The sequence below is a fragment of the Lytechinus pictus genome, chromosome 11 (genome assembly GCF_037042905.1).
Source record: "Lytechinus pictus isolate F3 Inbred chromosome 11, Lp3.0, whole genome shotgun sequence".
NCBI classification, from domain to species: domain Eukaryota; kingdom Metazoa; phylum Echinodermata; class Echinoidea; order Temnopleuroida; family Toxopneustidae; genus Lytechinus; species Lytechinus pictus.
This window is the reverse complement of record NC_087255.1, coordinates 10,067,389-10,207,199: the sequence shown is the minus strand read 5'-3', so window position 1 is coordinate 10,207,199 and position 139,811 is coordinate 10,067,389. Positions and strand designations below refer to the sequence as shown.

Below are 139,811 nucleotides of genomic sequence, written 5' to 3'. Positions count from 1 at the left end.
CGAAAACATCGATATGCTTCATGACAGTATTAGTGTCTTAATTTGCTTAGAAAGAGGGCAAATATGTCAAAATGTATGACGTGATATTGCGCTAAAACGAGACCAAAACAACCTCTATGTCACAGTCACACTCACGAATCGGACAATTAAGCGATCAATGGTATGTCATTCGAGATAACACAATCTCAACACAATAGCTTCCATTGGCTTCTCGTATCGCTTTTGTTGGTGTGTCTGCCACACCGTAATCTATGGTATATACGGGCAAAATGCATTTCGGTATCGGTAAAACACTATTAATTTTGTTTTATTTGTTTCTAATTTGTTTCTCTTGGAAAATTTACAGGAGACATTGCTTTGCAGGTTACTGCTTTAATGAAGCTCTGGCACATGAATCATGACAAATGTACCCCACCTCAATCCATATTTTAACTTTGTTGAAATATATATCTTTTGGAGACCCCGAAGTGGCAAAACTGCATTCCCCGCGGCATTTCCGCTACTTTACAAAACCAGTTTGACTTGTATTATCGACTTGGAAAAGACAGATGTATGAGACATCAGTTAACATGTTTCCAGAAGATAGTTTTTTTTTATTTAAGCCTACGTCCATGGGAGCCCTCCGAATTTACCCCATCCCCTCTCTGTATTTCGACACTAAATAAAAAAAAAACATCGTGTTTTAAAGCCACCAGCAATGCAAATTGCGTTTTTGGTATAATAAAGCAACTTTTATATCTATATTTCATATTTATCTATATTAATATTATTATTATCATTAATATTATTATTATTATTATTATTATTGTTATTATTATTATTATTGTTGTTGTTTTGCAGTTTGTAATAATGCTCTAGCACAGTAAAGGCTATAACCCAACAGGAGCATGCCTAGGATACCCTTTCCCCTTTTGGTTTTATGTATTCAAAAATAGTTTATTGTCTTTAGAACTCATATCTTGGAATAGATTGAGGGGAAAATACTCTACAATTGACAAGTAAAAGAGCTGTGGTACATTGAAGAAAAGCCACACGTAAGCTCTAAAATACCCCTTTATTGATTCCACTCTATATTAAATTTATATATTTTTAGAGTCCATTCGGAAGAAAGATACATTTCTACTACACACAGTAAAGCCTCTTTACTTTCTCCTCTTGAAAAAAAAACATAGAAGGCATTGTTTTATATCGCATAAAATAAGTTCGTGTACATGACGGTGGCCTGTCGAAGTTGCCCAACCCTTTATTTTGTTTTGACAATATATATTTAGAATATCGTCAAAATGAAGCCCTCATCTGGAAAAGGGCACTTATTAAAGGCAGCATCTACATTATATAGAGGAGGCCCTAGTACTTGGAAGCGGAGGCTGAAGCACCCACACGATTTTTCTAAAGGGGGGGGGGGGGGGATGTGCTGCGTGTGTTATTCTCCATAGACAGCACCCCCTGGAATTCCGGCAGATGTGACAAAACGAAAAAAAAAAACGTTACAAAAAAAAACCCCTTCATTTTGTAGTGCAATCAATTTTGTTTATTTGCTTGTTAAATTTCTTGATGTAAATTTGAAAAGCAAAAAAGTTTCAATGTAAAATCTTGGTCCGAAGAAATTTAACAAGCTTTAGCCCCCTCTTCCCAGTGCCAGGGCCTCCTCTATATAATCTAGATGCTGCCTTTAATAAGTGCCCTTTTCCAGATGAGGGTTTCATTTAGACGATATTCTAAATATATATTGTCGAAACAAAATAAACGGTTGGGCAACTTCGACTGGCCACCGTCACGTACACGAACTTATTTTATGAGATATAAAACAATGCCTTCTATGTTTTTTTTGTTTTTTTTTCAAGAGGAGAATGCAATGAGGCTTTACTTTGTGTAGTAGAAATGCATCTTTCTTCCGATTGGGCTCTAAAAATATTTAAATTTAACATAGAGTGGAATCAATAAAGGGCTGTGTGGCTGTTCTTCAATGTACCACAGCTCCTCTACATGTCAATTGTAGAGTATTTTTTCCTCAATTTATTCCAAGATATCAATACAAACAAAAGTAATATTTTAAGAGTTCTAAAGACAATAAACTATTTTTGAATACATAAAACCAAAAAGGGAGAGGGTATCCTAGGCATGCTCCTGTTGGGTTATAGCCTTTACTGTGCAAGAGCACTATTACAAATGGCAGAACAATAATAATAATAATAATAATAATAACAGTAATAATAATAATAATAATACTAATAATATTAATAATAATTATAATAATATCAATAATGATGAATGTAAATATAAAAATATAGATATAAAAGTTGCTTTATTATACAAAAAAACGCAATTTGCCTTGCCGATGTTTTTTTTATTTAAAGTCGAAATACGGAGAGGGGATGGGGTAAATTCGGAGGGCTCCCGTGGGCGTAGGCTTAAATAAAAAAAAAAAAAACTTTCTTCAGGAAACATGTTGACTGATGTTTCATACATCTGTCGTTCCAAGTCGATTATACAAGTCAAACTGGTTTTGTAAAGTGGCGGGAATGCAGGGGGATGCAGTTTTGCCACCTCGGGGTCTCCAAAAAGATATATATTTTAATAAAGGTAAAATATGGATTGAGGTAGGATACATTCGTCATGATTCATGTGCCAGAGTTTCATTAAAGCAGTAACCTGCAAAGCAATGTCTCCTGTAAATCTTCCAAGAGAAACAAATTAGAAACAAATAAAACAAAATTAATAGTGTTTTACCGATACCGAAATGCATTTTGTCCGTACGTATCATAGATTATGGTGTGGCAGACACACCAACAAAAGCGATACGAGAAGCCGATGGAAGCTATTGTGTTGAGATTGTGTTATCTCGAATGACATACCATTGATCGCTTTATTGTCCGATTCGTGAGTGTGACTGTGACATAGAGATTGTTTTGGTCTCGTTTTAGCGCAATATCACGTCATACATTTTGACATATTTGCCCTCTTTCTAAGCAAATTAAGACACTAATACTGTCATGAAGCATATCGATGTTTTCGCTAATATATTCTCTTTCATGTAGAATGTTGACATTGTGTATTAGTTGCTGTTTTTTTATAAAACAGTTCAGGATTCATGAAAAAATACTCTGTTTGAAATTATAATTTGCATAATTTATGTAAATTAGGTAATAATAAACAAGGATATCCCAATTATTTTATGACAATTTTCTTCCCTTTCTTACCCTAAGTCTTTATGTCAAATTTTAGGGCAGTTCTGGTTAAATATATATTCTGAAATACTTGTTTTTACTATATCGACATAATATGCAAATTTATGCAAATTACTTGCTTATTTGCATAGATACAGCGTGTCTCTTTGGATGAAAATTTTTCTTTTGACTCAAGGAACATTTGTGCCCAGTGGGACATTTGTACTAAAAAATGCAGCGTTCAACCTCTTAACAAGTCTACTATTACAAAGAGTTTCGATTGATCCGATCAATCGCGACTATGGAAAGCCAGCAAAGTCAACATACAAAATGTATGTTTGTTCAAAAGATTTTCTAGATATGAATGTATATCCATGAATTCATTGATTTCTTGACAATTTGGTGTGTTCTCTTTTTTTTACAAAGGACATTTTGCAATTAGGATAAATTATGGCACTGATGGATTTCGATAGAGTTACGATTTATTGGATCAATCGCAACTCTTTATAAGACGTGCCCCTGGTATACAATCATCCATTGAAAAATCGGATTCCTGTTTTTTTTAAAGTTATTTTTGTTTTTTTGGGCATGAAAACCAATCATCATATTTATCAAGAATCAGGTATGGGTAGAAACGTCAGTATACAATCTTCGCAAATCGGTACTTTCGTGATATATACTTACAACCATCACCCTGACTGAATAATGCTTCAGTTACATGTTTTTAATGAAAACAAATCATCATAATTATCAAGAGTCAACAAGATCAAATATGGGTTGAAATTTCAGTATACAATCTTCCCATATTAGAGTTGTACTGATATCATGTATAATTATGTAGGCCTACAATAACTGAACAAAGTGTTTGACATGGCTTTAATCGAGAGAGGTTGCTTATCATTTATAATGGTAAAAAAGGATCACTACATTTTAATCAGATTTGAAAATTCGAATTATATAGGTCAATGTTATAATTCCCCCTTCCGCGGTGTTCATCATATTGAATTTCATGTCAACATAATGCATTCATCAAAACAAACAATGGAATCATGACCTTCCTTACTAATAAAAGCTTTTGATGACAATCATTCAAAATGACTATTATTAAAAAAAAGACAGGCTTTAATAATTCATTAGCGGATATAGTACCCAATTTAAGGTCAAGTAGAGGAAGGAAAAGAAGGTTCAATGCTTTAGTAGCCCCTGGATATGACGTCATTGAACATTTGGGGAATTTTGCTACCGAAACCCCGTTTTGTCATCATTCCAGATCAAAGCTTTAGAACTCATTCATGTAGACCTTATTTCCGGAATGGAAATATAATGTGTAGACCTGACTAAATGTTGAAGCCAGCTGAAACAATATTGATATGATGCTGACTAGGCCCGTATTCTGACCTCAAGTTTAATATAAATTCGGGGGGGGGGGGGGGAGCGTTTCATCAACATTTACGTCTGAAAAGTTGTCGGATCTGACAACTTCCCTTGATTTTGATTGGCTGAGAAGCAGTGTTTCTATGGTAACTGTCGGATAAATCGTCCGACAAGTCCATTCATGAAACGCTCCCCTGGGACCGATCTTACAAAGAGTTGCAATTGATCCGATCAATCGCAACTATGGATGGCCAGCAACATCAACATCTATTCTCCATGCTTTTTCAAAATAATTTTCAACTATGATGTATATTCATGCATTTATTGTTTTCTTGAAAATTCACTATGGTTCTCTTTGTTTACAAAGGGCATTGTGCAAAATTCCTGTAGAAAAAAATTATGACACTGATGGATTTCCATATAGTTACGATTGAGTGGATCAATCGTAACTCTTTGTAAGACGGGGCCCAGGGCCCTATCTTACAAAGAGTTACGATTCAACCTCAAGTATATGGAAATCCATCAATGTCATAATTTTTTCTCTAGGAAATTTGCTCATTCTCCTTTAAAATCAAAGAGTAGCATACTGAATTGTCAAGAAAACAGTGAATATATGAATTAACCTCATTTCTGCAAAATATTTTGAACATATAATTTTAGATGTTGACGTTGCTGGCTTTCCATAGTTGCGATTGATCGGATCAATCGAAACTCTTTGTAAGACGGGCCCCAGGTCTCAATTTGTAGTAAGTCATGGTTCAATTATGGATAGCCAATGTGACAGGTATCTCCTACAGTGCAAGGTCAATTGTCAGCTCATTTGATACTAAAATTATAACTGACTGGAAATAATGACAAATACGTAGTTCTATACCTATCATTAAACCGTGAGGAAAGAGCTAAAGTGACGATAGGAAACATAAAAATGTAAATGCAATTTTGAAATATTTGGCTTCCCATAACTTTAACAAAGAGTTAGACCAGGGGGCCGTTTCATAAAGCTGTTCGTAGGTTAAGAGTGACTTTAAGAAAGACCGGTGATCCTTTCTTGTGGTAAATGGTATTCACCATTGGTGATTATTTTAAGGCATAAGAAAGGTTCACCAGTCGTTCTTAATGTCGCACCTGGGCCTAGTAAAGTTAAAACTGACTTCATCATGTACGGTCCATAAAACTTACACATTATGTGAAAATACATGAGCGAGATGATGAATATTTAGTACTTTCACTCACAATAATATCCGATTTATTTCACACTGCCAAAACATATCCCCTGCGGTGTAGCTCCTGATCTCCTTTTCATAAAGACTTACTATTACGACAAATGCACAATTTCTATAACAAATTGACATATCAGCCAATCAAATTAAACGATTTCAGTAGCTTTTGAACATCATTGATAATTTCTTAATAAAACAAGTTTTATGAAGCAGACCCCACTGCCCATAGACAAGCCCTTTACGCAGGTATATAGCTGCGCATGGGGCAACCAAGGTGGTTTTTATCATTATGACATTCACTGTATATGAAGCATTTGTGATATGATAATTACCCATGGATTCCTTTGAAACATACTTTTCATCACAGCTACGGTAAAGAAGAAAGAAGTGCTGAAAGTCATTGGTATTTGACAATAGTCACCAAATTGCTAATGCATGCCAATTAAACGTACAATACAAAAACGTTTTCCAAACTTGATCACCGATCACATCTATTTTATTATGCCATGAAATTCTTCTCGTTCTATCTTAGCCTATGAAAATGACGAAAGCTTACGCAAAATCTTAATCATGAAAATATAAGTGCTGATCCCCATGAACAAAGGTCATTGAAGAAAACTTAATCTTGAGCTTTAAGTGCGAATCAGTTTATTCGCGCATATCTATTTGGCAGGAAATTATAGAAGCGGGATTCTGATTGGTTAGAAGTTCTCAGTTTGCGATTCTGATTGAATGAAAGTTTTAAGCGCCCGATGATTGCGTTGTGGTTTGGCGACGAGTTCGTGGTCATGTTCTGGGGCCCGTAACACAAAACTTAGCAATGATCGTAGAACATTTTTCTACGATTGATTCCATTGACTACAATGTACAATCGATCGTGAAAATCAAGCTTCCGATCAATCGTTAACCTTTGTGTTACGGGCCCCTGGTTTGATTTGGCATATGTTGCATTTTAAAAGTCTTTTGAGAGTGGTTGGAGTGAAGCATCAATGGTAGAAATATGTCGACCCTTTTCACTTATATTATACAAAAACACCCAAATCTGGTGGGTGTTTCATAAAGCTGTTCGTAAAGTTACTCACAACTTTACGAACGACTGGAACATGTTCTTATGTCCTAAATGAATGACAAAGGGATGTATCATCTAGCACAAGAAAGGGTCACCAGTCGTGCGTAAAGTCATTCGTATCTTACGAACAGCTTTATGAAACACCCACCTGTTAAGTGTTACGAGGACATGCGATATTGTAAATACGAGTTGAGAGGAGACTAACGTAGGGAGCCGAGGCTTGAGCATCTCACCGAACTTTTCGTTTGCGAAATGTCTTTAGTCTGTGTTTGATGTTGTGTTTGCAAGGAATGCAATGTTATACGAGTAACCATGGAAGTGTGCTGGATGCTGCATGCTTGTGACATAAGTTTTTGTTATAAACACATTAGATTTCGAGCAACTATTACCCTTTTTGACACGCATAAAGGTACTCCAGCAATTATTCGGTACGCTGCCCTCTATAGTTCATCATTATGTAGATTTTACTTTTTTTAGAATATTTTTTATAGCCAATGATTTTTATTTTCTCTCAAGATGCAGCGGCATTTGGAGCTGGAAATCCGTGACATGGTCCAGTTCAATTTCGGGGGAAGGAGTTGCTATAGAGAGAGGGGGCAGGGTTTGCCAAGTGATTTACAGCTATTAAAAAGAGGAACAAATAAAGAAATGAGTATAGAGGAATTAAGAGTATGGAAAAGATAAAGGCTTAATTTAGTTTTTGTGTGTGTCAAGTCAATGAGCTTAATACCCCATTTCGTTTCTGAAAAAAATGAAGAATAAATTAGGCCCCGGGGTATAAAACGCAATCATTCATAAAACAAAGTGCGTTCTAAAAGTCTAGATCAAGAGAGGATCCCGCAGTGAGTCTTATTTTAAGGTCAAAATCCCGCCGGGATTACCCGAGGAGAGGACAAACCAGAAAGTGAAATCAGTAGATACATTCAACTCCTTAAAAAGATAGTAAAACATTTCGAAAAAAAAACAACAAAAACAATAAGGGGGTTAAAGTTGAACTCGTGCTGGAGATAGATGAGTATAAGTGGTATCTTGGAACAAAATTGAAGGAGGAGGATGAGGGGGGGGGGTGTCTTGTGATCCCACTTTCAAGAAATATTTTTCGCCGATGACGTAGTTAGTTTGGTTGAACAGGTGATAAAGTGTAAAACCTCACATTGGCCGATGGGAAATAGTACCTTAACTAGGGGGGGGGGGGGGTGGCACTTGCACACTGGTTATGAACCCGTGTCGCTTGAGACCAAGGGCCTGCTTCATAAGTTTACAATATCAGTTCAAAGCGGAAATCATTTTAATATGATTGGTAAACTTGTTATAGAAAAATTATGAATTTGTTGTTACAACAAGGCTTGTTTTCACTGAGATAGCTATATATCAACCACTGAAATAACTATACTTTTGAAATAATGTGGAATATCCTAAGAAATGTGAAATAATCTACGACATGTGGAATAGGAATAACAAATTCTAGAAATAAATAAAGATAATATTGAACTGGGAATTAACATCACTCATCTTTAGCAGATTGCATGATGTCGTAGTACTTTTAAAATAATTACCATTTAGGGGAACGAAAGTACAAACTCGATACTCATAAGATATGGCAATGCTAAATACTTTATTATAAAGTAGAAATAAGAGGAACTGTTTCCCATTTCCCCATCAAATCCGGGGGAGAGATACGTTCCCCCGACCCCACAGATCATATTACATTAAATAAAGATTGATATTATATATTCATGCTCAAAATGAGGAACAAAACTAACATTTTCTTAAAAAACATCACGATGTTATTTTGTTCCGGTGCGAAGGAGGAAGTACTTTTTATCTCAATTCATCCTTGGCTAATCAGAGATATCCCTATTATAAGTGGAAGACATATCAAATTTACGGATATTAATTTTTGGACTATGGTATCTCTTTTCTCTCCGAGCCAAAAATACATACTTCGGGGTTATTTTATAATATTGCATTTTTTTGCGTCACTCGTGGTCAGACAGATAGTCAAGTGTTCATAATTTCCTTATAGTTTCCTTACAGTAGAGGAATGAAGATTTTTTTTAAGTAGGTTCAAAACAGGTGCTACAGGACTGAGAGGGGGGGGGGGGTCGACCGCGCATTATAATTACTGCAAGTAGTAACAAAGGGAAATTAAAAGAAGATAAACGAGAAGAGGAGGAGGAAGAAAAAGGAAGAAATAAGGAAAAAAAGACTATAAAAAGAGATATACTGGTCATGTTTCTCTATATTACTAATGTAATTCAAGTGAAAAAAGTATCACAGCTTTAGGGAGTCTTACCCCCCCACAAAAAAAATCATAATTAGATAGCGCCGCCCCTTGTCTGCAAATAAAATGTAAGCCTCTATGTCTTATAGATTAATCAAATCATTACATACAGCTGTCAAGGCTAATTTTAGGTCATTACCCACACTCTATAAAAAAAGAAATGTTAACTGAACATTTGAAAGGTTGGAGGAGCGACAACATTTTCTAAATGTTGCATTTACCACTTTAAATGGTTCTACCCAACACTTAAAATGTTGGATTCAGCTTTAAACAAGGTTGGATGTAACATTTGGAAAAGGTTGTCACTCCTCCAACCTTTCGAATGTTGATTTAACATTCGATTTTTTAGAGTGCATGCAGGGGGCGCAAGTTGATCCCGGGTATGTCCACCGCAACCTTTTATTTTATAATAAAAAGTAGTAGAATTTGGTGCTAATATTGAGACATGGAATATCTTACTGTGTCATGTTTCAAATTTCCGTACGAATACATATTATGTTCGAATCTCTGACTATGTTATCATCCGTATCAGAATAAAAGCGAATTTAATATCTAATCGTAATGACATCATAGCAATCATAAGATTGGCAACGATTTGAAACTAAATTTGGCCTTTACTCCAAAATAAAGGCTTGCAATCATGTGATATTAGTATTATTTCAGTTAATTTGTACCTCAAATATAAAGAAACTTTTAATTTACATTTTTAGAAAATGAGACTAAATGCGATTTGTTCCAAAATCGGATCGTGTACCAGTTCCAGGGCACTTTCAGCTTAATAGGGGCGGTCGTAAAAACCTAAATAATACATTTTTTTTCAAGTTGTGAAATAATCTAGAAAAATAATGGAAGAAAGGGAAGAAAGAAGGAAGAAGAATGTAAAAGAAAGGTGTGGGTCATGTAACTGTATATTACCCCGATATTTTGACGTTACGTTGAGGGCGCTGTACTATAAATGACCCGAAGAGTCGAAAATATCACTTTTCATATTCAGTCCAACTTGGTGGAAGAAAGACGATTATCATGCACTATACAATTTATGTAGACAGAGAAAACATTAAATAAAAGACGTAGGTGTGTGATGATACAATTTATATTTATTTCATGCATATTTGTCCAGAGTGCCTTAATTTATAAAAAAAAAAAACATAACCAACAGTATTCTCCCTGCAGTTATTGCGATCGATATAGTCATACACATGCCTCAGTTAAATCAAATGGTAAATAATCAATTAAAACGAGGAAATTGCTAATATGTCCTCGTTATTTTGTATTTTGTATTTTTGATGTTGTTTGTTGTTGTTGTTGACATTGAGACATTGAAATTTGTGAGATATTTCCTATTTTTGAGCAAGCGCCATGAGCGCCCAGCTGAGGCGGATACCGGCGCTATACAAGAACCCATCATCATCATCATCATCATCATTGTTGTTGTTGTTCATAGTTATCTTGACATGTATTTTAAACTGCAGGGCGCCTTTGTAAAGCAGTTTTAAGAACTGAACAGGCCTACCCTGCAGTATAAAATAAATAAAACAAAATAAATAAATATAATAAATATTAAATGCAATAATTACAATCGAATAATGCACATTCGGTAAACTGCCGATTCGTATATTGCCATTTACTCATATAAAAAGGACAAATAATGAATGGCTATTGGATCAACTGGCTATTAGACGAAATGGTGAGTGGACGAATTGGCATTTAGACCATGTGGATAGTGGACGAACTGATGGTAGACCGAATGATAGTTGACGAGTTGGCAATTGGACGAATTGGAATTAGCCAAATTGAAACTAAACCTTTCATTATTTGTCCTTTTTATATTTCTAATTGGACTAAGTGTTAATTGTGCAAAATGAATGAAAATGAAATGGATATTAGACCAACTGGTTATGAGACGAAATGGTCATAGACGAAACGGTGATTAGACGAAGTGATGATTGGACCAAATGGTTGTTAGACGAAATTTTGATGGACGGAATGGCATTAGACTAAATGAAAGAATCCATGTGGTAAGTGAACACGTTGGCAGCAGATGTATTGGCAATTTACCCATAAAAATGGTGAAATATGATATTGCATTCTGAATATTATGTTTATCTGGAGTATCACACACTTAGGCTATCATGGTTATTGCATTAAAGATGTAATTTTTTATCGCTCTTTTTGCTCGTTCGCAGTTTTGAAAATATAAATTTGCCCCATACGAAGGGCCCAATGTTTAGCCGCCTCAAAACAGTTCGGTATTGCGCGAATCGATAACAGCTGGAAAGACAGGTGAAAGAGGTTATATCAGGGGCGGATCCAGGATTTTTCGAAAGGGGGGGGGGCACATTTTTCCTAGGAAAAAATTGATAAGCAAAAAAAAAAAGGGTTTCAACCATAAATTAAGGGAATTTCGTCCACAAGAAAAAAATTGACAAAAAAAAAAGATCTTCACTTACGAAAGGGGGGGGGGGCACACTTGTGTTTTAACGGCATTTTTACTTTGCAAAATTTTATTGTGCCTCTCAAAGGGGGGGGGGGGCACGGGCCGACTGTGCCCCCCCCCCTGGATCCGCCAGTGTGTACATGAAACACAAGTTTTGAGTCTTTGTAATAAGAGGTCACGTGTCGGGTAGGCCTATGTTTTTATATACAATAAAATATAGCCTTTAGAGAATTAGTAACGAAATATTGGTAAATGGTGACCCCCTTGGTTCAAGTTCAGTTTTTGAAATATTGCGATCCTCTAGTGCAATGGCATAATATTTCATCAAAATTTATTGCCTAGATCGAAACATCACTCGGACACACAAATGCATTCCATTTTTTTCTCTCGACTTATTCGAATAGAAAAGCGTGTACTTATTTTCTTGTTTCTCTATTGATCTAACACTAAACGATGTATCAGTATTTGAATTTTCATTTGTCTCATTTCATATTTGCAAAAGGTACAGTATATTGGCGTTATATGGGATATTAGGATATTATATTTCGCGAATAAGTTTTGTTTAATTATGTCTACTTCCAATGTATAATAATATATTGTTTGTCATATGAGCATACGTTTCGGTGAATATGTGTGCGGTTGGGGGATGGGGGTATATAATGAGGATGCAGATGGTATTTTTATGTTTATATAGTTGTGCATATTGTGGTATTTTTTTACCAGCAGGAAGCACAAGAACTTTTCTCTTCAATTCTACCCCCTTGGTACCCTGTGCATCTTGGGTCATTTAACGAAGGAGGGGTGGAGCGGGGATGGGGGGGGGGGGGGGGGGGGAGGGTGTCCTGTCCTCGCCTGTATGTGTTCACAAAATTCTTAATTCGCCCTTCTTCTAACATTCTTGTACCATTGACCCCCTATCCACTACGTTGTTCGAAAAAAATGTGCAAAATGTTGCAACGCAATCATCAGTGGGTGTCACACCACATCAGACTTCCATCAATTAAACACAGGCAGACGGGCTCTTCCAAACGAATTATCTTCGGATGGGGAGATATCCTTGCCCGAAATGATGAAAGTACATAGGATATTATTCATGCTTGCAAAGCATTGCCTACTAAACCGCCAGATTTTGAAATTTCCTGTACAATAAAAAGTTAAAGAGCCCGATTGCAAAAAGGGGTTATATCCAATATCTCTTTTACAAAATGTGGACAACAGTTTGCGATTTTCTTCGTCTGTGTTACATAATTTTGATCTCATCGCACATGGTCTAACCATTTACAATCAACATGCCGGTTTATTTCCAATTCGTCTAATGCCAATTCGTCCACTTGACAACATCATTTGGTCTACCATCAGTTCGTCCACTCACCACATTGTCTAATAATAATAATATAGGGTATTTATATTGCGCACATATCCACCTTGTTAGGTGCTCAAGGCGCTCCTATATTACCCGGCTAAGCTAGGCGTTCATAGCGCACACAGCTTTTTAAGGAATTACTTCCTACCGGTACCCATTTACCTCACCTGGGTTGAGTGCAGCACATTGTGGATCAGTTTCTTGCAGAAGGAAATTACGCCATGGCTGGGATTCGAACCCACGACCCTCTGTTTCAAAGTCCGAAGACTAATCCACTGGGCCACAACGCTCCACATCTACTGTCATTTAGTCTAATGCCAATCTGTCTAATAACTAGTTCGTCCAATAGCCATTTAGTCCATATTCCATTTGGTCTAATTGGACTAAGTAATTGGACTAATGGTGCAAAATGAATGAAAATGAAATGGATATTATAGACCAACTGGTTATGGGACGAAATGGTGATTAGACGAAGTGATGATTGGACCAAATGATTAATGGACCAAATGGTTGTTAGACGAAATGTTGAAGATAGAATGGCATTAGACTAAATAAAAGTAGACCATATGGTGAGTGGGCGAATTTGGCAGTAGACGAATTTGCAATGTACTAATATGCCTACTTATCACTGTTTTAGTGTAATTGCCATGAAGCTCATTTACAATTTCGTCTAAATAAGTAAATATCACTTGGTCTAGCAGCACTTCGTCTATTTGGTCGGATCAACTCTATTGAGAAGCATTCGACAAAAAAAATAATCCAAATGGAAATCAGAACAACTGGGCATGCTGGGCATTACAGGCTAAATAAGAATCAGACTATTAATAACAATTAGTTATAGACCGAATTTCTTGTAGACCAAATGGGTCTAGCCCATGTGTATTAGACTATCTGAGAAGCTTGTCGACTGCCGGTAGACCATGTGAGTATATACAAATTAATCATATTTGATGATTGCACATAATTAATATAATTACTAATGCAAATTTTATTTAAAAAAAAACAACGTATATGAACATTATCTAAATGCTCGAGGTCGATCATTTAAGCGGCACGTTATTATAAATATCACACGGATTATAAAAAAGCTTCCAATTTTTTTTTTACAGGATTAGCGGCACAGGAGGGGGAGACCACCCGGTATAATTTTCAAATAGTGGGGAAAAAGAGGATAAAAACAGTAACGAAAAGAAAAGGGTAAAACATAAAAAGAGCATAAAAAGTTAGTTTCGTTCGTCCTATCTACTGTACATCACCCCTCTCATGTCTATTTTTTAATTGATACAAAACTGCCATCACTTATAGGCAGTCTTACCCCCACCCTCTTCAACATATTTTGGGGGCCGTCCCTGCCACATGCGACAAATCTACAAACACCATTTGATAGTATAACAACTGAATAATAAAGACAAAAAGAGGAGTACATTATAAAGAGAGACTATATTCGAAAATCTATTCGAAGTAGTGAAAGTGGAGTTAACTCCTTCTGGACGGTTAGTGATCAGTTGCCCGGAACCAATCACTGACCGGCTGAGGAAATGAAGTTTAAGTAAGGTCTTTAGACACCGTACATCATATAACAAATGTCTCGACTTAACCGAGACTGGAGGACACCGAAGGGAAGGGTGTAGATCATCCCCCAGGAGAGTCAAGGATAATTATAATAATGTATTGCACAATCTCAGTCAGGTGAATCAAGGTGGTGTAGGTCATAGACCAGCACGAGCGTACCCCAGGGGGTAAGGGGAGGGGGGGGGGCGCAGAGTGCCCCTGGCACAATTTTGATGACCCTTCTTTTATTGTCAGAAACTTTTAACGGGGAAGTCTTCTGTAAATGTCGTTGAACATGGACCTATTTTTTTCTTTTAATTTTAGTTGTCACAATTTTTTCCTTTTAGCTGGAAAAGGTTTCTGTAAATGGCGGTGACCGTTGACCTGTTTTTTTTCTTAATTTTTAGAAAATATTTGCCCCTCCTGACGAGGTTTTCCAGATACGCCACTGCGGGCCAGTCACTTCTCGCCAAGAGGCTCATGTGTAAAATGCGAATTAAATTACAAAAAAGTCATTAGAAAATAATATATTTCATGCATTTATACCATTCATGTACTGAAGAGATGAAAAAAGGGGGAGGGGGGGGGGGGGGTTCTGCTTCGATTTACCACATGTACACAGACAAAACTAACCACAGGCCAACCAAATCTACTTCCTTATTACTAATGACACACCGTCGGTCGGTTTGGGGTCGGTTTTGCGAGTGTGACTTTGCAAACTTCTCGAGTCGCTGAGCAAGTCGTCACAAACGAGGGCCAACTTGTTTCTAGAGTTGGTTTACTTTTTAATGTACACATAAACAATTAATTTAGCCTCCTTCATTTATTTCATAGTATTTTATTTCTTGACATGGTTTCGTCACCTTACCGGTCGAGGGGAATTCCCGAGAATGACCGGACATAATTACCGGTCTGAGTCCGGCAAGTACCACGTGGTCTTATTCGACTTTTTATAATATCCTTTTGATGTGTGAATTATAATTTTTTAAGGTTTTATTTCATTGTAAGATAAAACAAAAGAGTGAACCATTGCCGTTAAAATACATGATACGGAAGATGCGATAATCGTCGGAATTCGAAATTACTAAAGCCCATTAGCAAAAAATATAATAAAATGTCTTAAATAATTTTTTTTCTGTCGCAAACAAAATTAAAATCGATTGTTGTGAACAAAAATATGAAAAAACAAAACAACAACCCCCTTTCTCGTTATACATGAAACCCCAGGAGTCACCAGGGTGTATTGCCTGGAATGAGAAGGGACATTAATAGAGTAGCAAGGGTAAAAGTGATCGAGTTATACTCCCTAGATTTACAATATACTCTGCTGATGCAAATCAAGCCCTTTTCTTTTTCAGGACTCCCGGTTTGCTTCTACTGGGACCGCGGACAGATTTTTTTGAAATGACGGGGGGGGGGGGGGGAGGGGTATAGCTGACCACGCAAAAAACAACAACAAGAAGGTATTTTCACTTCTTTTACATATTAACCGATGATTGGGGGGGGGGGGGATGTGAATTTGCTTCATCGGCTGCTGGTTTAAACTTTCAGATTGTATGCCCGAATTATGAATTCCTTCGTTCACCCTGATCATCAATGCAAAGAGTTCACCTGACTGATGAAATATGTAGTTATGATAGTAGCAAGAGGAACATATCTTGTCACAGATATGTCCTTTCGATTTCATTGAATTTTCAAGGTTTGGAAAATGAATGGCTTTTTATGAGTTGAAATGCTGATGTCATCAATCAATATCACTGTTAGACATTTTATCGAGGAAACCCGGTTCGGAAATTAAACATCAGACCACATACTTTATCTAATTGCACGCAGCTAAACTGTGCATTCATGATCGAAATTTGTTAACATTGCAAAGGTTTTGACGAAGAAAAAACAATTATGAACTTTAAACACTGTAAAAAAATATTGGGTAAAATTTTAATCAGCACGAGGGTAATTATGTGTCCAACCAATTTGGGCAGTATTTTACCCAATGCGGGAAGCATATTGTCCAGTTAGGTTAAAAAAATAAGCAGCAATTTCTTTAGAATGGGCAAAATTTTCATCACACTGGATAAATGAAAATACCCAAAAGAAATGTTGGTTGGACACAAAATTACCCTCATGGAGCATTTTTACCCAACATTTTTTTTTAGAGTGTATGGATTTAATATACGCCGGTAGGAAAGCAAAAAATGAATTAAGTTCGAGTAGAAACTTTCAGGATAAATGTGACTGAAAAGTCAACATTTAATTTCTCTGCTGGGTACTCTAATATTGTATAAAACTTGTAGGATATGGAATAAAATTCAGATGTATTTCCGGTCACTTTATATTTATCCCTCAAAGTTTTAAAGCTCTACATAACGATTCTAGGTGCTTTTTCCCCTAGGGATTTATTTGTAAAACAAAAACACAGTTAACATATGGGATCATATAGCTCACTTGAATACATTTTATCTTAATCATAAACAAGTTTATTTCGAAATTCCCTGTATGAATCATACTCGACTTTTGAAACTACATGTACGTGGTTATTGTTTTTAAACGGATTAATAAAATATTTCTATTAACTCAGTGAAATATCTTTCTGAAAAAGCTTCAACATTTAATGCGATTGTGTAACTGAAGAGTTTATTATTTTCAGATTTGATTTCATGTCAAACGCGTAAAGTGATCACGTTTTAGATCAGAGACGTAATAAGCCAATTAGATATGACTTACGGGGAAAAAAATCTGGAAAGGTGCTACAAGTAAAATATTTGATTATTTTGATGCAAAAGTCGTAATCTATGATAGATTTTGACGTAATATTTAGAAAAGAATATAATAGTTCACACCTTTCCCTTTCCTTCTCTGTTTCTTCGTTCCTTTTTATTCTTGATTTGTTATCTTTTTCATCATTTATTTGTTTATTTATTTATTTATTCATATATTTATTTATTTATTCATTCATTCACTTTTTTATTTACTTACTTATTTATTTATTCATTCATTCAGTTATTTATTTTATTTATTTATTACTATTATTATTATTATTATTATTTTTTTTTTTTTTGGGGGGGGGTTACCAAGGCCCCAAGCCCCACATCTGTACACCAGTGCGCCCCCGGGCGCTAATGGCCAGCAATCTAGCCCCAGGTAGATGTACAATTTCTTTACCTCAATCACCGTTACTATAATTTACAGTGAAAATCCGCGGCAAAATTTATTTAATTATCTCAGTAAAATACTCTCAATACTGTTTGCATTCGCATCATCCTTGCCAACAGAGCCAACGCATTACCCCATTCATTTTTTACTCAGAGACCGTGTATCAAGGCAAATATCATTCTTGCTTCGGTTCGGACAAAGGGTCGAACGTACTAGAGGCACACAATTCAATAAATTTCTGTTTTGGCGACTCCTTAATGAATACATATACGAGCCGTCTGCGCCGGTGACTCATTTAAGGGGCTTTTTGCAAATTAATGTGCTCGTCCTGAAAGCGATTTCATATTCCATCTATAATGTTCCTAAGTGGCCGCGGAACAGTCGTATGCCTTCATTTCGGCTGCCATAAATAACGTGGGATTTCGAAACGTGGAGAACTCTGGTTGCCGATATCAATAAGATCGGATTCGAAGACATTCCGAGTGACCTTTCACAGTAAGGTCCTGGTCACACCGGCAGGACACACTCCATCTCGACCAAATGTGTTATATTATTTCCAATCGGATTCCGTTGGTAGGTTTGGATGGATTCCGTTTGTGTGACTGTATAATTACCATGTGCAGTAATATGAACTGTCTGCATATTCCATACCTGACTGCATGAATGTAGTTGCTTGCAGATTTCGTATCAGTCCCATTTTAATAAGTTATATCATCCCTATTATCATTATCATTATCATTATCATCATCATCATCATCATCATCATCATCATTATCACCATCACCATCATTATCATCATCACCATCACCATCATCATCATCATCACCATCATCATCATCATTATCACCATCACCATCATTATCATCATCACCACCACCACCATCATCATCATTACCACCACCACCACCACTACCACCACCACCACCATCATCATCATCATCATCATCATCATCATCATCATCATCATCCTCCTTATCACCACCACCATCATCATCATCATCATCATCATCATCATCATCATCATCATTATCACCATCACCATCATTATCATCATCACCATCACCATCATCATCATCATCATCATCATCATCATCATCATCACCATCATCATCATCATCACCATCATCACCACCACCACCACCATCATCATCATCATCATCATCATTACCACCACCACCACCACCACTACCACCACTACCACCATCACCATCATCATCATCATCATCATTATCATTATCACCATCACCATCATTATCATCATCACCACCACCACCATCATCATCATCATCATCATCATCCTCCTCCTCCTCCTTATCATCATCACCACCACCACCACCATCATCATCATCATCATCATTACCACCACCACCACCATCATCATCATCATCATCATCATCGTCCTCATCTTCAAAGGGCTCTGCAGCCTATCTCGAAGATGAATACATTGTGTGTGGGCATGCCAAGTTCCGATCAATAGTGTAATAATAATTACAATGTAAATCATTTTCATCATAATCATAATCACCATCCCCATCATCATCATTGCTATTGATTATCTTTTTCCTTATATATTTATATTGATTATATTTTTATTTGATTGTAATGTTATTGGAATGGGTCCCGGGTCAGAAAAAAAATAATAACTCGGATTAAACATGTTAATATGTTTAGCATATTGCAAGGTTTTATCCGCTATCATGAAAGTATGGTTATAATAAATCAATTTATAAATTGAATAATTCAAATTACTTTTAAATATAGGCCTGTACCTTATAATTTATTGTAATATACTGTAAGTTACTGATGGCATTAATAAAATCATTGACGTTAATGAAACACTAAGTCTTGTTACGACAGCAATACTTCCAACATATCCGAACAAGTTTATTCATTTTATAGGATAATTTCAATCAAAATAATTAATTAACGCAACAAACTAATAATGTCAAATGTGAAATTTGATAGATATTTTGAATGTTGTATAATCTCCCAATATAATCTCAAATATCATTCAAAAAATATCCTTCCTGCAATATTTTCCCTTTTCATTTGCATTATTGTGCCATTTTCGCTCTTTGAAAATTTATACTATGGGTTGTGATGGCCTGAAAATAATTCATAAGGCACAGTTATTCCCGATAATCATGATCCGATTTTTTTGTTGTATTCTCGACTCACCCCTATATAACAAGTGAGAAAATAAGTTTTCATTGAAAAAATCTCAAATATTCAATCCTTATTTTTGATTTGACAACTTTATAATTCCTTTTCCATTTCCTATAAAGGTTTTCGTTATTGATAAGTTAGCCTTACTATTCTCTATTATGCACATTGTTTTAAATGACTGAAGCAACATTTTCAAGGCTCTCTCACGTTTGCTCGCCGCACTTCTACGCGTATTGCACATCCCTTGAAAGACGTTTTTGGACATCATTCTGTCTTCCAACTACTAAAAATGTGCTCGCTCGCTTCGCTCACTCGTATTATATTAACTGTATAAACAACACCGCTACAATAGCCATCGGAAAACAATTGAAATAGGCCTGTAACTGTCATCACCAAAAGAGATAGATGGTAGTACCACGTACAAGGTTACACACCCCAGGATACATAGCCGGGGATGTGATAAGTGGAGGAGCCGTGGTGTAATGGTTCTGACTCTCGCCTTGTAAACAGAGGGTCGTGTGTTCAAATCCCACGGCGGTCTGGCGTCCTTTGGCAAGGCCTTAATCCACACTTTGCCACTCTCGACCCAGGTGCTAAATGGGTACCCGTTATGATGTGGAAGTCATCAGGTCATTGTAGCTTGTCCAGTACTGTGTGCGCCTCACTGGCGACTGACTGGAATACTCCCCAGGGAGTGGAGGATGTGCACACATTGTGTGCGGGAATGACTGGTTGAATGCGATGCCCGGGATGATAATATACTGTATCTGTAAAGCGCTTAGACACGTTGTTCCGACGTATTAAGCGCTATATAAAAGCGAATTATTATTATTACATTATTTTAATTGCATACTTGAAATACGTTTTTCGACACCAAACTGTCTTCCAAGTTCCAACTACTGAAAATTTGCAAAATGCTCGCCCGCTTCGCTCGCTCGCATATTAATAAAGACTGCATTTAGTTTATATCACAACAAAATCATTACAATTTAGCTACCAAAAACAACAATTGTAGGCCTTTAACTGAAATATGGTAATATTATTTACACGGTTATATCCCCACGCGATTTGGGTGTCCCCAATTTTTTTTGTAATTTCAGATCAATGAATTAACTGATCGGACCGGATTTACGCCAGTGGATGTGGCACAGAAATTACAAGATCTAACGACCAAAAATGATCGCATCGGACTTTATTTTTATTTCATTTTTTTACCTGGAGTGTAGACCCTCATGGACTTATTTCAGGTTTAAATCTGAGTCCACGCTCAAACTCGCCCCACGAAGTGATATCAGTAGGCACTACAGTGATGGAAGATAAACATTTTTTAAATAATAATAATCGTGTCAATTGTCAATATATTTTCGCAAACATTTCCTATAAATCAGCATTGTTTTGAAGGGGAATACCCACCGAAAATGGGGAATTCAAGAACCATTGCCAGGCTTACGTATTCCTATAGTCTAGTTTGAGACTCGTGTGATTATATTTTATCCATACCTATCATCCATGCATTTGAAAGAAATTAAATTGAATGAAAAGAGACAAATAAAACATGCATTGCACTGGCAATTTCATTACCATAATAAAGTGATAACATTTTAAGATTTTGCTTATATTCCTGAAAAAGTGCTCACAAAGTGTGGTATGCAAAATGAAAGAGTCTATGATGTCACTATCTTCCAGGAGGAAAAGATGGAGAGGAGAGTAAGAGGGGAGGAGGAGGAAGAGGAGGAGGAGGAAGAGGAGGAGGGGGGAGTAAGAGGGAGGAGGAGGAAGTAAAAGGGGATGATGATGATGAGGAGGAGGAGGAGAGGAGGAGGGGAGGAGGAAGAGGGGGAGGAATAGGAGGAGGAAGTAAGAGTGAGGAGGAGAGGAGGAGGGGAGAGTAAGAGGGGGGAGGGGAGGAGGAAGAGAAAGGAGAGGGAGGAAAGGTGAGGAAGAGGTCGAGGAGGAGAGGAGGGGGGGGGGGAGGAGGATGTGGTGGTGGTGAATGAGGAGCAGGGGGAGGATGGGGTAGTAAGTTTCGAAATATTGCGAATATAGGTTAAGCTATCGTTAGAGATGAGGAAAATGGATGAATCATGGAGGAGGTGAAGGAGGAAGATATCAGAAAGAGAAAGAGAAAAAGAGAGGAAAGGAAGAGAGGTTGGCCATCCCCCCAATTTGGGGGCTCATTCCCCACTTACTGAAATCCAATACCTCGTGCAACGATTAGCGGTGTGACCCATCACCTCTCATTTGGAGGAGGATTACAGTGCTAAAGTCTACCCCAACAAAACGTTGTTTTTAAATAAAAAGAGAACAATCCAACAAGCATAATAATGGCATTTTCATCCAAATCGGATGTAAAATAAGAGAGTTATGACTAAAAGTTTCGCTCAATTTCACAAAACAGTTATATGCACATCCTTGTCGGTATGCAAATGAGGAGACTGATGATGTCATCCACTCACTTTTTCTTTTGTATTTTATTATATTCAAATTTTCTCCTCTAGTCAAGTGAAATGATGATTAATTCCTCCCTGAACATGAGGAATTGGCATTGTTTAATATTATATGGTTCAGCCAAGTTGGTCCTTATTGTGAAATGTATTAAAAAAATGAAATATTGCATAATTCAAACAATAAAAAACAAAAGAAATAGTGAGTGAGGGACATCATCGACTATCTCATTTGCATGTCACTGAGTTGTGCTTATCACTGATTTGTGAAAAGTAAGCGAAACTTTAAAACGTCATAACTTTTTTATTTTACATGCGATTTTGATGAAATTTTCAGCGTTATGCTAGTTTGATTTTTCTCTATTTATTTAAACCAATATTTCTATGGGGTGGACTTGACCTTTAAGATTAAAGTGAAATGATTGTGGGGAAAACCCACAATAAGCCTGACGAAACGGAAGAGTAATCCACTTCTTGTCAGAGGAAGATGGTGAAATCATCACTCATTATCCAGATGGCGTTGGCACTCCAGTTGTGGCGGATCTCTGAACGACCTTGTAAGGGCTTGTAAGAGGGAACCTGATTAGACTTTGGAAGAAGAGGGTTATCAGGATGGGGAAATAACTTAATATTCACTTGGTCTACAGATATAATGGATTAAAGGTCAAGTCCACCCCAGAAAAATTTTGATTTGAATAAATATAGAAAAATCTAACAAGCATAACGCTGAAAACTTCATCAAAATCGGATGTAAAATAAGAAAGTTATTTTTTTTTTGTAATTCATGTTTTATTGATCCTTTTCATCAAAATATACATAACAAAACATACATGATATAATGGATCACATATAAAAGTTCAGATGACGTTGGCATATAAAATAACATGTCTAACATACAGAATAGTATATAATAAAAAAAAACATATGTTTGTATACAACAACACAAAAAAAATCAGGCACTTGGCCTATATAAAAAAATAAATAAACATAACAAAAACAGCCTTCTGCTTTATCGCCTCTTTAAAGTATTCAGAATGATAGCCCACTTGCCATCATGTTTTTCTAATTTGCATTTCCTTTGTGCTATGGTATGTTCAACAGTTTCAAATGATAAAAGAAAGTTACAAAAATGGGGGAGAGTAGGTTTTGTTTCGTCACATCGACATCTAAAAATATATTGTTTACCTGACAGGAGCAGAAAGTTCAATATAAATATATATCTGGGAATTTGGGGCTTACAGATACCAAAAAGAACATATCTTTCTGAGAGGAAATCAGGAAGATCTAGTGAAGCAAAAAGTGTACCAACATTATTCCAAAATTGGTTAACAACATGGCAAGAATAAAAAAGATGCACTAGAGTTTCTGGTGATACTTTACAAAATGTACAAAGTGTATCAGTTACCTTGTTAATACGGAATAACCAAACCTTAGTATAAGAAAGTTATGGCATTTTAAAGTATAAGAAAGTTATGGCATTTTAAAGTTTCGCATATTTTTCTCAAAACATTATATGCACAATTCAGTGACATGTAAATGCGAAAGTCTATGATTTCTATCACTCACTATTTCTTTTGTTTTTTATTGTTTGAATTATACAATATTTCAATTTATACAGAATTGACAATAATGTAAAACTTGACTGAACTACATAATGTTAAACAATGTTAATTCCACAAGTTCAAGGAGGAATAAAGTTCGATTTCAAAGAAAATTAGAATATTTCATATTTCATGTAATAGAATACAAAAGAAATTGTGAGTGGATGACGTCATCAGTCTCCTCATTTGCATACCAGCCAGGATGTGCATATAACTGTTGTGTGAAATTAAGCGAAACTTTTAGTCATAACTTTTTTATTTTACAGCCGATTTTGATGAAATTTTTGGTGTTATAATTATTGGATTTTTCTATTTTTATTCAAATCAACTTTTTGTCGGGGTGGACTTGTCCTTTAAACCCATTTGGCCTGATTATCGTTTGGTCTAGCTACACTCTACACTCATAATCCCTTTGCTTTAATTCATTTAGTAATTTACTTTAATTCATAATCCTTAAATTTTAATTTTTTACGTTTTATGTACATTTCATTTTTTCTTTTCATTTCATTTATTTCATTTTCAACAAAATATAAATCAAATAAATACAATCATAACAAGTCGACATCATAAAAAATATACCAAGGTCATAAAATCAACTTGAAAAAGACATGTACATGTATATTTCATATCTTAATTCATGTTCTAACTCTATATGCTGTTATGTTGTGAAATATAAGTTTCAATGTTTGTATTTTTATGCACGGACCTATCGAAAAAACAGCTTTTGCTGAATAGGTCTTGTTATGTTGAAAAAAAAATGCACTTGGTCTGATATCCACTTAGTCCAATTCCCATTTAATCTAACACCTAGTTGGTATTTTTTCACTTCGTTTTCTCGTCGTGTTTAATTTGTCAAATGAAAAATTGGTTTCTAAACACTTCATCTAACCAGATAGACGAAGTGATGTTAGACCGAGTGGATATTAGACGAAATTGGTATAACCTAACCAGGTCTGAGTACCGCTCTCCAGTAGTTGCACAAATTAGCAGTAGGCTTATGATCCGTGCTTCCAAACTACGGAAGAGTCCTTGTCTATCAAATTATTAAAAACAATAACAGATAACAATGCTTCATACTCCATCAATATCATAAACAGACATAATTTGTATTTTTTTTATTATTTTATAAAATAACAAAAGGCCGACATGGTTATTATAACGCTTTGGAACTTTCAAGTTAAACTGTTTCAGTGGCATCTCTATTTTCTATTCGCTTACAATTCAAGAATAATAAGTGGAACGCTACTAGTGATGAGAAAAATGTAAAAAGTTCCAATTTTTTTTCAGAAAATTGTAAAATATTTGACCTATGCATTAATCTACCACTATAGACACACCTTTTCACACCCTAGGCTATCCTAAGAGAAACAGATTTTCAGTCGTCATGGAATTCGTGAAAATTGGGCAGCTGCTATAACATGTAGCGTCAAATAATAAAACTTTTAAAATTATTGTTTTTTATTAATAGTCGTCAAACCTTCAACATATATATTTCATTAAAAGATATCAAAACTAATGTGTTGGCAGAATTATGTTAGAATGCGAGGGTTGGGTAGATTTTGACTTCAACGACTTCTCTTCAGGTCTGTGGTAATATTCATTACATTTAAATTCATTAGTTTATTTCATTTCTTTATCAATTTTTAACATCAATATCAGAAAGGAAATATCTTCTTGATTGAAGAAATCGTATATATTAAAAATTAGTTCATATGATACCGGGAGACCTGTCACTTATAAAATCATGTCATTATAAAGATCATTACACAATTCTTATCAAGTATTATAAGAAACTATTAAAATCACTGAGAAAAGGGAAGAAAAACATTAAAAGTGACAAAATTTGGGATATTTACCTAAGCTTGATTAATTACTCATATCATCACGGGAACCAACATTCATGATGATAAAATACCGGGATCGATCACTTATGAAATCGTAATTTTCTCAAAATATCATTATGAAATTATGAGTGCCTCCGTTTAGAAAAAAGTGGAAAGTCTCTGATAAGAGCGAAAAAGAAGACCTCAATATGAGAAATATGAATCCACTTCATTCCAGGGTACTTGAAATTCCACTTTCCCTCATGTGCGATGACTCTGAGGGGATTCCCCGCTATAAATACCTTACACCATAACAAATTCTACCATGTGCTCTTGCCTGAAGTGCCGAAAAGTTTGCAATCGGGTTGCGAAATCCGCTCGGGCCAGAGGGTATAAAGCAGGATGAAATGGTCACCATAGCCACATAGAGATTTTGGAAAGCACCACATCCATAACTAATTCTTTGGAACTGAAACAGTTGAGCCAGTACAACCGAGGAACAAAACTGAGACAGCCCTATCGAACAGAAAGGCCTATATTGTTCTACAATTTTCCGACTATAGCCACCAAGAGTTTGGTATCCTCCTGTCCGATACAAAATTTACCAAGACCTGTAGCTGGAGATCTCCCACCTGCCTTAAAGGTAATTCAAACAAATTTATTAATCTGGAGTAAAGGTATACATGGTTCAATATGCCCCTTTTATAAAAAGTTGTTTCTCTCGTTTTATTATCGTATCTGCTTTAAGGAGTGAAGGCCATGGCCAGTTAAAATATGACCACGGTCTAACTCTGTGCTAAAAATTATTGGAAGCAAAATAATCCGAAATGTTGTGTAATATTTATTATGTTTACTATTTTTTTTCCCATGATAAAAAAAAAAAAAAAAAAAAAACTAAATGAGTTAACATTCCCAGACAGTTGTGAATGATTTGAGAGTCAAATAAGCTGATAGTTTGAACAGTACTTAATAAATAGTTGTGTCACAATTAGCCAACCATAGTTATACTATAACTTTACACCAGAAATTAATTTAAATCCAAGTTTCAAATACGGGCCTATGACGTTATAAGACATTACACAAGTGTTGTATATATGGTGTAAGTTCAATACCCAGTGGTGCTGTTATAACACCCTTGGCTGTTATTTTAACGATTTTGTTACGTTCAAAGTCAATATTGCAATACTGGGTTAACACCTAAGGATGTTTCCCTCTTATATTTTTCCTATATAGTTTTACTACTGTGCACCTTTCAATTGTCGTACTTAAAGTTGTCACAACGGTTTATTGTGAACTACTACTTTTCAAAGATTACCATGAGTGATTTTTGTCAACTAAATTTTAAATATTTTAAGAGGCTCGCGTAAAAATTGTAATGCCACCCCTTTAACGCCCCCAGTGCCCCTACAACTACGCCATTACTCAGACTTCGCTGTCTCACTTTTCATACTAAATGGCCAGACATTTTTTATTCCTTCCTTAACTTTAGACATGTCAGAAGGAAAACAGGATTGAAGGGAAACCAGAGGGTTGTCATAACGTCCAAACGTTCAAACATATGTATTGAGGGGACAGTCACACTCAAATGATTTAGCCAGCATTACCATGATTACTGACGTATACTTCTGGCAAGCCATTTTATCATGTAATCTCATTTCTTGATGTTAACAATTCATTTTTTTCATATAGAATTACCATTCCAACAACACAAATGATTTCTTGATATAAATAATTCGATTTCTTGATATAAAAAATCAATTTCTTGATACTAAGAATTTGATATATCGATATCAATAAATATAACCAGATAAAATAAGACGGCTTGCCAAAATGAGCGCCGGCGTACTCTGCTTAATCTGTTAAGGTGTGACAGCAGTCTTTCCATCATTGCATGTTAAGTAAAAAAAACAGCTTGTGGAGTTGATATAAAAGGTATGTAAAGAAGAATACAGAAAAAAGTTGAGACAAGAGACATATCGATTAGGCTAAATCATGTCCATGATCCCTAACCTTTCGATCGATATTTTGCGAAAGGTGTTTTTGTTTTGTTTATTTATTGCCAATGATATAACGGTAGACTGGTGTTGGTATGGGGAGGGGGGGGGGTGGGTACTGGGATCCCAAAACATCATAAATTTTATCTCCCATTCATATCTTGCTGATTGTACCACAAATATGTAAGAAAAGATAAATACTTAATATTTTGGGGCTTTCATTCTTGCTCGCTCGCTAATGATCTGAAATTTCGTTCTTTCTATCTATCTATCTATCGATCTATTTTTCTTTCTTTCTTTCTTTCTTTCTTTCCTTCTTTCCTTCCTTTCTTTCTTTCTTTTTTTCTTTCTTTCTTTCTTTCTTTCTTTCTTTCTTTCTTTCTTTCTTTCTTTCTTTCTTTCTTTCTTTCTTTCTTTCTTTCTTTCTTTCTTTCTTTCTTTCTTTCTTTCTTTCTTTCTTTCTTTCTTTCTTTCTTTCCTTCCTTCGTTCCTTCGTTCCTTCCTTCCTTCCTTCGTCCCTTCCTTCCTTCTTTCTTTCTGACGCGTGACGTCATTTATTCAGAGGAACGGGTAGACAGAGGAGGAGGGGTGAGTGCGAAAGTTAACACTCGTTCATGACTCATGCTTTTTCTTAACTTTATTTCATAAAGTATATTTTTCCTGATATTTCTAGGAAAGTGTAGCAAAACTTGATTTACCTAATGATGTCTATCGATTTAATACATAACTTATCTGAAAAGGTGATTCAAATCATTCTTCACGCAACAGCGCTTGGGACTAGCGGACAGATGCTGGATATCATATTTCGCATATGGAAATATGGAAAATAAATCCGCTATTCTCGCTCTTATCCCCTAAGCCAAATGCACATGTACGTTTCGAAACTTTCTCTACTTTTAAAGAAAACCGCAAATCATTAACTGGGCCTATTTTTGTTGACTTCTTTTCTATGAATTGTAAACGAGGAAAGGGTCGAAATATTATTACTTTGTAGGGGGCGTAACCTTGGAACAGAATAGAAAACAAGAAGTCGTTTTATTTAAAAAAAACCCCACTTAATTCATCTTAAAAAGGAATTCGGAATCTGATCTCGAACTATACCCAACTTAAAACGTTATTTTGTTCGTTTGCTCGAAAAGCACGAAATAACAGACCCTGAAAGTTGATGTTTGGGAAAACATTGATCCCTTGTCTGGCATAGTTGCCACAATAATCGGTTGGACATCAGTTTTGTCAGGCTTTCCTTTTGTTGTCTTTGTTTTTAAGAAGGAAGGGCACTCAAACTGGCAAGAGTTTTATCATGAGCTCCTCACCTCTCGCATATCTGGGAATAACGAATGATGGCATTAGAACATAATTATATAAAAAAAAAAACGATTACCATATGTACATCATAATGATTCATCTATAGTAATAGGATGGTGTTATAGGTTAATGATATTTTGAAGGACATAAAAACGATTGAGAAAAAAAACGAAATTTCAGAATTGATTAAAAGGAAATTGAAGAGGATATTATTTTCCGAGGCCGGTGTTTTCAACTTTTTAACAAAGTGTTTTTGCGGTTTAATTTCCAACTTTTTTAAATCCAACATTTCGTTTTTCTTTCTTTTACTTGGGTGGGTGGGAGAGGGTTAAATTTCGAGAAAAAAAAAAGGATTTTCCTCTCACGCGTCAATGGTCAGGAGTTTTATAGTTTTATAATTTCCAGACAGTATTAAACATTATTGAGGGACGAAAATTGACAATACATCGAAAAACTGTTGTTAAATAAATTTACGTCACATGCTTGACATGTGGCTATCCATATAGTCAAACGAATGGACTTTAAATCCTCTATTTCAGGTCCTGGTAGCCCCATGTGCGACGAAAATCTTCAACATATCGGTCTTTGAAATTCGATACACATCCAAATTTATGTGCGTGGAAAATAAGAACCAAGGGGCGGATCCAGGATTTTCCAAGGGGGGGGGGGGGCACATTTTTCCGAGGAATAAAATGATAAGCATAAACAAAAGAAAAAGTTTTTAACCCCCAAAATTAAGGTTATTTCGTCCACGAAAATATTTGACAAGCAAAATTAACTTTCAAAGGGGGGGGGGGGCACACTTCTGTTTTAAAGGCATTTTTACATTACAAATTTTACTTGTGCCTCTCTCAGGGGGGGGGGGGGACACGGGCCAGTTTGGCCCCTCCCCTGGATACGCCAGTGTAAGAACCATAATGGAATATAAATCAAGAGATATTTGACATGTAAGACGTCATAAAATCGCTGTAAGTGGCATCAATAAGAGGCGAGTGCTATTCGAAAATAATATATTTTATTTACTTTTTATGATAATGCACAATACTAACAGTACTATGTATAGCTGGGAAGCATTAGCATGTCGTGGTAAATGCATTCATAAATAATCCTGACCCCTCTCTCCCATAGAGTTGCTTCGACCCAATTTCGGAGAAGAGTGCGTTACAATTACTCTACCCCCCTTAATGTATCGTTTCCTTAGAAGTTCATTGAATATGACCTAAGCAGAAATGGGAGTTCATGGTCATAACCATAACTCGGGTTCCTCGCGGTTGAACATCCCGCATCCGAGGTTACAAACCTTCACCAGGGAGTCCAACATCCCCACTCCGGGAGATGATAAAAGGGAATGTAGCTTCGGTGTGTTATCCATCCACGGAGTCAGACACCAACCCGCCGCATCTTTTCTTTGCCATCAGGCCGCGGCGGAGGACTGGAAGATTGATATATCATTCGCCACGTGAAAGGATACCGAAGGATTACGGCCCCTGGATAATAAGGCAGGCTTGTGCAAGGGATAAATCAATTTACATGTGCGTGGCATACGCGCTGGCAGGGCTGATGTTGAACTTGTCTCCGCTGTATGGAATATGGCTTGATGCCGACCGCATTGCTTTACCGCTAGAAAAACTCAATTTTACCCGACAAAGCTAATGTCGTATTTCGTTCAATATCTTCTCTTCTTATGTTCAGATATCCCGGACTAGTTTGTGAGTAAGAATAAGGAAACATGTACCATCAGACGATTACGAACGCCTTTGCCTCTCTGATTTTGGCGGCAACACTTCTTTCCACGATGTTATCTTCTCTGACCGAGGCATGTGGTTCGAAAGGAAGCTCGGATGTTACAACACCCAAGCCTCAAAGAGGTGGTAGACCTGGCGTACAAAGGTAAGATAACACTCCTTGAGTCACTGGTGTACATATAGGGGGCTTGGGGGCCATGGTCACCCTACAAATTTTAATGACCAAGAAAAAAAAGGGGGAAAAGAGAAAAAAAAGTAAAATATTTCATTATTTCTTTATATTATATCAAAATCTGTCACAATATATATATATATATATATATATATTTAAGATATGAATCATGTTCCATACGCCATGATTGGGCCCCTCAAAATTGTTGACTCAATAAGCCCACTGCCTTGAGGTTTTTATTTTCACGTTACAGAATGATTGGGGAGGGATCGAGGGGACAGAGACAAACAGCCAAATCAATCAAAATGAACATAGATGCCCTTTTTCCCTTTCAATGGGTCTTCTCGAGAGGGGGGGGGGTGCATATTTATCGGTGGCGGATCCAGGCGGGGGCACATCCGGCCCGTGCCCCCCCCTTTGAGAATCATAAGAAATATTTGTTAGTGGAAACTGTCGTACATACACAAAGGAAGACCCTATGTTTTGCTTGTGTAAACAGATTCTGAAAAAGACCCCCCATTGAAATTCTTTACCTTTATTATAACTACTTTTTCGTCAGAAATATTGTTAAATCTCAATCGACCATGAGTCTATCTATTTTTGTTTTGCTTGATTTCATTGTGCCCTGAACACTTTGCATGGTGGATTTGGCGCATCTGTAGAAATCATATTATCGTTATCATTGTTGTTAACATGGTTAATGTAAGAAATCGAAATAGATATGAAAAGTTTATCTTTCCGGAATAAGTATCATAATGAGATGATTGCATTCTGTAACGGATGACCTTCTTCACCAGGTTACTTCTATAGCAGAGAAAAATAAATAAAAATGCACGCGAACAATCCGTATGCATGCTGGATACTCTCTGAAAAATTAAAGTGGCAAATTCAACACTTTGTGAATTGCCTTTGGGTGCTGCCTTTGGGTGCTGAACTTTACAACTTGGGGTGCTAAGAACACCTACGGTGTTAAATCTACCGCGTCGTATGCTGTTTTAATAATAATAGCTGGATTTAGAAAGGTTTTAACACCTTATCGCTGAAAATCAGCACCCGAAGGAGCCCGAAGGACAGTCATTATAGAGCTCATAAAGTGCCGAATTTACCTTTTTATTTTTTTAGAGTGATTAAAACACTTAATACTTCACGGTTTTTAATGACATTATATAGACAAAATTGCGTTCGTTCAGGGAACAAAACAAATGGTACTGTTGTTTACGTGGGGGTGTCGTGGTCTAGTGGTTAAGACTCTCGTCTGTCAATCCGAGGGACGTGGGTTCGAGTCCCAGCCGTGGCGTGTTTTCCTTAATCAGCTAGAAATTTACCCACATTTACCCATGTGAAGTGAATGGGTACCGGCAGGAAGTAATTCCTCAAAAAAGCTGAGAGCACCAGAATCGGTAGACTAGCTTAGCCGGGGTAATATCGGAGCGCCTTGAGCACCTATAACAAGGTGGATACGTGTGCTATATTGAAAAACCACAGCAATGCAATGTATGTCCATAGGTAGGTTTGTATAGTTGGCTGATGCAGTGACATTCAAGCATGCATGCTTGCATTGATGTCGTCTCCCTAATTATACATGTACAGTCTCATCAACGAAACCGACTACAGACCGATCAAAGCTATATCACGTTAATTCGAATGGCATATCATCGGTCGGTTTGGAATCGGTTTCGTTGGTGTGACAGAACATTATGTTGCAATCATACCGATTAAACCGACTCCAGGCCGATCATGCCGATCAAAACTAGTACGTTAATTTTCAATGTCATTACCATCGGTCGGTTAGGAGTCGGTTTCGTTGGTGTGACAGTATGATATGTTGCAGTCAAACCGATGAAACCTGATCCAACCGATCAAAACTAGTACGTTAATTTTCAATGTCATTTCCATCGGTCGGTTCGGAGTCGGTTTCGTTGGTGTGACAGAACATTATGTTGCAGTCAAACCGATTAAACCGACTCCAGACCGATCAAAACTAGTACATTAATTTTCAATGTCATTAATATCGGTCGGTTAGGAGTCGGTTTCGTTGGTGTGACAGAACATTATGTTGCAGTCAAACCGATTAAACCGACTCCATACCGATCAACACTAGTACGTCAATTTTCAATGTCATTACAATAGGTCGGTTATGAGTCGGTTTCGTTGGTGTGACAGTATTTATGTTGCAGTCAAACCGATGAAACCGGATCCAACCGATCAAAACTAGTACGTTAATTTTCAATGTCATTACCATCGGTCGGTTAGGAGTCGGTTTCGTTGGTGTGACAGACATAACGATGCAGTCAAACCGATGAAACCGACTCCAACCGATCAAAACTAGTACGTTAATTTTCAATGTCATTACCATCGGTCGGTTAGGAGTCGGTTTCGTTGGTGCGACTGCGGTATGACCGTCTCCCGAAACGTGAGTTCCCTACACAGACGTTTGATCACGTCTTCCTCAATTTTCGTTTCAGACTTCGGCGCGAGTTGGGCATGGACTGGAATGTCGAAACCATAGCCACGTCGAACCCGGAGTCGATTTTGACAGACGAGCTCGTTCACCTGCTTGAACAGGACATTGACGACGAGGAGGTCACCGTCATTGACTGGATCAGCGAGGGACATTCAGTTCGTGATTTTTTGAAGCTTTTAAACATCTTCGACAAGGATGGTGAGTGGTAGTAACGTTGGACCCGTTTAAATGAGTTGCAATCAAACGCAACTGTAAAAAAAATCGAACATAATATTATTATTATTATTACATTTATTATTATTATTATTATATCATGATTGTATTATTATGTTATCATGTTATTATTATTGTTACTATCCTCCTCCTCTTCATCATCATTGATCCTCATCACCGTCATCATCATCGTCTTCATCATCATCATCATCATAATTAATACCAATGTCAATGTTATCGTTATTATGCATATCATTTTAGTATCATTCGTATAAACCACATGAAAATCACCATCCCCGTCGCTATAGTATATGTTTTAAAGATATCCCCACCCGTTGTGGCCCGAATAAATTGTTTCTAAACCAGCTCAGTGCGTGCATGCATTTCGCTTTTTATTAGATTTATCCAATAAGTACCACCCACGCGCTATATGTCAAGTTTCCTTTATTACGACATCTCTGTTTTTTATGAAGATGGAAATCTAAGGTTTTTCTTTTTCAAACACTCTCTGGATAACGTTGTACGTGTTGCATACATGCAGTTAAAAATGTTCACATTCAATTGTTCTAAAAGTTGAAAAGGCCATTGTTAATTTTGGTGTTAGTTTTGTTCTTTTCGTTCTCCCGACTCTTCTATTCCCCGTTCCCCCTTTTCTCTTCATCCCATTCTTCTTATTCTTCTCCCCCTCCCAGTTTCATGTTTCCCTCCCCCTCTCTCCCCATCAATTATACTCTCTAACCCCATATCTCTCTTTCTCTCTCACCATTCAGGCGATGATCGGATATCAATATCTGAGATTGTCAACGTGATCAAAGAACAAAGTAAACCGATTACGCTTGTCTGAAACGACGAAACCGGAACTACTGTCCCGATATATCGTCTGCTTCTCCCGGGATCTCAGACGGTCACACCAACGAAACCGACTTCAGACCGATCAAAGATATTACATCATTTCAAATAGAATAATATCGATCGATTTATACAGTTTCGTTGGTGTGTCTGTAAGATACAGCAGGCCTACCTGTTAAATGAAATACCACGCAAACACGAAGTATTTTGAAAGAATGGATCCCAAAGATTCTTGCACAACTCGTCGAAAAACCACGGAGTTTTGATACATCCATGGGAGCACCTTGCACAATCGTTAAACTATAGATATTAATATTTATCCAATATTTGATGTAGAAGGATATTTGTTGGGTAGAATAAAACCAAATGCTCTGGAAACCTTTAGTAATGATATATGTGTATGAAAGTTGACATGAAATTTACCCAACTAATACATGTTCCCATTTGACACAATAACGAGTAAAATTTTACAATTTGCTTTACTTTTATAGTGGATCATTGATTTTTGTCACCAGAACTACTAAAAAATTAATGAATATTTGATATTTTCTATGTAATATTTTCTCACTCATCGCTGAAAGAATTGTAGTTAAATTCGAAAAAAAAGATCTTCAAATCGCCGACTTAAGTATAATCATTTCCGTTATTGCAAGAATTAATTTTCACCCAAGTTTATTTTCATTTCATCCGCTGTAGACATTGCCTAGTGAATAGAGACAGTCCAATCCGAGTCGCTTTATTGTCAATTTGGTAAAATACTAATATGGTTAGGCCTATTTGTTTATTCTTAAAAAATATTTTATTTTTAAAGGAAAAAATATCCGGCCATTTAAATGTCTTTTAAAAATAAAATAACACCTTCGTATTTTTTCTTAAAATTCCCTTCTCTAATACGGAGTAGACAATCCTTTCTAATTTGCTGCTTTTGATTTAGCCCTACTTCAATTAAATCATTTTCTTCATATGCAATTACAAATTTGAATATTTATGCATAACCCCGCCCCCATCATGTCACCATGCAACTGCATATTATTTATAATTCTTTGCAAGAATGTATATCCGTTTGCTATGTGACCTATCTTTTTGACCTTTATAATCTAGATTATACATAAAATAAAAATAATCAAATATATTTTCAAAAATATTTAAGTATCATTATGCATCCACTCACCGGAATCCTTTAAACAATTATGTGACAACAAAATAATTTATTTGCATACCATACACGTATTAGGCCCCAGAGAAAAATAAAATCCTTATCACTTGCTTAAAAAAACTTCCTCATTTGTATCAAAGTATTCCTATTCATTCCATGAGGACTTGCCACTCTTAGTCCTTTGAGAAGTAAAATTAATATTTGGGATAAAATGTATATACTAATTCACACGTTTGATATGATTTTGTGATCGTATTGGTTCTCAACATTTGCATGCATGCTATATTTTTGTCAATTTCAAATCCAATCTCGATGAAATTCGTACTGTTCTACTTGTTTGATATTGCTTGAAACCGGTTCATGTTTTTTAATTGACTTGATCTTTAAGAAGCCTAAAATACTGAAATAAAGACCCATGCTAATGGAGGAAAAGAACACAAATATATAAATATGAAGGTGATATAAGCCTATAAGCAATGATCAATGATACATATAACAGTCCTATTATTTTTTGTTTGTTGTAAATGGTACTACGGAAATGATGTTTCTTGATATTTATGTATATATATTTATTGTATTCAATGTAAGCAACCTTAATTGAAATATGAAAATGCACGTTAAGTACAAATTGGAATAATTAGAATGATGATGATTTTTTTAATAAAATTCTTCGATAAATCAATTTTCGTTTCCCCCATTCTTATTGCTTCCGAACATTACAACGGAGTCAGAGGGAAAGATGTGCATAGTTATTATAACTGCCATACACATATAGAAAATCAGGATTATTAACACACATACATGTACACCCTCACACACACGGGGGGAGGCAAAAAGGGGGAGGAGCTTGAGGGGGGAGTGATGGAGGGAGAGTGTGTGAGAGAGGATGGAGAAAGAGAGGGGAGAAAGAGAAAGGAAGAGAAGGGGGGGGGGTAGAGGTGGACAGAGAGGGAGATAGAGAGAGAGAGAGAGAGAGAGGGGGAAAGGTAGTGACCCGAAGAGGGGGGGGGGGGTGTAGATACCCTTTAAAGCAATAAGACGTCTTTGCCCCATGCGACTTCCTTGTTTTTCTTTTCATCGTGTATGTACACATAACGATTTACGTCATGAACGTTTTTAATAAAAACAACGTAAGATAAATAATTGTAAGAGTTAAGTCTATTTATATTTTCTAAACATAATGGCAAAATGTCAAGTTTTTGTGTTTCTTCTCTTCTTAATATGGAAACACTTCGAAATCATATACTGTAGCTGTTCCGATTATCTTTATGAAATATCCGGAATTGATAACTTTGAGGAACTTGCATTTGGTCAAAATATGAATTGATATACGAAAAAGCAAAAATACCGTTTAGATGATTGAGATTAATAATGCTGAAGGGGAAAAGTGGCCATAAATTCCAGATTTGGTTTTGGGAGAAACAGAAAATCGGAGTATCAGAATTAGCAGTAATGAACTTTTCACTATAGAGATCAATCCGCAAATCGGCAACTTGGGGAGAGTCAAGTCTGTGCCCCGTCCACGCATCTTGGCCTGTCCAATTTGACAATCAATGTTAAAGTGCCTAATTTTTTTTTTCTCTCAAGGCACTTTTGAACAGTTACACATTTTATCACACATTTCAAACACTTAAAGATTAAAATTTGAGTATTACCAAAATCCGCTGAATTATTATTATTACTACAGAGGAACTGTAACGCATAATATACTCTTCATGATTTTCAATTTGAACATGAAAAAAAAAAGAGACCGAAAACAAAGCAAAACAAAACCCCCCAAAATACAAAAAAGGCGGGAAATGCTGCCTAAGATTAAGAAGGTATTATGGATTAGACTAATAAGGGTAATTTTCCCATGAAATAAATATTTTCATGGAATATCATGACAATATTCATTGAAGCTGCTCCCCGTCAGTGAAATTAAATATATATCCCTTTAAAGGACAAGTCCACCCCAACATAACTTTGATTTGAATAAAATGAGAAAAAAAAATCAAACGAGCATAACACTGAAAATTTCATCACAATTGGTCTTGGATGCAAATTAGGAAAGTTATGACATTAAAGTTTGACTTAATTTCACAAAACAGTTATATGCACATCCTGGTTGGTATGTACATGTAAGTGAAGAGAGTAATGACGTCATCCACTCACTATTTCGTTTGTATTTTATTGTATGAAATATTCTTATTTTTTTTCTTATTTTATTATACAGTACAGTGCTGATGTAAATTTGAAAAGCAAAAAAAAAAGGAAAAAAAAGAATGAAAGTCAAATTAGTCCCGAGATATTTGAAAAGAAACAAAGGGGGGGAGGGGTTTCACGTTCCACTGCAAAATAATGGTAATTTTGGGTTTTTTTCTATTTCTACACATCTTCTAGAATACATGGGGTTCTGCCTATGGAGAATGATACACGCAGCACCCCCAATTAACTTTTTTTTGGGTGCTTCAGCATCCCCAGCACCCCCGCTTCCCAGGGCCATGTTGAAAATTTGGTATTACCATTGTTTTAACATTTTATAATATAGTTGGTCCTTAATGTCAAATCTGTAAAAATTGAAACATTTATTTATTTCAAAAAGCAAGAAAAAAAAAACGAATCAAATATTGTATAATTCAAAAAATAAAAAACAAAAGAAATAGTGATTGGTAGACATCATTAACTCTCTCATTTGCATGTCACTGAGTTGTGCATATAACTGTTGTGTGAAAAATAAGCTAAACTTTAAAATATCATAACTTTCCTATTTTAAGTCCGATTTTGATGAAGTTTTTTTGCGTTATGCTTGTGTGATTTTTCTCTATTTATTCAAATAAACATTTTCTGGGGTGGACGTGACCTTTAAGAAATTTAAAATATCCCCCCTGAGTGGGTGAAAATATCGTACAAGAAGTTTTATGAAAATCTCTACTGATTTGTTTTATCTGTACCTTTGCATGTATCTATATCAAAATTACTTTGTTCCATTTGTGTCCAAAATCTTTTGTCCCATTTCATTCGTCTTCTTAAAATTGACAACTTCCGGAGGAAATTTTTTTCGAGATAAGATTTAATTTCAACAGTTCTATTTCCGTCCAATATATGAATTACATTCTAAAAATAGGTCCCATATGACACCAAGGTCAGAGAGAACGTGAACTCGGAGAAGGGCGATGTGGACGAGCAGAGTGAGAAGGGGGAGGGGTGTAAATAAAAAGGCAACTGGTTTAGGAGAGGATAGAGAGAGAGAGAGAGATAGATAGAGAGAGAGAGAGATAGAGAAAGAGGAAGAAAGAGACAGACAGATAAACATCGGGGGGGGGGGGGGACAGACAGACAGACAGACACACACACACACACACATATTAAGTGGGAGAGAGACGGGCCGGGGGGGGGGGGTCAAAAGTTAAAGGGGTACTGGATGAAGAATAAGGAGGGGGGGGGTGAGGAGCAGGAAACTAGTAGAGTGGGATGGGAAAGAAGATATTGTGGCAGTGGATCGAGAGTGACAGTCATGGGCCACGGGAGGGACGCGTGCGACCGTTAAAAAATAATAACGATAAATAACGTCTCATCTGTATAATGCTTTGCACTTTTGTTACCTCCAGCCAAAATCGGTGTACTGACTGATTTATCATGTAGGATGATTATATTAAACGGGATCTCCATCCACGCTTGAGAAAAGAAACTATCGCGGAGAAATTCGAGATGGCATATATATATATATATATATATATTTTTTTTTTTTTACCGTGAAACGAATAGCACACTGACTTACGGCTTTAAGACATGACCGAATTGTGTTCACATAATGAAAATAAAGGAATGAGACAAAATCACTGGAATTTGACAAAAATCCACCCAAAGAGATCGCCAATCATGTCGCGTAGACTCTAAACGCCATTTATCAGAAATTATAAATCATTTTACAGATTTACATGCCAAGAGCACCACCTAAATGTTAATATGAACAAATTGAGAAAAATAAAAATGATATCATGAAAGTCGGAAGCAAAAGAAGAATATTATGCCATTGCAATTTCATTCGCAATAATTGTGCAATCGAGGGAACTAATGACATACCTTTCTACTTTACCATTTACATGTAATATGGCATTTATCGAATTGTAAAGCTTTCATGCACACTCTTAAAGAGAAATTCCAGTAGTTGCAGTAAACACTGATTTCATGAGAAAGTCTGTAAAACCAGGCTTAATTGTCAGTATATCATCGATGATCTAGATCTGGTACAGTTACATAAACTGAACTTTGTGAAATCTTGAAATCTACGCTGAAAAAATGTTCAGACTGAACTTCCCCAACACAGATAAGCGCACGTGGGACAGTGTATAATTATTGCTTTGAGCGTCGGGCCCGACGCTCTACCCGAATCATTTTGATATCGTTACCAAAACTAGCATTTACCTTTAAAATAGTTGGGCAAAAATGCCCAACTTTAAACCAGTCCCGGGCAACATACTGTCCACACTACTATTGGTTAAAATCTGCCCATATTGGGGAACAAAAACTGATAATCGGGTAATACATTTGCTCAATTGGATAATGATTGCCCAGGATACCCAACACATTGGACAGTATGTTGCCCAACATTTTTGTGTGCCATGAGAAGTGCGACCGGGGCCATGCACGTCTTAAGCCCGGTGTATACACACAGTGCGATTCGTTGCGATAGGAATTTCAAAGAAATTGCAAAAAAAAATTGATATGAACAATCCAACCAATAAAATCTGAGAAATCAGAATTCAGAATCGGGATAGGACTACTCAAATCGAATTCAGTCAAGTCCGAGCTTCCCTAGAGGAATAAAAGCAAAATCAGTTTCAAATCGTAATGACGTCTCATATCTCCTGCGACTTGGAGCCGATTTGGAATTTATCCCGAACACAGGGCTCGCCGATAAACCAAATTATGATTTTGTTATTCCTAACATTATGCCTAACATAAAAAAAAAACAATGTTGCTTCTTGGGAATGTCACATAAATGCAAAATGCGATTCGTTAAAAAATCGCGTGGCATTGCGCTTTACGAAGAGTAATTGATCCGATCCATCTAAACTATGAAAATCAATGTAAAACAAAAATTAATTTTTGGAAATGTAAACTGGTTTGTAAAGAAAACAATGCATGTAAAGAGAAACACTTCGAGCACACAATGATTCTAGATGCTGCCGTTGCTGGCTTTTTAAAATTTGCATCTTATTTCGTTATCTTTTCAGGTTTCAGAGCCATACGTCTTCGAATTTTCTCTTTTTAGTCAACTATTTGCTTGGTGGATTTGACTTGAGGTACAAAGATTCATTTAAACATTCAATGAGAACACATTTAAAAACCGTCATAAACCATAAAAAATGACTTTTTTATTTCAAAATAAATTGTAGAGGAATTAATTGGATCGTACTATAACCGTATAGTTAGAGCTTATTGCCAAATCGAGGCCGTCGATGAAGAAGATTATGAGGAGTTTAAGGGGTCTGTACGTGGGGTCATCTATGCCCAATGTAATTTCAGCATCAAATTTGGTAAATGTAGGACATATGTGACCCGAATGCCAATCGATGTGAATGATACATGTTTCCGGCCATGTACCACATCACTCTTCCGACTGAAAGTTCATAAATGCTATAAAAAGGAAGAAAAGAACAACAAGATATAATTTCAACCAATCAAAAACTGCCATGTTCTAATATAAGGTCAGTTCAGGTTGAAGTTATAGGATGCTTTGATGCTTTACAAGATAAATCTGTTAAAATAATCTAAGATGTAGAAAAACGATATCCACCTCCGCGAAGCACTTGTGATTTTCGAAAAAAAAAAAATTGTTACCATTATTCATCCTCCCACTCTCTTTCTTTGGTCAATCATCTTCAACGGGCCTAAAAGCAACAGAACGCTTCCTCCCTTGAGAGTTTTGACGTCACGATGCTGATTTAAAACTTCCACTATTTTATTAACCGGATTAATGACACACACACGAGTGTGTCAGACTTCACTTCGCGGGAAAGCCCCATACACTAAACCCTTGTCGGCGAACCAGTCATCGGTTCCAGGCCCGCTGCCAATTTCCGAGCCAAGGATGCCGGGCCGGGGGTATATATTGGATCGGATCCCTGGCTGAAATCATTCAAAGGCTTTCAGAGACTCTCAGTGACAGTGTTCTTCATCTCGAGACACATTGTATGACTCAGCTTCCAGCCACGTGGATCCAGGATTGATACTGACCAGACAATATCGGGTGAATCCAGAGAGTCACAATTTTGCAGATATTTTACAAGCACCGGCCGGCCAATCATCCATTACCCGGAGCGCCATCGAAGTTTAAACACCGACTTCTTTCGGAGCGAATCTACCAACTTGATTCCGGTGGACTGAAGAACAGTTGCTATTTGCCTCACCGTCGACTAGTCCAGATATAGACACTCTCTTTCTAGCAAGGTAACTACTCTTTTTTAATCAAATCTCAATTTTTCATGTTTGCGGAATATAAGCCGTCGGGCTCATATGGTGCCAATCCAGTTTTTTAAAAGCCCAACACCCCGCCCTTTACCCGATGTGTAGTGCTACCGGTACACCAACGAAACCGACTCCAAACGACCGACGATTATGAAGTTGGAATAACGCGTGATAGAGCTTTTGTCAAGTCGTGGTGTTTGAATCCCAGCCATGGTGTCTTTTCATTTAAATCTCAGTCGCATTTCCCCTAAGGGGCCGTACAGCGAGTCGAAAACAGCCGTTTTAACATTTTTTATACCATGCAGCTACATATAGGTGGTTTCTATAAAAAAGAACAAAACGGCTGTTTTTGACTCGCTGTACGGCCGCCGTAGGGGAAATGTGATTGCAGCATTAGCAAGAAATTTATCAACACCGTGCTTCACTCGACCCAGGAGAGGTGAATGGGTACCTGAGCAATTGCTCGAATGCACTGAGCTCCGGTGAAAAAAAAACCCTGGTGAAGTTGGGATAATAATGGCAGCACTTTGTATATCCTCAGGCAAAAAGCTCTGTATAATTCCAGCTTTTAAAATTATTATTACTTTTTTGGTCAGGAGTCGATGTCGCCTGTGTGACCGTGGCATAACAGATAAAGCCTCGTTGACACTAACAGTTACAGGCATTCTCTGTGTTCGATGAGCTCTGTTCTAGTATCAAACACAATTTATTCATCTTCGCATCAAGACGTCTATAGGCACTAAAACGACAAAGATGGCTGCTACTGTACGTAACACGGTCATTATTATTAACTATCTTGGGTTAGACGTACTTTAATTCCACGACATTCAATAATGAAAACATTATACCTGCACTTAGCAAAATGGATGAACTTTTAAAACAATATGCCTAGGCACTTTATTTATTGTTAGGGGCACTGTCTATTGTCAGGCACTTGAAACCAACACTTGCAAAAAGGAAGCTCAACCTGGTTTTAATTCAAATCGAAAGATGAAAATTTATGTTGCGTGCTCCAATCAGAATCATATCTTCGACACTGTTAAAAACTCCGGTGTTAAAATACCACCAGTCGGTGTTCTAGAGAACCACGCCTTCAGGTGTCAACCATATACACCTGGTATTTGAGCTCAACACCGAATATTGTTAAAATGATAAACATAACGTGTTATGATGACACCTATGATTGTTGAACCCTGGAATGAAAGTCCCGAGAAGTTCTCTAGCTGGCATTGTCGGGACTTTCTTTTTTTTTTTTAACCGAAGTATATCCCGGGGGAATTCTATATCTACCCGTAATAGTTGTTGATATCACTTCCAATAAACCTCTGATCTCTTCATTACTCCAAACTCGAGTCAGAAAATAAAGTTAAAGTATCACGTTGTGCATGGATCAGCATGGTGTCTACTGAAACAAAAGTTAGACGGAGAGGGTAATGGGGCTACAACGAGGTCACCATATACTCTAGCGATAAAATGGGTCAATAAACCTCCCACTAGTGTTCAACTGTCTCCACTCTTGAAATTAAGAGTTGATAAAAAGCTTTCTCATATGATGCGTAACTACAGGTGTTAGGCTTCCGTGTATTCACCGCAGGTGTGACATAAAAGTGGCATTATTGGCCCATTTTCTTAAAACTGTTTTTCACGATTCTGTATAATGCTAAATTCAACAAGAATATGTGATTGGAACATTGTATAGTGTAGTAGTATAGTATAGTTTATTCAAACCAAATTAATCAAACGATGAAAACTTCAATGCGTTACGAATACCCCAAATCGATGATGGTTGTGCACTGGATTAAGGACCAACAGGGCGTGTAAATGATTTTCGAGCCGGGTTTTCGAGAACAATACTGTGAGCTAGGGAGCGAAGCAACCGAACTTTGTCTATGCATGGGGTGTACACATCTTCTTTGGAATTGAACGATTTCATGCGTAATTTCGTTGGATTTTTGCTAAAATTGTCAAGAAAACAGTTTTTTTTTCTTTTTTGTAAGAAAATGGGGAAGGGGAGCAAATGCCCCCGCTGCATTATACGGCCATGGAATTGAATGGTAATACCATAGAGCTATTACTCTATGGTAATACCAAGGAGATATCCCTTAATTACTTAGGGTGCAATGATCTGAACCGTTATTCGCACTCTCATAGCTGGGAAGTCCCTGCTCATACCAGCCCCTTTTTGTATCGAGTCAGATGTGTTATCACAAGCAGGCAAGATTCAATACTAGATCGAAAGAACAGAACGCAAGATACAAAGCAGCTTTTCCGAAGTTATATTGAAATTACACGTGTAAATGCAATCGTAATATCATTACGGGAAGGTGGGGGGGGGGGCAATGACTCCTTGTTGGTTAATTTATTTGACCTCGACGTCCCGAGTGTGTACTGGTCATTAGTAACAAGCTCAGAGAATACGTGTGGCAGATCATGAATCTATACCAAGTGACTCTTTGGAGGAGCTCTAGGATGAAGGGAGCACATGTCCCAATCTCTAATCTAAAAAAAATAATAATACAAATAAAAATTTGAAATGCGACGAAGTATAAAATGAAAACAACAGTATGACCCCTCCCCTCCCTAATTGTGATGAGGAGGTGAAGTGACTTATACCCTTTTGAATTTGAACGTCATCAATGGGCAGGCACACACCAGCCCCCTAATTCATCAATATCTGAGTGTCCCCACCGCCCCTGCTCCAAAAACGGACAGAGCAGCATTCTTCCCTAATTGGCAAGCGGTTCATCTATCTTTTAACACGAATACAAGCCAAACTGCACCAAAGACAAGAGCGGCTGTTCGCGAGTTTGCAATCCGATTTGCGGCGCTGTGGCCTTTCGCAAATAATTATATCTGCGGAATTATTTATCCATAACCACCAGTCTATACTTCATACAACCCTTTACCGTTTTCATATTTTATGTCTTCAGGTCATACCAGTCATTTTCTTAACTGACCAACATCTCGGAGCAACATGTATCACAAAGCCGTCAACGTTCTCGTCAACACGCTTCTTGCGGCCACGTTGTTGTCGTTCAGCTCCTCATCATTGACGCGGGCTTGCGGATCGAAAACGAAGGTGGTCGATCAGGCCGAACCTACCTACGATGTGCAGATTGATGTGGTGAGGGTACGGCACCAGAGCAGACACACCGGTGTACGGTGAGAACATTCTTTCATTTTCCTCGTTTGATTTGGCAATTTTATGGTAGTCAATTTTGGGTGCAACTTTGCACCCTTGGTGTAAAGTTTTACCTTTGAGGAAAAGTGTAAAATACGACAATTAGCAGCGTCTAAAATGCATACATGCACTTCATTTCAAATATTGAGAGAATGAATACGAATTACGGACAAAATTCTGCATATTATAAAATAATGGAAGCTTGAAATTGGTACAAAAGAATCTGGTTTCTTTTAAAGCGTGAAGTTATAAGGGTCTGAAAAGCATTCAAACTTTGAACGCGATTATCTCGAAATCATGTTTTGGAGACCAGAAGAAATCACTGACGACGAATGCGTCTTTTTAACGCAGTAATATTATTTATGCACCCTAAAACGTGCAAAGGTTAACACTTTGGGTATGAAGCCTACTTGAAAAATAAGAACAAAAGGTGCAAGATTGCAACTCAAAAGATTGCACCCCAAAAGATGTAGCCAGTGTTGACTTTGACATGTTTATGATGCCCGGTTATGATGCCTTCAAACTTGAGGGGAAATTACAAGAATAAAACTTCACATCCAGTTGATGTATACAAGTTCGTTTCTCGAACTTCGAAATACTTTCTTCCCTTCCCCCTTTTCACCTCCTTTATTTATTCCGACTTAAAAATGTGCTATGTCGTCATGATAGTCAATTTCCGCCCTTTTTTGTCCAAGAATGGTAATTGTATTGTTTGGGTGAACAACTCCGAGAGAACTTTTCACATTTTGAGACTCATTTTCCGGTAGATGACAGTCCCTAGATTTTACGACTCCCGTTCAAAGTTAAACCATGAAAAAGGTGAACTTCAAGGTTTCAAAAAGTGATCTTGAACTATAAAATATAGGGAACTAAGGGAAGTATAATATTGACTTGGCTTTAAAAGACAATCATGAGCTGTAAAGTCATTATTGTCATGAGGCAGGGGGTAATACCACCTCTTTGTTTGTACTTCTTCCAATTCTTTCTCTCCTTGATAGTCTGTGCTTATCATGTAACTTCTTTCTCATTTCGAATTGGGTCGGGGGAAGTACGCTGCAAAAACTCCGGTGTTGATTTAACACCAGCCCGGAATCTATATATGTTCACACCAGAGAAGTATTGAAACAACACCAGTTTGGAATAAAACCGATGCTGTTTTAATACTAATTGGTGTTGTATAACCACCTATCTGGTGTTAGACCAAAACGAAACTGGTGTTTAACACTTCTCTGGTGTGGACGTATATAGATTCCGGGCTGGTGTTAAATCAATTCCGGGCTGGTGTTTTTGGAGTGTCGGAGATACAAGGAGCATAATTATTACAGTGTATCAGGCTTATCCCGACACAAGCCCTTGCTTTCTGCTTCCGTACACATAACTTAAATACTGCTGTATTGATTGATAGTCAATATGTTATGTACTGTAATATTGATTTGCATATTTTATATGAAAAAAATGTCAATTAAGAAGAAAGAAATATTTTCTTGAATTTAATTGAGTATTTTTGAAGGCGTTGAAAATTCAATTTAGCCATTCAATTCCCCCCACCAATTTAGATTCCGTCGAGGTGTAGAAGTGGATCAGGAGAGCGGAGAGGAACTCGGGCTCACGACACCGTTATCGATCTCGAACGCACAAGTCTTCGATGTCCTTGATCTAGATGTCGACGATGAGGTATCTGTTATTGAATGGTCGATAGAGGGCGGTTCAGTCAGGGATTTCTGGGCGCTGTTGAGCAAACACGACAATAACGGTGAGTGTGATTTCAATTTTGACACTCTAAAAATATTGAGTTAAGACTTACCCAATATTGTGTAAAAAGTGAACATGCATGTTTGTTGGGTGATAATTTCTCACATATTGCGGCAAAATGCATGTTTTATGGGTAAATTTCAACAAAACATTGGGCAAATTTTACACAATACTAGGTTTCATTTTGCCTAGCAAACATTCATGTTCCTTATTTACCCAATATTGGGTAAACTTTTAGAGTGGACTAAAACAATCATTATGCACTTAATTCAGCACCATGATGTAGATGTAGAATCCAATATTATGAAATATGTCTTAGCCTAAATTCGATTCTAAAATCCTACGCTTTTCATCTAATGAAACAGAAAGGAAGACATGAATATTTGCAAATAACTTGGGCATACCTAAAAGAACCACTATTTTTTGTCAGCCTACTGTGGTTGACTTTACTTGATTATATTTTGTAGCAACAAGATCTAATGATTGATGTGTGAGTGGAATGTATATTTTCGGAATGTTATATTCAACTTATCTTTCTTTTTGTTTTATTTGTGCAGCCGATGAGATGATTTCAAGAGAGGAATTCGCGCAAGTGCAAGTCGAAGTACACCTCTAACGTCACAGCAACATAATATCGTTAATTTTATAGAATTCTTTGAACATTTTCCCTCTCAACTCAAAACATTTTCTTTATCGGAAGACTTTTGATACAAGGAATATCGTTAACAGAGAGATTGTCTACGTCTTTACTTTGTGAAGTATGACTCGAACTACCTGGAGGCCTACACTCCAATATTGCTTTTTGTTGTTGAGAAAAACGCAAACGCAACCAAACAGCGGACTATGCGAAGATATTACCTACTAACACCGTTAAACTGCGCAGTGTCAAGATGGTTTTACCATAGCTCCATGGTTTTACAGCGTATTCCATAAAGAGACTGCACTGTATAGCCAGGGTTGGAAATTTCCCGGGAATTTATATATTTTCCGCCCGCCCAGGTGGGAAATACTGAACCCCCCTCAAAAAACTTGTAAATGCTAAAAGGTACTTACGATGTACTGAGTGGTATACAGGGGTATGCGAGAGGGTGCTTGAAACACATGGACGATACGCGAAACTATTCAAGAAGTATAATATTTTGTAGTATATCCCTGCATTTCCAATGATGCCTCATTTTCCTGAAAAAAAAAAACCCATCGAGGCGGTATTTACCGGTATTTACAAGCAGTATTCCTACTCGTGTGAACCCAGACTGTAGGCCGTGTTCTTTCCATTATGGCGATGCCTGCACTGCAAAAACACCGGTGTTGATTTAACACCAGCCCGGAATCTATATCTGTCCACACCAGAGAAGTGTTAAACAACACCAGTTGGGTTTTGGTCTAACACCAGATATGTGTTTGTACAACACCAATTAGTATTAAAACAGCATTGGTTTAATTCCAAACTGGTGTTATTTCAATACTTCTCTGGTGTGGACAGATATAGATTCCGGGCTGGTGTTAAAACAACACCAGAGTTTTTGCAGTGTACTGTGTAGAGTACCACATTGGTAGCCTACACCATGCCTACACGGTGACACGACATTTGCTCCTGCGACAATTATTGCTCAGGGGAGTGTTTCATCAACATTTTCATCCGACAAGTTGTCAGATCTGACATCTTTCTCTGATGTTGATTGGCTGAGAGGTACTGTTACTATGGTAACTGTCGGATAAAATGGAACGCCCCCCGGTCTTGATGTCCCAGAGGGCTTAGGGTTAGAGTTAGGATTGTAATATAGCTTTCGGTCCTGAATAATATAAAGACGAGGATTTATGGTTTATTTAGCTTTGGAGGTTATGTTTTATGATTGGCTTAACGTGCACATTTTCCATCGTAGCAATTGTCGCCGGAGCAAGTGTCATGGAACCCTAAAAACAAATTACACCTTGTCAGTTCTCAACATTTCCATAAATAAATCAGACCTATATCTGAAACTTTAAGAGAATATTTCCTTTGCCCAAGGTGAGACTTTTTACACACTATATTTTTAAAGTATGGATATTGAGTCAGGAATAGCCACAGGGGAGAGAGCAGCCGACCTTCATCCATTTCTAAGTTTTCCACAATACTTTTAGTTATTGTATTTTATCCTACACAAAATTGGATTCCTAGCTAATTTTGGAAAAAAAATGTAAATACCATATGATTGTAAATAGAAAAATGTATTTTTGCCCTGAATAGACTTTTGCACATCGATGTGAATGCATACTTGTATTTATTATTATTTTATTTTTATAAAGATGCTTATTTAAGAAATACATCGTGTACATAGTCCTATTAGTATTCGATCTTCAGACTTTGAAAACTCTCTAAAAGTGGTAGAGTGGAGGAGCCGTGGTGTAGTGGTTCTGACTCTCGCCTTGTAAACAGAGGGTCGTGTGTTCGAATCCCACCGCGGTCTGGCGTCCTTTGGCAAGGCGTTAATCCACACTTTGCCACTCTCGACCCAGGTGCTAAATGGGTACCCGGTAGGATGTGAAAGTCATTGTAGCTTGTCCAGTACTGTGTGCGCCTCACCGGCGACTGACTGGAATACTCCCCAGGGAGTGGAGGATGTGCACACATTGTGTGCGGGAATGACTGATTGAATCCGATGACCGGGGTAATATCTGTAAAGCGCTTAGACACGTCGTTCCGATGTATTAAGCGCTATATAAAAAACAGATTATTATTATTATTAGAATAGTAATTAGATTAACCAAGACTTTATTATTTATTCATCATGTTTATATTGACGGATCTACACGTTAAACCAATGATAAATAGAAAAACAGTCATCTTACGAAGATCTTTATGCATGTATTAATACTTTATAAAGTCGTTCGAATTAACATTTTTCGGAAATTCATTCACTATAATATAGCAATGATTCAAAGAAAATATCCAAAAGTTCTAGTTTAATATAAAAAATACGAAAGTACTATAAATTATGAAGACCGGAGTATTTTTCTCTACGACAAAGTCTAATTATTATTTGCATGTAAATACAAAATATTTTTTTCTTCTGATATCTGTATGAATATTGTATTCTAGCTGGTTAAGTAAAACGTATTGAGACAGTTTTGCAGCAAATCGGATTTGATCCATCACTCAAAACGATAATGTAAGATACTGAAATAATTATAACAACTCAAAGTATACTTATTTATATGAGCTCTATACCATGTATGTAGTAATGTTTATACAACATAGTTTACTATGGACTGGTCAAGGTTTGTTTGAATTTGAATCAAAATATTAAAAACTTTAACAGCAATATTCAGTTTTCAATATTCATTGCATAAGAGTTGCTTTAATCTCTGAAACAATATTTTGTTGAACTCTCTTTAAACTCAGAAGGAATAAATCATTTTTTTTTCATTTTCCATGATTCTGATAGATTAATACATGCTGTTTAGTTTTGTTTTTACTGTGCAAGTTCTTTGCAAGGCATTGTTTGTATATGGTTGCAAGGAAAAACTTAACTTTGATAAAATGGTACTTTCTACGACTTGGCGATGAAAATTTTCACGCTCGTGATAAACAAATACCTCGAAAATTTCGGGTAATTTTAATCATGTTAATGTAGTATTTGTACATAAAATGATTGCTTTTTGGTTTGTAAGTAAAAAAAATAACATAAATGGAGGATTTCTATCTAAATATTTTTGTACATAAAGTATTTATTGTAGATTCTATTTAACAAAAAAAAAAAAAAAAAAAAAAAAAACCCGGTATGCTATGATAGGAACTAATCGAACAGGAAAGTAATACAAATTTGATGAACGAAATGCTACTTGATACTAATGACATGAATGGAGGTATCTATTGTGCGGATTTAGGCGATGTCATTGAACTTGGAATACGTATTTGAAGGTTCAGTGGGTGATACTCAAATGTACATGTATATACTTTCTTGCACACTGTCACGTTTTTAAAGTGTTATGACAAATGTAGTAATGACAATGTCACCTAAATTGAATGACTAGTATATATGTATTAACATTGTTGTAAAACCTACGTCGTTATATCACGTTTAGTGATTAAAATTATAATATTTTTGGACGAGGACGAGTGAATATATAATGACCAAGATTCAAAATAAAAAAATGAAAAAAAGAGAAGAATTTCAGACCCGATTCTGTATCGTGTTTGTGCCATTCTTTCTACTGAGTCGATTTTAACTGCAATACTGATCGTGAAGTATTTTCTTTAAATTTCCAGAAATATCGTTTTTGCTTTGACAGGTAGCAGTCATACTGGAATTACTATAGTAAATGTTTATTAGTCGGTCTTCATGGGAATATTGTTGGTGCTGATATGCCCTATATATTGATGTTAAAGAGTGGTGTGGATTTTGAAATAAATGAACCACTAATTGTGTCATGTTTTGTAAATCCATGTTGTTAATTGGATTTCAGATTTCATATTTTGAAGGTTGTTATAGTTAAAAAAAAATAAACAAGCACAAATGATATAACTTCATCAAAATAATGACATAATCATAAAGAGTTATTGGATAACAATTTTATTCAAAAGAAGTTACAACAAAAGTTTCGTTTACATAGAATTTCCTTTATTAATATTTTCTTGTTATGTTTTGGGGCAGGATAGCATCAAAGCCAATGAGACAGATACACTGTTAAAATAATTTAAAGAACGTTGTTTACTATGTGAATCACACAGTAGTTGTTTAAACACTTTAAACAAGTGTTTAAAATTTTAAACAACCATGCTTAAATTATTGATAATTAAATATAAGAATTTAAACTGTTGTTTAAGATTTTAAACACTTATTTAAAATGTTTAAACAACTACTGCGCGATTCGCATAATAAACAGCGTTGGTAAAATTATTTTTAACAGTGTAGAAAGAAGGGAAGTAGGAAAGAATGAGGGGATAGGGAAGAGAGAGAGAGAGAAAGAGAGAGAGCTGGAGAGGGGGGAGGGATGGATGCAGAGAGAGGGAGAGGGGCGAGAGAGGGTGGGGGGAGTTTGGGATGGTGCTATGAGGGGAAGGAGGGAGGGAGGGTATATTATGTGGGTATTGTAAGTTTGGTATTTGGTAATGAAAAGAAAATCGAACCGAAAGAGCACACACTCAGCCCGAAACCCTCACACACGCACACACACATACCCCCACATAAACAAACAAGCAAACAGAAAAACAACGACTCAATCAAACAAACGAAAAAATCTCAATAGTCCCAATAATGTGTGAGAAAATATTCAATATTTTCCCCTTATCATTATCCATTCCTCTTCATTGCGTCCGTTGATCTGTCGAAAGATGGCGGTATGCAACTTACATGAACAACGTCTTTAACCATTTTAAAGGGGGAAGTTGATCCTAATAATAAGATGGTTTTAATAAAAGCAGAGAGTGAAAATGGTGTAGGTTTAATGGGAAATCCGTCAGAGTTTAGCAGCTCCCAATTATGTTCTGCTTTCACTAAAACCAACTTCTCGTCAGGAGGAACTTCCCCTTTAACAGAAATGAACGATATCATAGAGAAGTATAAGTATTTTTGTCGATAAAAGGCCGAAAAAAATAAATACAAAGTACAAGTTTATTATGTGAGCTCAATGGCAAAATCTTGATGCATTTACAAATTGATGGGATACCTAACGCCTGCGTACAAACGCTAATGTGATGATGTGCAATGAATCATCGAACAAAGTCAAAAGAAACCGCTAAGAAACTCACTCATCACCACGGAAAAAAGAACAGTGACTTTCAATATCGTGTCATTTTTGCAACTTTTGAATTTTGACCTTGTCCCACATTTTAAGGCACTTCACCTCTATATGAACCATAATCATATCGTGTAGGGTATCATTTTAAAGAGAATAAAATAATCTATTCATATATATTAATTACACATTGATATTTACTAAACTCTAGGAGGGATTGTCGATCAAAGTCAGATTTCCAACCTTTTTTTGAGGAGTTTATATTTCTTACCGTAATCATCTATGCAAACGAGCTCTCTTTTTATGCATTTTTTTCCCTCTTTGTCTTTTTCCTTCATTCATAATTTCCATAATCGTATTCTATCCTTTTCATAAAGCGTGTGTTTGCATTGCATATTTCTCTCTTTTAGCTTTTAATCGTATATTTTGTGAATAAGTATACAAAATTAAACAAGTGTAAAATAAAACAAGTGGGGGTTGATAACTGAAGTACTTAGGTAATCAACCCCAACTTGTTTCACCTTTTTTTTGCTTTAAAAAAATTATATAAAACGATTGACTAGTTTACCATGTCTGTACGTCTATAACATAATTGGCGGCATGTACATGTAGCCGTACAAGTAAAGCATGTAACTTGTTCAGCGCGTTTCTTTTTAATTTTATTCATGTCGCAATGTGCCTATACATTATAATATTGTGATTATTAACATTTTGCCCTTTATTTGTAATACAATGTGATGCATGATGTAACGCTGTTGTTGTTTTCGGGATTGAAATGAAATAAAGATTGGTTTACATGTTTATATACTTTTCCTTCTGACAGGCACTGACATGCATTCTTCATAATGTGAAACAAACAAAAAGAAAAGAAGATAAATCTATCCTCTTCAAAATCAATATAGCTTATATCCATTGGAAAAAAAAGGTAACGATTATAAATATCGTAGACCGGACTTTGTGGTAAGACACTTACTAATGAGGACAAGTCTACCCCATTTAATTAAAATGAGAAAAATCACACCAGCATAACACTGAAAATTTCATCAAAATTGGATGTAAAATAAGAAAGTTATAACATTTTGAGGTTTCGCTTAATTTCCCAATATGCACACCCTGCATGTCCTGGTCGGTGTACAAATGAGGGGTCTGATGACATCATCCACTCACAGTTTCTTTTGTATTTTATTATATGAAGTATTTCAATTTTCTCCCAGAACATATATAATTACCATTGTATTAACATTTTGTCGTTCAACCAAGAGGGTACTTATTGTCAGATCTGTTAAAATTGAAATAATTCAAACAATAAAAAACATAAAAGAAATAGTGAGTGAGTGACATCATCGACTCTCTCATCTGCGTATCACTGAGCTGTGCATATAACTGTTTTGTGAAAAATAAGCGAAACTTAAAAATGTAATAACTCTCTTATTTTACATCTGATTTTGATGAAATTTTCAGCGTTATGCTTGTTGGATTTTTCTCTTTTTATTCAAATAAACATTTTGTTGGGGTGGACTTGTCCTTTAACAAACTCACCACCCTTTATCATTAATAGCGGATTTAGATAGACTCAAGATGAGCAAAGGTCGACTGTTATGCAACAGTCCCACAAATAGAACCGATCCCAGCCAGACAAAAATCCATACGTTACTTCCAATGACATACAAGCGGTCGGTCTGGAGCCGGTATCGTTGGTGTGACAGAGTTTAAGACCTTGCAACAAATTCAATATTTACCCTCATGTGACGTTTAGGTATCCTGGTTTCCCCCTAGCTTTTACCGCCCTATAGTTAAACATAAAAACTTGAAACAATTACGAGGGCAATGAAAGATACTACTTAAACACTAAATTTTCTTTCTTTTCAATGTGAGCATGTACACGCATATATGATTTTTTATTCTCTCTATAAGTTATTTAAAGTTAGGGTTGTTTGCTATCGGGGCGATTCCATGCTAGAAAACTCAACCATTTTCACAACACTTCTCAACCTGCTGTCCAAACAAACGAGGAACTTCAATTTGTTTTGCGGTAATAATAAAGTACTACTGGATAGTCATGAAAACAAAATGACAACCAACAATAATACGTTGCCAACGGGTGAATTAGAGATGAAAATGTTACGTGTCGTACGGGACATTCTAATTCCCGTACGACACACAACATTTTCACATGACTATATACCCATTATAACTTTATCGTTGACAAAACAGGAGTAATTTTAATTGCTCAAGCATTCAGCTAAGAGACTAGAAAATGTTGTCGAAATGTCCCGTACGACACGTATGGAATCGCCCATCGGGGCTGTAGGTCGCCCCGAAGAGTAGCTCGACTATATACTTGATTAGAACATGGACCTATTAATAGGTCCATGATTAGAAATACGTTCAACCCGGGTAAGGTAGGCCATACCTGGGAGAAATCTATTCCTTGAAATGCTGTGAATCACCTTATTAGCAGTTTTATGCTAAAACATAATCACATTGTAAAGAGCCACATATGTCATGAATGCCATATCATTTGATCATAAACGCTATACAACATAAGCTACACTCTGATGTTGGGCAACATACGGTCCACACAACAATAAAATTGGTTAAAACTTTATCCAATTCTGGGTAGTTTTAAACCCGAAATTTGCATATGCTTTGGGTGAAAACTATACAGTATTGGTTGAAAACTACCCAGAGTTGGATAATTTTTTTAACCAATTGTTGTGCGGACAGCACAACGTTTTAAGAGTGTATATACTTTAATTCAATTCAATTCAATTTATTCTGTTTCTATGTTTGTTGACATGGTTAGAGCATGTTTAAAGTAGCTCCATGAACTCTGAAGCGCAGCTTTCCACTGCTTGTATTATAACAATTAAGGCCTACATATGTGTCTGATACACGTTACTTCCAATCCCGGGGGGGGGGGGGGGCACTCAGTATATAATGCATAGTGGGTATGTGCCGCGGAGGGGACCCCCATTTTTACACTCAAATGTCCGTTCCGAGGCATAGCATTTTTGTCTTACTGAGAAAAAGAACAAAGAAATCCGCTCCAAAGCATAGCATTTTCTTCTTCTCGAGAAAAAAGAAGAAAAAAAATCCGCTCCAGGGCTGCGCATATTTTCCGTTACGCCGTTCCGTTCGCAATTTTGGTGAAAAGCGGCCGCAGCTCGCTGTCCGACCATCGCCTCTCCGCTAGCGCGCCCGTCAGTCGTGCCGCCGGGCTAGCTGCATGCACGTTCCATAGGGATGCATACACACTCGCACGCAGGCGACCCGTTCCAAGGACCCCCGTTTTCACAAACATTTGTAGTTCCGAAGCCCGTTCCGAGGACCCTCCTTTTTACAATAAGCCCGCTCCAAGGCCCCCGTTTTTTGTCTCGCCCGCGGCACACCCCTACCACTTTTTTGGTCGAGTGCCCCCCCCCCCCGGGCTTCCAATGTTATCAGTCATATTGGCTGACCTAGATATAGACGACAGAAATAACACTCCCGCCTTTTACATAAAGAATATTTACAAGTAAAATAAAATCATAAAATGTAACAATGGTGAAATATTATGGTTTGGACAATTATACCGTTTGAGTAAAAAAAACCCTGAAACCTCAGAAATCCCCAATTTAGGAAAAAATGTGTGATGAATTACATAATCAGTATTATATGGCCTGAAAGAATATGTTCTCCCAAGTAATTGCATACCCTATTTATGTGGTATGTGTTAACGCTTGGATAACCAGTGGCATCACTGGCATCTGGATTCATTCATTGTAGTCATGCCTTGCTATGGCGCAATCCAAAACTTACATCACTGCAAAGAATACCTACTGATTATCCAAGCGTGAATACATACAACAAAAATATGATATCAAATTATTTGGGAGAAGATACTCTTTCCAGCCATATATAATGATTATGCGTTCATGACATATTTCCCCCTTAAATTGGGGATTTATGAGGTGTCAATTTTTTACAAGCAAAATTGCTTATATGGCATAGCCCAATTACACACAAAAAAGAAGAAATACATGTAGACCCTGCATTCATCACTTCATTCTCATCATTATTTTTGTTAACACAATTGTTTTCATTTGATTATTTATGCTATCATTATACTACTACTACTTCTACTATTACTACTTCTACTACTACTACTGTACTACTACTACTACTACTACTACTACTATTACTACTACTACTACTACTACTACTACTACTACTACTACTACTACTACTACTACTCTACTACTACTACTACTACTACTACTACTACTACTACTACTACTACTACTACTACTACTACTACTACTACTACTACTACTACTACTACTACACTGCAAAAACTCCGGTGTTGATTTAACACCAGCCCGGAATCTATATATGTCCACACCAGAGAAATATTGGAACAACACCAGTTTGGAATCAAACCGATGCTGTTTTAATACTAATTGGTGTTGCATAAACACCTTTCTGGTATTAGACCAAAACGATAATGGTGTTGTTTAACACTTCTATGGTGTGGACATATATAGATTCCGGGCTGGTGTTAAATCAACACCAGAGTTTTGTAGTGTACTACTTCTACTACTACTACTACTACTAACAGGGGCGGATCTATGATTTCCCAAAGGGAGGGGGGCACATTTTCCCGAGGAAAATTTGACAAGCGATAAAAAAAAGGTTTTCACCCCCAAATAAAGGTCATTTCGTCTAAGAAAAAAATGACAAACCATAAAAAAGAAGAAAAAATGTCCTCATGTATACGAACGACCCATTCCCATTTTTTATGCTGCGACTTTCAAAGGGGGGGGGGGGACACTTGTATAAGAACTGCATATTTACATTTTTATGGATCTCAAAAGACAGCGACTACAAAATAATAATAACAATAATTATCTGACGAAGTCCAGCAGTAGCAGACGAAACGTGGTATTCCAACGTTTGATCAATCGTTAGACAACCGATTAATTTATTTAACTTCATCTACAGCCATGATGAACCTCTTGATGATGATGACGATGATGATAATAATAATGATAATTATAATGACAATACTAATAATAATGATAATAATATTAATGAAAATAATAATAGTATTGTCATTATGTTATAAGTATTATCCTTATTAACATTGTTGTTTATTGAATAAAAAAGTTAATAATAATATCGGATTTCAATTAGCGTCGGTCTTTCACACATCATGTGTATTCTATTTCGTTTACCATATCTCACAATTAATTCAAACTATGAAATTAAATAATCCTTAAATATGACAAAACGTATGCAGGCTTTTACTTCAATTCAAATTGAATTCCAGAAAAGTGAAAAAAAAATCCTATATTTATAACAAAAATACATCTTTTCTAAATCTTTCATATATATACTCATGGCAATGTCTCTAAGAAGCAACATATTCTTGATAATGATGGAAAGAGAGGGAACGGGTTGGTTCATGATAAACAAACAGTGTTCAATATATTATGCCAGAAGCTCAATAACAAAATGTGAGTAAACTTTACCCTATCATGTCTGTTACGGTATCAGTTAACAAATAACAAGTAAGATTATTTTTTTGAATTTTATCTTTATTTTTGTTACTACAAAGGGAATCAAAGCTATGCACAAAACAGATTATCCGTCAGCGGGTTGAGGATACGTCACTTCTGTACTTCTGTTATATTCCGATTACACTGTCGGCCTCTATCCAAATGGGTTGGTAGAAACTTCCTTAGTCAAAGTCCACAACGCTGGCGATGATGAAATTGATGTTGAGTTGCGATGGGCGAGCTAAAATGTCAGTGAAGACAGCGTCAATTTCAGCAACCCATGGGTTTTAGAATTTTCTCTATAAAAACAGGTTGAAGATCATGAGAACTGAGAATCCCTCTCTTGAAATATTTGCAATAGTTCATTGATCTGTTGATGACGTGAAAATTATTCCTCAGAAGTTAATGTTTTATTCCACATAGAGTTAAACTATGCACGGACATAAACTGTCTGTGTTTTGAAACTCTTAGGTCTGATCTGTTATATCGATTTCTAATCTTTCAGAAAGCTCCAAATTAATCTACAATAAAAATATTCTGCTTCTTTCTTAAACAGTCTAAATATTAAAGGACAAGTCCACCTCAACAAAACGTTGATTTGAATAAAAGGAGAAAAATCTAACAAGCATAAATTTCAGCAAAATAAGAAAGTTATGACATTTTAAAGTGTCGCTTAATTTCACAAAACAGTTATATGCACATCATGGTCGGTATGCAAATGAAGGGACTGATGAAATCATCCACTCACTATTTCTTTTGTATTTTATTATATGAAATATGAAATATTATAATTTTCTACTATAATTGTCAAGTGAATCAACGATTAATTCCTCCCTGAACATGTGGAATTAGCATTGTTTAATCCTATATGGTTTAGTAATATTGGTCAAAATTGTCAAATCTGTAAAAAATGAAATATTGTATAATTCAAACAATAAAAAAACAAAAAAAATAGCAAGTGAGAGACATCATCGTCTGTCTCATTTGCATGTCACTGAGTTGTGCATATCACTGTTTTGTGAACAATAAGTGAAACTTTAAAATGTCATAACTTTCTTATTTTACATCCGATTTTGATGAAACTTTCAGCGTTATGCTAGTTTGATTTTTCTATTTTTATTCAAATCAACATTTTCCTGGGGTGGACTTGACCTTTAATGTTCTAGAAGACTCTTAAAAGACCCATCTGTGATATTATGAATGTCAACAACATACCTAATCTTCCTTGTCTTCAATCCCTATTATCTACTGGGAATACAAGTTCCTTGTTGGTTAAATTTCAACGCACTGAGCATTCCCCTTGCTTATCACGTATTATGATAATTTCTCATCTGCAAGCTCTCTTTGGAGTTATGAACAACCAAATGAATGAAACTAATTCTTGTACAATTCTCCTTTCATGTAACATGTCCATACATGCCAATTGGTTCAGTAAAACTGAAAATACGTTTCGTGGATACATGTTTGCACAACTATACAGCGCTAAGAAACATGCATTAAAAATATTAGGTAATTTTATTTTAAAGACTTTTAATCAGCAACATAATTTATCATCGATATCAATTAATTATTGTTTCTCCCTTTCTCGCTATTGCAAATGTTAATAAATGTTAAAACAAATATTGAAGCACGAATCTTATACCTTTGTATACTCTTGGCCTTGTGATCTATTTACTTAACTGTTAAAGATTTATTTACTTAAATGTTAAAACGGCGCTTTTTTTGGTCCGTTTGCAAGAAGACGAATAACGATAAAATAGATTAGAGAGAGAGAGAGAGAGAGAGAGAGAGAGAGAGAGAGAGAGGGGGGGGGGTATGTGCATGTATTTTATTTCGTTTTAATACATCATATTTCTTAGACAACAACCCTCTGTTTCAAAGTCCGAAGACTTATCCACTATGTCACAAAGCTCTATAACGAATACAGTCACAGTTCGAATTTATATTAACTTGTTACCATCTCATGAAAAATGCATCAGATTGCAATGAGGCACATTATTATAGATGTTCGTTAAGTCAAGCACATTTTTAATGTAAGTAATGTAAGTAACACCCTAGGCCATTGATGATGCGGATCTCCAGACCCCCAAATTGTTGCTCATTATCTTACATTATAGCTAAGTGTTTTTACTTTGAATGAAATTTCCCGAATTCCGGGAAATCCGGATCATTTTCAGGTAATTTTCGGGAAATAAAAAATTTCCAGGAAATTCCGGGAAATCAGAAAATTACAATAAATCTACAATTAACGTAGCATCTTTCAATATTCATGTTATATTTACAGAATTGTTTGCCTCATACGTAGCTCGAAATTGTCTGCTCGCGCTCTGGCGCTCGCATTTTGTAATTTTGTTGTTATTTTTAAAAAGTGCAGTTAACAAAAAAAGTTGAATTCCTTGATTTTGGTCACTTGGACCAAGTTTAGGCTCGCTTTGTTATAGTCCGATTTTTTTAAAGAATAACATTTGAAAATTCCAGGAAACGTCTATGAATTTCAGGAATTTTGAGATTTACTTTCGGGAAATTTGTTTTGGATATGTGGACACACTGTTATAACTCGTATGCCCTTAATTAGCTCTTATTGTCTTAATTAACTGCCCTTTGCACCGAATGGGTTTGTATGCAGTATGCTTCTCGCATTTCTTATCGAAAAGGACAAACATGGGGAGGTCAAGCATAGTCCAGTGACATCTCCACCGCGATGACCAAGATAAATATCGGCAGCATTCTGATTCGCCGTGATTCGAATGGAAGGTTCGGCGCCGCGGTGAGTTTCGTCTGCAGTGTGACTTAAGCCGTTACGACCAGACGAACCAGGAAGCACCGTGGACAAAAATCGAATCAATTAAAAGGAACGGAGAAGTAATAAAGCAAATCAGACGATGTTTAGGACAAGCAGGAGATGGACATTTTCGTTGAAGAATAATTTCTATCAAATCATTGAGTACTTCTGTCTATTTGGCGCCTTTTAAACAAACCTTTATGGAGATATATATGGAGTTTAAAATGCATGGAATATGTATACTCTGGTGCGCTTTCTTTCAACTCACACTCACAGCAGAAATTGCATCTGGTAAGTCGCTTTTTTACAATTTGATTTCCGCAAAATGTTTGGAATTAATGCTCATGCTTCTCTTTATTAGCAAAATCGCTGGAGCAACCTACAGAGCGTTAATAGTATTAGGTGAAAAATGCATTCTGATAAAAACATTGTAGATAAGAATATACAGAAGAAACAAAGCATAAACAAAAATAAATAATAATAAATGTTTGCTATAAGGTGTAAATGTGTTGAGGCTTGGAGAAAAAAAATTCTCCTTTTCTGTCTTTAATCGTGATACTAGTCAGATTGTCACAACCTATTAGAAATAATTGCCGAAGTGAGGTGGATGCTCTCTAGCACTGGCGGATCCAGGTGGGGGAGGGGGGGGGGCACAGCCGGCTCGTGCCCCCCCTTTTGAGAGGCTCAGTTAATATTTGTAATGTAAAAATACCGTTGAAACAGATGTGTGCGCCCCCTTTTGAAAGTGAAGACATTTTTTGTGTTTTTTGCTGGTCAATTTTTTTCATGAACGAAATTTTTGGTTAAAACCTTTTTTTCCTTTTTATTTTTTGCTTGTCAAAAATTTCCTCGGGAAAATGCTGTATCTAGCATCAGCTTCGGTTCGGGAAGATATAGAAATCGTCTTGGAAAGTCTTGCTAGTCACTTTCAAATAATTTTCATCAACGTCAATTATTTGCTCGTTTTCTTGCTACGAGATTTACCCCTAGGTACATGTATATAGCTTTGGTATCACTTTTGTTCGCCACATTTGTGAAAATCCAAGGCGCACTTCAGCCACAAAGCGAAACATATTTCGCAGTTAAAGATTTATGACTGCTGTGCTATAAACACTCATACAATATATGTTTTTTTATGGCAATAATGTCGTGGTATCAAAAGGGGATAAACATGACAATGAAATACCGCATTACATGCTAAAATGAATTGCCGTGCTGCATACTTATCGTTAAAATTTTACACAAAGGCTTTGACCTTCGTCTATTTTTCGTGAACACCGGGGGTTATTGGAATTAAAGAAACGGTGTGAAACGTGTGAGAGCGAGAAAAAAAAAAGGAAATGAGAGAGAGGGGGCGGGGGCGGGCGAAAGAGACTTGGGAGGGACGAGACCCAGAGGGAGAGAGAGAGAGAGAGGGAGAGAGGAGGGAAAGTGGGGGGGGGGGGGAGATGTGAAAATGAAAATGTCGAACATGTACATATTGATTGAGTTTGTTAAAGTTTTATACATGACGACTGAAAAACATGTATTCAACTCTGGCCCTTTTTTGTTAAATTATGGCAAGATCGCAATCATGAATTTATATTACATATCATATCTATATTACTGGAAACATATTCCAAGTTTAAAGTCAAATGGTGATATTACTTGTTTGTTTGGTTTTATTACTGCGTTCAAAATAATACAAAATACATGTAAAATATCAAATGTTGTTTCCATATGCAATAAACAAAACGATCCATAATATAAACGATATAGCCATAACACATAATGAATACAAAATAACAATAAGAACATTGGGAGACCCCCATCGTAAGCGGTTAAGCTTGAAACTGATGGCGGTCTCATTGTGAATAATGTATAAATAATATTGATAAACTAAAAGAAAAGATCGTAAAATAATGAAATACATTTGATCCATTCATCGTCGTCATCCTCCTCGTCATCTTCCTTCCCCTTCACGTCGTCATCGTTGTAATTATAGTCATCATCGCAGGTAGATAGATTAAAGTTTCACTTGGTAAAAGACCGAAACAAGTATAAATTTTGATTTGCACTAGGGCCGTGTCATGAATAAAAATTCAAATTAAAGGAAGCGGAATCATATTTTGTACTTGTGTAAAACTGTGACATGGCTCATTTTATTGATTTATTTCACATTACAAACCGTAAAATAACGGTAAACAGATAATGAAAACAGTGCACAAAACATAAATCAAATTAAAAAAATAATGTGGCCCACACTGTTAGAAAAGTTATCTTTAAAATAAACGAAGTTCCTGCAGCAGAGTCTCGAGAACACCTATAATCTTACCAGATTGCGTAATCTTACAGGAAATTGGTATTTGGTGTATGGAATCTTACAAATTTCCTTGAATAAAACACCATTACCCCTTTTTAAACACTCAGACCTGTTCTGTTAAATTGCAGAAAAACTCCTGTTTCATGAATTTACAGAATGATTCTGTTATTGCTTTCTGCAAAATCTTCTTTTTTTCTGTAAAATCAGGTTTTTTTTTTAACAGTGCAGGCTAGAAATGGCAAACGTTTTTGAGTCTAGCCCCAGCAGAGTCCCACCGCGAGAGCGTATGAGGATGTATTTGGCATTTTTTTTTCATGAAATAGCAACATGCTTAGTTCAGCCATCACATTACTACCAATAAATTGTACCCGGGAAACATTACTTCATTATTATTTTTTAACGAGCATATTTACACTATTCTTTATCACTTACAAAAGCCCTTTACAAAGTTATTTTTTTTTTGTAGATTAGTATGTGAAGGGAATTATTGTCATTAATAATTCCCTGGTGTTTAGACCTTTAAACGGCTGAATATTTTGCGACTTGTAAACCTTCGCACATCAAGCAAACAGTTACTGAACTCAGAGGGACATTTAAAACCTCGCAAAAGGCCCGGGAGGGTGGTTGGGATGTTATGTACAATCACCCCCCGCCACTTTTCAAGACAGAAACGATATTTTTAAATCACCAAATGATTAAACTACTGTTACTGCGTGAATTCATCCTTAAATGCGGTCAAAGAGCTTCAATTTGCCCAGTTTTTGCATTCAAAAATGCAAAATTTGTCGCGCGGTTCGGCGCTCAATCTAATCTTGCAAGATTTTGGACATGATAAATCCCTACGTTTAGCTTGCATCAAGGGAGTATGGTTATAATACGCCTATTTATGAATTGTACGATACCCATGACTTAAAATATGGTTATAACTTTGATCATATACCAATAATTACATCAATTGAATACACTGGCGTGAATGGGGGGGGGGGGGGGGGGGGTCATATTACACACTTCACACACTTTACTACTTTATCCGTGTAAGTTACATTAAATCACATTAATTCCATAACAATCTATACAATAGATATTTCAAATATGAATTTTGTTCAAAATTTTGAATGTTGCATCATTCCCCAATATAAATTTAAAGATTATACAAAACTTTCCTTTCTGAAATATTATCCTATTGATATCCATCATTGTGTAATTTCAACGTTTTACTTATTTGCTCTTTATATTTCTTTTTTTCTTTTCTTCTAAAGTTTAATTTATTGATAATTAATCTTTATCAACCTCTGTAATAATATATGCACATCATATCACACGCCTGAAGCAACTTTTTCAAGGCTCGCTCGCTACGCTCACTCGCTGCATTTGTACAATAACTACACACCCCTCGAAAGACAATTTTGGTCATCATTTTGATTCCCAACTATTGACAATTTGCTCGCTTGCTTCGCTCGCATATTGATGTTTACTGTAATTCATTACTCTATATCCCAACAAATCCATTACAACATATAGCCATCGAAAAAAATTTGTGATTGGTCTTCATATGAAAGATGGTAGTATAATGTATACATTTACAGTATATACAAGTAACTACGTATACATTGTCCTTGATGTGATAATTACACACCACCCGAAAAAGGTTTTTGGACACCATTTTGTCTTCCAACTACTGAAAATTTGCTCGTTCGCATATTGATATTAACTGTATTTCATTACTTTATATCACAATAAGACAATATAAAAGCAATCTAAAAAATCTTTATAGGCCTTTATTAAAATGAAAGATATTTATACATTACTCCCGTATACATAACCCTTGGCGTGGGAATGTCCCTACAATTTGGGAATAGGAGGATGCCCCAAATAATAAAAAAGGTATATATATATATATATTTATATACATATAATATATAAAAACATTTTCCTTTATGTCGATCTTCAATAATATACGTCATATAGTAAAGAGAAGTAAGCGTACAAGTAATATCATACTGGTCATATTTTCTCAAGTGTGCCAGGGATAAATTAACTTTGAAAATGGAGAAATTTGCTTCTCATAGAATGACAGATACACCGTTCCCTTTTTCTAGTGTATATCCCTGTCTATTCTAATCAACACGGCGTATCTTTTATGCCATGCTGGAAATCATTACTAAACAAGTGCACACCGAGATACCAAAAAATGCATATAGCATTTCCATTTATTTGAATGAAGGATAAAAGAGCATTGTCGATTAAATGCCTTGCTCACTGGTATAGGTGCCGAACCCCGGACTTTCGATGTATATCCAGGCGCCTTAGACCACTCAGCCACGGCACTCAGCCATATAACAAATAATCGTTGTTGGCGATTCCACCATGCATGAGAGCATGCAACGGTATGCCACACACGGCAACAATGCTTTCTGGGAGAATTTTTAGCTGTATTGCGGACCCCTCATCGAGATTTATGGCCATTTGGTTAATGATTTTTGTATCAAAGGGGATTGTAATTATGATTGGATAAGCTTCTTTTATAGAAGTGATTACATTTTGTATTTTGGACAAAGTTATCAATTACCTTTAGTATTATTAGATAATAAAATGTTATAGGTCATTCATCTGTTAATGAGGCTTTCAAGAGGAGTCTTAGAAAATTGAGAAATAGTTCTTTGCAAATATGAGAGAAGCAAAATCTTTTCAAATCTTCAAAAGGATTATTGTGCAATTAAATAGGTATCGATTAACATTTAGCTATTCAAAAGTGCAAAAGACAAAGAAACTAATCACTTTCGAAAGTAGTCTTGAATTGCGGGAATAGTATCAAACAACTTTAAGAGAGCCCCGTATAATTTTGAAAATGTGATTTTTAAACATATATGATTATATACAATATCAATGTTATCATCTTTATCAACAGTTATGGAAACAAAGAAAGTAATTGCGTTTAACATTTCATCCGTAGAAACATGTGTTTTGAAATTACAAAAGAAGAGAAAAGCATTAACAGATGATATATTATATCGTGCAAAACGTATTGGTGAACACTGTTAAGAATAATTTAAACAACGCTGTTTACTATTTAGATCGCACCGTAGTTGTTTAAACATTTTAAACAAGTGTTTAAAATCTTAAACAACAAAGTTAAAGTTCAAATATTTAATTATCAATAATTTAAGAATGGTTGTTAAGATTTTAAACACTTGTTTAGACTGTTTAAACAACTACTGTGCGATTCACATAGTAAACAGCGTTGTTTAAATCATTTTTAACAGTGAAGATTTGATGAAAATCCATCAACATTGAAAAAGCTATAATTCTTTGAAGTATTTATTCGTGACGTCATATGAAAACAGCCACCCATTTATTGTGTAATATAAATTCCATATAATTATTAAAAAACTTTAGATAGAACACGATGAATAATAATTCATTTTTTTACAGAGCCGGACCTGAAATGACGTGGCTGATAATAACCCCCCAGCACAAATGAAATCACTTTCAATATATTGAGAACATTGCATTTTCAGAGAATATATATAACACAACAATACGTTATTCTATGATATATATTTGACCGAACCTTGATCAATATTTTTTTTTTTTTGCTTTTATTAAATCGAAGTAATCTTCAGAATGAACTTCCTTTAATGTTCACTTTCACCGAATTTCCGGTTAAAGTAAATTGTCAAAACAAGGAAGTTTATAAACGAATGATATCACTTTCAAAACAATAATATAATTTTTTTTCCAATACGGGTTTCCCTATTTCATCTTTTTACTCAATTATGAATTAGTCCTTATATCTAAGCATTGTCTAGATATAGACTTTTCTTAAAAAATCATTCACATGTACGATGACGATGTTATTTGTTGTAATCGCGATTCAGGTCATTGATGAAAGACAAATCTACCCAGTTCGTTAAATTATAGGCCTGGGATACATGCATATGATTTTCTTGTCAAAAATATGGTTTTAAAGGATTAAATACTACATTGGGACAAGTTACAAGTACAGTCAGTGGTCCAGTTTGTCCAAATCCAAGATGGCTTCCAAAAATGGCTGCTGTTACTTACAAAATAAATAGTTAATTTAATATACGCCTGGGAGTTGCAAGTTTGGTGTCTGCAACATGGTTTCAAGCGTCAGGAAATACACCGGTACAAGTTACAAGGACAGTCAGTGGTTCAATATATTAAAAAAATCCAAGAAAGAAAATGGGGTCTAAATTGACTGCTGTTTCTTAAAAATTGACAAAGTTTATTAAAATTAATCATGGGAGATTGATTTTTTTGTCTACACTAGGGCTTCAAGAATCATATACAGTAATACTTTAGGACTGGTTGCAATGTATTTGTCCATTTTGCCCCAAAATACAAGATGGCTCAATTTTTTTGAAGCCATCTTGGATTCATGGACATACCAGACCATAGAATGTCCTTGTAACTTTTCTTAATGTAAACTTGACCCTTATAACCATTGAGTTGAAACCAAATTAAAGCCACTTAAGTAAGTGATAGATAAGTTGTGGATTTTTAGGCTACGGCATCCATTTTGGACGCCATCTTGAATTTTTAAGTAACCTGGAGTGCCTATATTATATTCACGCTAACCTCTATCAAAAAAATTTCTTTCCCCCTAGATCATGGAATATGAACCGAAATAGGATTTTAGGGTAGATAAAGAGTGAGTTATGTCCATTTTCAGTGAATGTCGGCCATCTTCTTGAAAATAACCACTTTCCCGGATGCCAATTTTGGTAGATTTAGCACCAGAAACAACAAAACGTATCAGAAACAGTTGGAAAACCTTTTTGTTTGGGGGCAATCCAAATATTGATCTGACTATGTCTAACTCCTAAACTATCGGTTAAATCTCGACAAAGAAAAAAAAAAACAAGAAAACGATATAAATTTCGCGCAGACACTTTCAAGAGATCTGTAACTGAAAAATCATATTATTAATCCCAAAGAAATAAAGTTGGGATGAATGATTCCAGTCACTTGTTTTTTTTCAATTTTTGAAGCACTAATTAAAAGTTTTCAGTGGAATTTTTTTCAGGGCCTAATTCTTTAAAGACACAGGTGACGAATGGGACCTTGTAGCTAAGATTTTATTCAAAACTCAAACCAACAATAATCTTCATTGTATTCAATACTCTTCCCTCTTGTCTTGTCTTTTTTGGCGAGCAAGAGGAAGAAACAAGACCGTAGGCATAAACTGACTAGTTTGTCTTTTTTCGGGTAATTTCCCACGCTTTTTATAACCTGTTGATCTTTTTAATCTTAAACTTCCTATTAAGATGTAACATGATGCATCCCGTCTAAAAAGGATATCGTCTAACATTTGTCAGTGGTGGCGGCACCATGCAGGATATTTTAATAGGGTTTGGCAAGTTAGCCTAACTATACTATAATTTTTTCACAATTAAATAATAGGGTATTATACAGTTAGGCGACCGAGAACTATCCTGTGACACCCCAGTACATATAAATGTATACAAAATAATAAATAAAGAGTAATTACCCCCTTTGACAGGTAAAAGTAAACTTTCCGCAATTTCTGTAGCAACCATGGTAACCATCATAAGGTCCCAAATTTAGTGAGTCCAGCGGATGCTTCTCAGCTCAATCTTTTATTATTTTTTTGAAATAGCTAGGTAGGAGTAATAATAATAAAAATATTATTGTCATCATTAGAACATTATATGAGAAACCACGGCCTTTACATACGTGTAAGTAGCCGACTAAACAAGGGACAATGATGAATATAGGCATATTAAATAGTCAGTGTCTCCGCTCAATGGCGGAAAGAGCACACACAAAAATTGAGGGGGCCAAATATGGCGTATCGGAGTTGGGAGTGAGCGAAGCGCCAGCAACCCAAAATTTGACTGTTTTTTATTACATAAATCCACTTTTGTGATAGATTTTGACTTAATATTCCGAAAATGATATAATATTTCCCCTTCTCTCTATCCTTTTCTTTCCTTTTGTTCATTTTTCTTGGTCGTGTTTTTTTTTTGGAGGGGGGGGGGGGGGGCAAGAGTCCCACAAGCTCCCTATCTGTACGCCACTGTAATCGCCATTTTTTTCCTTGCAGAAAGAGATGCAATCAAATATTAAAAGCGTTGTAACCTTTCATCCTTATCCGAAAAATACTTACATCCCTTACATTATATCTCAACAAAAACAAAATCCCAAAACAATTTTTAGTAAAGTATATAAGCTTGGTTTCACAGGGCAAGGGGCAATGATGTATACTCTTGTACTTTATTTCACCATGCAGCAAACGTTCTGGACGTGGCATGCATCAACTTCAACCCCGTCTTCGATGCCAGCTCCTCGGCTTCGTATTCCGGAATCTTGAATGGGGCTAGTATCGCCAGCGAAGTGTCCTTCCAGCGATCTGTCGACTTGAGCTCAGGAGCGAGGCAATCGAACTGGTGTCCGCTTGGGGATGCAGCGGCAGGATGTGGGTTGCCTGAAGGATCGACCGTTGACGCAATGGGAAGAGTCACTTTTGATTCTTCGGTTGGCGACAAATTTGGCGTTTACGGATGCCGGGCTGAGAGATACAACTGGACCACCATGACGTCTACTTTATTCATCAGAGATGACGGTATTGTTTGTATTAAAAAAAATATATATAATTTAAAAAACGAACCTAAAACAATAAAAATTATCAATAACAAAACAGTAATAGCCCATCAACATTTATAGTGATGATGATATATTATGTGATGGTGAAGCGATTATATGAAGCTTTATCATCGTGGATGATCTTTTCATTAGGTTATCTTTGATTAATATACACAGTGATTCCTATGAGCGCCACAACAGCCCATGCACGTGCAACTAAAGTGTTGTCATTTGCTGGCAGATGAAAACATGATGCAGTTAAAAAAAAAATCAATGTATAGCCAACATTTTAAAGATAAAATTACCACTTCATGGGTTCAGAGTCCATATATGAACCACACCTCTTTAATGCCATCCCAGGACCAAAATCCAGTTGAAACCAATTAGAGCAAAACCAATTGAAACCAGTTGGCCAACTGGTTTCAATTGGGAAATTGGAACAACTGGAACCAATTGAAACCAGTTGCCAACTGGTTCCAGTTAAAACCAATTGGGCAACTGGAACCAGTTGGCAATTGGTTTCAATTGGTTCCAGTTGAAACCAATTAAGCGACCAGTTGGCAACTGGTTTCAATTGGTTCCAGTTGTTCCAATTTCCCTATTAAAACCAGTTGAATCCAATTGGAGGCAACTGGTTTCAATTGGTTTCAGTTGAAACCAAATGGAGGCAACTGGAACCAGTTGAAACTTACTGGTTTCCAACTGGATCCAATTGGAAATTCCAATTGGAATGACTTAATTAGTAACAAATTAATTAGAATTTGCACTAACTATATTGCTCATGCCAACAAAGAAGCAGTGCTATATGTTTATTAATACCAATATAAAGGGCATTGATAAAATAGACTTTCTTAATGAATATATATTTATATGAAAGATCTTCAAATATATGTATTTGTATTTGATGTAATTTGGTAACAGTTAGTGGTGTACTAATTATCTTATAATCTGTTTTAATGATAATCTATAACATTTATGAACATGGTTTTCACTGCTAAGCATTCTAAACACTTATCTGAAACAAGTATGGTACTTGAATTAGAAAAGAATTAAATATAGATACATTTTAAATGATAATGAATCACATAAAACATTAATCTGTGCACACTGGCAGATAATATGCAAATTAACTGGTTTCAATTGGAATCAGTTGGGTAACTGGAAAATTTCCAATTGGAAACCAATTGGAAGTCATTTCCAGTTACCCAACTGGATCCAGTTAGGATTTCCAGTTACCCAACAGGTTCCAATTAGAATTAATTTCCAGTTAATCACCTTTCCAGTTAGAAGTCATCTCCAGAGACGCCTTACCCAATTGGTTCCAGTTAGGATTTCCAGTTACCCAACTGGTTCCAGTTAGAAATCATTTCTAGTTGGAAGTCATTTCCAGTTACCCAACTGGTTCCAGTTAGGATTTCCAGTTACCCAACTGGTTCCAGTTAGAAATAATTTCCAGTTGGAAGTCATTTCCAGTTACCCAACTGGTTCCAGTTAGAAATCATTTCCAGTTAGAAGTCATTTCCAGTTACCCAACTGGTTCAAGTTAGGATTTCCAGTTACCCAACTGGTTCCAGTTAGAAATCATTTCCAGTTGGAAGTCATTTCCAGTTACCCAACTGGTTCCAGTTAGGATTTCCAGTTGCCCAACTGGTTTCAATTGGTTTCAACTGGAAATTGTTATATTCCAGTTAAAACCAATTGAAACCACTTGAAACCAATTGAAACCAATTGAAACCAGTTGGAAATCCAACTGGTTTCAGTAGGATTTTGGTCCTGGGATGATTGAATACTGTAACATTTTCTGCCAGCAAGGTGCTATGATTAATTTATCTATATTCCAGATAATATCAATGATTTGTTAGACACATCATTGTGTTAGAGACTTCATTTTTTCACAACATATGTATCATTAATTTTTTTTTTGCAACGGATACAAATATTTATGTTTATATATGGTATACAATTTGTTTTTGTTTGATGGAAGTGAAATAAATAAATTTGAATTTGAATTTAACCTGATCATATTTATCAGGGACCGCTGGTAGGGCAGTAGCCAGGGGGTAGGGGTGAGGCGGTTCCCTGGGTTCCGCGGAACCCCGCCACCCGCCAACAGCAAACAAAAAAAAAAAGGAAAGGAAAAAAAGAAAAGAGAAGGAGGAAAGTCGTTTATTTTAGCGCAGGGGATGAAAATTTATAGGGTTTCCAATGACCGCCTCCCCGGACCCCCCGCCTAAAATGAGTCGTCCAACTGAAATGTGTATCCGAAAAGATTCACTTTTTCCTTATTCAGACCCCCCCCCCCACATTAATTCCTGGCTACAGCCCTGGCTGCTAGAACAGCTTTCGGAACTGCAGCAGCTACCTTGGATAAATCTGGCGTCAGTATTATTGTTATTATTACTGTCATTATTATTATTATTACTATTATTATCATTATTATTGTCATTATTGTTATTATTATCATTATTACCAGTTGATATCTATCCAAATCTTCTAATTCTAGCCCATTTCACTCCAAAATACTTCACGGTGAGAGTCAGTCTGGACGAAGAGGTCAGCCTTGTAATGAACCCTGGATCATCCGGCGGGAGTGGCTCGCTGAGCTGGCACTTGAATCATGTAGATGGGCGCCAAAGCGACCTATCCTCCAGAGTTTCGTCGAATTCACTTAACATCAGCAGGGCTAATAAAGAGGACCATGCCGGTATCCATCACTACTTCTATACAGGCGAACCGGATCGAGGGGGTCTTATGAAGCTCATTGTCAGAGGTGACTGCGCCCCCTCCCCATACGATTAAATGATGGGCCCAATATCACGAAGGTTAGCGATTAATCGCCAATACAATGTGAAAGAACAATTTTGATTGGATCCTAAACCAAAATGCGCATGCAACGATGGTCTTGATAGGCCATTTCAGTTAACGATTAATCGCAAACCTTTGTGTTACGGGGCCCAGTGGAACATTTAATTATTTTTTACAAGACAATTTCACATATTCATCAGTAAATAAAATAACAATAAAAACATAAACAAAACAAAACAAAAATGAGGAGATATTCGAAGTACAGTTCTATTAGCAAGAATCGACCTCATATGAGTCGATTATTCGCCAAATTAGAAGCGATACTTAAGATTATGCAAACAACCTCTTCTAAGTCGAAAATTTCTCCTCAGTCGAAAATATGATTTATTATTAAATTGGCTTTTTAAAAATGCCAATTCTTCCAATTACCAACTCGTCTACTATCATTTCGTCCATGCACTATCCACATGGTCTAATTGTCATTTGTCTTCTCACTATTTCGTCTAATAACCAATTGTGCCATTTAGTCCATATACAAGTCAAGTCAAGTTAAAGTTTATTTAAACCAATCAAAACAAGAGACATATTACACAGTTTAACAAAAAAATGAGAATACATGATAGGTTTGGGACCACATATAGAAGCAGAGCTTGTGAGATGGGCCCCTTATAAAGAACATTACAGCAAGAATGAGATGAAAAATATATACAATGATAATCTAGAGAGTAAATAAGAAAAAATACATACAAAAATCCACACACACCCCCACCACACGCACACATATGGTTTATCAATATTCAATTTAAGATTTTTTGTGTGGTTTAGTTGGAATACGTGTTTATTGGGCAAAATGAAAGAAAATTAAATGGATATTAGACCAAATGGTTCTGAGACGAAATGGCCTTAGACGAACTGGTGAGTAGACGAAGCGATGATTGAACCAAATGGTTATTGGAATAAATGGTTTTTAGATGAAATGTTGGGTGGAATGGTACTAGACTAAATGAGGCTAGACCATGTGATGAGTGGACGAGTTGGCAAAAGACGAATTGGCAATTTACCGAAAATTTTTCTGTGCTAAAAAAGAATCACCTCAGGTAGAGTAACCTGTATTTCATACAAAAAATAAAAAAGAAATAGTGTGTGTGTGACATCACCATCCGCCTCATTTGCATACCAACCAATATGAGCATTTAAGTAAAACTACGCTAAACTTTATAATTCAATATCGTTCTTATGTTACATCCAGTTTCGTTGACATTTTCAGTCTTATATGCTTGCTTGATTTTCTCAATTTAAATAAATCAACCTGTTGGCGGGATGAAGTAGCGCACTCTTTTAAAAGAATTCCCTTTTAATACCAGGATGTCTTGATAACTATTGGGGACCCGAGTGTCAGTACACCTGTCCTACATGTTACAACGGAGGAGTCTGTGATGATGTTAGTGGACGTTGCGTTTGTCCACCCGGTTTCACTGGTGACCATTGTCAGACTGGTAAGTATGGAAACGGCCTTCATAAGAAATGCAAATCTGAGCAATGTTGCGCAACACTTTTTGGACGAATGGGAAATGAAATCATAGGACCTTTACATATTGATTACGCTAATAAATATATATTACGATAAATAAGTAAGCTATGGCCATGTACTGTGTAAAACCTTCTTGGAACTCTACGTCTGTGTGTTGAAGGGTATAATCTAATCCGCATATGGAAAGTTGTTTCTTTATATGAATAACAAATCCCAGAGAAGAAGTTGAGTGAGAGAAAATTGACGAAAAATCGGTTTATTTCTATTTCAGATTTCATTTCGAACAATTAAATAAGGCCCGATGGATTATTTATTACTGGGGCATTTAATGTTAAAAGAATTCTACAAAGTTACTTAATGTTGTCTCATACCGAAACTGGATAATTTGTACTTCCTTCTGGTCGGAATGTATGGAAATATAACAGTTTCTATTGTAGGTTTTAATCATTCATGGTAATGTCTGTTTAAATTTTATCCAGCGTGTGATCAGGGCAAGTTTGGTCAGGGCTGTTTAGGGTCTTGCGAAGCCATTGGATCTGGTCGAAATGACTGCAGCGGTGCCGTTTTCTGCCTTCCCGATCCCTACGGATGCTCGTGTGCTGCTGGGTGGATGGGGTTGAATTGCAACCAAGGTAAGCAGTAAGGGAGATATTAAATATGTTAATTGGGTATAATGGTTACTTTCAACTCAATAGTGTCGTGGTTCAAATTGTACCGTGTAATTTCCATACACCACCGTGTGATCCCCTAGTTAAAACACCTCGGTTCTTTACAGCCTATACAGTGCTAATTTAGTAAATAATGTCCTTGTATAGTGACTGCACTTTGAATGCTGATTTTCAAGTTCAAATTTGAATGACTAAATCAGCACTCAAACTGCAATTACTATAAAATAAGCACTTCATTTTTTAGAGTGTAATACTAGCATGAAGTACAGGACCACCGTTGTTTTACTATTAGTTCTGCTTTCTTTATATCTCTTCAAAGCCTGTCCTGGTGGAACTTACGGAGCAGGATGTACAGAGACTTGTCACTGCAACTCATCCGAACCTTGTGACCTCATCACGGGGGCATGCTCCAATGGGTGCGAAGATGGCTGGACTGGCGACCAATGCCAAGGTAAAAAAAGGCCATAACAATAACGATGTGTCTTTCATCTATTTATAATCAAAACATGAAAACTGAATGTGTTATGAAAACAACAGGTTGATTATCTTCCAATTTTGTGAAGTTAGGATGCGTCGCGGTCAAGTGGTTATGACTTTCGTCTTTCAATCTGTAGGACGTGGGTTCGATTCCAAGCCATGGCGTGTTTTCCTTCAGCAAGAAATTTACCCACATTGTGCTGCACCCAACCCAGGTGGGATGAATGGGTACCCGTTAGGAAGAAATTCATTGAATGTTTTAGCACCTTATGGCAGCACGACTAAAGCCGGGGTAATAATAGCAGCACTTTGTATCTACAGGCAAAAAAAATGCTTAATAAATCCACCTATTATTATTTGTATTATTATTATTGATATATTATCATTAAAACAAGTGCTACAATTATGATCTTGTATGTGCGCTTTCATAAGTAATGTCGCCAGTTATGATGAATAGAAACAGGCAATCCGTATCATATTTTTAAGCCATTATCACCACCTGTTGCAGCTAGGTTGTACTACCCTTGTTAAATTTTTTTTTTCTATTTTAGTCACTGTTCTGGACATTACATCTGTGCTGCGACGAGGAGGCGTACACGATGCCGCGGATGGTACCAATTTCGTCGGCATATTCATGATCGGTGACAGCGCAATTACTGGAGACCTCTCCTTGAGATATTACATTGGCCGAGAGGTTGATACTGGACCCGGAGAGACTGGCCATGGGGCATACTTTATAGTTGATGGTGGAGAGCAGACACAGGACTTGCAAGAGACCGGGCTGCCTCTGGGAACAAGCATTGTCAAATCTTCAACTCCCTTGCAACATTCACTAAGAGCTGGATTTGATAAGACAAATGGAGGGGATGCACGAGTTGGTGCCTATCGGATGTCTGTTGATTACAAAGGGTGGACAGAGAGGAACATCTTGCTGAACGAGTATCGTGGCGGTATGGTTATTATTATTATTTTTTAACTTGGGGTTAACCCCATATGTCCAATAGCTGAACAGGGAAGTGGGAGTTATTTCCCTGCCGTGAGTAAGTAAACCGTACAGCCCACAAGGGAAGGTGGGCCACATTGGCCATGCAGGGCTATGCACCCCAAAGCTAGACACCATGATCATGATGATAGGTCAATGATTGTAGGTGTTTTTCCCAAGAGCACGAGAAAGACAGTAAACATCGAGTTCAAGGCCTGTAAAAATGAACCGCAAGTACGCAATCTGGATACAGTTTCAGGTGTCCATCTCATAAAGGACTTGCAACTCTTGTAACGTTGCCATTATGGAAACTGCCATAATTGAATCAACAGCCAATCACAGTCGATTTTTCCATGGTAGTTGCCATATTGGCAAAGTTACCATACATGTAGTTGTAGAGTAATGGTTTGTGGTTATTTCAACCTTTTCACTGTCACAATATACACACACAAAACTAAAGCATTCTTATGATATCATACCAGATTCCAATTCAGAAGTTTGGCCCGAGAAATTATCGAGTACGACAGGAGTTGGCGAGACCGTAACTCTCGCGGTATCAACGAATGCGTCTGTGAGCACTTCTTCTTTGAGATGGCGAGTCAATGGAGGTAGTGTACGTACGGAATGGAATGGAGTGTCATCAGTGACAATCAAAGATGTTAGGAAATCAGATGAAGGAATATATGAGTGCTATGTCCAGAATAACAGGGAGAGCGGAAATCATGCCATTCTTAAGCTCATTGTCAGAAGTAAGTAAATGAATATATACTATGGGAAATTAGGTTCTATCGCACTTGCAACTGAAATATACCTATAATGTCATAATGTACATTTTAAATCATTCTGTCCCTTCTGAAAGAGGCACGGCATGGAATGAATGTTGAAGGTAGGCAATTTCCTCCAATATTCATCAGTATTTACGAAATATGTTTTCTGGATATGATATTGTATTGGATAAGGTGTTCCATAATATATTTTATTAGTAACTCATTTTCAATCCAAAAATGAATCAAAATGTAAAATCCGTCAATAGCACAAACGTGACAAAGACGCAATTATGTGTGATTTCTATTATTTTGTCTAAGCACTGCATTAAAAAAAAAAAAACTTTTGCATCGTATGATGTTGAACAGGGCCTACTAATTCTAAGAGTGAACATTATTTTTGAACCAGACGAGCATTATGAGTAATTGAGTATATTGTGATTTATTTTAAGAGTCGCGTTATAATATTCATGAAAGTTCGGATGAATATGTCTGCAGTGTAAAAAATGGGGTGTTGAAACTGACACCAGTTGATGTTCCTATAGAGGACCATACCCTGAAGTGTTGAACCACACCCTGAAGTGTTTAATGATATCACACCCCAGACAATGAAAATAACACGAGAGGACCACACCCTGAAGTGCTTAATGATATCACACCCCAGAGAATGAAAATAACACGAGAGGACCACACCCTGAAGTGTTTAATGATATCACACCCCAGAGAATAAAAATAACACGAGAGGACCACACCCTGAAGTGCTTAATGATATCACACCCTTGAAATGAAAATAACACGAGAGGACCACACACTAAAGTGTTTAATGACATCACACCCCAGAGAATGAAAATAACACGAGAGGACCACACCCTGAAATGCTTAATGATATCACACCCCAGAGAATGAAAATAACACGAGAGGACCTCACCCTGGGGTGTTTAATGATATAACACCCCATATAATGAAAAGTACACTAGAGGACCACACCCTGAAGTGTTTAATGATATCACACCCCAGAGAATGAAAATGACACTAGAGGACCACACCCTGAAGTGTTTAATGATATAACACCCTAGAGAATGAAAAAACACCGAATAGTGTAAAAGTAACAAACAAACTGTTGTGGTAATACTAACAAGTGCTGAACCAACACCAAAAAAACTAACACTGGGATATAATCATCTATATACACCAATTGACACCAACATGCTGGTAACTCTTTGGTTACAGGCAACACATATTCCGATTCTACACCATTCATGGACATCCTCTCTCCCTTTTTCTTTCAATCTATGTTCCGCTTCAGGTTGTCCATCTTCTAAATATGGTTTCAATTGCTCAAAGAACTGCCCTGTGTGTTATGGCGGTGGGATATGCCATGACATCACTGGGGAATGTGTATGCCGATCAGGATTCCAAGGAGTTAACTGCGAAACACGTAAGTATATTATATGATAATTGTACCATCGAGCTTCATGATGGTACCTACCTCTCCTCTCAACTGTTTGATAACAAAAACTCATGTGTATGTTTTTTCTTCATCAAAACCTATGCACAGTTCAACGTGTTCATGTTGTAACTCGCGGTCATCTTGAGAAATGAATTTGATTGCATAGTTGAAAAGTTAGGCCCTATATGTCTTGCATTGAAGTGTTGCCTGTGTTGGTCTCAAAAGCTGCGCGCGACTTTAAAATGGTCATATAATTTTGCGGAGTCGTCTTTGCGCGTTCAGGGAAATGGCGAAAAAGGTCGAAGGCTCATCATCCCCTAGACCTTTCAGATTATACTGTATTGTACTCTTTTTTTTCTGTTCTTTCTCGGTTTATACGATACAAACATCTTATTCATCAGTCTGCGGTGACAATCTATGGGGGAAATCATGTACTGTGAAGTGTTCTTCGAGCAATCCTGGCTGCCCTGAACGACTCTTTTCCCCACCAGACCCTGTCGGGATGTCGTGTATCATAGGATATGAGGGAAACAGGTGTCAGACAGGTATGCTATGATGTGACTATGGAGGTACATAACTGGAATGATCGTATACATGTAAACAGTGGGAAGGGGGGGGGGGTGGGCTTGGGGGCACTTGCGCTTGCACCCAAAAATTTGTTCACGAGCAAAACCAAAAACCCTGAAAACGGGAAAGGGGAAAAAAGGGAGGAAAATATTTTTTTCTTAGTATTATGCCAAATCTATCACAAAATTGGATTTTCGCCATTAAAATGTAGATTTTTTTCGCTTAGCTCACTCGCAACTTTTTATAGATTTTACCCGACACGCCATATCTGGTAGGTCACCGTGGGTGTTTTATAGAGCTGTTCGTAAGTTAAGAGCGACTTTAAGAACGACTGGTGATCCTTTCTTATGGCGAATGGTAGATTCATTAGCGATGGTTTTGCTCCTAAGAAAGGATCACCAGTCGTTCTTAAAGTCGCTCTTAACTTACGAACAGCTTTATGAAACGGCCCCTGGCCCCTCATACTTTTTGGCTCATTACTCCACTGTATGTATAGCAGAATTGCTCATCGGTGTATAATGCTTTTACATGTGCACGTACAAAAGCCGGCTATTGTTGATTCCTGGGGCCCCATGACACAAAGCTTAGCAATCATTTTTTTACGATTGATTGCATTGACTACAATGTATAATTGATTGAAATAGACCTCAGCATGTAAAATCGGGAAGTTTAAACCCAAGAATATGTAAAATTCCAAGGGGCAAATAAAGAATCGAAAGATGAACAGGAACAGCCAAAAATGTGAAAAGAGAATACAATTTTTAAAGAACCATTCAATGTATTGAATACAGTGTGTGGGTGTATTGAGATACCAAAGATGTTCTTAAAAATCATTAGACTTGAAACGTACTTAGTGGGAACCTTTTCAGGAACTTACTTTGTTTTAGAAACATTACTTAACTGAGAAAGTCCTTAATAAAGGTTATGTGCTTTCATTAATGTAAGGAATTTCTATTTTCAATGCAGATATAACTTAATGTTGATTATTGTGTCAATTTCCTTGAGGGAAATCGTACTAAAACAACTAGACAAAGCCTCAAAATGCATAAAGAATTTGGTTACAAAATCTCAAAATATTCTTCTTTCCGAAAGAGTGCTCTGGTGACCATTTTGGTGCTGGTTGTGAACTTGCATGTAACTGTGATGGTACCTGTGACCGTATTACCGGATGTGCAGGGCAGTGCTCAGACAATTTCGAAGGGACATATTGCCAAGGTAATTAAGAGCTCCTTTAAAGGATACGCGACAAAAAAGTTTAAATAAATCTATGCTTTCTCGTTAAATATAGTTCAGCATTACCTTTCATTGGACATTAGATACCAACAAGTTTGTTTGTCCATTGGATTGCATTCTTAATGTAAGTGAAATGAATTTTTATGCTCATTTATTGACAGAAAGTTCTTTCGTAGCACATTTCACTAGTAGCAGACTACATGTCCTCATGTGCTAGGGTACAGGAAGAGTATACAATAAGAATATAATAGCTTAAGCTAAAAGGTACATGCACCTACAAAATTTGCTTCATAAAATTATGATAACGTCATTGTCTCGCAATACCAAGCCCCCAATTCGCTAGGAAAGGACCGTTTTGTGATTATCAGCTGTAGAGAATAATCAAATTTGCCCCAATATTCTAAATTAGCTTTGCTTTTCAAACACTCAGTCTGATATCATCGAAAAAATTAAATCGTTCATGAAGAGATATAAGAGCTCATTCATCAAACGTTGCAAGATATAACCTAATGTAAAATTCCTGCCAGTGAAAAGACGGTAAATTTAAAGGTAGCATTGATCTTAAAGGGTGCGCCTTAAAGGGTGCGTCTGCGCCAATCGGCAATTACAATATCCCACCACTGACATGACTGACTCAGAAAAACATGACGAAGCGTCCAGGATTGGACACGAAACTACCCTCCTTACCACTACTCCAACTGGCATGACATTTAATTCCGATCTTCTCACATCAGAGTTTGTATTTCTTTGATTTTATTATTTTTTGTGAGCCCTGAGATCGGATCTTGCTTGTCCAGATGGCTATTTTGGTACTTTGTGTAAGTATCCATGTCACTGCGAAGGAGGGATGAACTGTGAAAGAACCAGCGGTCACTGCCCCAGTGGAGTCGCGTGCGCCGAGGGATGGGCAGGTTCAGATTGTCAGCAAGGTAAGATTGCATAGGGAGAGAGAGAGGGAATGAAGAAAAAGCGGAGAGGTGAGATTGAGGTGAAATAAATACCTAATAATATTAATTTATTTTGATGATAATTTATTCTGCTGCAATGCAATTTCATCACCTGACCTATTATATCCATGCATACCCCCATACACATTTTAACCTAGAACACTCTCTCCCACACACTTAACATTTTCTTTTGTTAAATAAATAAAACACACACACATCCTCTGGCCTCACGCACATACACCCAACCCACGTTTGCAAAGAAAAAAAACCACCACACATACCCGCCTTCATCGCACACTCAATAACAATGTACATGTACGTACCTGTATTTATTAAATGTATGAAACACAGCCTAAGGCTGAATATTATCCGAAGAAGGTGAATCCAATGTGTTGAGAATCCTAGCGAAATAACCTCCATAATATTATTTTTTTTTAATCAGAAGGCTTAATTAGAGCACAATGAGCGGTATTGCAAATGTTCACTGAACTCCTTATCAAACAAAACTTATTGAATATCTATCCACTTCATTGAATTATTGATAAGTAAACTCTGTCCGATTCAAACAGCCCTTCCACGACTGCTTCAATCACCTTATGTGTTTGATGTCACCAACGATTCAGTCCTCCTCGTATGGAATGCATGGACGGACGGTTACGACTACGGCAACGGCCCTGCTGATTCCTACCAGGTTGATTACACTTGGACCGATGACACAGGAATCACTGGACGCTCTGAGACACCTATGACAATCGAAGGAGATAGCACAGCTGAGATCACTGGTCTTTTCGGTTTTAGGAACTACAGTTTCTACGTCAGAGTTAGGAGCGAAGTCGAGGGTCAGGTCATTGCAGGTGTGACTAGTGGTCCAATCAGTGCCAGAACTGATTGTGGAGGTAGGCCGAATACTATAACTGTTTTGTGAGTCTCCATGAACTTGCAATTATCTAAATATCCTATTGGATTTATGAGCCATTTGTAATCACGTTAGCCAGATAAAAAAAAATTACAATGTATTTAGGCATTTGGTCACATGTTTTAGGAACGTCAAAATTCACAATTTTCAGTTTTATTCTGATTTTAATGTCCATAGTGGTAAATGCATCTTCAAATGTGCATTGTTTTAAAAATCCATACTCGCCTTCAAAAGAGCTGCCGTATTTTGGCAGAAGTTTTGAATTGGAAGGCAGGTAAGCCACCTGAATTTCCATAAAACCAGTAAGGCCAATTTTAACTCCCCGGAAATAAATCATAATGAAAAAAAAAATGATATAAAGAATGAAAATCAAAAATACATGGAAACTTAATCATGACATTTATTTTTCAATTGTTACGTCAGCTCCACTACTGGAACCGACCATTCTTTCTACAATCGTCAATGGAACAGACAGTGTCACTCTGGAATGGGAGGTAGGTTGTGAATTGGCTCATGAATCATCGTATCAACATAAAACCAAATCATTATCCAATGTCTTTATATCATTTTCATGATTATTATAGGTAATACCGGTATCAAAATCGTATCACATCCATTAACGTATCCAGCATCAACTATGGCAAATAAATGGATGGGCCCATACACAATCATAATAAAGTCATTATTGTCTCCTGACAACTTGGCCCACGAAATGCTTTGTAGGATCTGATGCCTGACATCGTTTCAAAACAATTAAAGCACCAACAACAACACCCACAACGATGCCAAAATGACCTTTGACCATTCTATTTAATGCAGGTCCCCGAAACCCCTTCGTCATCATGGCTTCAATGTGATTCAACGATCTTTGGCTACAACCTTACCTATTGGCCGAAGGAAGATCCAACTAACTCTACAACTATCCCAGTGGATAGCAGTGGTGACGTAGTTGTTCAAACAGTTCAAAAGCTGGATAGCTGCACGGAGTACATGTTCTCCGTGGTCATAGTTAATTCAATAAATTTAGCCGGGCCTGCGAATTGGACATCAGCAATGACTGAGAAGATACGTAAGTGGCATAAAAAATCACAGTTATGAGAATCATATAACTGTATAACTAGGAGGAATAATCGTGCAAAAACCGCGACCGTCCAGTTGCCGTAATTGCCGAGCTGACTAATGTTTGCATCCTACCATGTACCTAATACAGTGTAATAACATTGATTAATAATTTCAGATATGTATATATATTTTAATGTTCACGGATTCAACGTTGACAGGTGGCGATCAGTAAGGGAAGTGATTACAGAGGACACCAGAGACTATATCGCCATACTGGCTTGCATCTGACAACTAGAGTCGACATTCCACAAAAAAAATAATCCTTTTAAATTGTATCGGTCTCATCCATGCTCTGACACAGTGCATTTTGCCACTATTCTCATTTGATTAAATTACATATAATGTGTCAATGTCTGATGATATTGATAAAAGAAAGGAATGCAGTACGAAAGAGAAAGGCCAGAAGGGCATTTGCGAACAGATTGTGCAAACCATCCCTTCTTAGTATCTTCTGTATGTTAAGGTGTTGATTGTAATGCATACATATCCAACTACGCCAGTCTGAAACACTGCTACCATGGCTACAGCTTAAACTAACTTTTGATTCCTGATAACCTGTTATTATACATTTTCATTTTTTATTGTGTAACATGTTAAGTTCATGCACATGTATTTTATGATTATACACAATCAATTTTCTAGCGGACCATCTTTCCAAATTGGAATCTGTACGTCTTCATATCCAACCACTTCAAATTTTCCAATGACTTCAAATTCCCCAAGACCTCATTCCCTTTTTCACTACTCACATAACCTCACCACCCTAGCAGTTTCCTTCTTTTTTTCATATCGCATAGATCAGTACGCGGGAAGTGGCAATGTGACTACAGATTCTCTAACGAAATCATTCCATCATCATTGTTCAAATCTCATTAGTCGCTAGAACAAGGTGTCGGTGAGACTTCAAATTTTTACACGAAAACCACCCTACTTCATTATTCCTATGAGTGGAAAGATCCGACGTGACTGAACGTTCCCTTATCATGCTTAGGAATGAATTTCTTCATCATTCCTCCCATATCAACCATTGGATAGTGCCGACACAAATTTCCAAATGCCTTTTGTTTCTTCTTCATTGCTAATAGCTCCTCAACCAAAGAGTCGATGCGACTTTGAATTCCCGAACGCATTTCTTCCATCTCCATCTCTTTAATCAGCAGGAAGAACCAACGTGACTTAATATTCCCTGATCATGTTAATGAATTGTAATAGCTCCTCCAACCGATGCGTCTTAAAGTCACCAACACATTGCCTCCATCTTCATTTGCTCACATATCCTTGATCAGTGAAAAGGGCCGGTATAGCCTCAACTTCTCCAATGAATCCCATTTTTTTATTGACAACAGCTCCTCAACCAGTGGAAAGTGCTGATGCGATTTCAGATTCGTACAATCATCTGATGATCACGTGGTCAGAGCCATTCAGCCAATGCGGTGCTCCAATTTACAATGTATCACGTAGGCTCCTTCTCCTTGATCAGTGCGACGATTCATTCGCTGATACAGTAACTTGGGAGGTTAGGAACGATTCCAACATTGAATATGATGACCTGCTGCCGTACTCCACCTACGAATTTACAGTCCTGGCCACCATACAAGACTACGATGCAGAATCGGTCTACCTGATAACACATAACTCAACCGAGTCTAGTAAGTTAAAAAATACCTACTCTCGCCTGGAAAATTGTCGCCATACGCTAAATTACCTGATTTTTAAAATCCCTTCTCGCCTAAGCATCAGTCCACTAAATAATGTTGACCCATTTTCAGTTTGGCTCCATGATATTTGCTCGGCGACAATTGCTCCCATGAAAAACCTGCATGTTAAGCCAGATGTAAAACATAACCTGCAAAACTTAATAAACCCAAATCCTTATCTTAGCATTATTCTGAAACAACAACTCTATTTAAATCCTAGCTCTAATAACCCTATGCCCTCTTAAGATATTAAGACCAGAGCAAATACTGCAGGGGCAAATGTCGTGTCACCCTCAGTTTGCCACTTGCGCCAGGCTCCACATGTTCTAAATCAGAAAGACAAAACATCTTTCAGGTTTACTACTTAGAGATGGGTGACCGTTAATGGTGGCACAACCGGGAAAGGGGCTGGTTTCCTAACTGCTCGTTTAACTTGCAAGTGATAAATGAATAACACAGATGGAAGAAATGATAACGTCTATGGAAGAGAGATGGCTAAGTAGCCATCCATGCTTTTTATGTCCATTCAAAATTAATATTAACTTAACAGTTGGGGCACCCCTTTATCTAAGATAATGTCGGAAATACATATGTCTCGTCTTGGTCTCGGATGCAAATTCGTTGATCTTGGTCTCTATCTTCTATGGCAATAGGGACCTTCCGCGACACGATACGAAAGTTCCAACATAATAATTCAGTGGAGCATCCATATCATGTACATGTATATTATGTAATTTGTACAATGAAGGGGCTTCTAGAAAATAAAAATGGTGACGACGATTAATTTACACGATGATTACATTCAGGCATTTCAAGAGTACGTTGGAACCGTTTCAGTACGTATGGTAACAACGAATATATCATGCATTATCGTGAATGTGTCTAAATATTTGGTGTCTCTATTTTTCTGCGTCAAAGTCTCAATATCCCTTTGGACAAGCTATGTCTAGTTACAAGTGTGTTAGGTGTTATTCACTGTCGCGAACACAACACTGCCAGTTCACAAAACAGAAGTCTCTACTGTTCTGTCACTCCAAATCTAGTTTAAACATTTGGAACTGCATTTAATACAGCGGGCATATATCACACAGATATTTCCGTTACCGTTTCCATCAGATTCTACGGCGGCTCCCGAAGATTTAAGTGTGGACACAGCAGTAAAGGGAGAATTGGAGTATCGTTGGAACAGTCCCCCATGCGGAGATCGTAGAGGGGCCGTAAGTTATGACTACGCATTCCAAGAAGAGGGAGGAGTTGACTTGCGAACTGGAAACCTTATGGCGACAAATAAACTCTTTGATGGTCTAAAACATTACGTGACGTATGACTTTGAGGTCTGTCCAAGAACAACAGTGGGAACGGGTCCCTGCATCTTCAATCAAACCCGAACGCTTCCGAGTGGTAAGAGCTAAGATAAACATTGATCGTCATCATTATTAAAAATTATCATCACCATCTTTTAACGTCTTTTGATCTGACGCGGCCGGGGTTTGAACTCCCGACCTCCCGGTTGTGGGACGGACGCTCTACCAACTGAGCCAACACACCGGTCTATCACCATCACTATCATCATCGTCATCATATCCCTGTTCATCCAAAGGTGCCAAATGTGCCTGTATTTTGCTGATGCAATCCTCTTTGTGCCAGTGAACATTCTGAGCTCATTGCCTCATCTCAATTTTTTTCTAACCCGATTTCGTGATCCTAGCCATGTTATATATTTGGTCCATTTATTGTTCCTACTCTTATTGTCATCATTCTCATTTTAAATTATCCTAATCAGTCATATTCACATTATTATCATTACTATTAAATTCAGTGTCATTACAACATTGTTATTTCATTTATGATTAAGTAAGGTCAATTTCTTTGTTTTCATTGCATTGGTTTCGTCTTTTACTTTAATTAGTCTGGTTCCTAATCTACTGAATGGTTTTCGTGTCATGTTCTATTATTTCTGGCATTGTACGTTCCATTTTGTGTTAAAGGTATTGTTTAACTTTGTGAGCAGCCGATTTAAAAAAAATTCTTAAACCAAGATGAAACATGTGTGCAAGTGCATGTATTAGAACTAATAAACCCTGAAAACAACCATTATTGAGAATGAAAATCTAAAACTACAAGGCAAACCCCGATTTTGTAAATAGGCGTCTAATAGACGCCTAAATAGTACACATAAGTGTATGGGATGAAATTAAGGTGGTGTTTCCGGTCTCTTTATATTTCAATTTTTGAAGCACTTAATAATTATTTTCGAACACAATTTTTTCTGGGCTTCATTTTTGTAACATATCACAGACACAGGTAACAAGTGTAACCTTCTAGCTCAGATTTTTTAAAAGTCAAATCAATTTTAAACAATCACTTTAAGTGTTTTAAGTCTCTGTTTCATTTCCTCCGATACAGGGTATACATTGTATGTTTCAGAGACGTAATTCACAATACGGCTATTTTTCTGATAATAAACCCCAAATTACCCTAGACTAAACGAAATGTTATTGCACTCTTCTATATGATGCTAGGTGTCATCTAATTCTACAGTGCGTATGAAAAAAAGTTTACACTTAGAAAATATCCTATAAAATTATACATTTGTAATAAAACCTGAAGATTTTACCATTGGTACAGATCTATTTTAGCAAATGACGATATAACTGCCAAAAAATATTTCTGCTTGAGTGAGCACCACTTACTTTTGAAAAGTTAGTGAAAAACGATTTGCGCAGAACTTTGAAAAAGTTATGCGAATAAGAGTAGACCTTAACTATAATTAACACGTATAATTTAGCTAGAAAAATTGATATGAAGATATCTTTTACCTTTTTTAACTTCTTTCCTTGCCCAAAACAATTCAAAGAGTGCATTGCGCCCCACCCACTCCCCCACACACCGAGACCTTCGTGACGATATTTGCTTTACACTGAGCTGTGATTTTCATGAAATGGCTTAGACTAGATTTTCATTTTGTTAATCATTGTCAAACTTGGGAAAAGTGTGGAGGAACAAGTATTAAATGAAATGTAAACACACTTTAAATGATGAAAGCTTAGTGAAAAAATGCTGGAGATGTCTGATATAAACTTTTATTCAGATTCAATATGTCCTCAGATCCAGCTGGCACAAAAAGGGTAAAGGTTGTGCTTACTAAGTGCTGAAATTTCAATTTGGGTGGCAAAATTGTTACATAATGCTTGAATGTATCCGTTTTATTTCAATTGGACTAAAAGTGCAAGGGAAATGTATAAGAAATGTTTCGCAGGGTAAGTTTGATTTCGCACTTTCCCCTTGACATATTTATTTATATTTATGCGAGCTTTACAAAAATGGACAGTGCTAACATTCTGTCAAAACTTTTACTTTCATTGGATAGATGAGACCCAAACCCAAGATTATATGTGAAAAAATTACCAAGATGTATATTTTTTAATTCCCAGGGCTTTTTCAGAGTGTAAACTTTTTTTTGATACGCACTGTATATTCACGGAAAACAAAATGGAATAATCATATCATATTCCTCTAATTTCGCAACACATTTTTAATAAAAGGTTTTGCTGAGGGATTCAAGTAATGTTTACTTGATGAATGAGCTGACAACCGGAATCATCTAGTTCGGTCTAAGTTAATCTAATATTAAATATTTGAATGGTTTATCATTCAAATATATGCTCGATCAGCTAAAAACCACAATACTGTATATCGGCCATAATTCATTATTATTATCATTATTGACATAGCTCGAAAATGTAGATACTAAGCTTTGAATATGAATTAAATGAAACCTGAATGGCATGAATTTATTATTTACTTTTTTATTGTCAGTAAGAAATCGTCATCATTATTGATTATATTAGTGTTATCATCATTTTCATGTTGTTTTTATTATATTATTATAATTTCTCATATAATTACCATTATATCATTTTTAATTCATTTATGATTAAATAATGATGCATAAATGGTAGTCTGCATTACCACCATCATCATGAATACCATGATTATTATCAAATATATATCATTAATCAATATTGTTCAATATTGCAGAACCAACTCGAATTCTCGGTTTCGATAGCGAAGACGGCTCAACGAATCAGACATACATTGCCATCACGTGGGAGAAGCCTCAGTTAATGAATGGTGTATTTGTAAGGTACGACATCCAGAAGAATGAAGAGGATATCATCAACATCGAGGACGAGGAAGACCGAAGCTACTCGTTTTCGGATCTGGAACCAGACACAGAATATTCCATCAGGGTAGGTTGGATTTTAAGTCAGTGGCAGATCCGGGGGGGGGGGGGGCACATCTGGCGCGTTCCCACCTTTTTAGAGCCATAATAATTTTTTTTTTAATGTAAATATGACGTTCTTACACAAGTGTGCCCCCTTTTGAAAGTCTCAGCATATTGGAATATGTCGTTCATACACAAGTGAAGAACTTTTATTTTTTGCATGTCAAATACTAAGTGGACTAGCTGACCTTTATTTTTGGGTGAAACTTTTTTTTTTGCATGTCAAATTTTCCTTGGGGAAAATGTGACAATGGTAATCTTTGATAACTCTGAGTCGGAACTGAATTTTCGAGCAAGATTTCACCAACAGAGGAAAATGCTTAATACATGATAAAGTGCATAAACCCGATGGCCCCTTATTATGAACTCGGGTTTAAATTAAACCCTAGTTTAAAGTTGTGCTTTAACTATGGAGAGCCAATCGGGGCACAAACCCTAACAGTACACATCCATGTTATTAACTCATTTAACACTCAAATTGTTCATAATTTTCTGGGAATGATAACTGAAGTATTTTTGATGTTATTGATATTAATAAAAATATGTATGATGCTAACGGTGATTATCATCGTCTTCATTCAGACGTAGTTTTGTCTGCGTGAAATCTCAAACAATTATTTCGAAACTACGGTTGTTGGTGTCCATTAAAACTTTTCAGACATGAATACGTACCTTATGTTTTATATGCAGGTACGGGCTGTGAGCAATGGAGGACCTGGTCCTTGGGATTCAAAAGTTGTTAGAACTGTACCAATACCCGGTAAGATGACATATACAATATGTTAAAACATGAATTATTCAATTTAATTTTCAATTCATAATCCACAAAATGATACTACCGACATGATTCCCAAATAAAGGTCAAACTGCTTGTCAAAAAATGGGAACCAATTAAAATTAACAAGCAAACAAGATATTTTCCCTCTTTCCAAACAAACAAAACTGTCACTATTGTCTTTTGTCAATTAGCTCCAATTTAAGATGGGGTTAATTTCAATACCTCTGATGATAAGTAAAATCATGAAAGGCCTCAGCCTATGTTTCAGTGATGTTAACTCGTCAAAGCTATATTTCACTACAAATCAAAAGTTGTATGGATTGTGTGGTCTTTTATCCAAATGTTAAGGAAGATAATAATAATTATTATTATTATAAATATAATAAAGTTTACAGAGCGAAATGCTGAAAATTTCATCGAAATCTGATAAAAATTAAGGAAGTTATTAATTTTTAAAGTTTAACAAATATTTTATGAAAACAGTTGCACGCACGTCGTCATGAATTTTTACTAGATGGGCTGATGATGTCACATTCCCACTTTTCTTCCCCTTACATTATTACATTAAGTCATATTTGCTTCATTTTTCATACATGTGTGGATGATATGTCTCCCTTATATGTTATAATGAAATGAATTCAGCAAGGAATATCAAATGCACCTAGTCAGTTGACAATCCAATTCTTTACTTCTTGGAGGAATACATTTCAATGAACCTATTTTCTTATTATAAAATACAAAAGAACAAGTTGGGATATGACACCATCAGTTTGCACATTACATATTAATGGAGACATGCCTAGAACTGTTTCACCGGAATAATGCAAATCTTTAAAATGCCATAGTTTTGTTATTCCTTGTCCTATTTTGATCAAATTTTCTGTGTTTTGTTTGTCTGTTCAAATCATATTATTCTCAGCCTGGGGTTCCTTTTAATGTCTTTTTTCTTTAAACAGAACCTGGATCTCCGGAGACGCCTTTTGCCACGGCAAAGACTTCCAGCTCCATCACTATAGAGTGGCCACATATCAACAATGTAGATCTAGGAATATATCAGATAACAAGTTATACTGTCAGTTATTCATCAAGCACGGGCGGTGAAAATACCGCAGATGTCAAAAATATAACAGATCCAATGGTATTCACGATCTCACAGCTGAAATCTGTAACGGAGTACTACATCAAGGTAGTCCAGTAATCTGTCTCCTTCATCTATTTTTGTGGTTAGATCGTGCAGAAATATAAATATCGTTAATGATAAATGATAAGAATATTGTGTGGTGGCATTAATTTTTAATAGCATAGCTACTTGTTTTCTGATATGATGACTATTCGGAACGATAACAGATGTTAAAGGTAAATTCTAGTTTTGGTAACGATATCAAAATGAGTTCGTACAGAATCCAATGAAATGACCACCAACGTGTCTGTTTGTATAAATAAAACGCATGTGCCAAAGGATTCTGGAAGAAATTGTGTAATTGCTGAGAAATCAGCAAATAAGCACAGGATTCGGGTAGAGCGTCGGGCCCGACGCTCAAAGCAATAATTATACACTGTCCCACGTGCGCTTATCTGTGTTGGGGAAGTTCAGTCTGAACATTTTTCAGCGTAGATTTCAAGATTTCACAAAGTTCAGTTTATGTAACTGTACCAGATCTAGATCCTCGATGATATACTGACAATTAAGCCTGGTTTTACAGACTTTCTCATGAAATCAGTGTTTACTGCAACTACTGGAATTTCTCTTTAAAGGCATGACCCGGGATTCCAAATCAGAAAATTATGCTAAGTAATAGCTGGTAACATTAAAGCATAAATCACAACTTGGTCTCAGAGAATTAGAAACATTAAAATACTTTGATTAAACCACCGAAGAGAAGTTCTTTGCAATTCATCTACACATCAAACCCCGAAATTAGTTACGCCAAATTGATTTTGTTGTTGTTCTTGTTGTTAAGTTTTTATCGGCGCTTTCAATCCAAAAAGAATATACTGTTTATGATACTAAACATGATCGTTTCCCATCCCTTGAAAAAGCTATATTCATGATATTTGGGCAGGTTAAACATTTTACAAAACCATATCGTCTGCCATCGTCTGAATATTTCCGTTAATGGTAACAATTTTTCTTCTTACTTACATGTAGGTTCGTGCTGTCAATGAAGGTGGACCTGGTGGTTGGTCTGGTAGTCTGATCGAATCTACTGAGCAAATACCGAATGAAATAAATGGTAAGTTTTACTAGAATAGTCGATTTTTTATCATAAGTTCATTCTGATTTTTATTTTGTTAAAGTCTTGTTCTGTTATTCATGCAGTTCGTTGCAGTTATGTAATCTTATGTATTGCAAAGTATGGTAAGCCAATTAAGGAGCTAGTAAAGTGGAGCTGTATTAATCTTGCTCTATTTTTAGCCCCAATGTACATGACCATGACGGAGCTCCGATTTGTAGAGAGGGTTCGACTAATCGACTTGCCATAATTTTACCAAGAAAAGAAGTCCAACTTGTAATATGCTATTTAAAGGCTGTAGTATTGATGAAGAGTGATTGTTGTTTACAAGTAATAAGAACAGTTTGAAACGGCCAGAGAGTATGCACATACTATCATAATAATACAATTCTGCAAATACGTAGTCATTTTTGACAAATTCGTTATCTTTGATTTCCCAACAGCTTTGGCCATAGGAATGGGAGTTGGCATTCCACTTCTCATCTTCTTCATTGTTTCAACAGGGTTTATCTTCTATAAGAAAAGGAGGTACGTATTGTAGAGTACAATGGAAAAATAATGATGTATATGAAGTTTATGCTTAACGTTTGAATGTGATGATTTCCTGGTTTCTAAGAGTAGGACTTTTGTCTGCGTCTGTCTATATAGTCTTGGCTCATTTACATAAAGGTTTATAGCGATTGGTCATGAAAATAATTTCTAGAATTTCTATAGGAAATGGAGGTACGTATAGTAGATTCCCATTTGAGAAAGTGATTACGTATATCATGTTCATGCTTAACGTTTGGACGTGATGTTTTGCTGGTTCCTAAAGTAGGACGTTTGTCTGCTTTTGTCTATATAGTATGGGCTCCATAACATACAGTGCGTCCCACAAATAAGGAAATCCATTTTCAGAGACAAATTTCACAATCATTAATTCAATCATTTTTAGTATGAATTTGATACCTATGGTAAGACTGGAATCTCATCTTTAATATGACATCAAGAGCTTAACAAATAATTCACGCATGACAGGTTACAAACAATAAATATTGAGGCCTATCAGAAACGATTTGCGCAGAAACTCACGTGTTAATCTGAATCTACACTCATTTCAGGGATCAGCGAGAGAAACTTAACAAAGAATACAGAAGAAATGCTAATTAGTCAAGCGTCAAATAAGCACGTCTGTCGTATCACGAATCAATCTTGTACAATGTTTCTGCGCAGACTGATTTTGACATTAGAATTTAAAACCCGTCTTGCTCATTATTGCGTGAAGTGTCCGTCACATATTAGGTATCAACATGTAGAGGAATAATTGCATTGTACGATGATAAAAATGGAATATCCTAATTAATTTGCCTTTGTTTGTAGGAATCCCGATTTCCTTTTTTTCTGGGACGCACTGCTTCATAGCGATTGATCATGAGAATAATTTTTATGATTGATTCTATCTATTATTGTGTGCCATCAATCGTAAAAATCAGCCGAAAGATCAATTGTCAAGCATTATATTGCAGGGCAAATGTAAAATAGAATTTGATTTCAAACAAAGATACAAGGATATCTTCGGAAGAAAGAGCATCCATTGATTTCCAAGCGTCTCCTTTAACTGACCAACCGACCATATTTTGTTTGTATAATGATATTTATCCTCATGTGTATGTGAATATATATACTTTTTGGGTTATAGTTTGAATAGGAAAATAAAATAAAATACAATATATTAAAACAACACCTTATCCCTCCACTCCCATAACACACATACATAAAGATAACATTATTATAAATAGAATAATGGACGTTGGTCATACATGTAGTTAAACCAAAAAAAGTATATATATCCGACCATGCATATTATAATAACATACATTCAATGGCATCTTCCTCATGTCCCCATACTATGAAATAGCCCAATTGCTTCTGCCATCATGACCAGATTTGCATTGATTTTTTTGCAAAAGATATCTTTTTTTATCATGAGATTGTTTTTAGAATAATTGTTGAGGGGGTCCACATTGTACAAGAATAAATTGCGAAGTTATGGATTCTGATATAACCTTGCACATTTAAATATGTTGCATTTTGGAACGTATTTTAATTAGTTACACCACCCTGGACAATGAACACAAGCCTCTAGGCCTTGTCTTACAAAGAGTTACGATTAATCCAATCAATCGTAATTCTATGGAATTCCATCAGTGTCATAATTTTTTCTATAGGAAATTGGCACAATATCCTTTGAAAACAAAGAGAAGCACAGTGAATTTTCAAGAAAATAAAGAATGCATGAATATACATCATAGTTAGAAAATATTTTGAACAAACATGCACTTTAGATGTTGACATTGCTGGCTTTCTATAGTTACGATTGATCGGATGAATCGTAACTCTTTGTAAGATGGGGCCCGGAACAATTACAAGTAATTACAAATACTTTACTGTAAGCAATTGGTTTATATCTGTCATATCTGTTTGCCGTTGCCTTATTATGTAATAGGAATGCTCCACCACCGCCTTCAAAGGAATACGATCTAGAGAATGTGAATGAGAATGGTAATTTCTTCTTTTAATTTCCTTTCTATTGAGCTAAATTCAGTTTTTAAGGGAATTTTAGGGGAATCTTTTGTATTCCTTTTTTTTTTCAAAATTCCCCATTTATTCTATTAATTATAGATTTACTCGCTTCATTACCTTTTTTAAATGAAATAAAAATATTGATGGCTATGATTTTATACAAAAAAAAATCATGCATTTCTCAATACATAATTTGCACTCAGTTTCAGACGTTAAAGGTAAAGAAATAATAAATCACGCATTCTTAGAAAAATGCTATCTAGAGTGGATATGAAGTTACCCTTTTTAAACTATCGTTGGTCCAAAGTAAAAAAGATATTACTTTATAAAATGAAGAATTTTGTTTCTTGTTGCCTAAATAATGGTATTATTAAAATGATGCAAACATTTGTAATTATTTCTTCATGAAACGTATGCCAATTAATTTATATCATATTTCATATCTAAAACAGGGGGAGTTGAATTCCCCTGTAGGCCTTAAGGCCTACAGTTATTTTTTTTGGGTTTTACTCCTGTTTTCGTTACGCTTTTTGATTGTCAACTCTTGAAAATAATCGTTGTTTTATTCATAAGAAAAGGTTAAAGTAAAAAGAAATCTTAGAAATGAAGGTATATATGATATACCTCACGCTGTATGGACTTTCTTTTTCAAGAATAACCTGAATATAAATCGTGAGAGTGAAATAATGGTTTTGGTTGGCTTGTTGATATGAATACGTCAAGTCTGCACGCAAAAATGCATTGAAAAATGATCTTATCAAAGGAAGTTTGTATTTTGATCGCACCTTTAAGAATATGGTGGCTCTTCAAACCTGGTACCGGTACATACAACCAATCCAAGCAACTCCAAACCGAAGCCCCCTCTCAAGAAGCGACCTTCACCATATCAGCCTATACCGGTTAGCGATCTGGGAAAGGAAATCAGCGCTAAACGGATGTCACACGAAGAATTCGGGAAGGAATTTAAGGTATAAAACTAATAGCTAAGAAATCCAAGATCTGTGTGAAAATATCAACGTATATTAATGCCAGAAACACACCTCGAATATCATAGAAATAAACAAAAGTGACAAAGTAAGCAAGTGAGCAACGAAGGCCTTCAAAGCTTCGATTTTTTCCACAAAACAGTAATACGCACATCCAGCATGTAAACGTAGGCCTAAATTTTATTTCACATGAATAATTCCAATGCTTTTCTTGCTTTTTATTCACATAAGCTTATCATATTTTCATTTTTATGCCACCGACCTCTGTAGGCGATTTCCGTAGGCATTATGTTTCGACCCATCGTTCATTCCCTCCCGTTATCGTTCTCGTTAATGTTGACGTGTCAACTTCAAACTTGGTCCAAGTAGATCTATTAGATTTTTAGAGTATCAAGGTCAAAAATAAAATCTCACAGCGGTCATTGTTCATTAAAAGTCCTGTTCTCGGGATAATTTAGAACCATTTGTGGAATCATCTTCATTTTTTGGTTCAATTCCCTGGTTAATATATCAATATTTGAAGGTCGTTGATATAGCAAGATATTGGGACATGAGGTCAAAGTTGAAAGAAGTTTTCAAACCAAGGACCGTTGTCGCAAGAATTGCAGAACCGTTTTAACGCGTATAAGGTATCAACTTAAATCTTAGTTCATGTGCGTATATGGGAGGAACAGTGATCTGATTAGATCTTGGTGACATGGTGCCAAAGGTCATAATGGTCATTATACACCTGGGTATATCCCATTCCCGAGGTGATGGTTCAGCTCTAATCTTGATTTTTGAGTCATGAGGTCTAAGGTCACAATGGTCACAATATTAAATATCAAAATTTTGAGTGATTTCAAAATTGACTTATACATTCATATGTGACTGACAATAACTTGTCAGATTCAGGAGTCAAGAATTATAGGGTCAAAGGTCGTAGATAGAGGTCCTTACATACGTGAAAATATTTTTCGTGATAACCAATATATCCGATTGGGCCACAAACTTGATTCCTGTCTGCATATGGGAGTGACAATGATCGTTTCATAGTGCGGCCACAAGGTCAAATGTCAAAGAGATCATTTTTGTTGTTGAAAAATGTAGACGTTTAACTGGAATGTCATAGATTCCAGATTGTGGCAACGTTGAAGCATGTATGTACTTTATTCTTTGTACGGAGACGTAAATTCCCACTGGGCGCAGTGGAGAAAGTCGTTATTGTCATGTTAAATTGTTGATGTGTCCCATTTTTTTTTCTCCATTTGTTCAGGCCTTGGTGAATAGAAGTGATGAGGGATGCATTGGAAGTAATCCAGAGAATAAATCAAAGAACAGATACAAGAATATCATTACTTGTGAGTTACATTTACCTGATTTGATATTTCTACTCTTGCTTAAATGCTCAGTTCTTTCCAAGTTGTATCAATTATGAACTCCTCTTAATGAGTTTTCCAGGAAAATAAATGAATGGGCAAAATGCTAATGCTTTGTTTGTGTCTTATGCCTTGTATTGTTTCCCGACAAAAATGTATTATCATGTCTATAAATGTCTAAATGAAATGGAGAATATAATTATTTAAAAACAAGTTGCTTAGTTGGTATAATATCAAATACGTGTATATATCAAATACTCTTATTGGTGAGACTTTCACGTACGTCATTTCTGGTGTGAGGGAAATGGTCTTCTTGCACTGTTCTTTGATAATTCTTTCTCGAGGAAGCTAAATCAAAGCAGTGGAGAAACATTTCATGTGGCAATTTTAATAAACTATCAATAAAGAAATACATTTCCAACGACGGGTTTAATCTTCAAATATTAGACTTTAACCTGATTAGTGAGAATTGATCGGAAGACATGATAGCACTTTCATTTTCAGTGGTCAATCTCCCCATGAATGTCATAGATTACAGACATTTTCTCAAACATGCTCATTTATTTTTCAGATGATGAACACCGAGTGAAACTCAACAGGTTGCCGACAGAACCGGGAGCGGATTACATTAACGCCACTTTCATTGATGTAAATACATGTACTTCATCATTATCGAATAGATGATTTGAACAGATAAAGTGAAAATGGACAAAAAAAAATGGACACTGAAATTTTCATCAAAATCAGACAAATAATAACAAAACTTATGAAATATTTACCTTTTGGATTATACCGGTGAAATAGTTTAAAGTATGCCTTCGTGGATATGCAATGAGCTAGCTGGTGACGTCATATGCCCACGAATTATTTCGCATTTCATCACTAGTATATGAAAACATTAATGAAATTTGGTTCTTCAAAAATGACAAAAAAAAATGTATTGCAGCTGTATTTAATGTGTAAGGTAATAAATTGCTACAACCTATTAATAACAAAAATAATGTTTTTTAATTATTTATGTTACCAGAGAGACATTACACTCACGTATGGAAATATATTTAAGATATCAGACTGTCTCAAAATAGTCTCATTCCCGATACTGATCAAGACAGTAAAGAAAATTTATACCAAACTTTACAATATATCTTCCGTTTTTTATTGTATCAAAATGTATATGAAAGAAGACCTGGGGACAATCCATAAGCCTAATTGGAAGAGGACTCTAACTGCAATATTGAACTCTTCGCCGGACAGCTCTACTTTTAAATACATATTTCCAGTGAAGATACATCTAACAGCGGATCGTCTCACCTGATATTTAAAATAAGACAATATTCTATTTATTGTGACATTGGTTTACTCTTTTCTACTGCAGGGTTACAAAAAGGAAAATGCTTTCATTGCCACGCAAGGTGAGATAAATTATTACAATCGATAACATGTCGGGAGAAAAAGGATAGGCCTATGGCCGCTTATACTCTGTACTGTGACTTGAATTGATAATGATACTAATCAAAATTAAAGATTAAGGTGAATCAGGATATTTTTTATGACATGAAAAGTGTGGTCAAAATATAAAAATGACATGCATCTTTTGAACACTTAAACATGCATCTTTTAGGAGACAACGATGCATTAAATTATGGAATCTCATAATTTGAACATGATTTTGTAAAACATTCAAAACATACCTCGGCTAATACTTAAGGATGGGTAGTGCTTTTGATATTCGTCGTATATTCTTACAATACCTCTATTTTCAATTTAGATTTTTAATTTGATTTAATTAACTTTACTTATTTTCGTATGACATCTCGTTAACATTTGTTTCACCTAAAAGAAAGCAACAATAAAACATCAAATACAATTACAGACAAATGAAAAGTAAACATGATAAATCTGTCCAGTAATATAGTTATATCTAAAACTAAAGTCAAAGAAATATGATGGGACCTGCATAGAAGTAATCTTGTAGAAGCAGTGGCGTACCTAGGATTTTCCACAGGGGGGGCAAAATCGGCCGCCAAAAAAATTGACAAGCAAAAAAAAAAAAAAAAAAAAAAAGGTCTTCAATCAAAAATAAAGGTTATTGTACCAGAAAAAAAATTGACAAGCAAAAAAAAAAAAAAAAAAAAAAAGGTTTTCAAGCTCGTCAGGGGGGAGGGGGTAATAAAGGTCTTCAAGCTCGTCAGGGGGGCATAAAAGGTATTTCAAGCTCGTCAGGGGGGGGGGGCAGTGATATGTATTTTGTATGGGTTGTGGCTCGTCAGGGGGGGGGGGGGGGGCAGAGTGCCCCCCCGTAGGTACGCTAGTGTGTAGAAGTACAGGTCCGATAAAATAAGTTGAGAGTAATGAATGGTGGAAGACGGATACAATTTTCTGACCTTGAATAAATCATTTGAATTTTCATTTAGATTATAAAAAAAGAAAGAAGGAAAAAAAGAGAGAAAAAAATCCACTTGAAGCGGTCAAAGGCAAATAAACATCACGTTTAGGTCCTTTCGCCTATATCAAAATACCTTTTAACAGCATGTGGAGTATTTACCCTATCAGTGGTGTTCTTTCTTCGTTACCTATGAATTGAAATACTGCCTATTTGTCAAATAATAAAAAAGTTCTCATTTTCATGGATAGAAATATAGTAAGTGCCGCTCTGTTAGGTATTATTAATATTTTTATTTCAGAGTGTAGTATATGCTATAGCAAGGAAAGATGAAGTGTGAGGTACTGATCTGATGATACATATTCTAGAATTGAAAATACTGTATGGAATTATTCGAAAAGTTTACATTTGACATTTTGATAATTCGAATTTGGGAATTTAAAATGTGAAATAGGGAAATTTTGAACTTTTTATTGTGAAATATTTGACTTTGCATGCAATTTAAATAAAAAAGTCTAAAATTTCACATTAGAAAATACTGATTTAAAAAAATTGATGTTTAAATATTGGTATTTGATATTCCAAATGCAAAATTTGAAATCGTATTGTTGTTGTCATCATCATTATTTCCTCCAATAATAGTACTTATCGTATTTCTTGTTCTTAATGCCCATGCAGGACCAAATGATGCCACTCTGGATGGTTTCTGGCAAATGGTTTATGAGCAGAGGACAGCGACCATTGTCATGCTGACGAACCTGCGTGAGAATAACAAGGCAAGTATCATGGCTCAGATGGTAAACTGGTTCAGATACCCAATGCATTAAAGCAAATACGAACCAATAGCGCCATCTCGAGTCCTCAACTACTCATACCTGTCCACTTTCCTGACCCATAATGCTAGTGTAGTCTAGTAATATAGACACACGTGAATGATAACATGTTAATTAACTACTCAATACATTATACCGCAATAATTATAGTACCAAGTAGCAAAACATTTACATTTCCTCTCAAAACATTTTTGTTTCTCTATTCAAATACAAGTATAGGTCAATTTATTCTCTGTAGTATTAGTAGATATCTGCAAACGTATATTTTAAGACTATTTATTTATAACACACATTCAATGAGAGACCACACACAGTTCACTTCCCCTTTAGATATAAACATACGAAAAAATTGACTAGGGGATTTTTTTGTGGAATTTATAAAATCATAATGTAAAATTGAATGAAAATTACCCGTTAAATAAGCACTCATGGAATTTAAAGAACATTCTAAATGTTTCGCGAATATTGCCTGTGTAGCAGAAACGAGATATAGGCACCGCCTTTTTCGTCGTCGGCAACATAAAATCTTCAGTTCTAAAGGTTTTTACGTATTAAGTTCTAAAAATCGTCATCAAAACTTTGAGTTTAAATTTTGTGTAACCTTTATGTTTGAGGTTGATTGGTTTGTGTTAAAATATTAATGATTTATGATTATCAGAAATGGGATATTCCGGAAAAATCGGCAATTTTCTTACAAAAGTTTTTCTTACAAGGTAGATCTTTTTCATTGCCATAGAGGTATTTCCCAGTAAAGTGATAAATAATTCAAAATTGTATCGCCACTGTAAGGAGTTGGGACTGTAAATATGACAAATTTTATACTTTAAAATACCATTAGCATAATGAGCCTGACATAATATTCAGAATATAATATCATATTCACCCCTCTTCCTTTCCTGTTCTTTCCTTTTTTTTCTAGGTCTTGATTCTATTTGTAGGGTCCCATCTGTACGCCAATGTACAGTGTTACTCCTATATTGTATTTATATATATTTTTTATCTATATACCTCTATTATGCCTTGAACCTGGAAACATTTTTAGTCGCTATCAATCTTATTGTACGCGTGAAGACCACGATCGCTTGTACATGTTGTAAGGAGTTTGTGTCCTCTTCTGATATGCAGTACAACTTATATTTTGATAAAAAAGATAAACAACCCATGGGTGGATGCAAAGGTTGCGTACAAAAGTCTTTAATTCCAAACTCCCAAACATGTCAAATTAATTAAAGGTCTAGTCCACCCAAGAAAAATGTTGATTTGAGTAAATAGAGAAAAATCAAAGTAGCATAACACTGAAAATGTCATCAAAATCGGATGTAAAATAAGAGAGTTATGACATTTTAAAGTTTCGCTTAATTTTCACAAACCAGTGATATGCACAACTCATTGACATGCAAATGAGACAGTCGATGATGCCCATCACTCACTCTTTCTTTGATTTTCAATTGTTTGAATTATACAATATTTCACTTTTTACAGATTTGACAATAAGGACCAACTTGACTGAACCATATAGTATTAAACAATACTATTTCCACATGATCAGGGAGGAATTAATCCTTGTATCACTTGACAATGGGGAGAATATTATAATATTTCATATTTCAGATAATAAAATACAAAAGAAATAGTGAGTGGATGACATCATCAGTGATCTTATATGTATACTGACCAGGATGTGTATATAACTGTTTTGTGAAATTAGGCGAAACTTTAAAATGTCTTAACTTTCTTATTTTTCATCCGAATTTGATGAGATTTTCAGTGTTATGCTTGTTAGATTTTTCATATTTTTATTCAAATAAACTGTTTTGTTTGGGTGGACTTGTCCTTTAATTGACACCCAACTCAACCACAGATACATGCACCACAACGTAGCCCATAACTTCCGGAAGCAGATTTTTCTTCTGGATTTCTTGTATGTTTTCCTGTATAATCCACCAATAATCCAACTTCATTACTTGTTCCTTATAGATTTTAACTGTTAATTGTGTTCTTTCATACAGCCAAAATGTAGTCAATACTGGCCTATCTCTGGGGAGCTTAAACGATATGGTGAATTGGAAGTCTTTGCGAGAGAAGTAAAAGAGGAGGGAAGTTACGTGCTCCGGATGTTCGACGTTGGGAAGGTTTGTGCAGGCTCAGAGTAGAACCAGGGGGGGGGGGGGCACTCAAGGACTGACGTCGTACCCATACATGTCCAAAATAACGCCGAATGTGAACACCGGTTAGGAGAAATTGTATCGTTTGCATTGCTGTACTGAAAAAATAATAAGTTTAGCCCAAATATTCATATAAGAATGACAACCATCTGATGGCTTGCTCTTGCCATAAACGAACTGTTTGGTAGATCAACTTGAACTTGGAACATTCGCAATTTATCTTAAGTGGATTTGGCATATTAGATATTCTATTCTGAAGTCATGATGTAATTTTTTGTATTCCTTTTAAACATACTGTATTGGTTGACATGATTCCCTAAAAGTGCCGTTACTAATTATCCAAAGTGAGCATGGATTCAGATCGTTGCCGTTTTATTTCTTTCGCAGCCTGGAAGAACACCTCACAGAGTGTCCCAATACCACTACACCATATGGCCCGATATGGAAGTCCCAGAAAGCTCCCAACCGCTTCTTGACTTCAGGGATATAGTGAAGAGTTCCAACCCCAAAGGAGCTGGGCCAATCATAGTCCACTGCAGGTAACATTGATTTTAAATGAGAGAAGCTTTATATACAGCCATATAGGCAAACAACAACAATAACAAATTTTTTTTTGCAGTACTGAGCCTGACCGACCCTAATAAAACCCGCCAACTTGACAAGGTTTTATGTTTTATTTAATTTTTACGAGTCAGATTATATGTGCCAACTTACAATAATTTTCATAAACCTTATTTTTATTTGTTATCCATTTTTTAACCCCAAAATAATAGTCATAATGACGAAGATTTTGATGGCGCTCATTCTGGAGCGTTTTGGAACAACAGTGGACCTTGACATGTAGAATCATATAAGGAATACAGCATCCCTGATAGTACTACACTTCTCCTTTGTCACTTCACTGTTTGTGCACTGAAAAAGACGCATCCAATTCCAAAGACGCGTTGCCATACTGCAAGATGACAATGGCGAATATCCGGCTCTAAAACAGCAACATTTTAAAAGAGTTTCACCGCCAACAGTCGAGGTTTAGAAGTAAAAGTACCTGAGTAATATTTGCTCCTTTGAAAATCTATTATTTTATTTCTAAGGCAATTTACAGAAATATTTTCGATTATTTTATTCCTTATATGCTGAAGCAGACATACGTATATAATATACTGTATAACCAAATTTGCAAGGTCAGATGATAATAGATAGACCAAACGCATCACAGAACGGAGACCATGGCTAGGATCACGAAATCGGGGTAGACAAAAATTGAGATGGAGTGACGAGTTCACAAAATTCATTGGCATAAATTGGATTGCACATTGGATCAGCACGAGACAAGCACCTTTGGCACCAACTTGAGGAGGCCTTCGCCTTGCAGTGGGCTGAACATGGCTGATATGATGATGATGACGACCAAATTTATATATAAACATATTTTGTACATGCATTGCATTAATTGATGTTTCGAGTGCAGAAATAAAAACACCTTTTTTCTTCTTTTCCTGAACATCACTAGTGCCGGGGTAGGACGAACCGGTACTTATATAAGCATTGACTGCATGATGGAAATGATTGAAGCGGAATCGAAAATCGATGTCTTTAACTTTGTGAACAACATGAGGAAGCGAAGGGCATATATGGTACAAGTACAGGTAATAATGATAATGATAATAATACTATTCATATTAATATTTTTTCATAATGATAACAAGGATGAAGACTGAATTATAATAATAATAATAATAGTAATAATAATAATAATAAGGATAATAATAATGATAATGATAATAATCATTATCATCATCATCAACATAGTGTTAATAGTTCATAGTAACAATAATAACTGGTCTCGACCAGGGCGATATGGATCTAAGTGAGGGATGTGGTATCTCCCTAAAGTAATGCCAGTCAGAATAATAAACACCTTTGAATGGACTTTGGATTAAGCAAAATCCTATCCCGAACGTGCTGAACGACAATCCACCTGTTTAATAAAATCCAGTTTTGAGGTAAATTCTGGATTATGAAAAAGAAAAAAATAATATCAAACATCAAAGTTGTTTTGCTTTATAACTAAGGAAAATGGAAGAGAAGAGTTAAAATGGCATCACTTCCCTTCCCTATTTTCCTCCCATCTCTTCCTTTATTTTTTATCCACCCTTCTTTTTCTCTGCTCGGGCTCTCTCTTCTTTATCTCCCCCCCTTCTCTCTCTCTAACAAAACCATTCCCCCGTCTCTCCCTCTCTCAGCAACAATATGAATTCATCTACGAGACACTTCTCCAATGGACTGTTTGTAAGAAGGTATCATTCAGTCTACTCGATTTACAGTCTACTGTCAAGTCCTGGAAAACTACTCGAGATGCTTCAGGAAAAACCGAGATGTTGAGACAATATGAGGTGAGTGATTAACAGCTTTCAGAAGGATGGAAACGACGTCCGTGCTTACCCGAATCCCTCCCAGGTGGGTGTTTCATAAAGCTGTTCGTTAGTTAAGAACGACTTTAACTGTTTAAGAACGACCGGTGAACCTTTCTTACGCGCTAAATAATCACAAATGAACATTTAATGGTGAATATCATTTACCACAAGAGAGGATCACCAGTCATTTTGAAAGTTGCTCTTAACTTACGAACAACTTTATGAAATGCCCCCAGATTTATTTGCCATGCAAATTTGAGTAAATGCCAAAATTCTTTCTCTTTTAAAGTGCAGATCTACCAATTAAGTCTTGAATGAAAAGGGAATGATTATCTATTGAAACTCTAGCTGAATTCAAAATTGAAAAATGCTAGGATCGGGTATGCAATACGATGAAAACATTATTTTGATCTTCTTTATACTGTACACTCAATTTTAAACCGAAAAAATGTCAAACCTGTTCCAAAAATATTACTAGAAGTTCTTACATTCAAGAAATTGAGAAGAAAGGACACTGAAAATTTATGCAATGCGCCTCGGAATAGATTGTTTCTAGATAGATGGCGCTACATAAATGCATATTATCATTATTATGCAACAATTTTCGAGTTTGATCATTTCGCGAGTTCCTCAGGATTTGGGGAAGAGGAAGGATTTTTTTTTTCATATAAATGAAATCATTGCAATTTATTAAACACTTTTTTGAATATCCACCGGCTTATTTTTGTTTTTTTCTTTTCAGGTTCTTGAATTCATGGCCCCTCGGGAATTAATAGGAATGAACCAGAAGGGCTCAGCGCCTGAAAATGCACCAAAGAATCGCTACCCTCATTTGGTACCAGGTAATTGCTCTCGACTTCTCGTTTATATGATGATCCAAAGCTTTTCATGAATTAAACAACGTGCATACATTTCAAACAACATTATTTACTACAATGAACTTGTGATTGTTTAAGGATGGTTTAACAAATATTTGATACATACAACAGGGAGGCAGCGTAGCTCAGTCGGTTAGAGCGCATGTTTCGGATAAGATCGTAGATCTCAACGTGACAAAAAATCTGACACTATTGCGTTGTGTGTAAGCGTGCCTCACCACTATATTCAGTGCAGATGTGAAGTAGTTGGAAAACACTCCGTCCATCGGAAAGGACGCAAATGTTTGTCCCGTGTATATGAGAGTCACAACCTATGCACATTAAAACCAATACACTATTCGTCAAAGATTAGGGTGTTCACCCGGTGTATTGCACCTGCGAGTCCCGGCAAAATTCAGGTCAAGTCAATCTTGACGTTTATATGCCATAATAATCAATATAATGATTGTGGGCATTAACGGAAAGACAAGACAAGACAATGTTCAATTTTTAAGAATATGTACAGTGTATAAGAAATTTAAGAAATATAAATGTTATAGAAAACCGTTTTCTAGATCCACTCACCAATGCTAGTTCTTGAAATGATCCAATGTCCCGGCATGAAAAATTAGGAATCTGAGTTCACGACTCCACAAAGCTATTAAGGCTCGGCGAATGTTACCAACAAATTCCACTAGAAGGTACGGTAAACATACAACAATGACATCTAGAAGCCTAGTTAGACCGTGGACATAAGGGATGGTCACTGCAGAGGTGAAGTACAAAGTTGTTGCACTCACCCCAACAACGAAATTAAACTTGTCACCTTTTCTCGTCCGCGAAAAGAACAAAACAAACATTTTCCACGTCACGCAAAAAACGAATAAAATCATTTAGATTTTTTCTCAACAGATGATAATCCAAGGATGTAAAATGCAAATATAAATACCCAAGGATATGATTAGTGCAAAACACCTCAGAAGAGTGCTCGACTATCGGAACAATAAGCAATTAGTTTATCCTCATGGACTGCATCTGTTCCATAGGAACAGCAAAAAAGCTGTTTCAACTCTTCAGGTCCAAAGTGAAGTGATTTGTATTGGTTATACAAATTCATTAACATGAAGATCGTAAATGAGTGACTAAGAAAGCACGGCCAGTACACCATGGATTACAGATATTTAAGGTCCTTATTTAAAGGTTGTCGGATTGAAGTAATCTGTTGGGTGGAATTAGATTACCACTATTACTTGACATTATACAGGAAATATTTAGTCTTATGTCGGCAAGGTGCTGTCAGCTCATTTCTGCTATTTAAGGACGTTCCACAGTTAAAGTGAAATCCATGTCATTTTCACCAAACTTTGCACATAGATACTTTAGAACCTTAATATTCGAAATATGCAGAAATTAACATAGGTCCATGTGCTTGATTTTTTGCTATAGAGCTTCAAAGTTCGCCCAAATTGATGTTCTTAAGAATTGCGCATTCAAAAGACTTTGGCATTTTTAGACCGCCCAAGATTACTACAATGAGTTTAAACCTCTATTACTCAGTCAAAATACATGAAAAAGTCATCAAATTTTGCAAGAGAGTTAATAATTGTATCATTAGAATGGAGAATCTATTTATAGTGCTATTTGTATGCAATTTTAAGTCTAACAGCACTGTCAGTTCTTAAAAATGGCGTAAAAGATAACAAAATCCCAATAAAAAAAATGTGAAATTTCAGTAACAAACTACAAACGTACAATAAATGCTGCACTTTATTCAAAATCCATGTCATTTTCACCAAAATTTGCAGAGTTGTAGAGGAAGGTATACCTAAGAGGTACAAACATTAAAAAATAGGGGTTCATGTGCTTGTTTTTAAACTACCAGCATTTTTTTTTGAGCAAATGTGCTTTTTAAAACACCAAATATGCGCCGAATGCTTTGTATCTATGTGAATAAAAAATAAAAACCACTGTACCATTTATTCAAACTCGGGGTAATATTCGTGATTCTTGGCAGCACTGCAGAGTAAAGTATTTTGAAATTGTACATAATTTTTTTTTGAATGGTCCATGGAATAATTCAATTTTTAGCTTCATGAAATAACGTATCGGATCTGCAGTTAAAGTGCAGAAGATGAGAAAAATCGGCTCATACCCGCAGCTAATTAGTCACATGTTCATCCATTGTGACGTCAGCGCGCGGAGTGTAAACTATGCGCAGATCATAATGCGCACAAACATAACTGTGGAACGTCCTTAAATATCCTAAATCCGTGCGACAGATAATGTAGTCCTTCTTGAATAGTCAGACGAACGTTTGTCGAACATAAACAAAGGCTGTCATAGGCGTGGAACGTTTGGAATGCGCGTACATTTAAAGTTTCACAAAACATGAACTGTCTATACGCTTAAAAATATTGAAAAAAAAATGAATGATATGAGATCTTTACAACAACGTATAGTATTTGCGCGCGATATAATAAAAATAATTATGTGAAGATGCTATATTGATTATTTTTTTACCCTAAACTTGGCATAGCACGCCAGGTTAAATAAAGTGTTTTTACTGTGTAAAATGATTATTTCAGGAATTATCACACTTAATATAACACATACCTCATATTCTGTGGTTTGCCGGTTGTGTCATTTTTAACCACTGATTTTGAAGACGAATAGGATGGCTGCATTAGATAAAATATTGGGTAAAAATGCTCCAATGGGGGTAATTATGTGTCCAACCAACAATGGACAATTCTTTCGGGAATTTATATTTATCCAGTGTGATAAAGGTTTTGCCCATTCTAAAGTAATGGCTGCTTATTTTTTAACCTTACTGGACAATATGCTCCCCACATTGGATAAAATACTGGACACATAGTTACCCTCGTGCTGGTTAAAATTTTACCCAATATTAAGTGTGGTCATTAGATATAATGGTATAATTATTTGCCAATTGACCGTTGTGAAATGAAAATACTTGTGACTCACTAAAGAAAAAATTGTAAAAGTTGTTATGTTAAAGAAAAAACCAACAACATGGATGTAATGTATAGAATATGCTATTATTGCGATTGTAAGATGATTTATACAACGACTTGTTTATTACAGTGGACAAATCTAAACCTTTGTTGATGACGCCTGGGGAAAAAGCGGCCGACAATGATTATATCAACGCATCTTTCTTTGATGTAAGTTACTTTTATAATGTCGTTGCCATCTTATCATAATGGTAGAATAGCAGCGGCAACAACAAATAGATCCTGCTGACAGTATGAAAGTACAGTAATATTACCCTGCATGCATAAAACAATATAGTGTGTGAAACTGTGTGACATTCTCGATAAAATTTGCTGCAATAAACGTTGAATATATCTATAATAATAATTCAAGTTCGTATTATAAACTCAATGTAATTCCATTCCAATATTCAAACAGGGGCCGTGTACAAAAACGTAAAAATGACCATATGATTGTGATTTTTTGCGTGGTCAGCCCCCACCTTTGGCTCAGCCCCCCCCACTTCGAAAACCGAAAACCGCGGCCCCTGTCAAATAAAGCCCCCCCCCCACACATTTAGCACTATACTTCTCCATATCATCTTTATGTGTTCGCATGTTACACATTTTAGATATGGCAGCCGTACCAATTTTTCATTTGGGAATTCTAGTTAAATGGTAAGACGTTTTACGGTTAAGTATCTTTTGCAAATTCATGATTTAGATGGAGATATCCCATGCCTCTTCATTGTTGCCGAATGCTGAATTTGATTGTCTGAATCTGAATCCAAACGAATTTATGATTTGGTTACCGAAATCCCGTGTAGATGTAAGATAATGAATTCAAATCCCATTTCAGACTGGTTAAAATATCTGTTTTCCAAATATTTGATGGCAATATGTAATGTAGACAATATTTTTTTAATTATCGTCGCCTAACTCTTCTTTCGAATTTGTTTCCGAATCATAGTTAAGATTGCAACATATGTTAGAATGTAGACCAGTGCGATATTTTTATTTTTAGGTTGAGGGTCGTAAGAACGCCCACGTGTGTACGCAATGCCCTCTGAAGTCTACCGTAGGAGATTTCTGGCGCCTTGTATGGGATTACGAAATAAACACGATCATTCACCTCAACGAAATGGACTCGGTAATACTAATTACGTCTTCTCCCAATCTTTTGTAGATTATTTATCAACGATTGGACATTTTATTATGAGTTTTCTTTAATGTAAACACGTAAACCTTAAAATGTACTTCGTCGTATGGAAGCCGTCGGTGACTTTATTTCAATCACAAACAACAAACTGATAGATTGTAATCAGGGAAATATTAATGATAAATTTATGAGTATTAGCTAGAAAGAGAATCTGGAGTAGAGTTGTTCATGATATCACGTTTTGGAGCTATTTCGGGTCACTTGACCTGCACATACAAATGTTGTGCCTTGGCTGTGATATCGATCAAAATAGTGTTTTTTGTTCGATAATTATAATATACAAGCGCGTATGGATATTCATGAACGCATGCACGCAATCCTACGATTTTTTAGATGTCAGACTTTAGTGTCCGACCCCAATTTTGGGCATTCAAATTAAAACAATGTGAGGTTGCACATTTCGGTTTTTCAAATTTAATGTTTTTTGTTAATTCATCTTCCTGAAGTAAGACGAAAGTAATGTCATATCCCATAGTGAATTATCCCCTGTATACAACACTTATGGCAGTGGCATCATTGCACAGAGTCCCAAATCGGTTGTTTTATTGATCTTAACATGCTAATAAGGTGTTAGGCCCGTATGTTAATTATAAACTTAGTGATGATTTGGAAGAAATAACATATGACGAGTAATATTGTTTTGTTGGTTCTAGACATGCACGCAGTACTGGCCGGATAGCAATACAGTCGAATCCGGTTCGTTTACAATCGAGCTACTCTCGGATAGAAAGCTTTCAGAGACCATGTTTGAACGGGTCCTCCAAATTACCTCGTCCAAGAAAAAGGTAAAATGATAATAATAATAACAATAATGATAATGATGATAATAATAATAATATATAATAATGATAGTCAGTTCGTGTATAGGCCATCACGTACCATATTCAATGTCTCTACCCGCTGCCCAAAGGGAATGTTGGATATTGTTTTCATGGTTTTATTAATAAAGGTTAAGTTCTTATTTGATATCAGCAGCAAGACAAAGTCAATTTTTAAGAGATATATTTATCCCCCGTGCTGATTACATTAGCAATAATGGTATTACCGGTAATAGTACGTTTCGAAGGAAAAAAAAAAACAAATATTTTCTCTTTATGAAGAAATGTCACATATTTGGAAAAATTTCCCTTCTTTAAGAACTGCACTATTGACGCATTATATTTGAACGGCATACAGCATTTCCTTTTTTTTCATTATAGGGGAAACATAAGATAACACAGTTTCAATATCTGGGATGGCCAAATCATTCACTGGTTCCGAGCTCCAAGATGGACTTCTTTGATCTTCTTATGCAAGCTGAGAATAACAATGCCTCTGAGAAGAAGTTCCTCATCGTTTGTATGTACGTAACGTATATAAATTATTGAATTTGTAGATCAACCACAGTCATAGAAAATTCCCCAGGAGAATTTTAATATCATTTTTTTCAAATATCAAGTTAAAGAGTTTTATTTTATTTAAGAGAGTCAACAATATTTGCTGTGATAAAAAAGACTCCGACGTTGTGTTCGTCAACACACACACTCCTAGATCCTAACATCCCCACCCACCCTTACATTTTTATGCACACACCCATTCACCTTTCCACTCAACACACACACACACTCTCCCTCCTTCACACACCGCACACACATACGCCTGCTTACTTGTAATTGCTACAGAATAGGTACAGTAAAAACAAATGAACAACGCACTCTGCAGAACTCCTAGTGGTTTTACCCACAAACACTCCAATATCCACCATATATGTAGGGACATTTGTGTTTGTATAACAATCTACATGCAACCGAGGACATTCGGGATATATATTCAAAATTTTCAGTAACCATTTTGTAAAGTAGTTTATCGCCATCTCAGTTCGATTTGTAGCCATTTGCGAGGATTAAATTGGGGACGTCCTCGTTTTCAGAAACGACCCCGAAGCGATAGATCGAGTGATATGATATCAATGATAGCCCATGAAAGCCGAGATGGCTTATTTCCAATGGGGTCCAGTGCCATAACTCCCCGCAGTTTTAAGGTGATTACACGTTCTTACACACACCACATCCTCCTACATTATTTCGCTGTCTCACTTCATTTGTAACTTTTCTTGTTTTTTTTGTTTTTTTTTGTTTTTTTTTTTGCTTAGGGATGGGGTTGGGGCTTCACCGACCTTCCTCGCCGCCCTTGCTGCTATCGACAAAGTAAGGGAAGACAAGGTGGTCGATGTATTCAGCGCAGTCAAACGTCTTCGCAAGTCTAGACCGGGAGTTGTTGACAAATTGGTAAGCACATATTTCCATATTCTCTTGATTAATGTCGAAGGTTAGATGCCTAAATTTAGGTAAACAACCAGTCAGTATTGTTACAGTCCAACGTATTCAAAACCCTAAAAAGCATCTTCAGGAATAAAAGTTTAAATGTGCCCAAATGCTGGGGTAGCGCCAGTGTATTTTATTATTTTCACGGGTGTGGGCCCAGGGGCAGGGGGGGGGGGGGGAGGAGTTGTTAATAAAAAAATTAGAATTAATTTTGTTTTAAAAAAGTTAGTAAAGGTATTTTATACCATCCTTTCCTCTTTTCCTTTTGTGTTTCTCATCTGTCGCTTTAGTTTTTATCATAAGGTCAGCAGTCTCCCCATCTTTTTACTTCATTAAAAAAAAAAAGATATTTCTATCAAAATTAAATACAAGACTAGCAGTTTCGTAAATTTACTCATTCAAAATATGATAAAGAAACATGACTAAGGCAGCTGTAAATACGCAATAGTACCTAACAATCTTGAAGCTGTTCAGTAAATTGCTCGTTGCAAACACAAGCGAATTCTGCATGTCTTGGCATTTACTTTTTCCATCTCACATTTGTATGTTTGTTAAATTTTTCTCTATTTATTCAAATCAATATTTTTCTGGGGTGGACTTGTCCTTTAAGACTGTAAAGCAATGTCACATATACGTAATTGTATATTCAGAGTCAATCCTAATGCTGTTTGATCCCCAATAGTTTGTCCCTGATAGACAACAGAAGGAGAGAGAGAGAGAGAGAGGGAGAAAAAAAACATGCTGGGTACCTATTGTGAGAATGGATGTCTAGATTATCCAAATAAATGATATAGGTTATAGCAAAAGCATGAAAGTCTGATTTCCTATATGATAAGAATCATGCTGTTTTAATTCGGATTAATTTCTTCTGCTTCACTTTCCAAATATCTTGCATTTTTTAAATGAATCTGTTCAATCTTTGCAGGAACGGTATGAGTTCTGCTATGATGTATTAGCAGCCTATCAGGATTCAGTGCAGACCTATGCCAACTACATGTGAGAAACGGACACCAGTGGCTCCTCAAAGTGTGCTTCAAGCTTGTCAGACTTTTTTCTTTCACACCAGAATTACAAATAAAATAGATTCAACGTGACCAATCGGATGTGACCTGAAAAAACGCAAGAATTTGTTTTTCTTTGACATAAAAAAGGCTATTAAGTATCTTTTTTGGGGCACGTGCAGGCCTTTAAAATGTTTTATGAATTTAATATTCGAGGAAAACCTCTCAGCTCATAGGATAATGTTAGAAAATATTTAAATCCAATATAATTGTACTTCTTCATTTGTACATTAATAGTAACGATAATGTCCTTTTTATAACGTGAATAGAAGTCAAAGAATTTAGTAATTTATCGAGATTTTTATACATATTTTTGTTTTATGATATATTCGATATAAGGCTTGTACACCGTAGAATCATGTTTAATATTTTAAGCAACACAGTTTCAGCCCGTCAACCTAAGAACTATTTTTGAACTTTCAAACAAACGGCTTTTTCGTTCAGTGTCTCGAAAGAAGAAAAAAAATCACCATCTCGGTCTTTCTGCCCAACATTTTTTTTTCTCTAAACAGTAACCCCGCCATACAGCTATGTATGTTTGCAATTATCTCGTTGTCTTTCTATGATTGTCTCAATCTCCACCCCCTTTCTGTACCTTCGTATTTTTGTCATTAAAAATATATATTTTATCTTTTTATTCGTCCTTTGTCTTGTTAGTATGAACATTGGCAAAATGAGCATCCACAGTGTTTTGACAAACTCATCATCCGCCATGGACATGTTGGGCGTTCTGTATGTTTCCAATGTCCAATGTGGTTTACCTCTGACTCTTCGGATAATGGGAACTAGTTGTCAGTGTTTGGTCTCGTTTTGTCAGTACCATATATTTTTATATTGCAATAATTAAGTGTCGGGCAGCAATATACCATGTTGCGTTTGTGGAAATGTTGCATTTTTCATACAAATTTTGTTATTCCCCCACTGATATATTTCACATTATGTTACATTAGAGTTTTGAACTTGATATAAAAAATGTTAGTCGCGTTTAGATTTAAGGATTTAATACATACTGTATCTCTTTTCGAGGAAGTCCCCTTCGACAAAAAAGAGAAGTTGTGTAAATTCAACATTCACTGCGAGCCTCATTATTTTCTCTCTTGATAGGAAAACTTCATTTTGTGTGGTTAGTACTTGTGCACCCGACGCGAGAGGGCAGTGGGGAGGAAGATATAAAAGGCTGTTTGAGGTTTGAATCAGATTACTGTGCACTGTTTTACATGGGTGATTCCCCTGGCCTATAATTCAGTTGAGAAGAAATATGACGTGAACTAACCTTGCCCACTATCAAAATACACTGGCATCGTCCATGCCATCATCTATCCACCATGATAGACATCGCCCTGCTCATTGACGCCCAAATTGGAATAGATCAAGTTGATCAGTTCTGGATTGGGAACCTAGCAGTATATGAATTTCTTACTAATTTATGATATGTTCAAAATATTTGCTATAGGGAAGATCACCCTGACTTTAAGTTTGTTTTAATCCGAGCAGAAAAAAAGGAAAAAACATCAAATATTTGATGAGAATCCATAAAAATTAAGAGAGTAATTATTTTTTCTATAGCTCTTAATTTGTGTCGTTGTATACGAGCAGCTCCCGCATATATCGTGTGACATAATATCCATTATTTTTTTCAATAAAACATGATGGATAAAAATATCCATATTTAGAAATGGATATGAAATTATGTCTGTCGTTGATGATAAACCCACTGCAAAAACTAACGTTCATTTTGGTTAGTAGAAAATACAACTTATTATATTTTAATATCGACATAATATATCGACATAATATAGAAAAGCTGCTTGTCTGTGACGTCATGAAAAAATATTAATATTATGTAAATCCGTTATTCTTTAATGGATTTTCGTCAAACCTTTAAATATTTTTGTGTCATTATCTGTTTTCTTTTGAATAAAAACTGGTGCGTTTTCAGGCTGAACTTTCCCTCTCCGAAAGAAGCCCGATAATTGACGATCACAACGATCAAGGTAGACTGACCTGAGCCCTGTATCATAAAGCATAGCGATTGCTCGTTGGGCTGAAATCAACCATTGATTGCATTTATTATCATGTATGATCAATCGTAAAAATCAGCCACAAGATCACTCGCAAAGTTTTATGTTAATCGGTTTACAAGTGAGGCCTCGCAGGTTTACTATGCTTAATTTGCATGTAGATCAGGGAGTTGGGAGAAAGACTGATCTTACTGAAATGTAGGAGAGAGACAATCTCATCAAAAGTTGCTTGACCATGTCCGCCGACTCGGGTTGGGAACCAGGCTAAAAGGAAGTACCTATCAGTATCATTTTAATTTACCAGCAAATTGCAAAACCTGGGCCTCGTCTTACAAAGAGTTACGATCGATCCAATCAATCGTAACTCTATGGAAATCCATCAATGTCATAATTTTTTTCTACAGGAAATTTGCACAACGTCCTCTGTAAACAAAAAGAAGCACAGTGAATTTTCAAGAAAACAATAAATACGTGAATATGCATCATAGTTCGAAAATATGTTGAACATACATGCATAATAGATGTTGACGTTGCTGGCCGTCCATAGTTGTGATTGATCGGATCAATCATAACTCTTTGTAAGATGGGGCCCATATTTGTCCTTTTAATTGATGAGCTCCATGAAAAATGTAAAAACCCGGTTTCTTAATAGTTCAATACCCACATCATCCAGGTTCATGGCAACATTTGTGAGTCACCAAAAACGTATTCATCACACTATTTTTCTTTTAAAATCTAAATTTTATGTACAGTGGTTCATCATAAGGCAATGCCTATTTGTTTTGCTTGAGGTATAACTCAGTAGGCATAATGGGTAGTTTATTTTCTCCTACAAAAATGATACAGTATATTTTTCCTATATTGTTTGGGTTAAGAAGGAAAAAGTGTGATGGGTAATACGACACCATATTCTGGCTAACTTTATTCATTGTCGTCTTTACCGTGAAACATACTTTACCTAATAAATTTTATAGATCTCTATATTCCCCCTTCATATACATGTACATCACTTTGAGACTGTGTATGTAAATATTTGTCATGTTTGTAGTACAGTATTTCATTGTTTATCAAAACAGTACTGCAGTTGATTGTGCCCACAATTTTATAATTTTACAAACAGAACATATATAACATGGATAAAATCTTAAGTTTGATTATGATTTTAAAAAATTCCATATCTTATGTCATCTGTATTCTATCATAACTTTGTTGAAAATATTATAAGACTCATTAAACGACGTTCATGACGTTATCCAAGTAATTGATTAGTAATTGTTTCCATAATTATTTATTTTCATTTTGAATCAACATTTATTATAATGGTATCTAGTATTTAGCAGTAAATATTAAAATAAAGCTCCTAAAGTTAATTTTCGATTTAAACGAGATATTTCTTTTAGCATTTACAGCGCTATGAATTTGTTTTTATTATGTTAACAAATAAATATAATCGAATGTACGTCAGTCTTTGCTTTTCGACTTTTATGGGTTTTTTTACCGATGGACATCATCGGCTACACTAGTATTATTTAAACTTTAGACTAATAATCAAAACCATTATACATACGGTTCATGTATAAATTGAAAGCCCCACTCGAAGATATATATCTTCAATGAAAACGAAATGATTTGGGGGAAAAAAACATAAAACTAGACATGATTAGTTTATAGAAATGCGTCCAAAATGCATCTATTGAGAAATCCATAACGTCAGATGAAATAGTTTTATGTTGTATAACCTCCATATCACAACCAATTCACGGACACCGGCATTCATATAATGCATGGACCTACTACACAGGTCCATGAATATGATCTGTAGCTGTATAGTGACATGCACGTTTTACCGGAACAAAATATAAGCTTTACCTTATCAACAATCATTGTAATGTTGAGCAGATAATACATGTACACATAGATTCAAAATAGCATTAGGCTTCAATGTTGATCTGCGCACCATAAGCAAGTTCAACGACCTAGGTGGCGCAGTAGTCTAGTTCGAAACGATTTTGACTAAAGTGAATACAAATACATATCTACATAACGCAATGGTTATTTGCATATACAGTATATATATATATATATCTCTCTCTCTCTATATATATATACTGTATACTGAGATACTGAGATATATACTGATATACTGAGATACTATATATATACACTACTCAAAAAAAGTTAAGGACCACTTTTTAAAACGTACATAAAGATTTTATACAAGGTGTTTTATTTCTGGAAATACCTCAGTACAACTGTCCTAAATGTCCTTAAACACGCTGTAATCAATTTTACGCATGGGTGGTTTCAGTTGTTGCACAATGTCTCTCGCATCACTGCACATCCTGAAAAGTGGGCCCCGAGGGGTATCAGCTACCGACATGAAGTGGTAAAAACGAATGTCTGAGTGTCTTTCAATGCCAAGACACCACCTAAGTGAAACAGATGTAGCCAGAGCCCTAGGGATGCTGGAAGCTGGCCTCAGTCAGCGAAGAGTAGCCAGAATGATGGGCGTGTCACACAGTGTCATTAGCAGAGCAAATCAAAGACACCGAGAGACAGGGCTATACTCCGAGAGACCCCGCAGTGGCCGACCAGTTTCGACAACCCCTAGAGATGATCGCTACTTGACGAATCTCAGCCTCCGCAACCGCTTAATTCACAGTGCACGCCGCCTCAACAATGACTTCGCTGCAGCAACTGGAGTGATTGTTTCCACTCAAACAATCCGTTACCGACTTCACAGAGCCAATATGCATGCCAGACGGCCAGCTCAGTGTGTCCCACTCACCCCTGCTCACAGAAGAATTCGTCTCAACTGGGCCCGGGAGCATGTCAGATGGACCAGACAGCAATGGCGTAGAGTTCTGTTCACAGATGAGAGCAGATTTTCCCTTGACCACAATGATGGACGTTCGAGAGTCTGGAGGCGACCAGGAGAGAGATTTGCAGACCCCTGTATTGCAGAACATGACCGTTATGGGGGAGGCAGCGTCATGGTGTGGGGAGGCATCACCTACGCCAACCGTACTCGTCTCTACGTGGTCCCAGGGGGAGCAATGACAGGAGTGAGGTACAGGGATGAGGTCCTTGAACCTATAGTGGTGCCATTTGCAGAAAATGTGGGACAAAACATCATTTTCATGGATGACAATGCCCGTGCCCACCGAGCTAGGGTGGTGACCGAGTTCCTTGAGGGCCAGGGGATTGAGCGTATGGAGTGGCCAGCGAGGTCCCCGGACTGAAACCCGATAGAGCACGTCTGGGACATGATGGGGAGGAGTCTCGAGCAGCTCGAAGCCCATCCACTTGGACTGCAGCAGCTGGGTGTGGCTCTGGAGGCTGCATGGGATGCACTGGACGTCAGAGACATCAATCGCCTCATCAGCTCCATGAGACAGCGCTGTGAAGCCGTTATTGCTGCAGGAGGTGGTCACACTCGTTACTGAACTGCCTGAAAGACACTCAGACATTCGTTTTTACCACTTCATGTCGGTAGCTGATACCCCTCGGGGCCCACTTTTCAGGATGTGCAGTGATGCGAGAGACATTGTGCAACAACTGAAACCACCCATGCGTGAAATTGATTACAGCGTGTTTAATGACATTTAGGACAGTTGTACTGAGGTATTTCCAGAAATAAAACACCTTGTATAAAATCTTTATGTACGTTTTAAAAAGTGGTCCTTAACTTTTTTTGAGTAGTGTATATATATATATTTATATATAGTATATATATATATAGTATCTCAGTATATCAGTATATATTCTATCCTCTGCGAAATCACCTAGATGCTGTACATTCTACAGGGATATGTTTTTAAGTTTATTTTGAAATTACTTCAAGTTGTTCAATTCTTAAGGGGAATTTTTTTTCCATAATTGTCGGGCTGCAATAGGAACTGACCTCCTATAATGTTGCTTGTGAATGAGAGCGTGTCATGTGTGCCACACGTGTGATGGGTATTTCAATGTCAAAAACTATGAGATATAACTTTGGGGACAGTCCGTTAACACCTTCAACGACAGTCATTGGGACCTTGGGTCGTATATAGGTAATATTTTTTTTTGCCGATCGAACTGGTATATAGTGTCATTTTCTCGATAATGGGAAAAAAAAATAAATGTTGAGAATAGGGTAATGCGTAGAGGACACAAGCTATTACAATAATCGAATTTACCTCTTATACCAGCATAATCAATAGTTTTCATGCTGTCCCGCTCCCGAAAAAAAAAAGCGTATACGTCTCAATGCAGTTCATGAAATAACCATATCTGCCTACTCATGGAAAAAACGCAGTATCTATATTGTGTTTTTCTCAAAGCCGCTCAAATCTGTTATATTTCTCAGTATTCTTTCATCATCAAATTGCATCAAAGGGCATATGTGCCTATTTTGTTGTTGTTTTTGAGATATTGAAGAAAATGTGTAAATTTTTGGGAAAATCTAAGCATGGTTTCCTCATGGAAAAACGCAGTGTCGACAGTACTGCTGAAAGAGAATTCCATTCAGTTTTATCTCCACTTACTCAATCTATATTGCTTCATTACCATGAAATAATACATCAATGGGTAATTCAATATAACAATAATAGCTTACAGACACGAAGGGCGCCCTCTTCCAACAAGGACGCCCTCTGCGGTGAAGTCCCCCAAATCATGAAAATGGTCAAACATTACGCAAAACATTCTTATAAAGTTTGTAATTAACACGTCTCCTGAGTTGCTGTTCATCTATTTTACCTCTTTGAGTTTGTATTAAGATCTTGATGCAATACTAGCTTAGATACATTGGGGTGCCCACTACAAACTACGGCCCCCTCTGTCGTAAAATGTCAACACTCTTGAGACAATTCCCGTGAAGTTTGGAATTTACCACAGAGGACGCCGTTGTTGGTGATGTCGCCCTTCATCATTTCATCTTTTTAAGCAATTATTTTCCCCTTGAATAACACATTGATGCATTATTTATTGGTAGTGAGGCAATGTCGAATGTGTAAGTTAATATGATAAAAATGAATTTAAGTAACATGTTCGTCATCTAGATAATGCGTTTTTCCATGGGGAAACTGAGCATAATGCTTCAAATCTACATTTACGTCAATATCTAAAAAATCAACAACATCAACATATGATTGGAGTTTTTTTGCCTGAAATAGGCACATATATGAACTACAATTTGATGATAAAGGAATACTTGAGAAATAAAATAGTTTCGAGTGGAATTTTATTTTATTTATCTTATTTATTTAAAAATCTTTACACAGGATAAGCATGTTCAGATAATATATACACTGTTTTTCAACATGGTCCTGTTGACATAGTAAACATCTAACAATGTACAGAAAATATGCATTAAACAATTTAAATTCAGACATAGTAAATAGTAAAAAAAAAAAAAAAATGAGTGACATCGGTATTAACAAACATAGATATATAACAAACAAAAGATATATGTGCACTGGGTGATAAATACTAAATTGAAAGTTGAAAACATAAACCGGCATAAAGATGAATAGAATGGAGAGCGGAGAGAGTGTTACGCGAAGTGTGTTTTCTTATATTTCCTTTTAAAAGTATCAATTGAAGTTGCATTCTGAAGTTCTGAATCTAAACTATTCCATACATTTCCTCCTGCATATCATAAGCTATTCTTAAAAAACTCAATGTTCGGTTTAGGTATAACAACGTTGAGCGAATTGGCAAATCTTGTATTCATTGGATGTCTATCAAAAACCATATCAATAGAATTACATAAACGTACCGGAGCATATCCATAGACACAGTTATACATAATACATGCAAGGAAATAATTTCGCCTTTTTTTCTAAAACCTGCCACTTCAATCTCTTGATAATGTCAATGCCATCACGAGTATAATCAAAAATTTTCTTTACTATTCTTGCTGCTCTTTTTTGTAATCTAAACAAAATTTTCCTATTACTGACAGAACAGTTCCCCCATACCGAACAAGAGTAATCCAGTATAGGTTGAACTGTACAATTATAAATTTTATTGAGAACGCTCGTATTAGTGAAATTACTTACCTTTTTCAAAGAAAATAACTTAAAAGCTAAAGATCTACTTAGGTTCTTTACCTGCAAATTCCACGTAAGATTCTCATCAATTTCGATTCCTAGATACCGAATATGTTTTACTTGTTTTATAATGTTATTATCCAGATGTATGTTTAATTCTTGAGAAGTACGTGTGCTTCGTTTTAACAACATAGCATACGTTTTGTCAACATTGACTTTTAATTTATTTCTCTTACACCACCTACTTATGTTTTCAAGATCAGCCTGTAATTTAGACGTAATGACTTCGGTACTTTTATCAGAAATATAAATAACAACATCATCTGCGTATATATTGCATGAACATGATAATAAACATTCACTTACGTCATTAATAAAAACAAGAAAAAGTAGGGGTCCAAGGGCACTACCCTGGGGAATTCCTACAGAAAGATTATTAAATTTAGACAGTTTTCCATGACAATAAACAGTTTGTTTTCTACCTGATAAGTAATTAGTAAACCATATCAACTCATTATTTTTAACACCATATATTTCAATTTTTTCAATAGGATATTATTATTAATACAGTCAAAACATTTAGATATGTCCAAAAAACAAGCACCGACCATCTCACGTTCGTTAAAAGAATCATACAAATCATCTAATATTTTATGTAAACATGTAGTTGTCGAATGATTAGGTAAAAATGCATATTGGTCAATGTTTTATGAAATTGTGTTTTTTAAGATAAAAAAGAAACTGACTTTGTACCTCTCTTTCGAGTAACTTTGCCAAATGGCATACAACAGATATTGGCCTGTAATTAGTCATATCATCCAAATCCCCTTTACCTTTATAAATTGGAGTGGTTCGAGCGATCTTCCAGTCATCTGGTATAGATCCGCGAGACAGGCTTTCATTAAAAATTACACTCAATGATGCACTTACAAAAGGAGCCGCTATACTTAATAGTTTGGTATCTAAATTTAAAATGTCAAGATTAGAGTCACTAGGCAACTGTGAAAGGATCTTTGTTACCTTTTCACTAGTGACACACTGGAATGTAAAAGTATAAATGCTGTCAGGATGGATCCAAACAAAAGCATCGTTTTTAAATGAGTCTGAAATTGTCTTGCCAGCATTCATTAAAAAATCGTTAAAATCATCCCCATTCAAGGAATTGGGTATATCATTATTTTTTTTGTTTCTGTCCTGTAAATTTATTAATTTCTTTCCATAATTACCTTTATACATTTCGGTTATGTTATTAAAGTACTCTCTTTTTTTATTTTTTATCAATTTTGTGACATTATTCCGTGTTTGACGAAATTCATGCAAAACATCAGGAAGTTTAAGCTTATCATACTTCTTTTTCAAAAAATCTCTTTTATACATAAGTTTCACTACATCAGAGGAAATCCATGGATTATGACGATCTTTCAATCTACTTTCTTTGAAAGGAGCATGTTTGTTACAAAGTTCAAGGAAAGACGTTTTCCATTTGGACCACATTTCATTTAATGGTAAATTATTGTTATTTGAATTATTGAACGTATCACATATCTTCAAATCTTGAATAAATAATTTGGCATCAAAATTTTGAAAGTCACGATATCGAATCATTTTATGTTTTATTTTCTTTTCATTGCGTACACAAATGCATGTATAAATTAGATAGTGATCACTTAATGCGATTTGAGCAACGTCACTGATTAAATGCTTGTCAGGCATTGAACTGAGAATGTGATCTAAACATTTCGATGAGGTACTGGTAACTCTTGTTGGTTTTAAAATCATTTGTCTTAAAGAAAAAAGGTTTTCTAGCAGATTAACTGGGTTGTCACACAAATTTTCATCGAGCTTATAATCATAGTTTAGATCCCCTAGTACAATTAAATTATCATTGCTCATACTTGCTTTTTCAAAAATGTCAAGCATGTTATTAAAATATTAAAGTTACATCAGCATTAGGTGGACGATAAACACAACCAATAGTTATTGTTTTAGATTTTAATAATACATCAATCCACTTCGCTTCCAATAACTTGTTGTCTAAATCACATCTTTCAGAAAACATTCAGGTGTCACGAATAAACAGTAATACTCCTCCACCTCTGTGACCATTATCTCTATCTTTTCTTACTATTGAATTGAAAGAATAATATGCTTATTATCTCAACTTATGCAAAATGTAGATACTGCGTTATTTTAAGGGGAAACCCTAATTTTATTGTAGATAGGCCTACTGCATTTTGCAGTTACTGAAAAATGGCTTTCCCAAAAGAATTTCAGAAAACTGGATGTGTCATCTGAAAAGGGATGGTTTACTGACTACTTTTCTGAAAAAAAAGGAAAATCGATAAGCAGATATTGCGTTTTTCCGTAGGAGGGCAGGGATCTACAAACATTGTTGATTGTGATACCACGCTGAGTATCGAAGAATACATCGAAAAGGTGGAGGTGCCGTGGCCGAGTGGTCAAAGGTAGTGGATTGGAGATCCGAGGATCGCGGGTTCGATGCCCGGCTCGGCACCGATGCCCTTGAGCAAGGCATTTTATCCACATTGCTGTTTTATCGTACGTCATTAAAAATGAAAATGCTAAGTGCATTATGAATACCAATGGGTGGTCTTGTTAAAAAAGAAGATTATCGGATGGAGTAATGACCGAATAGCTAACAATTGCACTATGTAGCCCCAAATTTCGAATTCTGACGTGGGCGTATCAATGACCGACAATTCATATTTTATCATTAAAAAATACGGACTTTGGAGCAACCATGTTCTGATATATGCAACGCATTGTTCTAATATGCTATTATATCGAAGCACACACATTTGGAGAGAAGGATAAATACAATCGTGTGTATTCTGAATTGCTTATTGTCCGACGTACTGTACGTCAAACCGAATGCAATTAATTTTTTGTTCGCGCGAATCGCATTTAGAGATGAATAGCTTTGATAATTAAGCCGACTCGAGATATTTCTAAAGATCTAAGGCGAACACCTAAGAGTTTTTACTATCTATTTGCAGGTAATAACAAAGGTTTCGTTTCTCTAGACCATGTAGACTGATGTTGTTAGCGGCACTTTAAGAATCGGGGGGGGGGGGGGTTGGGGGGCTGAGGATTGACGAGACCCCTTCCTGTTTCATGCCTGTTCTTACATTTTTTTTGGTTAAATTGTTATTGTTATATATTTGATTTTTGGGAAACGAACTTTTGGTGAAAATAATCCATCCCTTTTGAGGACATGTGGAGTACTTGGCTACGATACATAGGCCTACAGACATGTCAGTATTTATTATTAGTTTTTACTACCTTTTTTTCACTTTAATATGAGGGCATTAAGGACGACATTTTAATAGGCCATTTTTTGGCGTTAGGTAGCCTCCTTTATGTTTGTTATAGTGACATATATATTTGAAAATAAATATATTCGGATGTTTTTGCTGTTGTTTTGCTTAATATGATCCGACGACCCGGGATAAGCCCGTCAGTCATAAGGACCATAAGTCATAATACTAACTGGTCATAAGGACCGCTAGTCATAACGTGTAAAATCCTATACCCAAAAGCTCGCTAGTCATAATAGGCAAAAGGGGTCACTAGTCATAAGGTCATAAGGACCATGAGTCATAAGGTCCGATTTGTATAATGCAAGATAAGGGTCGCTAATCATAATGGACTATAAGGGTAATTGATCATAAGGATCGCTTGTCATAATCAACAATGAGGGTCGGTATTCATAATACTAGATAAGGGTCGCTAGTCATAAAAAGGAAGAGGCTACATTAATCATAAGGGTCGCCAGTCATAATAGGGGATGAGGGTCACCAGTCATAATAGTAGAAGGGGTTCGCCAGTCATAATAATACATGAGGGTCGCCAGTCATAATACTAAAAGGGGTTCGCCAGTCATAATATTAGATGAGGGTCGCTAGTCACAATAGTAGATATAAAACATGCGCGATAGCCTGCATGTTCTTTATTTAAAATGTACTTAAATTATCAAGTTTCACATCAGAATATTAATAATTGTCTGCTCACGCTTCACGATCGCATTATTAATGATACCCAATTGACTATATCCTATTTATGATTTACAAAATATGAATAGAGTGTCCAGCTTTTAGGTCTAAAATCTCAATTTTCTTCCTCTCGCGCTTCGCGCTCGCATCAATTGTTTAGTACCATACCTATCCCATTTATTAATACAAAAAGTGCTTAGAATGACAATTTTTTAGGTCGGAATGTCAAAAAATTTGATCGCGCTTCGCGCTCGCATTATTGAAATATATACCGTCTTCGTGGGTAACTGTAAGCAGTCCTTAACAGGTCCCTTTTCGATAATGCTAGAACAGTTGATAAAATTTCTGTTCGCGGTTGGCGTTCGCAGTAACCATCTAGTTACATACGAATCTTGTTCAGGATCACACATAACATTGCCCAGAAAATTAAATTTTCAGGAAAAAATACATGAAAGTAAAAAAAAAAATCGCTCGCGCTTCGCGCTCGCACTTTTTTTTTTATAACGCTTATGAGATTATTTCATGTTTATGTTGTTTTATATAATAAAACTAAGAAGTGACTGATATAGGTGAAGATAATTTCGGGACCCGTCCCCTATTGGCGAAAGTCGGATCCGCCCTTGTGACACATACACACACACCGGAAAAATGGCCGGTGCCCCCCCCTGAAAAAGCAAGGACCCCCCAGTGCCCCCCCCCCGGGAAAAAATCCTAGCTACGCCACTGGTCAGTCTCCTGAGCAAAATGGGCATGCAACGGTGATCATGATAGGCCATTTCATTTAGCGGTTTTGTGTTACTGGACCCTTAAACCTTAGTCACATTTGCTCTACGGCGGCCGTACGGCGAGTCGAAAACAGCCGTTTTAACATTTTTTTTGTCCAACTACATATAGGTGGTTTGAATTAGAATTATATTAAGAAAACGGCTGTTTTCGACTCGCCGTACGGCCGCCGTAGAGCAAATGTGACCAAGGTATAATTCATTTTGCAGTCAGTCAATAACAATAGGGCAGGCTGAGTCGACCTCTGCTCTGGTGTTCTTTGACCCCCCCCCCGGTCGAATCTTTATTTTTATCTTATTTTTTTGTAAATGTGATATATAGACCCAGGCGCGGATCCAGGATTTCGTAGGGAGGGGGGGGCCCAAATTTGACCTGATTTTGGCGCCCCTGTGTACTTTTCGGAAAAATGGCGGCCCCTCCTCCCCCAGGCAATCATAAGTGCCTTAAATGCATGTTAAATTATCTTATTTCATAGGCACATGAAGAAGAGGCAATTGAATGATGGTTTTATAATGATGTGTTCATGAATAAATGTAATATCACTTTAAAGTATACATCCAAAGAATCAAAAGTATTTTATAATGACTTTATGTGGTCATCATTGTAAAGGGGAAGTATTACTAATCAGATATATAACTTCACTTTTCAAAATAGTGATCAGAGTTTGCAGAAATCAGCTCTCAAAAATGATTTATTTTCATGCCATATTTCTGCCTTCCACCGGTCCTCTTGCGAGCTCCAGCTGAGTGACGTCACACAATGAGCAGTGAGCAGCTGAGCTGACAGCAGCCCATTGGAGACGATCTTTCCAATCAGCGTTTTTTGCTCTTAGAATTGTTTATTCCTCTTAAGATTGGTCTTGTTATATAGATAAAAGTTTGAATTTACTGAACAGTGAAAAAAAGTGCACATTTAACGTATTTTGGTAACCGATATTTAGCTTAGAATTTTTTTTTTTCAAGAAATATATGTGAATAAACAAAGCATATTTTCACGTAGAAATCACACTTGCGTCACATTAATATTATAGTCAATATAAAGCATAGACATTCTTCTTTATGACTGAACAAAAATTATGAAATTTCATTAAGTAGCAAAGTCAGGAACCACAAAAAAAAACACGGCAATATCCATCGCGAAATGACTGAAATTGCAGTTGAATTGCCGAAGCATTATTAGGAAACAGCGGCGAGCGGACTTTCTTTCATATATCTTAAAAATGCCTTCCTGTTAGGGCGATGGTCTGTGGCCAAATGCGTCGGCCATTGTTTTGTCATGTGCGAGGACCCTGGTTCGAAACTCGAATTTTTTTCTTCTGGGTATTTTTTTTTTTATTCCTTCCCCGTCCCTACCCATCTTTTTTTTCTCTTTTTATTTTCTTGTGAAATTCTATTCAGACCTGTATTTATCAAATCTTGCTTCTTAATTGCTGCTTTTGATTTTCAAGTTCTTGATTAGATTATTTCTACTCTTATTTGGGATGGGAGGGGTAGAGTTAAAAGTCAAGTCCACATCAACTAAAAATTATTTGAATAGAGTAATTTCCCTTGTTGTTTTTACTCAAAACAGTCATATACACAAAACAATGATATGCAAATTAGAGTTGTCACTCACATCACATTCGTTTCTATTTTTTGTGGCATTTTGTTTTTTATTCTTTGCAGATTTGACGATAGGAAACTCTTCATCTGATCACAATAGGTTATATTTACGGAACTGTTAAAATAGTAATTATATAAATTTGAATCAAAGTTTTTATGAAATTTCCTGCAATATCTTGTTATTTTTCTTTAAATTCAAATGAATTTTTGATTGCGTGGACTTCTCCTTTACTCTTAATGTAGGGAATGCATAGCAAAATTTATCCAGAAACAAAATTGTCTTAGAATATGCAAATCAGTAATTGGACACATGTTCACTTTTCTTTCATCCAGGCCACTTCCTCACATCCACCAGGCTTTCAGTCTTATAACAAAAATGATGAACCATCACACAACATTCACAGTGCTTCACAATAAATATTTCACTTCTGTTCATACATGCAATAAATATTGTGGAAAACAAATAAAAGGCGTACCCATATTCAAATACCGTTTAAAAGGACAAATATATTATACCTTTCGAGAAAAATCAGCACGTTAAATATCTGATAACAAAACATAATTATGGGGCACTGCAAGAAACTTACGTTCAATTGCAAATCAAGCGTAAGTCTTAAATTCAAATTCAAGCGTAATAAGGTCGAGTTGCAATCGCAATTCAACTACATGTTTAATCAAAGGACTTACCCTTGATTTGGGACGTGTGATTGAGTATAACATTTCTCGCAAAATGCCCTAGTAACATTAAAATTGTTCTTTCGTTTAAATTGTGTGTTATTATTTTTGACAAGCTGTATTCCTGTCCAAGTCAAATTTCTTAGTTCTCTCCAAAACTGTGCTCAAAATTGTTTCCAAGATTGATAAAGAAAAATTTTCTTTTGTATCATTATCAGTCCACAACTTGCAAACCGTAGGTCCTGGAAAGAGTGAAGAAAAAAATGGCTATACCCAAATCATAGTAAAAGGACATGATGGAATCTCCCAGATTGAGGTAGCAAGCAGAGACCAGAAGTCACCAGAGTCAGCAAGTTTGCAGATCTGTGTGTAGAAGAGAGAAAAAAAGAAATAGTTTAAATAATCAAATCAAAGTATGAATTTAATTATCGTGATGATTGATGACGTGCGGTGGCATGTAATTCCCGGTCAACAACAAATGATAGTAGGTTTAGACACCTGAAAAGTTCCACTCAGAACACTGGTGCTCTACCTCAAGTGATGTTTGTGTAGGCCCCACTCCACTTCACTACCGCTACACTACCGTACATGTACGCCACACCTACCCGGGTAGGTGTGTAGTGTAGTGTAGGCTGTAGCAGTACTCCAGTAGTGAAGTGGAGACTACACGAACATCACTTGAGGTACGGTGCTCTCTGAGTCTCTGTGTCATTACAAAGATTGCATTTATCTTCATTGTTGAAGGCATTACGCATACATATATGCAGCAACACTCTAATCAGAAAGAAACACCAGACTCTAATTTTGGCCCACCCAAGGGTTCATTACATGCCGCCGCGCACAGAAAATTCAAGCCATAGAAGTCGTGGACCCAAGAAGTGAGATCCCAGCACGCGCGACCCACTAGTTAGAAATCCACTGCCAAACGCGGTTCGTGGTTAGTATACTAATACTAACCTCGCAATACGTACTAGTAGCAGAAGCGGATCTAGAGGGGGGTTGGGGGGGTTGCAACCCCCCCCCAAAAAAAAAAAAATCCGGGGACCATTTTTTTAAATCTTATCTTTTTTTTTAAACTTGTAATTTTATTTTATTCTATTTCTATGTATTTATTTCATTTATTATTATTATTATTATTATTATTTCTTTTTGGGGGAGGGGGGGGGGGGGGTGGGGGGGGGGGGGGGTTATGCGAACAAATGTCACAGAGTCCCTTACCCCCCCCCCCACCGCCGAAGTGACAAGCTAGGCCAGCGTTGCCGATTCTCATCCCCAAAATCCCCACATTAAAAAAAAATAAAAAAATTGGGGGATTGTTGAAGTCTTTGGGGATGAAAAATAAATATTTGGGAATGATTTTCAAAAATTTTCCCTACTCTGGGAGGGGGGACACCCCCCTCCCACACCCTCCCCCCTCGCTCGCTCTGCTCGCTTGGACTCGGTCGCTACGCTCTCTCGCATACCACCCCAACCCCCCCCCTTTATAAAAAGCTGGATCCGCCCCTGAGTAGTATACTAATACTAACCTCGCAATACGTGTGAGTGATTTTGGCCAGGAATCAGGGTAATCACTGCTGAAAATTTGTCTGGCTTCATGACATCGGCATCATGGTGATATAATTCTGTGTATAATAAAAACTTAAACATTCCTCTGAAACAGCAGATTTTCAGCCATGGTCCATACCACTCAGTGCTCCTAAATAATTTAATCGCCTGCCTGAGTCCTGACCAGTTTTAGAAATCTGAAGAAAAAAATCTGCTGGAATTGTGCCACTCACACGTAATAAGTATACTAACCTCGCACCACGAACCGCGTTTGGCAGTGGATTTCTAACTAGTGGGTCGCGCGTGCTTAGCCTGGAGGCGTCTGGGATCTCACTTCTTGGGTCCACAACACACGACTTCTATGACTATGGCTTGATTTTTCTGTGCGTGGCGGCATGTAATGAACCCTTGGGTGGAATTGTGCAAAAACATTATTTCTAAAATAAAAACTTTTTAATTTTAATAGTAGTTATGCCAAAATGCATGATTCTAAACTTATATCAGATCTGTATCTGTCATCTGACCTGAATGCAAGTACAGTTTCCAAACATGCTTACCTTAATTGACTTTTGACTGGATCAAACAGCATAGCCATAGCCTGCAAGTGCAACATGCATCGGGAGCAAGTGAATGGGACCGTGCAGCTTGGAGTTGGAGTTTTTCAATAGTTAGTAGAGCAACACAACGAAGACTGTCGAGTGGACAAAATCGATCTTTCCAGTTCACAATTCAATAAAAAACGGGCAAAATAACACAGTTCTGGTTCCCTTATAGTCTGAAGTTGTCGAAAACAGAATTCGGATGTCACATTACATGAAGAAAACGGTAAATTCGGAAGATATTGAAGAGGTCAGTAAGGTGATTCAGTGTATTATGCACAGAGGGATGATGAGCTCGATGATTGTGTGACGTCATTATTCTCGACTGTTTTCACTGCGTGAACTGTCGGTCTGGGGGCGGCTGGGGGGCTTAGAAGGGTCTCTAATAATCTCATTTCTTGCATTTCCACGACATCAATAAGACTTTTTAGTGACATATTTGTGTATAAAAAGACAAGACCTTTCCATTCATATATAATTTGTCTATAATCATCACTTTCGTGAATTTTCTTTGGATGTATACTTTAAGAAAGAATCAATGCGAGCAGAGAATAATGACGGCGATATGGCCATTCTAAAGGTTGACGTAATATCATTAGCATAACAATGAAGAGTTGAATAGGGGTAATTAGCATAACAATGGAAGAGTAGTCGGGGAAACATAGCCATTGAATATGGGGGTTGATTAGCATAACAATGGTGAATACGAAGAGATAGGATGGCCATTGAATAGGGGATCATTTAAATAACAATAATCGCAGTGACGTAGTAATGTTACGTATAACAAAGAAAGAATAGTCTGGAAAGATGGGAATTCAATGGAGGATAATTTAAATAAAAAGAGGTAGGACTACGAGGAAGATGGGTTTTCAATGGGGGATCATTTAAATAACAATGAGCACAGTGACGTTGTAATGTTACGTAATGGTTGGAAGCGACGGAAGAGTCTCCCTGGAAACGAATCAACAAACAAAAAATTGATTGGAAGGATTGAAAATTCTATTGTTACATAATATATTTTAGGCAGAGTACTAACAATGAAGAAAGAACAAAGATTAGTTATTGCATTCTTCGCTTTGTTAGAAAATCAAAGGTTGTTTTCAACCATGACATCTTGAATAGCTCGCTTTCTTTCATCTATTATAATATAGATAGAAAAGAAGATGCAGTGAATAGTTCTTGCATTCTTTGCTTTCATTTTTTTCGAATTTCTCTTGGTCTGACATAGTTTCGTAGTGATTGGAGATGATACACCCTGGTATCGCTACGCAACGATTTTCTATCGACGCCATCCCTGGAACACAATCCTTTTCAAACCTGTCCAGCATGTCTTTGTGATCTCCCCAAATTACTTCCTTTGCAACTCCTTGATTTTCCATCGCTTCCATCGATTTTCCTCTTATTTTTTGATCTTCCCCCATAAAGTGAAACCCTTCTCCCTCTATCATCATGTTCTCTAACATATTCTCAATAAAGAAAGGATAATAAATCCAGCTATTGTAAAATGCTTTATGTGACGGATATCCTCGTAGATCAAGGATATCTTCGTTAAGAGGCGAGGTTGCCTCGAATTTACGGAAACTAAATGATACCTCTGAAGATCGAGCCATTTTATCTCTATTAAATTTATCGAAAGTGAATGTAAAAAAAACTAACAAAGACTGATATGTTTTCCTCTTCGCTTCAATCGGTTATTTTGCTAAATGGTAGAACGTGAACTATACATATATACTTTGTTGGTCGAATACAACTTTTGATTTTTCAATCTATTTCAATCGGTATTTTGTTAAATGAAAGCAAAGAATGCAAGAACTATTCACTGCGTCTTCTTTTCTATCTATATTATAATAAATGAAAGAAAGCAAACTATTCAAGATGTCATGGTCGAAAAAAACCTTTGATTTTCTAACAAAGCGAGGAATGCAATAACTAATCTTTGTATCTTCGCTCCAATCGGTTATTTTGCTAAATGGTAGAAAGCAAAATACTTAACGACGTCTTGGTCGAAAAAGCTTTTGATTTTGCGAACAAAGCGAGGAATGAAAGAAACTAATTTTTGCATCTTCGCTCCAATCGGTTACTTCATACTTCCATAGTTTTCATTTTGACCCACATACACGACTCTCTTTATTGGCATTCTGACTCACACAAATTGTATTACATAGAATCCAGTAGATTTGTTTGCCTCTATCAGAGGATTTATTTACATTCAAATCAGGGGTTACACATTAAATCACATTCAAATCATAGGTTACACAATTAATCATAAATTATGAAACACAAGTATTTTTACAGAAATTACAAAATCATATTTAAGTTACATAGATTGTTCTTAAATGAATCGTAGCAAGCCCTTGGGCAGTTTTTTCTTTGGTCTTTTTACTAGCAATGTTGTACATTTCTATCCGTTTTTTAATTTCTTTTATAAATACATGTTTCAAAACAAAACTTCTTTTTTCAGTTCCTGATTTGTTCCTATCCAAAATAACTTTATATATTGACCAAAATGCAATAGTTACAAAGAGATTTGTTTTACTATCACTTTCAACTTTAAGCAAATGTTTGATGTTTACTTCCACTTCTACATCGTAAACTTCTCGCAAAATAATTTTGATATATTAAAGAAAGGATTTGTTTAGTTCACAGTCAATAAAAGCATGTATAATATCTTCTTTAACCTTGCATGTTGGACACAAATCGTCAGTTGCAAAATTCCATTTAAACAGGTTACTTCTTACTGGTAAGAGATTATATAATAACTTAAGATTGAACTCGTAATTTATTTTCTCTAACTTGAATAAGATTATTTTTAAATACATTTGCCCAATTTACATCAATATCATGTTTGTTCTCCCAATGTAAACAGCATTTATTGGTGAAAGTATTTTTTGATGGGAACAGTTTATATATAGTATTACTACTCAGATCACTGATGCATTTCAATCTTTTTCCAATCATTACCTGGGGAACAATAAAAACATGAGGCCGGATAGTGATGCGACTATTATCGCTCAAACTTTTTATCCATATTGCTGGTATTGCCTTTTTTAGTTTTGTGTAGTAAAAAATAACAGTATTCTTACTTCGTTTTATATCGATCTTTCTCTGAATGTTTTCCATTGGTATGTAACCATTTCTCCCAATAATATCTATTAAGTAAACTATACCACTTCTATACCAGTCTTTATAAAATAAAGACTGGTTATCAAATATTATTTGTTTATTATGCCAAAGTATTTGATTTCGAATATCATTACAGCTAGGGTTAAACATGCAAACATCTTTCAATGTGGTAATTGTTCTAAAAAATTCCCAAGCTTCCAGTATTTCTTTGTAAAAAGTTGGTATTTTTCTATCATTTATAATTTTCAGTGTTTTAGTACTGAAATTACAATTTAAAAGGAACGAGATACCTCCTAGGAGGGCAAACCAATATGAACACATTTTCTTCCATGTTTCTGTTTTGTCATTCAAAAACCTTCCTAACCATTTTAACCTTAAGCTTAGCATTTGGCGGTGTTCATCAGTCATTTTTATACCACCATTAATATAATTTTCTGTTAAAGTACATCTAAGATTATCCAAACTTTTCATGAATTTCGTTGGAATGGAATCAACAATGCTCAAATGTATTATTTGACTAAGTGCTAGACATTTAAGAATAGCTACCCGACCAAAAATAGTTAAGTTTCGTTTTGACCAGCTTTCAAGAGTCTTTTTCAATTTAATTAATTTTTCTTCCCACTCTAAGTTTAGCGATTTGTCATTATCAGAATGAATATAGTGACCTAAGTATTTTACAGGCTTAACAGTCCAAGATAAATTGTATTTTTTAATATCATATCTCTTACTTATATCTCCTAACCATATCAATGCTGTTTTTTCTTTATTAATCTTTGGACCTGCTATTCGACCAAAGGTTTTTAATTCATTTAATATTTCTCTTAACGATTTTTCATCTTAAACAAAAAATAGAGTATCGTCAGCATATTGTAAGAAATTAAGTTGAACGTCATGTTCTGTCATTTCAATAGGTTTAACCTTTTTGTTTTCTCTTATACTAATTGCTAAAAATTCGGCGGCGATGATAAACAAAAGAGCTGATAATAGACATCCCTGTCTTATACCTAGCTCTTCCAATATTAAAACTTGTTGAGATCCAACCGTTTACCAAAACAGAGCTTGAAATGTCTTTATAAAGAACTGAAATCCATTTACGGAATGATTCACCAAAATTGAATTTCTCCAAACACACGTTTAAAAATTCTATATTCAAAACATCGAAAGCTTTCGTGAAGTCTGCTAACATAATAGCACCTGTTTTACAATGCTTATTGAAAAAACCAATAACATCTTTTGTTAACCTTACATTACAAGCTGATAGACGAGACGACCCTTTATATACCCAGTTTGATTTTCATGAATAATTTCGTCAACAACCTTATGGACTCTGACAGCTAGGACAGCTGCTATTATTTTGTAATCAAAGTTCAGCAATGTAATAGGTCTCCAATTCTTAAGTTCTTTACAGTCACTTTTTGGAATGATAAAGTGATAAGACCTTTTCGCTGAGTATCTGACATAATTCCTGACATGTAGCAGTCATTCAGACTTTCTACAAGGAGGTCTTTCAACAAAGGCCAAAACATTTGATAAAATTCAATCGAAAGTCCGTCTGATCCGGGTGCCTTATTTTTTTGCTTTGCAAATATAGCAAGTTTACATTCTTCATGCGTTAACAATCCTTCACATATCTGTTTACTTTCATTTGTTAATTGATGCACAGTTTTAGATGATACGTAATTTTTCATACAATTAATGTCATTTTCTTCACATGTTTCTTTTCTATATGATTCTGAATAAAAATTTACAACCTCTTCTAAAATATCTTCTTTTCTAGTTATAACTTTCTGATCCTTTTCACGTTTCATTTGTGAAATTTCTTTTTTCTTGGCATTATTTCTTTCTAACCCGAGAAAGTATTTGTTACTTCTTTCTCCTTCTTCCATCCATCTTACTCGAGCCCTAATACCAGCTCCTTTACAATCATGTTTCTACATTTTCTCTAATTTATCTTTTACATCAATATAGTTTTTATGCACATTTTCATCATCAACATTAACATCCATTTGTTTACTTAACTCACACAGGTCATTTTCTAATGATAACTTTATAATCCAGTAGATGGCACTAGCTTCAGGTCAACTCCATTTACCCACATGGTGATAACATAGAACACTGTACAATATATGTTATTATTATTCATTTTTTATTCCATTTTAAGTCCAGACATAATACACAAAGCAGATTTTGATACAAAGGTTAAAGTAATCGAAGTTATGTAGTAAACGTATGTTGTAGACAAAATAATTGCTAACTGTTATATCTTCGCTGTAACACAATCCATGTATAGACCTATGGCTGGTATGAATATTGACGATGGAAATAATAGAGTTCAATCTGTCATTTATGTTGACGGAGTTTTCAAGTTCTTGGATTATTTTGTTGACAAGGTGGTGCTGTGCCTTTAGTTGTAGACTCCATCCTCACTCTCTGTTTCTTCATCATCGTCACCTCCATCTGGGAACTGGAATAAACCATCAAATTGTGGACCATGCCTGGCTAAGACTCTTTGTACGGCTTTCTGGAATTCCATGCCATTTTCTAATCTTTCCTTGAGATCAGAAACGATCTCGTGATTGATGCCTGCTTCTCCTAGGCTAACGTTCTGCTGCAAGAACTTGGAGTAAAGAGTTTGAGAGGATGGTTCGGAGTTATCATCCTCACTTGTACCTTCTTCAGCGTAGGAAGATTCAATTTTGCCTTCATCTTCTGTATCAGTGTGAGCTTTTTGTTCATGCCTCTGCATATCAAACTTTCGACTATAGGTCCTCTGGCATTGGGAACATGCGTAAAGCCGGTTGGACATATCAAGAGCGTTCATGTTGACTCGATGCTGTTTAGGTCAGAATTAAGGCAAAGCGATATCAATTGTATCTTTATACATGATGTCAACATCCACAAACGAATCTGTAGATCCGTAATGGAATCCGTAGATCCGTTAAACGAATCCGTAATTCCGTTAAACGATTCCGTAAATCCGCTAAACGAATCCGTAGATCCGTAAACGCAGGGAGTTGAAGAATCTAGTGATTCAGAAAACGAAGGAGAGGATGAATCGTCAATGTCAGAGACAGATAACGTAGATGAAATTGAAGACAACATTGCTTACCGAGCATGCCGAGTATGGTTAAAGCAGGTCATGACAGCCCCCAAGGACTTGGGAGACGAAAAATATCAGAAATATATCTCAGAGGGAATGGAAGAAGAAGACGCTGAAGAAAAGGCTCACGTGAAACTACTGTGGGCCGTCAAACGCATCTTTTTCGATCTTTACTCCAAGTTCTTGCAGCAGAACGTTAGCCTAGGAGAAGCAGGCATCAATCACGAGATCGTTTCTGAGCTCAAGGAAAGATTAGAAAATGGCATGCCGGAATTCCAGAAAGCCGTACAAAGAGTCTTAGCCAGGCATGGTCCACAATTTGATGGTTTATTCCAGTTCCCAGATGGAGGTGACGATGATGAAGAAACAGAGAGTGAGGATGTAGTCTACAACTAAAGGCACAGAGCACCACCTTGTCAACAAAATAATCCAAGAACTTGAAAACTCCGTCAACATAAATGACAGATTGAACTCTATTATTTCCATCGTCAATATTCATACCAGCCATAGGTCTATACATGGATTGTGTTACAGCGAAGATATAACAGTTAGCAATTATTTTGTCTACAACATACGTTTACTACATAACTTCGATTACTTTTACCTGTTATCACCATGTGGGTGAATGGAGTTGACCTGAAGCTAGTGCCATCTACTGGATTATATGTAATACAATTTGTGTGAGTCAGAAAGCCAATAAGAGTCGTGTATGTGGGTCAAAATGAAAACTATGGAAGTATGAAGTAACCGATTGGAGCGAAGATGCAAAGATTAGTTTCTTTAATTCCTCGCTTTGTTCGAAAAATCAATAGTTTTTTCGACCAATACATCGTTAAGTAGTTTGCTTTCTACCATTTAGCAAAATAACCGATTGGAGCGAAGATACAAAGATAGTTATTGCATTCCTCGTTTTGTTAGAAAATCAAAGGTTGTTTTCGATCATGACATCTTGAATAGTTCGCTTTCTTTCATCTATTATAATATAGATAGAAAAGAAGATGCAGTGAATAGTTCTTGCATTATTTGCTTTCATTTTTAATTTACTTCACGCAGAAAACCTCTCTTGCATTGTATAGGCATACTTCGTTCTTCTGGGTACTCCCATTTTTATCTTTTCTACTTTTTGTTTCAGGGCTTGACAAATCTTACAGGGATGACGCCCCCGTATCGCCGCGTATGAACACTGGTTGTGCAATAACTAAATTGCATATTCTGCATGAAAGAAAATTAATGTTTTATTTTGGGTAATATATTCTTGAAAAGATATACATGCTTTTTATTATAGAGTTGAGTAGTCAGTAGTCAGCACTCAGCATTTACTAATTGGGAGTGCACTGCTTAGATCTGTAAGTGTTTGAATATATAATCTTTTGTTATTCGCTTGATATCCATTCAAAACAGTGAGTTGTCTTGTCAATCCTATTCAACATGTTCAACAAACATTGGCTCTTCCGCTCTTGCAACAATCATATCAAGTATCAAAAGGTTATGTATCTTATAATCTCGCTCAAATTGTAAATACTCCAAATAGATTTTCAAAAGAAACAGAATGCGTGTAAACGGTGTGAATAAAACAAATATAAGATACTAAAGATAAATATGCTGTAAAAATATACTTTATTGGCAATGACTATATAAATATGACAACAATGCTCTTAAGTTCGTATCATTTTGGACGATAAGTTCTTATCTCTCTCTTTCATACAATACAAGTGAAACATGAATTCCAAGGTCCCATGTATCTTGTATACATCAACTATTTCAAGATGGAACAATTAATGTAAATGATAGCAATGCAGTTTAGGCCTGAGCAAATCCACGTAATAGCTCCAGTGGAATTTGTTTAAAAAAATTACAACGCGATTTCCCACTGTAGGTTGGAAACGAAGAGGTGTCGTATCATCAACTGTATCAAGCTGTCTTACGCATTACTACATGAAACAAAAATATATGAACGATATAAACCATAGAGTTATTTCAGTTATTTGAGTATTTGACGATTCGTCAAAAAATAAAAAACGCATCCGAAACTTTCACCATTACAATGAAAGTTTCATTTATTCCTTTACATATTGCAAGTAAACTTCAACATTTCTGTAAATAACATATATTGATATATCCATACACAATTAAGTTCACATGGTGGTATACTGCACATCCTATTTCAGACTGTGATATGCGTTGTGGTATGAATGTCTACCCACCTAGAACATGCAAAACGTTTACTAGTATACATGTAGTAACTAGTGACTATACTTCTAGACCGATTTTTACTCAAACGGCTTTCCAATAGAGAAATAACAAGAGAACATTCACCTAAGAATAGAAATCCTAATTTTTGTTCTGATAAATATCAAGAGTATCAGTACAAAATGTAAACAGTGTCAGCATAAAATGTAATTTGAAATTAATAGAAATGTCAAAGAAAATCGGTTATTCAATCTGCTCAGATTAATGAATAATACTCTCACTACTGCTAAAGTTATATAATTGTTGGCCGTGTACTCCATTCACCGTCCAATTGAAATATAGGACCTATATATAATATTATATTCCACTTGTTAACATTATATTTTCCAATCCGTTTGGGATTAGTGGCTTAAGTGTTGCAAGCAATATAAAAACAACAGTTAAAGTCAGACGCTTCTCATACATTTGTCAAAGTGCAGAATGCTTCCTTTCATGCAAGAAGAATTCACAACTCTTATTCATATTTTGTTTCTTAGCCTTTAATAAACAAGAGCGACTTTTGTTAGGAATAGAGTTATGGAGTGCTCAGCTCGTGAAGCTCACGAATTACTCATTAAAATATTGA

At 36.1% G+C, this 139,811-nt stretch overlaps 3 protein-coding genes across 5 annotated transcripts; all 3 read left to right on the top strand.

The window, feature by feature from the left end:
* The first annotated feature begins 26,074 nt into the window (after positions 1–26,074).
* Positions 26,075–36,232, top strand: LOC129271451 (uncharacterized). Of its 2 annotated transcripts, none has more exons than XM_054908801.2 (4): positions 26,075–26,295; positions 30,644–30,841; positions 33,334–33,530; positions 34,316–36,232. In XM_054908801.2, the coding sequence occupies exons 2-4, from the start codon at positions 30,681–30,683 to the stop codon at positions 34,387–34,389; spliced, it is 432 nt and encodes a 143-aa protein (XP_054764776.2). In that variant the 5' UTR covers positions 26,075–26,295; positions 30,644–30,680; the 3' UTR covers positions 34,390–36,232. The 2 variants fall into 2 exon arrangements, with proteins under 2 accessions (XP_054764776.2, XP_063962747.1); XM_064106677.1 differs by lacking the exon at positions 26,075–26,295 and adding an exon at positions 30,234–30,450.
* A 5,440-nt stretch (positions 36,233–41,672) lies between these two features.
* On the top strand, positions 41,673–50,666 carry LOC129271452 (uncharacterized). The gene is made up of 4 exons (XM_064106775.1): positions 41,673–41,985; positions 44,934–45,165; positions 46,741–46,937; positions 47,494–50,666. Exons 2-4 carry the CDS (start codon positions 44,978–44,980, stop codon positions 47,550–47,552), a joined length of 444 nt encoding a protein of 147 aa, XP_063962845.1. The 5' UTR covers positions 41,673–41,985; positions 44,934–44,977; the 3' UTR covers positions 47,553–50,666.
* A 10,253-nt stretch (positions 50,667–60,919) lies between these two features.
* LOC129271746 (receptor-type tyrosine-protein phosphatase kappa-like) lies at positions 60,920–114,415 on the top strand. 2 transcript variants are annotated; one of them, XM_064106675.1, is made up of 39 exons: positions 60,920–61,267; positions 69,556–69,888; positions 72,412–72,678; positions 74,078–74,209; positions 74,724–74,876; positions 75,232–75,363; positions 75,941–76,339; positions 76,854–77,120; positions 78,442–78,573; positions 78,987–79,130; positions 80,245–80,367; positions 81,156–81,314; positions 81,902–82,228; positions 82,672–82,742; positions 83,068–83,317; positions 84,717–85,019; positions 86,184–86,468; positions 89,109–89,320; positions 90,046–90,115; positions 91,090–91,319; positions 92,283–92,367; positions 92,811–92,895; positions 94,853–94,908; positions 95,722–95,897; positions 97,171–97,255; positions 97,845–97,921; positions 98,649–98,685; positions 100,335–100,432; positions 102,499–102,621; positions 103,042–103,193; positions 104,165–104,300; positions 104,898–105,047; positions 105,811–105,910; positions 109,031–109,110; positions 109,943–110,068; positions 110,791–110,922; positions 111,337–111,479; positions 112,269–112,404; positions 113,366–114,415. In XM_064106675.1, the coding sequence occupies exons 1-39, from the start codon at positions 61,177–61,179 to the stop codon at positions 113,438–113,440; spliced, it is 6,132 nt and encodes a 2,043-aa protein (XP_063962745.1). In that variant the 5' UTR covers positions 60,920–61,176; the 3' UTR covers positions 113,441–114,415. The 2 variants fall into 2 exon arrangements, with proteins under 2 accessions (XP_063962745.1, XP_063962746.1); XM_064106676.1 differs by lacking the exons at positions 84,717–85,019; positions 86,184–86,468 and having other exon boundaries at positions 60,977–61,267.
* The last annotated feature ends 25,396 nt before the right edge of the window (positions 114,416–139,811 follow it).

Coding starts and splice junctions, on each gene's coding strand:
- LOC129271452 (XM_064106775.1), top strand. CDS start 44,978: ATGTATCACAAAGCCGTCAACGTTCTCGTCAACACGCTTCTTGCGGCC. Junction 45,166..46,740: donor AGCAGACACACCGGTGTACG/GTGAGAACATTC, acceptor CCACCAATTTAG/ATTCCGTCGAGGTGTAGAAG. Junction 46,938..47,493: donor GAGCAAACACGACAATAACG/GTGAGTGTGATT, acceptor TTATTTGTGCAG/CCGATGAGATGATTTCAAGA.
- LOC129271451 (XM_054908801.2), top strand. CDS start 30,681: ATGTACCATCAGACGATTACGAACGCCTTTGCCTCTCTGATTTTGGCG. Junction 30,842..33,333: donor GGTAGACCTGGCGTACAAAG/GTAAGATAACAC, acceptor TTTTCGTTTCAG/ACTTCGGCGCGAGTTGGGCA. Junction 33,531..34,315: donor AAACATCTTCGACAAGGATG/GTGAGTGGTAGT, acceptor CTCACCATTCAG/GCGATGATCGGATATCAATA.
- LOC129271746 (XM_064106675.1), top strand. CDS start 61,177: ATGGAGATATATATGGAGTTTAAAATGCATGGAATATGTATACTCTGG. Junction 69,889..72,411: donor TTTATTCATCAGAGATGACG/GTATTGTTTGTA, acceptor TTCTAATTCTAG/CCCATTTCACTCCAAAATAC. Junction 91,320..92,282: donor TAACGGAGTACTACATCAAG/GTAGTCCAGTAA, acceptor ACTTACATGTAG/GTTCGTGCTGTCAATGAAGG.